Source organism: Mustelus asterias, chromosome 9 (assembly GCF_964213995.1).
Source record: "Mustelus asterias chromosome 9, sMusAst1.hap1.1, whole genome shotgun sequence".
NCBI lineage: Eukaryota > Metazoa > Chordata > Chondrichthyes > Carcharhiniformes > Triakidae > Mustelus > Mustelus asterias.
In genome coordinates, this window is record NC_135809.1 from 110707937 (window position 1) to 110852115 (window position 144179).

The window sequence follows — 144179 nt, forward strand, 5'->3', positions numbered from 1 at the left end:
AAATGGGAGGTTATTCACTTTGGAGGAAATAATAACAAATGGGATTACTATCTCAATGGAAACAAATTAAAACATGCTACCGTGCAAAGGGACCTGGGGGTCCTTGTGCATGAGACGCAAAAGCCCAGTCTGCAGGTACAACAGGTGATCAAGAAGGCAAATGGGATGTTGGCCTATATCGCGAGGGGGATAGAATATAAAAGCAGGGATGTCTTGATGCACCTGTACAGGGCATTGGTGAGGCCGCAGCTGGAATACTGTGTGCAGTATTGGTCCCCTTATATGAGGAAGGATATATTGGCATTGGAGGGAGTGCAGAGAAGGTTCACCAGGTTGATACCGGAGATGAGGGGTTTGGATTATGAGGAGAGGCTGAGGAGATTGGGTTTGTACTCGTTGGAGTTTAGAAGGATGAGGGGGGATCTTATGGAGACTTATAAGATAATGCGGGGGCTGGATAGGGTGGAGGCGGAGAGATTCTTTCCACTTAGTAAGGAAGTTAAAACTAGAGGACACAGCCTCAAAATAAAGGGGGATCGGTTTAAGACAGAGTTGAGGAGGAACTTCTTCTCCCAGAGGGTGGTGAATCTCTGGAATTCTCTGCCCACTGAGGTGGTGGAGGCTACCTCGCTGAATATGTTTAAAGCGCGGATGGATGGATTCCTGATCGGTAAGGGAATTAAGGGTTATGGGGATCAGGCGGGTAAGTGGTACTGATCCACGTCAGATCAGCCATGATCTTATTGAATGGCGGGGCAGGCTCGAGGGGCTAGATGGCCTACTCCTGCTCCTATTTCTTATGTTCTTCATGTTATTATGATTCTCAAAGAATCATATATATTCACTGGTCCATCAAAGCTATTCATGTATGAAGTGTCCCTCCTTATGCTCTGCATCATAAAGTTGTAGAACATCATCCCAGCAACTTGACATATATATATATATATATATATATATATATATATATTATGTATATATATATTTAAGCGTCACTGGCAAGGCTTATATTTGTTGCCCATCCCTAGTTACCCTTAAGGAGGTGACCTGCCTTTTTGAACTTCTGCAGTCCATGTGGTGTGGGCACACCCAAAAAGTACTGTTAAGAAGGGAGTTCAAGGATTTTGACCCAGCAGCACTGAAGGAATGGCGGCAATATATTTCCAGGTCAGGATGGTGTGCGACCTGGAGGGGAATTTGTTGCTGGTGGTGTTCCTATGCATCTGCTGCACTTGTCCTTCTAGGTGGTATAGGTCAGCGGTTTGGAAGGTGCTGTTGAAGAAGCTTTGGCAAATTGCTGAAGTGCATTTTGTAGATGGTACACATTGCTGTTACTGTGCATTGGTGGAGGGAGGGTGGTTGATGGGATGCCAATGAAGCAGACTGCTTTATCCGGAATGGTGTTGAGCTTCTTGAGTCTTGTTGGTGTTGCAGTATCCAGGCAAGTATTCCATCACACGTTTGACTTGTGCCTCGTCAGCCTTTGGGGAGTCAGGGAGTTACTCTCTGCAGAATTCCCACCTCTGACCTGCTTGTTTAGTCACAGTGTTTATATGGTTGGTCCAGTTGAGTCTATGGTCTATGATGACCCCCAGGATGTTGATGGTGGATGATTCAGTGACGGTAATACCTTTGAATGTAAAGGATTGGTGGCTTTCTTATTTGAGATGATCATTGCCTTGTAGTTGTGCGAATATTGGTTGTCATTTGTTCACCTTGGTCTTAGTGCATGCGGGCAGGAGGATTTATGAATAGAACTTGTGATTATTCTCACCTCTAACATTATGATGAAGGGAAGCTGTTGATAAAGCAGCTGGAGATGGTTGGGCCTCGGACACTTCTCTGAAGAATTTGTGCAGCAATGTCCTTGGAATGAGATGATTAGCCTCCAACAACCACACCCATCTTCCTTTGTGCCGGGTATGACTCGAGTCAATGGAAAACTTTTCCCAGTTACCATTTACTTCAATATTACATGAGCTTATTGATGCTGCACTTAGTCAAATGCTACCTTGACTCTGACCTGGCTACTGGAATTCATCACTTTTTATTTATGTTTGGACTAAGGTTGTAATGAGATGGAATGGACAGAATTTACCTGGACAATTTTCCACTTTGTCTAATCAATGCTAGTGTCGTACCTTGGTTCAAGATACAACAGGATACTTCAGCACTACATCGGGGATGTAGAAATCTCCATGTAATTAGATGAGATTTGAATTCCACATTGCTAAGTACATCACCCAAATCAGAATTGAACACGGTGGACCAGGAAGCTCCCAGTATCCCAAGATGTGAAATTATTCCAACAGTCCGGGTGTGTTAAACATCCCACCATGTTATCTGAAGAGTGGGGAATTCCGTTGATGTCCCAGCCACCATTTGTTCCATCCAATGTCATCAAAATAAAAGTTAACTAGTCATACAATACAGGAAAGGTGAATCAGATCGTCATGAACGTGCCAGCTTTTTGAAAGAGCTATCTGATTAATCCCATACCCCCTGGTCTTTGTAGAATCATAGATGTACAGCACAGGAACCCATTCAACCTATTAAGCCTGTGCCAGCTCCCTGCATTTGATTCTTTTGCCATCCACATGAAATGTGTCCTCTGGTTTCCGACCCTCTGCCTGGAAACAGTTTCTCCCTAACTACTTTATCTAGATCCCTCATGATTTTGAATATCTCCATTGAATCTCCTCTCAACCTTCTCGAGGGAAAACAACCCCAGCTTAACAATCTACCCACAAAATTGAAGTCCCTCATCTCCATTCACATGCATCTTTTCCAGACCCACTTGAACTGCCACATTCAGAATTATTTTTCCCTATTCCACCATTTCAAGTGTTTATACAGTTCCCTTTTGGATATCATTGTTGAATCTGCTTCCACCTCCCTTTCAGGTAGAACATTCCAGGTCATAACTTGTTGCGTAGCAATGTTCTATCAGCCCAGTTTTTGTTGCCACAGTCTATGCCCTGTTATTGATCTTCCTACCAATCCTCTTTCTCTCTCCAGCTCCTCCACCGAACCACCCCCCTCCCTCCCCCCCCCCCCCCCCACCATTGCCTCAAAAACAACCTCTGCTAAAAGAACAATTCCATCCTCTCCAAATGACAGAAGCTCCTTATCCCTGATTATTAATCTCACTGTTTGTGGGAACATAAAGTGTGCAAAAGTACAACTAAATACAATGACCTCAATCCAAAGTTGTTCATTGCTATGTGAAATATTTTGGGATGTATTCTTTCAGCCAGCGGGTCTGTGCTCAGTTATTTCATGATTGATGACAGTAGGGACGACATAGGGCACCTCAGTGTCCTAGATTAGGAAGGGCTTCTGTTTCTTTATGATGTGTTGTGAGGTGCAGAGGCAGGAAGCAGGCTCAGCTGTGATGAATTCCGTAGTCAAATAGCATACCAAAATTAGCCAAGCTCAGAAACCATAAAGTAAGGCAACTTGGATATGTACCCCAGCACACGCAAGGGACTTGAGCTAAAGGAGAGAAAGTGGTTTTAAAGAAATTGCTCTAGTCTCAGAAACAAGAACAGCATATTTACATTGAAGATAAACCCTCTGAACTTTGGCACCAGTCCCCATGTGTCAATGAGGATTTTACAGGCTGGAGTGGGCAGGCTGTATCTTTGTCCTGTCCAAATTCAATGCCTAGGCCACAGCAGGGAGGTTGGTCTAGTTTGATACCAGGGTGACTTGCTAGTTCACTTCAGAACAGTTAGAGTGAAGGTTAATATGGGATAGGAGTGACAGATGGGCCAGGCCAAGATGGGAGGAATTCTCTCTCTCAATAGCAGATGTGCTCAGCCAGGTCCTGGCTGATATTTATCCCTTAACCAAGATTATCAGGTGATGTCTCATTGCTACTTGTGGGTTCCTGCAGTGTCACAAATTGGCTGTTGCATTTCCTACATCCCAACAGTGACTGCTCATCAAAAATACTTAATTGGTAGTAAAACACTTTGGGACATCCCGAAGTTGTGAAAGCTGCTATGGAAATGTAAGTCTTTGTTGTTAAAGGACATTAGTGAACTAGTTGCATTTTTCTGATAATTCAGCAGCTTCAGGAGCCAGCTTTTCATCCTTTGGATTTAAAATATGGGCGGATTAGGATTGTTAGTTGATAAGTTCATAAGATATAGGAGCACAATTAGGCCATTCAGCCCATCGAATCCACTCCGCTATTCGATCATGGCTGATATGCTCCTCATCCCCATTTTCCTGCCTTCTCCCCATAACCTTTCAACCCATCACCAATTAAAAATCTGTCTAACTCCTTCTTAAATTTATTCACTGTCCCAACATCCACCACACTTTGGGGTAGTGAATTCCACAGATTCACAACTCTTTGGGAGAAGTAGTTTATCCTCAACTCCGTTTTAAATTTGCTACCCTTTAGCATCCTAGAATGCCCCACCAGCAGAAGCATCCGCTCCATGTCTACTTTATCCATACCTTTTATCATCTTGAATATCTCAATTTGATCTCCCCTCATTCTTCTAAATTCCAGAGAATATAGGCCTAAACTGTTCAATTTCTCTTCATACGACAAACCCCTCATCTCTGGAATCAATCTAGTGAACCTCTTCTGAACTGTTTCCAATGCTACTACATCTTCCCTCAAATACGGGGACCAAAACTGTGCACAATACTCCAGATGCGGCCTCACTAATGCCTTGTATAGTTGCAACAATACTTCCTTGCCTTTATATTCTATTCCTTTAGCTATAAATGCCGACATTCCATTCAATGATACAAAGAACACAGACACCCTGGCTACTTATCGAAGTACTCTTGCGAAGGGGATAGAATATAAAAGCAGGGATGTCTTGATGCACCTGTACAGGGCATTGGTGAGGCCGCAGCTGGAATACTGTGTGCAGTATTGGTCCCCTTATATGAGGAAGGATATATTGGCATTGGAGGGAGTGCAGAGAAGGTTCACCAGGTTGATACCGGAGATGAGGGGTTTGGATTATGAGGAGAGGCTGAGGAGATTGGGTTTGTACTCGTTGGAGTTTAGAAGGATAAGGGGGGATCTTATGGAGACTTATAAGATAATGCGGGGGCTGGATAGTGTGGAGGCGGAGAGATTCTTTCCACTTAGTAAGGAAGATAAAACTAGAGGACACAGCCTCAAAATAAAGGGGGGTCGGTTTAAGACAGAGTTGAGGAGGAACTTCTTCTCCCAGAGGGTGGTGAATCTCTGGAATTCTCTGCCCACTGAGGTGGTGGAGGCTACCTCGCTGAATATGTTTAAAGCGCGGATGGATGGATTCCTGATCGGTAAGGGAATTAAGGTTATGGGGATCAGGCGGGTAAGTGGTACTGATCCACGTCAGATCAGCCATGATCTTATTGAATGGCGGGGCAGGCTCGAGGGGCTAGATGGCCTACTCCTGCTCCTATTTCTTATGTTCTTATCCATTACACTTTTTACAGCCAAACTGCAATGGTCACACTGATTCAAGCCTGAAAAGGTCTCAGGACATGAATAACTGGAAACGGATGCCTGGACTCAAAGCTGAGAATGATTTGATTAGGAAAAGCAGATTCTAATAATCATCATGCTTCAAGTAAGCAGTGAGTAACAGATGAGAATAAAATTAGGAACATCTGAGATGCTCTCCATGGTTGAATAGTTTGCTGAAGCACAATGTCAAGAAAACTAATGACTTCCCAATGTAGCCCACAGGACTCAGTCCCTCGCAGAGATGGAGAACTCAGCATGGAATTGGCCAGGTAACCTATCACACCACATTCCAGATTTTTCACATCACCATCACTTTCTTGGAGACATTGGCCGGGATTTTCCAAACCCGCCCACTGCCAGGACCTTCCAGACCTGCCAAAAGTCAACGCACCTTTGGCTAACCTGCTTGATTCCCCCCGGTGGGTCCCATCTCGGCGGGGCCAGAAAATGCTAGCCATTGTTACTAGCATGAGTGAACCCTGAGAGAACACACAGGGCTAGGTGTTGCTGTCAGCCATGAAGTAATGGTGCTCACCAGAGATCACTGGTGATCTCTGGGATTTGGTTTTCCTTACAAAAGGTTAAATCTGATGTCAAGTCAAGCGAAAATGATGCCGTCCAGCAGGCAACCAACTACAGTGAAGGATTTACACACAGCAAACCAGGAATTAGAGCCAATTAATAAGCTTCACTTTGAATTTCAATTTTCATATTAGAAAATAAAAAAAGTGTGGAATTTTTTTGTCTTAATGAAGAAACTTGACATTCCATAAATATAAAATTAGCTTCTGAGGATATTTAGCAGTAATTATGCAGTTAGTATGGTATAATAAACCCAGTACACCATGTATAATTTTTTTCAGTGTTTCCTACAGTCTCTTTCCTTTTTTTGACTTCTCTCATATTACTCGGGGTCACCACAATGCTGGTTCATCATAGAATCCTGACAATATAGGAGGCCATTCGTCCCATCGAGTCTGTACCAACCACATCCACCCAGGCCCTATTTCCTTAACCCCAAACATTTACCCTGCTAATCCCCCCCGACACTACGGTCAATTGAGCATGGCCAATCAACCTAACCTGCACATCTTTGGACAGTGGGAGGAAACCAAAGCACCCGGAGGAAACCCAGACAAACACGAGGAGAAAGTGCAAACTTCACACAGACAGTGACCCAAGGCCGGAATTGAATCTGGGTCCCTGGTGCTGTGAGGCAGCAGTGTTAACCACTGTGCCACCCTGCCACTGTAAAGGTTCATCGCCTTTCTCCATCTTCATCCTGTCAGTCACCCATTCCTCTTCCAATCCTGCTATGTTTAAATCTCTCACCATCGTATCCTTCCTTCTGGTCTTAAGCCTTCCTCTTCCCTCCCTTCCCGATTGTCCCATTTCCATCACTCACTTCACCACCTTTAGCCCTCTCTTTCTCTCTTCACAATGAACGACGAGACCAGTTCCATTTCTTCACTGCTACTTTCTCCGATGCTCAATACAATTTTCATTGATCCCGTTTTTTTAAAAAATTCATTCGTGGGACATGGGCATCGCTTTCTGGCCGTGAAATCACATGTCGGCCAGCCTAGTAAAGACTGCAGATTTCCTTCCCCAAAGGGCACCAGTGAACCAGATGGGCCACTATGACAATCAACAATGGTTTCATTATCATTAGGCTTTTAATTCCATATTTTTATTGAATTCAAATTTCACCATTTGCCATGGTGGGATTCAAACCTGGGTCCCCAGAGCATTACCCTGGGGTCTTTGGATTACTAGTCTTGTGATAAAACCACTATGCCACTGCCTTCCCTACTGGCTTGCAGATCCTTCGGTTTCAGTGATACATTTCTATTACGTAACTCCACTGCTCATCTGTTGTTTAATTTCCATTTCTAAACTTCCATCTTCCGTCACCCTGACCCCAGGCACTTGAAACAACTTCCATTCTCCAGGTCTTCACCCCGAATCTTTACATTTTCACTTTAATCTTCTTCCCTGGGCTCAAATTGTCAGTCCATAATTTGGGTCTTTGGTCTACTGATCTTCACACCCTTGTCTGCCAGTGCTTTATTCCTGTTCTCTAGATGCTGTGTCATGTTCTCATCATTCCCAACTTTTAACTCAATGTCATCTGCAAACATCATTAACCGCGGTACTTCCTGTCTCACTTGCTCAATTACAACATCAATGACAATCAGGAAGACTAAGGGGCTCAGTGCCAATCATTAGTGCAGTCGAATATTGGCTTCAAAACTTTCATCCTTCCCTCACATAGCTGCTTACTTGTATCTGGAAGTCCTTGGACATGTGCTGGAATAGTCACACAGGACTTCAGGAATTTGATCACATCTCCAGATACCGTCCCTAGTCACCCAGTCTATAGACCAATAAATCCAATTTTCATGTTGCATTAGTCTTCTGCTTTCTGCAGTAAGATAGGAGGGTAAAAGTGGAGTTTTTAGATTTTCCACTGATTGTACTCTTGGATATGGATAACTAAATCACAGATGTCACCTTCTGGATTTCCATAATATTGGGGGCATGCTTGGACTTGAAAAAGATGCCATTAATTTCAGTGCAGTAATGGGTTCACCATTATTAATAACAGCAAACTCTGGGTCAAATTAGGAAGTGTAGAGCTAACAACACTCGAGCCATGACTGTAATAGTACGTTTTGTCTGTATAACACGCAAGAAACAATACTTTTCACTGTATGTTAATACATGTGACAATAATAAATCAAATCAAACACTGAAAAATAATCCAAAGGGTCAGACTAATACTCAAGAGGCACTTGTTCAAAATTCCACGATGGCAGCTGGTGGAACGTAAACTTAATTAATGAATAAATCTGAGAATTAAAAGCTAATCTCAGTAATGGTAATCATGAAACATGGGAGTGTTGTAAAAATCCAAACAGATCACCAATGTCCTTTAGGGAAGGAAATCCGCCATCTCCACCTGGTCTGGCCTATACGTCACTCCAGACCTGAGGTAGGCTTTTAACTGCACTCTGAAATGTTGTTTCACTCCCTACCAACCTCACTTTCAAAATTACCAATGGGAGAATCTATAACTCCTGACTGCAAACACAGATCCTGTTCTTTTAAAAATGGTTTCAGCTCTTCCTGCAGAATTAAACAGATTCCTCCAGCTTATCACTGAGAAGCTGATACAGCTCGGATATGATTAAATATTCAGCTGCATTAAATTGTGCCAGTGCAACAAGTGTCCTGCAATAATCCTCACTCAGTGCTGGAAATAGTACAGCAAAATCCTGGGACTGTACTGGGGATTTTCACAGTAACTTCATTGCAGTGTTGATGTAAACCTACTTGTGGCTAATAAACTTTTACTTTACTCAGTGAGCACTCTCGCTATGACCCAAAGTGAGGTAGCAAGCAGACAAAATAGAAGCCTTAAAATGGGAATTGGCACCAAAGACTCTGCAATTACCAAATCAGGAAATTCAATTCACCATTTTGGATGAAATGTAGTCTGAGATAGAGGGCAGAAATTTTTCTCAGAGAATTGTTACATGTGGAGTGGGGAGCACAATCCATTGTAGCCTTTTGAAATAAATTGACAAAATATGAGGATACGGGCAGTGAAAGAGGGCTAAATGTGCTTATCTCTTGGACCAAGCTTTTGGTCACCTGTCCCAATGTTTCATTATGTGGCTTGGTGTCACTAATCACTCCTATGAAGCATCTTCGGACATTTTAGCTTAATAATGCTAGATAAATGCAAGTTGCTGTTCTCAGCTAAAGAAATCTACCTGACTCCAGTCCCACATCAACGTAACTGCCTAGCAAGCAACTCAGGTGTATTAAACTGCTGATACAGCAATGGAGAGAGCTTTCTTGCTCAGGGAAACTACAGATGGGCGAAAAAAAAAACTGCCGGCTTTGCCAGCAACGCCCGCATCCCAAGACTGAACGTGTTTTTTTTAAAAAAACGATGAACCAGAATAGGACATAAAGAATTGTAATCGATGTCTGGGTTAACAGGGCGTTGGAATTGAAATCAACACTTTCAACATTTTGTAACTTAAACCACTCCTTAACAATAAATCAAAGTAAACGTAATGTTGAAAATTCTACTGAAAGCTTGTTTTCACACACAATGACTAAGTCCTAAGCAGTCAGCGATGAATCTGTAGAATTATTGGACGTAAAAAATTTAAATGTCTCAATTGTCCACATTGCAAATTCCAAGACTGTTAAAAATTCTTTGATTCCACCCCCCCCCCCCCCCTCTCAAAACATGTCAAAAAGTTGTTTGCAACTTACTCAGAACTGTCTGATCAGACTATTGTCGAAGGCTCTTGCTCCTAGTTGACTACTCTATGTTCCTGCTGATGTGGGATATTCAGGAACTGAAAATTAAGCAAGCCCGCTAAGAATGGCATTTGTTTTTTTAAGTGCACATAGAAAGCTGATAGTGCCAAAACCTCATCACTCAATGTTGGTATATCTATAAACAGTAAATTACAGCCTCCGAGGACACACCAATCTGGTTATTTCTCATAGCTCATTTAGTCAACACCAAGGATTAAGCATTTTGTTGCACCATCTCCATAAAGTCTGGGCACCCTCTTTACATTCCACTGACCAAAACTGTACATAGCACAGTTTCTGATGCAAATGAGAGCAGTGCACAACTCTAGCATTTCACCCAGGGGATTTGAATATCAATTGATGAGGCATATGTAGTGACTGATTTATCCCCGTTTGGAGATGGCGGGTGATCAGCCAACATCCTCGGGTCACTTCATACCTTTCTGCACGTTGAGGGACAGTGGCAAACTCTCCTGCAGGTCTGAAGTGGCCACTCTCCACCCAAGAGGCTATTGAATCGCAGCTGCTTCTGCCCTCAGCTAGTGATCAGGAGCAGAAACTCAGACCTGTTTATTTTTTTTCCCCTGCTTGATCAGGAGACACTAATCCCAGACACAAGCAGCTCTTAACTGTGGTCAGCTAATGCTGGACAGGTCAGAGACTCAACCCTTCAGTGCTGGGCATCTAGCCATTGTACTGTCAGGTACACAGTGCCTTTTAACAGAAAAATAACCAATTAGACAAAAGTACATAAAAACTAGTTAAACAGCAAGAGTCTGATTGGATTCTTCATCCCATTGCAGCCTCCATCAGAAAATGGAACATTCTCTTGTCTCCCAATTATATCTGCGTCATTTGAATGCAAAAAATTAGTAAATGTAATGCACACTGATAACAAGTAAACTTCCATAAAATGCAATGTCCACAGTGGGGCAGAGAAAGTATTTGCTGTGGGAGCAAAGTTTTCAGTGATCAGTTGAATACAACAGGTATAATTCAAAGGTTAAACCTTAAAGTTCCAGATAAACACTCAAGATTGGGTTTTCTGAAGTAATATCTTGCTCAATTAGTTTGATGTTATGCCTCCTTAAAGTCATAGACATCTCGTGTTGCCTGACTTGCAAGCAGAAAAGAGTTACAAATGCATCCTTGCAGTTAAACCGACTAATCTTGCTTTCCTCTTAAGAAGATGGAAAATGGCATAAAAGCGCAATTTCCAAAAAGGAAATCTAATCTGTGACACATGTTCAGCAATGTGGACAATACAATCAATTTCTACTAATAAAGGGCCCTGAAAGTAGAAACATGATCCCACGCCCTTCACAGAGAAGTGGAAGTGGACACTGAGCAGCCAGTGAGACAGTTGGTATGGAAGCCCTAAGAAACTTTGTTGCATTGGTAAGGTGGAGGAAGATGCACAGGGTTCAGAGTTAGAGCAATAATGGACTTGGGGCTCAAGAATGGAGGCGGTGACAAGAGATAGTGAGGCAAGGCAAAGTGTGGCAGCATTTGTGGATGAGGATGAAATTGACGTCTTAGAATTAGTGCAGGAGGGATGAAGGGAGTAGGATTCTGGACTAGTTAAAAGTTTATGGAAGATACAGCTGGCAAAATAAATGCTAAGGTTTAATTAACAATTCTATTTGTTTTGTTGATTTTAAATACAAACTGGTAATTTATGGGCTGTGAATCTGAAAATAACCATGAAAATCCCAACTGGTTCACAAATGAGGAAAGGTCAAACGTGAGCAGTTATCAATGAAAGGTCATTAACCTGAGGCATTAACTCTGTTTCTCTCTCTACTGACCCTGCCATACCGAATGATATTTCCAGCATTTTCTGGTTTTATTTCAGACTTGCATCATCTGCAATACTTTGCTTTGGTTAACTAATGCCCTTCTGGTGGGGTGGGGGGGGGGGGGGAAGAGGAGATGAGAACCTGTCATCCCATAGCCGACCAAGACCTACGTGTAGCTCCAGTCTCACACATACGGCTGACAATTAAGTAAATAATTACCACATCTGAGATAATTAAAACATGCTATATTTAGAGAATATGATGGAGTAGAATAAATCTGGAAACTCTTCCCCAAAAAGCTGTGGAAGTTGGGCAACAATTGGATACTTCAGACTGAAATATTGTTGGGTATGGGCATCAAGGGATTTGAAGCAATGGTGTGTAAATGGAGTTGAGATTTAGCTCAGCCATGAAGGGCCTCATGTTCCTGTGTAGTACATTTAAGGGGCTGAAGTGACCTCCTACTGTTCCTGTGCAACAGGCCTGACATGTTGAACTACTCATCCTGCTCCTGTGTAACAGGCTCAAGGGGTGAATTGCCTCCTCTTGTTCCTGTGCAACAAGTCTGAGTGCCTTAATGACCTCCTCCTGTTTCTGAGTAACGCTTGAGGAGCTGACTGAACTCCTCTTGCTCCTAATGTTAGGAAAATCTGAAGTCCCAGGACCATTGCCTGTTGTGTTAAAGTGACAGGTGGCACAGAAGGACTGACTATTCCCCTCGAAATTCCAATGAGTGTCCAGCAAGGCGTTTCTATGCATTGTTTTCCTAACTCGAGTTGGGGTTTGTGCAAGCACAGGGCAAACAGAAAGAATAAACCCAGCATGAATACCATTTACAGTGCATTTTATCATCACAAACCCATAATTATTCATACTGGGGGCGGGGGGAGGTGGCGGAGGAAAAAAACACTCCATTTCTCTGACAAATGAATTAATTGAATATTATTTACAGCAATAAAAGATGCAAATATGGCTTTTAAATTATAATTTATGACAAGCAGTTTAGAGCACTGATGATCCTTTTGCAGATTTTGAAAAGCCAAAATATGTTATGATTTACCCAGAAATGAGTAACCTAAAAAATAGAAAGACTGTTTGAAAAAAGTGACCAATGTTTTATAAACCCGAGTTATTTAGACTTTTACCTTTTATAGGCACAATCAGACTGACTAAACGGAGCTTCAAGTATTCAATTGATCTTAAGTAAAGGAACATTATGCTAAAGGCAAACAATGTCTATAAACCGGATTCATGGCAGGATAGACAGTCACAGTGTGAAATTTTGTTCTATTGTACAAAAGAAAAGAGAATAGGCAGGAAGGTTCCAGTTGAAGATCTTCTAGCCTTTTTTTCCTTTCTCCCAGGCGCATTTAGACATTGACTGACGATACCATGAAATATAAAGTGTCTCGGTGCTGTAGCCAGCATTGCCTGTTTGAATTGGTCTCGGAGTGTCCTCCACATTCACAGGAGAAACCGTACAACGAACCAAAGCTGGTATTGTCCTTGCAGGTTTTGTGCATTTCAGCTTGCTTCCGGCTTTGCCTCTGTTTCTTTGCTGCTTTCCCCCTCCGCTCCTTTCTTGTATTTCCTGATGTGTTTGTATTTCTCTACATAACCTTTCACAAGGTTAGCGACTTTGACTGGATTAATTTCGCCACTCTTGCTGTGGCAGATCTGCAGTGCCAGGTTTAAAAAGAAAAAGGCCACATCTTTCAAACTTGGTGTTAAAACATTCCAACTCTGAACCCAACTCTTTCTGCTGCACTAATTTGCCTCTTCATTTTCAGCTCAGTTGACAGCACTCAAAATGGAGTAAAAAACATTTGAGGACTCAAGTCTCATTACAAGGCTTCAGCCCATAATCTAGAGCAGTGGCTCTCAAATATATTTTCCAGTGAACGTGTACAAAATGGCCGCCCCTCGCAACCCACTGGCCAGGCAAGCTACAGGACTGCGATTACGGTCGCAATCTAAACGGGATTTACTGTACATTTAAAAATACACCTTGCGTTTTCCCACATAGGGCAGGTAAGGATGGCCAATTTCTCTAAAGGACATTAATGAACTAACCAGATGTTTGAGCCAATTTGACAGCTTCATGGTCACTTTTACTGACACCAGCTTTTAATTTCCAAATTCTCAAACTGCCTTAGTGGGATTTTAAGACTCTAATTCTCTCGATTATTAGCCCAGTTATCAGATTAATTCAATCTTTAACAGTGAGCAATCCCCATAGTTCAATTTATTCATTGTTCATTAGTCGTTTATTTAAAAAATTGGTTGGATTTTACACTTAAAAAGGTATTTCCATTTCAACCTGGCCTTTCTAAAGCAGCCTGCTATTAACACCATATCAGGACACTTGGCTCAGGGGCTGTTTTAAAAATTCATTCTATTGTGTCCTTACCTTTTGCACTGCTTTCCGTAGAATTTCTTTGTACTCTTCTTTGGTGATCTCTTTACTCTGGTAATAGGGCTTTAAAGCTAATTTGGCTTCTTCAACAGCCCTCTCCTGTACATGAAGCTTCTTTATGTACTGAAATATAAAGAAAATAGTTTAATGAGCATTTTTTTTCTAACTGGTCATATAATTCCAGTGCAGTCACTATTTACTGTATCCTAAAAGTAACTGTACATTAACGTTCCTCCTGGATTCAATGACCCCGAATAGACCAGCATAGAAACAGGCCATTTAATCACTTGTTTATGCTCCACACGAGCCTTCTCCACTGTATTCACTTAATCTAACTACATTAAATATACCCGTCTCTTCCCTTCTCCTTCATGTATTTTATCTAGCTTCTGCTTATGTGCAGCTACACTACTCACTTCAACCAGTCATAAGAACATAAAAACATAAGAAATAGGAGCAGGAGTAGGCCATCTGGCCCCTCGAGCCTGCCCCGCCATTCAATAAGATCATGGCTGATCTGAAGTGGATCAGTTCCACTTACCCGCCTGATCCCCATAACCCAATTCCCTTACCGATCAGGAATCCATCTATCCGTGATTTAAACATATTCAACGAGTCCTTGTGGTAGTGAGTTCCACATTTTCACCATTCGCTAGATAAAGAAAACTTTTGATGTGCATATTGGCCGTGGCTTAGTTGGTACCACATTTGCCTCAGAATCACAAGGTTCTGGGTTCAAGTCCCACAAAATCAAGGTGGATGTCCCAATGCAGTTCTGATGGAACACTGCATTCAGAGATGCTGTCTTCAAGGTGAGATGTTAAACCAAGTTCCCATCTGTTTACTTAGAGTAGATGTAAAAAGAGTCCACTGCACTATTTCAAAGAAGAGCAGGGGAGTTCTCCTAGCCAATTCATCCCTCAATCAGCATCAGAAAAACAGATTGCCATCATCATATTTCTGCTTGTGGGAGTTTGCTGACTGCAAATTAGCTGCTACGTTTCCTGTGTTACAACAGTGACCACACTTCAAATAGTTCTTCATTGGCTGTGAAGTGCTTTGAGATGCTCGGTGACCATTAAAAGCATTATAAATTCAAATCTTTCTTTTTATTTTCTAATAAGCAAGTTAATTGGCTGACTTTGCAACAAAAATAGAAAATGCTGGAAAATCTCAACAGGTCTGGCGGCATCTGTGGGGAGAGAACACAGGTAATGTTTGAAGTCTGGATGACTGCGACAGAGCAAAAGAAAACTGAAAATAGGATGAGGTTCATATTGTTGTGAGGTGGGGGATTGGTGGAACAGTGGGGGCTAGGGAAAGATTGACAAAGATGTCATGGACAAAATGACCAAGGGGACGTAAATGGTGGTGGTCATGGCTAAGAAGGTTGCTGATAGTAACACATTAATCATAGACTCCTACAGTGCAGAAGGAGGCCATTTGGCCCATTGAGTCTGCACCGACCGCAATCCCACCCAGGCCCTATCCCCATAACTCCATGTATTTACTCTAGCTAGTCCCCCTGACACCAAGGGGCAGTTTAGCATTGCCAATTCACCTAACCCACACATCTTTGGGAGGAAACCGGAGCACCCGGAGGAAAGCCAAGCAGAGACAGGGAGAACATGCAGACTCCTCACAGACAGTGGCCCAAGTCAGGAGTTAAACCCGGTCCCTGGCGCTGAGGCAGCAGTGCTAACCAATGTGCCACCATGCCGCCCGAGATCAGGATGACCAAACAAAGGTAAGCAGTGTGACAACCTGGCAAAGGTAACAGATGGTCCTAGAGGGATAGAGGGATGGCGGGGGCCGGGGGGGGGGGATGGAGAAAAAGATGGAAAGCGGAATAAAATAGTTGAAAGAGAAATGAATCAAGGGGAAAAAAGAAAATAATTTGACAGAAACAAAAAATGGGACGAAGGTGGAGAAGAGAGGTACAGTCTGAAGTTGTTGAACTCAACGTGAAGTCCAGAAGGCTGAAACATGCTTTACTGGAAGATAAGTTTAGGCAAGTTCTTCCAAGAACTCAGAATTCTGTTTTTGTGTTACAGTTACATACAAACAGCCATTAACGAAAGCAAAGAAACATTCTAAGGAGCTTCCCATCTAGACCTCAGGGACACTGGTGCCAAGGAAAATTGCATGACTGAGGCTTCGTAGACAACCTAGCCCCTGAAGAGGTTCTTAAAAGGTGGAAAGAAAGATGGAGAGTTATCATGACAGAGTTCCAGGGAGTAGAATGTGATCTACGGCTCTGTACTAATCACAGGGTAAAGGGAGAAATAGGAGTGGAAAATTGTCATGTGATGCAGGCAACAAGCCTGTCATTTATTGCTCATCGCTGGGCATCCTTAACCGCTGCAATCTGGTATTTGGTTCCACAGCACTCTTTGGTAGGGAGTTTCTGGATTTTGACCCAGTGATGATGAAAGAACAGCAAAATGTGTCCAAGTCAAGGGGCCTAACAGTCACATGATCTTGCTTTCAGAATATCGGGACAATTCTGGGATTTGGGAAGGGGGTGACAATAACACTTGACAAAAACATTTGGAGGCAGGTGAGAGCAATGAGAGAGTAACTTCATCACAAAAACTGCAACAATTCAAGGAGGGGTTTCACCTTCATAAAGGACAATTAAGATGGGATAATAAATGTTGGCCATGCAAGCGATGCCCTTATTATTTTTTTAAAATAATTTTGATAAAGCAATGGTAGAAGCATAGTGGTCAAATGGCCTCCTCAGCTGTAATTTCTTCAACCACATGAAGTCCAAAATCACTTTCAGCAGCAGCTGAATTCATACTCCAGGCAAAGGCTAAGATTGCCGAAAAACAGACCAGCAAACTCAAGAAACAATGAATCAACACTGAAGGAATGTAAGCAAAAATTAAAATTAAAAATCTGCTTGACTATAGCATTTTTCACAACCTCAATAAGTCTCAAAGCGCTTTGCAGCCAATTAGATACTTTTTAAAAGTGCAGTTACTGTTGTACTGTAGAAAACATGGCAGTCACAGCAAGATCTCACAAACAGCCAAATGGTAACGTCCTGATAATCTGATTTACTTCTATTAATTGAGGGACAATGCACCAGAGCGGGAGAATTGCACTTCTTTAAAATATAATAGATTTTCTACAAACCAAGAGGAAAGATTGGACCTCTGTTTAATGTCTCATTGAGGGCGGTGAATGCGTGGAATTCGCTAACACAGAATGTAGTTGAGGCCAAAACGTCTGCTTTCAAGAAGAAATTAGATATAACTCCTGGGCTAAAGGGATCAAGGGATAATCAGGATATTGAATTCGATGATCAGCCATGATCAAGATGAATGGCGGAGCAGGCTCGAAGAGCCCAATGACTTACTCCTGCTTCTAGTTTCGATGCAACCCTAGGAAGTCTGAGACTTTGGAAGGAGATGGAGGAGGATGTATAGGGTTGGGGGGAGATGTCCCGAAGGGCCGAATGGCCTACTCCTGCTTCTAGTTTCTATGAAATTACTGAGAAGATGCCAATTCCAGTATTTTTTTTAAAATATCCAGCGTAATGAAATTAGGCATGCAAGTAGAGAAGTTTAAGGGGTATACTAATAGAAATGTTTAAAAAGATTAATTTTCAAAACTGTACCACCAAGGGATGCAATTGCCTTTGTTAAAGACTTAAATGGGTCAGGTGATGAGTGTCAGTTAAGTATCCAAAGATCAGAATTTGTGCATTAAGGAAAAAGACCCATTTAGAGGCACAACTTTAATTGTTAAATATAGAAACTAAATTGCCCAGCAGCAACTCGAAGAGTTGTTACACACAGGAACACAGACAAGTACAAAGGTGGGTTGACATTCACCATCCCCACCAGATGGGAGTATTAGGATTTGTAGTCACTGGGCTACAAGCTCAGCTAAATGGAGGGCATAATCTTTCAAAAGTTCAACAGATTCACTGCTAACACTTAAAATTTTCAAGTGTTTTCTTCATAGATCGAGCTCCCAGTATCCTAGGGATTGCGATGGAACCACAGTCAGTTCTATAAATAGTCCACTTTGAAAAGAAAGGCATGGAGCTGGTCTGATGAATATACTGGTACCTTATAATTATATAATAAACTGGTACCTTATATAATAATTCTACCAGAGCACACATTAAGAATGTCAAGGCCTTGGAGAAGATGCTGAACAGATTTACTGTTGGAATGGTGGAAATATTCAACAGGCCAGTTCTCATGAAATGCCATCTTGACCTGAAATATTAACTTTGTTAATCGCCAAAAAGCCAATCAAAGGATAAGGAGCCAACTGCTGCATCATTCTATGATGTGAAGGACTCATTGCTACAGTTTGGCATTCTTCCAAACATGCTTCAAGAAAGACCACCAGCAGCTGGATCAATAGCCATTGCAGACTAATGTAATTCACAGTCAAAAAGGTGGCAGTAGCCATCACATGTGGTCTACAGAAACTGCACTGATAGCAGTAAGGACAGCATGTTTATTGTGATGATCAATCATTAACGAATTTTTCTGTTCACATTGGAACTAAAGAGTCCAAGCAGCTTCCAGATTGCGTCTCTGAAGCCGATGGTTTATCATTGCATGAATAAGCACAGATGCAGTGGACTAAACATTGATCACCTTGGATAGTTCATAAAGATACAAAATCTGACAGCTGTTACTCTGGTCATGAAATCACTTTTTGAACATCATGGTGTTACTGGAAGTGTTTATAATTCAAAGTAATATTCATCAAACTTATAAGGTTACACCTATCAGGCAAGATTAAACAGGCTGGAGCTCTTTTCTCTAGAAAAGAGAAGACCGAGGGAAGACCAATGGAGGTGTTTATGTTTATTAAAGTTTGATCGGGTAGGGAAGAAATTTCCACTTACGGGGGAGATCAGAACTTGGGATCATAAATATAAGATATTCCAATAAATCCAATGAAGAACTCAGGAGAAATGTCTTCATCCAATACACTGGTTAGAATGTAGAACACTCTACCACAAGAATTAGCATGGATACACTTATGGAGAAGCTCGATAAACACGAGGGAGAAACAAATAAAATGATATGTTTACAGAGTGAGATGAAAAGAGGTGGGAGGAGATCTGTGTGGAGACACAGACCAGTTGGACCAAATGGTTTGTTAATAATGCTGTATATTCGGGATAACACTATGTAAGTTAAACTTGGGCCTTGGTCATGCATTTTGCATTTGCACTCTAAGCATGGTCAGATATAAGACAAAATATTATAGGGAAAAGAGACGAAGTATAAGAAATTCTGGGTATAAATTCAGGATATTTAGTTTGGGAGCCATGTATTGGCATGCCTATGCGAGAGGGTGGAGCTGCACTAAAAGCCTTGGCCTTTTTTGGTGCTGATGCTCCCATTTGGACTCTAATGTTTGTCAGATATTAAGAAATTGCCTATCCCTCCAAAGTAGCTGAACTGCCCAGTTACAAATCCAGCTACTCACTGAATTTGGCTTTTAACCAATGGCAATAGATCCAAAAGAATTTTACTACGAATGGGAAGTTCCTCGTTGAGGTGGTCTGAGGTCACTCATACACCATTTAGAACCATCAACCCACATTGAAGCATTGAAAATTACCTTTTCATCTCCTGGGCTTTACTATGAAATCTGACTTCAGACAATGGTGTGTGTGTAGAATTTGTAAAGTGTCATGGAATACAGAAAATCCTATCCTAACCATTTCAGTCTTTGGAGATTCCAAATGAAGATAATTAAATGTCACACATGCTAGTTAGAAGATGCTTTCTTAGCCAATGTATTGGCGGCCCATGTCACATAGCAGTACCAAAAATACATTGCTGAATCACTGAAGGGTAGATAGCTGCATACCCAGTTAGCCATAAGGTGCTTTACGAGTACCATTAAAAACATCTTACACTATTAGAGAAAAATAAATAAATGGCTTGAAACTGGAGATGCAACTTTGATTAGTGAAGCCATGAGCTGCAGATCCGTGCCTGGGCCCTGTGACGTAGCATGCTCAAATTGGAAAATACAGGCTGACAAAACCTAAATTAGACAGTGATGAAGCTTAAGGGTTACTTGGAAGAGTGACTTTATAATCCATCAAAAGATAATCAGGCATCAAGTCTATGGTTCAGGCTCAGACTGGAAGTTCTGAGAAAGATGAGTTTTAGAAAGGAACTGAAGGAAATCAGTATTAGTAGAGAAATCGTTTTGTGAAAATTAATGGGATTTAAGGCAGATATATTTCCTGAGCCTGATAATCTTCACCCCCGAGGTCTTAAGAAACTGGCTCTAGGAATACTGGATCCATTGGTGGTCATTTTCAACAATTCTTTGGACTCTGGAATAGTTCCTACAGATTGGAGGGTAGCTAATGTAAGTCCGCTATTCAAAAAGGGAGGTAGAGAGAAAACAGGGAACTACATACCTGTGAGCCTAATGGTAGTAGTAGGGAAGTTGCAAGAGCCCATTATCGAGGATTTCATAGCACAGTATTTGGAAAGCAGTGGTATAATCAGACAAAGTCAGTGTGAATTTATGAAAGGGAAATCATGCTCGACAAACCTAATGGAATTCTTTGAGGATGTAATTAGTAGAGTTGACCCATCTGATGGATGTGGTTTATTTAGACTTTCAAAAGGCTTTCGACAAGGTTTCACATCACAGACCACTATGTAAATTTAAAGCGCATGGGATTGCAGGTAATGTCTTGAAATGGATAGAAAGCTGGTGAGCAGATAGGAAGCAAAGAGTTGGCATAAATGGGTCTTCTCCTGACTGACAGGCAGTATCTAGTGTGGTACCGAAGGAATCTGTGCTAGGACCCCAACTGCTCACATATATTAATGATTTGGAAGAGGGAACCGAACGTATTATCTCCAAATTTGCAAATGATAAAAAGTTGGGTGGGACGGTGAGTTGTGACGAGGATGCAGAGATGCTTCAGCGTGATTTGGGCAGGTTGAGTGAGTGGGAGATGCAGTATAATGTGAATAAATGTGAGGTTATCCACTTAGGCAGCAAAAATAGGAAGCAGATTATCATTTGAAGGGGTGTAAATTGAGAGAGATGGATACTCAGCGAGATCTTTGTGCATCAGTCACATGCAGGTACAGCAGGCAGTAAAGAAAATAAATGGTATGTTGGCCTTCATAGCGAGAGGATTTGAGTATAGGAATAGGGACTTCTCTAGTATTTGGTGCAAGTCATGTAGGTATGCATTTCTGAGAGGATGAAACAGAAACTCCTACTTGGAGAAACTGGGCGACACAATTTCTAACAAAAATCACAATTTTAACATAATAAAGCAACGCTTGCACTGGCATACATGAAACACAGACCCAGCATGTGCAGCATCATTACAAAAAGAAGCACTTCTCAGACACAACTTTTATATCCTAATGTTCTGCAAAATACAAATAAGCAACAGGTTTCAGCCCCCATCAAGGAGATTTTGATGGATGCAGAGTTACTGCAATTGTGGTCAAACTCTCTTACATTCTCATTTTGAGCTTTGTCTTCGCAGGGCTTGTTATCAGCGTCCAGGTTTCCTTCTATTTGCACCACTTGCATTTCAGCAACGAAATTAGAAGCAGCAGGAATTGGAACAGGAACAGGAGCAGCAGCAGGAGGTGCAGGAGCAGGAGCAGCAGTTTGGTAAGTGGGCTGTGGAAGTAATGGAGGCACAGCGGTGGAACCAATGAGAGGGATACTCCCTTGCACGATGTACGGAACTGTAGGTTGGCTGACTGGCGCATAGGGAGGTGGATGTAGCGGTGGGAAAGGTGGCATGAAAGGTGGCGGTGGCGGTGGTGGTGGCATGTTGACTTGGTTGAATGCCTAAAAGGGTGAAAGGAAAAAAAAACTTAGAAATACACAACAGTAAAATGTTTGGACCAATTAGACAACAGGTAAGCACTCTCAAAATATTGGGCCATACTCAATATAAACATACATGCAAAACAGTGCCAAAGACTATCAATCTTGGATCAGTAGGTAGCACTTTTGCATCCGAGTCAGAAGGTCCTGCAATAGACTCCCAATCTAGATATTTAAACATAAATCTGAGGCTGACACTCCCAATGGAACACTGCAGGAGCACTGCACTGTCCGAGGGCCAGTATTCAGGAAGAGCGCTGCACTGTCAGAGGGTCAGTACTGAGAAAGAGCCCTGCACTGTCAGAGGGTCAGTACTGAGGGGGCGCTGCACTGACTGAGGGCCAGTACTGAGGGGGCGCTGCACTGTCGGAGGGTCAGTACTGAGGGGGCGCTGCACTGTCATAGGGTCAGTACTGAGGGGGCGCTGCACTGTCATAGGGTCAGTACTGAGGGGGCGCTGCACGGTCCGAGGGCCAGTACTGAGAGAGTGCTGCACTGTCAGAGGGTCAGTACTGAGAGAGTGCTGCACTGTCAGAGGGTTAGTACTGAGGGAATGCTGCACTGTCAGAGGGACAGTACTGAGGGAGTGCTGCACTGTCAGAGGGTCAGTACTGAGAGAGTGCTGCACTGTCAGAGGGTTAGTACTGAGGGGGCGCTGCACTGTCAGAGGGTCAGTGCTGAGGGAGCGCTGCACTGTCATAGGGTCAGTACTGAGGGGGCACTGCACTGTCCGAGGACCAGTACTGAGAAAGAGCCCTGCACTGTCAAAGGGTCAGTACTGAGGGGGCGCTGCACTGTCTGAGAGCCAGTACTGAGGGGGCACTGCACTGTCCGAGGGCCAGTACTGAGGAAGAGCGCTGAACTTTCAGAGGGTCAGTACTGAGGGAGTGCTGCACTGTCAGAGGGCCAGTACTGAGGGGGCACTGTACTATCAGAGGATCAGCACTGAGGAAGAGCGTTGCGCTATCGAGTGGCAGTACTAAGGGGCCACAGCACTTTGAGGCTCAGCATTGAGGAGTGCTGCACCTTCCGAGGGCCAGTACTGTGGCAACGTGGCACTATTCGAAGGTCAGTACTGAGGGAACACTGCACTGTCCGACAGACAGTACTGAGGGAGCGCTGCACTGTCCGACGGACAGTACTGAGGAAGAGCACTGCATTGTCCAAGAGGCAGTACTGAGGGAGTGCTGCACTGTCTGAAGATCAATGCTGAGAAGTGCTGCGCTGTCCAAGGATCAGTACTGAGGGGGTATTACACCCCTGAAGGGACCATATCGGGGAAAAACTGCATTGTCTGTGAGAACGTAGAGGAAGTGTTACACCCGTGGAAAAAATATACTGAGGGAGTCCTGCACTGAAGGTACATTACTGATGAAACGCTGCACCCTAGCAGGAAAAATACTGAAGGAATACTCCTTTAGCATTGCACTCCAGTGTCACCCCAGGTTAACTGCTAACTTCCTGAAGTGGGCCTTAAACCTATAACTTTCAGACTCACAGGCAAGAGTACTATTACTCTTGGTCTTACTGATGCTGGAGTAAGATAATAATTAGAATAAAATAAGAGAAATAGGAGTAGGCCATTCAGCCCCCGAGCCTGCTCAGCCATTCAATAAGATCATGGCTGATCAGACTATGGCCTTACCTCCACCTTCCTGCCTGCTGCCCCCGCCGATAACCCTCGGCTCCCTTGTTGATCAAAAATCTGATTAATGCAGCCTTGAATATATTCAATGACCTAGCCTCCACTGTTCTCTATGGAAGAGAATTCCAAAGTTCAACAAATTTCAGAAAAGATTCCTTCTCATCTCGGATTTATTTTGACGAGCTCAAGTAGTAATTCCAACTCACTAATGAAGTCAATCTTCTGCATCAGATGGTTGGGTACATTTAGCAGGGCGAGGTTTCACTGAATATTTTTATACTTGATTATTCAATTGAGATTTTAAAAATATTCACGATTGTGCAGTGACCTTTTCACATTTGGAAATTATGAATGCCACGACTGGGAGGGAAGATGAAATTTTAGCATCCGAGTATCAGCACCAAGCACTCACTGGGTGTAGATAGTGATTCTCATTATATCCGGTTCCAGAAATGGTGCTCCCTCCCAACCTCAAACTGACAAGAGAGTATCCATGTTACGATACCATTGGCATTATTCCACTTAACACACTAGCCATGCTTGACAGACTGATATAGCTTCTGTAAGTGACAATCACTGGGCTCCTGTTATATATTTAAATGACTGCAAGATTGCTTTAAGAGCAGGTCAGGTGATTTGATGGTGATATCATTGGGGGGGGCTTCATAAGCTCCAGCTTTACTTTAATTTTCTACTCTTGTACAGGCAACAGTTCCTATAATAAACCTATTCTTGTCATTTTGAATGTGTGTGCGCAAACCACATTCTTTTTTGTTTAAAACCCACAATTTCCTAGCATAGTTTGGACACTATAAAAAGAAAATTGGCGACGAGTCAGGATTTGTTTCATCGAGAACATTGAGAAAAGATCCCAAGTAGAATAAAAACATGGTGGGTCCTCGCACTTTGAATATCAGAAGGCGGGAGAAAATCAACAACAGGGATAAAAGATTGAAGTGCCAGTGAAGGAAGACCAAGAAAAAAAGAAAAAAAACAAATATCACATTTCTTGCTGGGGGAAAAAAAATTGCATAGCCTACTCTCGGCTGCAGTGTATAGCGGCAGAGTGGGAGACACGCTACACAGTTGAAAAGGGTGGAAGCTCACTGTGTGGTTTTAAAAGAGGGGGTTTTTCCAATCAGAGAAGAGTGAGATTCCAGGCAATATTTGAAAGAAAGGATGTTTTGCTGTATGGCTGGGGACGTTTGAAAAAAGGAATTCATCAAGTCAACGGTCTCCAGGGTAAAAAATGGCCTACTGGGAAGACAGGAAAAAATATACTGAGCAGTCTCGAGTCACTACTTCCTGCAAAAGAAAAATTAGGCACCTAAGGGTCCTTTCAATGAAGGAAATGAATTGTGGAGTTCGTATGTAGAGTGTTTTCAGTACTTTGTACAGACTAATATAAATTGAAAGGGAGTTGCTTGTACCAGCTTTTACTCAGTACAATAGGAAATAAAAGAATCATAGAAGAATCATAGAAACCCTACAGTGCAGAAAGAGGCCAGTTGGCCCATCGAGTCTGCACCGAACACAATCCCACCCAGGCCCTACCCCTACATATTTACCCGCTAATCCCTCAAACCAACACATCTCAGGGGCAATTTTAACATGGCCAATCAACCTAACCCACACATCTTCGGACTGTGGGAGGAAACCGGAGCACCCGGAGGAAACCCACGCACACACGAGGAGAATGTGCGAACTCCACACAGACATTGACCCAAGCCGGGAATCGAACCTAGGTCCCTGGAGCTGTGAAGCAGCAGTGCTAACCACTGTGCTACCGTGCCACCCTTCAAACCTTCAATTTGCTCTGGAACTTGGTTCATCGAGCAAAGCTAGCAACCAAAACATATGACAACTTGACAAAATTCCTTGAAGAGCATTATTCTCCAAAGCCACTGACCATTGCGGAACAGTTCCATTGAAGGAATCAACTGGAAAGCAAAAGCATTGCTCAGTTTGTGCCAACCTTAAAAAGGCTGGCAAATCGTAGTGAGTTATTAGAAGATACTCTTCGAGATCATCTAGTTTGTGGTCTCCAAAATCAGGCTATCCAAAGATTGCTTATTGAACATGTTTTGACTTTAAAGACAGTAGAAATCAGTGTCGATGCAATAAAGAGGCTTCACAATTTGGTGCAGGAATGAATATCCACAAGTTGGGAACTACTCATAAGTTAAAACAGCAACAAGCGTGTCAGAGATGTGTCATTCTGCAAGTGAATGCTGAAGCAAGGATAGCCAATACAAGGACTGCAGCAAAATGATTTATATTGCAAAAGTTTGTTGGGCTAGACCAGCTGCCCGAGAAGAATATTCAGAAGAAGAATCTGGGTACCTTCATGAAGAACAAGTTGCCTTCTCAAAAATAATTTACAACGTGGAAGAAAAGAATGATGACAGTGAAGAAGGGAATGTCCAGAAATATGATGAAGAGCTCCAACAGAATGTCTTATCCTTACAGGGTGAATCACATAGATTCTGGGTGATTCCGAAGTTAAGTGGACAACCTATTAGGATGGAGGTTGATACTGGTGTGCTGTGTCTTTAAGTTTTGAGACTACACACCAACAAAAGCTTCCTTTAAAACCAGATGATGTGATTTTAAGGACATACACAGAAGAAATTGTGCCATTAAAAGGCTACATCACGGTCAATGTAGAGTGTATGAACAAACAGTGAGTTATCTTTCCATGTGGTCTGTGGTAATTTTCCAGATCTACTTGGGAGATCATGGTTGGAGAAGACAAGGCTTAACTGGAGTGCTGTCAACAAAATGGTCGACCTACAGCACCTTCTGGGTAAATACAAGAGTATATTCAAAGGGGCACCGAGCTCAATGAAGGGAATTCAAGTGAAACCTCAAGATTAAGCCCAATAATCAACCAAAAAGTCTCAAAACAAGAGTAGTGACATACGCAATTCATCCCAAAGTCAAAGGAAAATTAGTAGATTTGTTAATCTGTAGACAATGGTGTCTTAGAGCGGTTACAATGAGTGACTGGGCTACCTCCTTTGTACCTTTTAAGTTTATAAGTTTAAGTTTATTTATTAGTGTCACAAGTAGGTTTACATTAACACGCAATGAAGTTACCATGAAAATCCCCTAGCCACCACGCTCTGGCGCCTGTTCAGATACACTGAGGGAGAATTTAGCATGGCCAATGCACATAACCAGCATGTCTTTTGGACTGTGGGTGGAAACTGGAGCACCTAGAGGAAACCCACGCAGACACGGAGAGAGCGTGTAGACTCCGCACGGTCAGTGACCCAAGCCGGGATTCAAACCCAGGTCCCTGGCACTGAGGCAGCAGTGCTAACTACTGTGCTACCGTGCCGCCTATCGTGAAACAAGATGGTTCAGTTTGTATTTGTGGTGATTCTAAAACAATCATAAATCCAGTGTTGTGTGCTGGTCGATATCTGCTTCCTTTAATTGAAGGTTTGTTTGCTCAGTTATCAGGTGGGTAGAAATTCAGCAAGATTGATCTTTCACATGCATATTTACAGATGAATATAGTCCTGAATCTCAACCATTGCTTACCATTGTTATTCATAAAGGTCTCTTTCATTATAAAAGATTACCTTTTGGAATAACAACTGCACCAGCCCTATTCCAAAGATCGATGGATCTGATTTTAAATAGTCTCTCTAGTGTACAATGTTACCTGGATGATATTCTAATTACAGGTCCAGTGAACAGGAGCAGTTGAATAATTTAGAATCCACATTGGAATGTCATCAAGCACATGGTCTGTGTGTCAAGAAAGAAAAATGTGACTGTTTCCAGACATCAGTCCAGTATTTGGGTCACGTTATTGACAATAAAGGCCGATATAAATCAAGTACAAAGATGGATTCTATTTTAATAGCACCACTCCCAATGAAATTTTTTTTAAGCTTTTTAAGTTTATTTATTGGCATCACAAGTAGGCTTACATTAACACTGCAATGAAGTTACTGTGAAAATCCCCTAGTTGCCACACTCCGGCATCTGACCGAACCAGGATCTGAACCTGGGTCCCTGGCGCTATGAGGCAGCGGTGCTAACCACTGTGCCGTGAAGTAATTGAGGTCCTTTCTAGGATTCATAAAATGACAAATTTGTTCCTAACTTAGCTACATTATTGAAGCCATTGCATAATTTACTATGTGTAAAACAGTCATGGAACTGGACAAGAGTATGTTGATGTCAAAGATGCTTTGCTGATATCTGAAGTATTGGTCCATATTAATCCAAAGCTACTATTACTTCTTGCTTGTGCCACTTCACCATATGGAGTAGAAACAGTCATTTCACATACTGTGCCTTTGGGAGAAGAACGACCATAGCTTTTGCTTTGTGTGCTCTGACTAGTGCAGAACGTAACTATGCTGAGCCAGAAAAAGCAGCAGTGAGTATAATTTTTGGCATACGAAGTTTCTTCACTATTTATATGATCTTCATTTCACATTACTGAGCATTACTCTTAAAAACTATTTTTGCACCGTGTAAAGGCATAGCTGCTAGTTGATTGCAAAGATGGTCATTGATCTTATTTGCACATTCCTACGATATAAAGTATTGGCAATCAGAGTGCCATGCTGATGTGTTATCATGCTTACCGGTACATATTGAGCAGATGCCACTACCTAGTTCTGTTATTCTTTATTTTGCCCTAGAATATCATTTGCCTGTGACAGCTTCTCAAGTTCAGAGACATATCAGAAATGATCCCGTGTTGGATATGGTATTAAAAAGAACCATAGCTGGAGCGCATCATACACTTCCTGATTTGAAACCATCTGTTTCAAGAAAGCTTGAGTTGACAGTCCAACCTGTCTATTGTGGGGAATCCAAGTAATCAGTCCTCCTAGTCTGCATGAAAAAGTTCTTGAACAACTACATAACGAAATCCTGATATAGCCTGAATGATGTAATTAGCATTTTTGGTGGCCAGATCTGGATGTTCAAACTGGAGAAAAAGTGGGAAAGTGTCAATCCTGCGCACGAATAAGATATGCACCATCGTTGTCTCCTTTACCTCCTTGGGAGTGGCCTAAAATCCCATCGCAACGATTGCAGTTAGATTTTGCTGATCTGTTTGAGGGTTACAAGCTCTTAGTCATAAGTGATGTACACTCAAAGTGGCCAGAAGTTATGAGATCTACTACAACTGAACAAACCATTTGAAAACCCTGACGAAAGTTTTGCAAAATTTGGTAAACCAGAGCAGACTGTTAGCGATAATGGCTTACAGTTTACTTCACAAGAGTTTGAGGATTACCTCAAAGTAAATGGTATTCAGCATATAAAATCCACACCTCATCATCCATCAACCAACGGATTAGCTGAAAGATTTGTACAATCCTGGAAACATTCTTTAAAAGCTTTGAGAGAGAGCAAGGTTCATTATGATGTCATGTGAATAGCTTTTTGGCATCTAATAGAAACACTACTCATGCGACTACTCAAAATTCACCTGCATTACAACCTTTAAAGAGAAAGTTGAGAACTACTTTGATTTGTTATTACCTCCAAAATCTTCAGAGAGAGTAGAGTGTCAACAAATATCTCAAGTTGCTTGATGAGAAGTGACGGCAAAACGCTCACCTCAACAAGGAGGACATTAGCGTATAATTATGCCACGAGAGAGGTAAGGGTACCAGGCATAGTTTTAGCAAAAAACAGGTCCAATTTCTTTCGTGGTTCAATCTAATGATGAACTGGCTTGGCGATGCCATATTGACCAATTGTCATCATCTCGAAATGATTTCTTAGAATAATCTCCAGAAGTGCCTACTACTTTAGTCCCTAGTTTTGTGAATACGACTATGAAAGACTTAGTTGAATCCGAGATGCCTGATGATTGTGCTTATGCTACTATAACCACGTGAGAATGATGCAGAACTGGTTCCAAGAGAAGAGTCTGCTGAACTTGCAAATCATACTTCTAGAGTCAAGGACAGCCAAATTCCAGAATGTCGTATACAACCAAACAGGAATAGAGATCCACCTAATCTACTTTCTTATTAATTGTGAATAATGATTAATGATGCATCATATTATGTCTAGAGTATTATTGATCCTGTGTATAAAATCATAGTAATTTGTTGTCATGATCATTGAAGTAAAGGAGAGTTGTTATATATTTAAGTGGTTGCATGATCGCTTTAAGAGCCAGTCATATGATTTGATGGTAATGTCATTGGAGTGTTTCACAAGCTCCTGCTTTAGTTTCACTTTCTACTCTGTATAGGCAACGGCTCCTACAATAAAGCTGTTCTTGTTATTTTGAGTGCGTGCGCGCAAACCACATCTATTTCTTTTTGCTTAAAACTCACAACCCCTAACATAGTTAGGACATTACAGATCCTAGCCCAAACTTGTTTGAAAGTTTGTTGAGACTGCCCCAAAAACACATTTCCCTCCGTACATCACTGGCACAGGTACACACACATCTTTCCACTTCCTAGGTTTTAGCTTCAAAGTCTGCCCAGCCTGATTGGGTGACTGTCTCCTGTCTTACGCAAAATGAGCTTGGAACATTATTAATTCAGCTCCTAATGGGGATGGACACCTCCAACCCATAGAACTAACTGGATGTCTCACTCAGAGAATACTCAGGAGTGGAAAACAGTCATGGTGCTAGTGCTAAGGCACATGGCGAGACCTTTACTCTTAGTGCAACAACGCTTTATATTAACACTGAGTGTATAAAATAGGAATGGTTCCACTCCCCAATACAAAAAAATTAAAAACCTCATACCATTCACAGAGAAAAGATCATTCTACGGGCCCCAATAAAACTCGCCAGTGAGAAGCGGCTGTAATAATTCACTGCACCCTCCCATATATACATTTTAAATACAACTGGGTTAAAAGCTAGCCTTGACTAAAGGAATGCAAGCATCCTCTGTCCACATGCCTATGATAAGGCCATCTAGACACTTCTAACTTTATCCCCTTCCGATAATAAAACAAACCTGAAGTTTGTCAAAAGATTTAAGTCAATCCTTTCAATCTCACACACCTCCTAGTGGCCAGTTGAAAGAACAGCTGACACAGGTCTGAGAATATGTCTAGTGCAGCGAGTTGGGTGGTTAAGAGGCAGGGGTGAGCTAAATTACAGCAAATGAAAAAGAAAGTACACCCGTAAAGCGGAGTTCTCAAAACCATTTACTCTTTTTAAAGTATGGTGCTTGGTTGCCCAGCCATTCTCTTCCTAAAATTGACAACACAATGTGATGTTGGCAGGGCGTAACCTTATAAATGTTGTGAACTTTACGGATCGCATCCTTTGAACATTTTATTCCTTTATGGAATGTGAGCATCGCTGGCTAGCCCAGCATTTATTGCTCATCCCTAATGAGCCACCTTCATAAGCTCCTGCAGTCCCTGTGTTACAGGTTCACCCACAGTTCTGTTAGGAAGAGTGTTCCAGATTTTTGACCCAGCAACAGTGAGGGAACAGCATTATATGTCCAAGAGGAACCCACATAGATTTTCAGTGACAATCCTCACAAGCAACCTAATTATTCGCTACAACAGATTAAAAAGATCATCTCACACGTTTCACTTAAAGCAAACTGACAATAAATTGCAATAAAACTTCAACACTCGTGCATTGCAGCCATTGTAGAATCAATAGCTTTTTGCTAGCCAAGGGTATTTACGACATGAATCAAAAGGGTTGGATGGAGGGCACAGATCAGTCATGATCTCACTGACCAGTAGAATAAGTTTGATATAGGTTCCTAAATTTTCTCTAACTCAAATGAAAGGGAATTTGACAAGGGTAATTGGTCTAGAAAGGAATTAAAAAGTTTGCTTTTAGTATCATAGAATCCCTACAGTGCAGAAGGAGGCCATTCGGCCCATCGAGTCTGCACCGACCACAATCCCACCCAGGCCCCATCCCCACAGCCCCATGCATTTACCCCAGCTAGTCCTCCTGACACAGAAGGGCAATTTAATTTGGCCAATCCACCTAACCCACGCATCTTTAGACTGTGGGAGGAAACCGGAGCACCTGGAGGAAACCCATCCAGAACGGGGAGAATGTGCAAACTCCACACAGACAGCCACCCAAGCTGGGAATCGAACCCAGGTCCCTGGCGCTGTGAAGCAGCAGTGCTAACCACTGTGCCACCCATGGACGTTAACCACTATAATCACTGGAGAAGCAGAAATATGCCAGGCAACTTTCCGCAAGATTGAGAGCTGACACTAACCTGAGGTGGAAATAGACCGGGGAAAATTGGAGGAGGAATCATAAAATTGGCTGCTGGAGGCTGGAACATCGGCACCTGGTTTGGTGGTTGACTTGTTTCTGGAGCTTTCCAGATGGCTTCTTTGTTAAATCTGTGTGTCCTGTAGGAGAACGGAGTCCCTGTAAACAAACACAGAGGACAGCTTTAAATCCAAAGCCAAATCTTGCAACAGCAACTAATCTGAACAGCATGTTTACAATGCTTAATGTGTTAATATGCATCAGGTTTAAATAGGCATGTGAGAATTAATATTTTACGTTCGTCCAACAATTCTCAAGCTAGCATGTTGTAATGTCTGCAGCTGGTATTCATGCTGAGTAATCGTCTCTCTTCAAGATGTCATGCTGGATATCATCAATGTTGACAAATGTTGCATGCACAGCAAGACAAAATTCAATGTCTGCCCAGGGAGGTTTTGTCACATGACTTTCTACTTCCCAGTGTCCCCCTAGGCCTAGCCTCCCCAATCAACATAAATAGTTTATTTCTATCTACCCTATTTGTTCCTCTCAATATCCTGAATGCTTTGATCAAATCACCCCATAACCATCTAAATTGCAGGGGTTACAACCCTGGTTTGTGTAATAAAAATGGAAAATGCTGTAAACACTCAGCAGGTTTGGCAGCATCTGTGGAGGGAGTAACAGAGTTTCTGTGACCTTTCATCAGAACTGATGAATGATGGCCATATTGCCAAAGATCTGTATGGTGGACAGGCCAGTGAGTCTTGACCTGTTGGACATCCAAACCTCAGTTACAAGGATACCTGCAGGGGAGATATGAAGATGGCAGATATCGACATTCACAACTAGGAGACATCCATTGACAGCTGGGACCTACCATTAATAACCTGGAGTCAGCAACTCAATGTAAAATGATCAAATAGTCAGATAATGCCAGACTATGAGGGGCAGAGGGATCGAATGAGGCAGCCCTGAAATTACAGAATGAGTTGAATAAAATAGATAAAGTGAGCAGAACAGTAGGTGGTGAAATTTAACGCAGAGAAAGGTAAAACGCTACACATGGGATGAACAAAAAAAAAAGAGTGAATCATTCTTGCTCTGTGAATGGAGCTGGAAGTGCCCCTCCAGTCACAGTAAACTAAGTACTAAGCAGAGCAGTAATTACCAGGAACTGAACTACAGCCAAAATGGAATAATGAGACTGTACACATCAGATCACAGCTGGAGCACTGGATCAATTTCTGGCCATCATGAAATAAAGGAGATATTCCGCTGATGCTGACAGTGCAGAAAGAAGCCACGAGAATTTCCAGTGTCAGAAGTCTGAGCTATTGAGGAAAAACTGTAAGTAGTCTCACAACACCAGGTTAAAGTCCAACAGGTTTGGACTTCATCAGGGGCAACGCTCCGAACGCTCGTGCTACCAAATAAACCTGTTGGGACTTTAACCTGGTGTTGTGAGACTACTTACTGTGCCCACCCCAGTCCAACACTGGCAACTCCACATCGAGGAAAAACTGGAGAGACTTGGGCTATAGTGATTGGAAAGGGGGAGGGGAGCAGATCAGGGAGATATTTTAAGAGGGATATACAATTGTTAAGAGTGTAGAAAAAATTGACTTACAATATTACATTAGAACTAAAAGAGACAAAACGCATGGATATAACAAAAACAATGTTGGAAAAACTCAGGAAGTTTGGCAGCTTTTGTGGGGAGAGAAACAGAGTTATCGTTTCAACCCTGCATGAGTCTTCTTCAAAACTGCTTTTATTTTATGTAGGTATATAGTTTCTTTGTTATAAAAATGTCCCAAGGCACTTCACAGGACTTATTTATTTATTAATCACAAGCAAGAACAAACAAAGAACAAAACAGCACAGGAAACAGGCCCTTCGGCCCTCCAAGCCTGTGCCGCTCCTTGGTCCAACTCGACCAATCGTTTGTATCCCTCCATTCCCAGGCTGCTCATGTGACTATCCAGGTAAGTCTTAAACGATGTCAGCGTGCCTGCCTCCACCACCCTACTTGGCAGCGCATTCCAGGCCCCCACCACCCTCTGTGTAAAAAACGTCCCTCTGATATCTGAGTTATACTTCGCCCCTCTCACCTTGAGCCCGTGACCCCTCGTGATCGTCACCTCCGACCTGGGAAAAAGCTTCCCACTGTTCACCCTATCTATACCCTTCATTTACAAGGTTTACATTAACACTGCAATGAAGTTACTGTGAAATTCCCTTTGTCGCCACGCTCCGGCGCCTGTTTGGGTTAATGCACCTAACCAGCACGTCATTCAGACTGTGGGAGGAAACCGGAGCACCCGGAGAAAACCCACACAGACACGGGGAGAAAGTGCAAACTCCACACAGACAGTGACCCAAGCTGGGAGTCGAACCCGGGTCCCTGGCACTATGAGGCAGCAGTGCTAACTATTGTGCCACCCCAAGAATTGACTCAAGCCACACACAGATATTAGAACTAAATACTACGGATTCTGAAAGCATTAAATAAAAAACAGAAAATTCCGGAAATATACTCAGATCAGACAGCAGCTAGTCGAGAGGGAAACAGTTAATAATTCAGGGCAATGTCCTTCAATCAGAATTGATGCTGCCTGGCCTGTTGGGTATTTCCAACATTGTCTGTTATGAAAGACATTAGGTCAGGCAACCAAAAACCTGGTCAAAATTCAAGGCATGACTGGAGGAGGTGGAGGGAGATTGATTCAGATTTTAAACTAGAATAGGGCACTTTGAAGACTGATACCAGGAAATTCCTCTTTGTATAAAGAGCATTCACCAGTCTGGATAGTGGAGGTAAAACCCTGGGATTGTTTAAGAAGCAATTCAGATGCCACGGGTGGTAGTAGTAGTAGTGGTGGTGGCGGTGGGGGGGGGGGGAGGAGGGGGGCACAGTGCTGAACACTGTGATATCATCAGCAAACATCCTCACTCCTGACCTTATGACGGAGGGAAGGTCATTGATGAAGTAGTTGAAGGTGACTGAACCCAGAACACTACCCTGAGGAATTCCTGCAGCGATATCCTGGGACTGAGCTGACTGGTCTCCAACAAGCAGAAACATCTTCCTTTGTACTCGGTATGACTCCAACTAGTGAAGGCCCCCCTCCCCGATTCCTATGGACTTCACTTTTGCCAGGGGCCCTTGATGCCACAATTGATCAAATGCTGCTTTCATGCTAAGTGCACTCACTCTCACCTCCTGACCGCAGCTACTTTTGTCCAAATTTGGACCAAGGTCATAATGAGGTCAGGAGCCGAGTGGTGCTGATGGAACTCTAACTGCGCATCATTGAGCAAGTTATTGTTCTGTAATTGTGTTTGATAGCATTGACGATAGAGCTTTCCCTCTATTTGATGGTGGCAATTTTTCATGTTGCCAAGGAGATGCAAGTATTATAGCTGTATTGGAATAGCTTGGCTAGGGTCGCAGCTAGTTCTGGAGCATAAGTCTTCAGCACTGCAGCCGGAACATTGTTAGTGCCCATAGCCTTTGCTGCATCCAGTGCCTTCAGCTGTTTCTTGATGTCACGTGGAGTGAATGGAATAAGCTGAAGACTGGCACCCTTGACACTGGGGACATCAGGAGGAGGCCGAGCTGGACCATTCGGTTGGCATTTCTAGTTGAAGGTTACATATGCTTCAGCCTTGCCTTTCATACTGAAGAGCTGGACTCCCAGCTAAAGGAAAACAGGTTGACGCAACTTAGAAGTTTACAGCATTGACGAAAGCCATTCTGCCTATCCTACCCTTGCTGGCTCTTTGAAAGAGCTATCCAATGAATTATAATTCTCTGCTCTTGCACCACAGTCATGTAATAATTTACCCTTCAAGGTATTTATGCAATTCCCTTTTAGGCAGAGCAATCAACAGAAAATTCTAATTTTCCCACTACCCCATTCCTCGCTCTTTTGCCAATTTGCTTAAATCTATGCATACAGTGCAGCAGAGAAGTGGCAGACTGTAACTGAAGGGTTTTCATGTTAATCTACAATTACAGACTGCCAAAATTGCAGGCAGATTCAAAGAGGTAATGACAGTGAACACTGACATTTCAGTGTCCCTCAAAACCTGTAGCAATATTTCTGAATGGAATACAAAATCATGCTGGCAAACTCACGCCAAAGAGAAATTTGTGAAGCTGGCAAAAATACTTTTATCTAACTTCATAATGCTGCATTGGTGAAGAACACACCTCACAGTAAACACTGCAATCCTTCTCAATATTGCATGTCATGTTACCAAGATAGTATTAACATGAAATCCTATAACATTTCATTGAATCTTGGCTTTTCAGTGCAATCTGCCTAAAGGGAGACAGTCTGCAATACAAGGGTAAAATACAAGTAGTAATTGTACTCACTTGCAGGCCTCCCAGAGGAAGTCTCATCCTTCTCCTCTGTCTCCAGGTTCCAAGTCACTCTCTTGACAAGGGGTTTGGTTTTCACCACAGTGCTTTGTACAGCTGTTTCAGTTTCAGTCTTGACTTTCACAGGCTCTGTTGATTCCAGGAGGGGAATTTCCTCATTCTCCCTATAACTCTCTGTTTTCACTGATTCTAGCTTACTCTCCGGGAACAAGTCATTTCCAATCACAACACTCTGTGTTTCTTCTTCCTTATTTACATTGTTTGAACCAAGGTCAGCTGACACAATCTCCTGGTTTAGCTCATCCTTCTGGGAGCATGTACTTATTGCAGAGCTCTCTGGGTGTTCATTCTTAGGTAAATTCACTGTCTCATCAACCGGAGTACTGGAGCTTTGCTGTTCCTCAACTGTACTCGTGTCCACAGATTCTTCTTGATCTTCTACAGGTGCTATTGAATCAGCGGTGGTGGAATTCTCAGTTATAGGCCAGAGTGTGTCAGATTTCACAGGCGAATGTTCGTGAATAAGTTCAGCTTCAGGTCTCAAGTCTGCTTCTTCATTTACTGACAAAAGTGGGATCTCCTCCTGTTTGCCAAGGCATATTAGAGGAATAGAAACCTCATCTGAAACAGCAGGCTCTTGGTAACAAGGACTTTTAATACGGAGACACTCAGACACAACAGTGGGACTTTGTGTTACTATTTCAGCCTGGCTTGTGCTGGAGCCATTACTTTCCCAAATGTGGTCAACTTCAACTTTAACAAAAGGATCAGTAATATTTTCTTCTACGCTCTCACTTTTGCAGCTGGAGTCCTTCCTTAGCTCAAGAAGTTCTTTCTGGTTTGTTTCTTCCTGTACTTCGTCCATGTATGGCACTGATTCCTCTTTAATGGATACTGAACTGGATAGGCTCTGAATAACTGGTATAAAGTTACTTTCCTGCAAGCTTTGAGCATCACAAGAAATAAGCAGTTTCTTTACTGAGGCTTCCCTCTCCAAAGGCTCGTAATCTCTGTAAGTTGAAGCTTTCTTTTGCTCTTGTTCCTTCTCGTCAAATTTTACTTTCTCTTGAAAGAAAGTTTGTTTCTTCCCTACTTCTGGAAATTGCCATTTTGATTGTGGGCACCTGTCTCTCGATCTTGATCGACTATGGTCTTTAGATCTTGAACGGGTTCTTGATCGAGTTCTGGGTTTTCGCCTGTCTCTGGATCTGGAGCGAGTCCTGGATCTTCTCTTTTCCCTAGATCTGGCTGATTTTCTCTTTTCTCTGGAACTTGACCTCGTTCGCGATCTTCTCTTGTCCCGAGAGCTAGATCTAGACCATGATCTCTTTTCTCTCGAACTAGATCTGGACCAGGACCTCATCTTTTCCCTAGATCGAGGCCATACTTTTTTCTTATCTCTGGATCTGGACCATGATCTCGAGCGCCTTCTCTCCCTGGACCAGGAGGTTGATCTTCTGCTCCGTCTATCATAATGTTCCCGGCTTGGCTCCCGTCGGTACTGTTTCCTTTTTCCTTTTTCACTGCTGCTCCAAGAGTGTCTGGAGGAGCCTTTGTGGTCCCTCGATCCTGAAATCTTCCTTCTTCTTTTGTGACTGCCTGTAGACGTGCCAGAAGAGGAACTGCCCGACCTCCTTTCTCGAGACCTTGATCTGGAACGTCGTCTTCTTTTTTCCTTAGTTCTATCCAGTTTAGATTTTCGCCTTTTAAACTTCTCAGAGCTGCTGGAGCGAGACCTTGACCTAGATTTTGATCTCCGTCGTTCTCTCGAGTGGGACCTCAACTTCTTCCGTTCCTTTGACCGCGACCTTGATCTGTAGCCCTTGCGCTCTTCAGATATTGAGCTCTTGCATTTGTGGTAGCTGTGGGAACTTGATCTCGATCGTGACCTTGAGCGAATCTTGGATTTGGTGTGGAGTTTTTTATTTGCTATTTTCCTTAGTTCATTTTCTGATGAAGTATCTGCATCAGTTCTCACACAACTGACAGTTCGCAAGGTACCCTCATCAGAGTATACACAAGAAATAATAACATCATTTTCTGTATTTATCGTCCGCCGTTCAGGTTTGGGTTTGTCTTCAGCCGTTGTTGTAAAGCTACAATATGCTTGGTTTGTGCGTGTTTTGTCCCACCTCTTCACATCCGATTCTATATCTAATTGCATGTCCTCATCTTTGATCTTAACCTGAGATTCACTAATAGCTTCTGCCTCGGGGAACAAAGATTTACAACCATCAGGACTGTTAGTTGGTTTTTCTGTTGTCAGAGCTTCAGCTTTGATTTTACAAGGCTCTGTTTGCTGTGTGCAAGACAGCTGTGAAGTATCAGTATTAAAGTAATGATTTAAAGTATTAGTTGTGTGTTCGTCATCTTCAGAAATGTCATTACCAGGACTGGGCACTGGGGACTCACTCTCAGATCGCAACTTATTCCTATCAGGAGTGGAATTAGATGATGATGGGTCAGAGCCAGTAGGTTCGAAAGGATCATATATCTCGTCTATTTCTTTCTTTATAGTGAATTTCAATCGTAACGCATTCTTGTCTTTTTTGTGACAATGCTGAACTTCATCATCCGTGGGTTCAAAAGGGTCATAGGCATCCAACTTGGGTAACCTCGTCAAATGTCCAACGTTACTTGTCACCTTTGTACCACTCTGTCCAGACGTGCTGGACACCAAGTCTTGAGCTCTGAGTTTTTCTCGGAAAGTACTGGAGCTGCCAGCCGAACCTGTGGTGGTAGAAGATTGATGCCTCTGCTGGACAGGTCTCTCACTATTCATCTCACTACTTCCCAATTCCATAGGTTTTGTGGACTGGTCATTCTGTTCATTGCCTGCAAATCTGTTTATACAGGCTCGAGTTAGTCCATTATTTTGTTTGTTACCAGTTTGCAACCCTAAACTACTAGTTTGGTTCTTGATCTTTGGTATCCTGGGGAATTCTGATATATCAAGCCTCCTAACAGGTGACTTGGGTGGAACTCTGTTCAGTGTGCCCATATTGCTTTTGAAATGCAAATTGGAGGCACTATTTAACCATTTGAAAGGTGTAAACCCACTGGTGCTCTTCTGGCTGTCCCCAGCACTTTTATTAAATGCTCCCGTCCGTTGTGTATTAAGCAAAGAAACAGATTCGCCTGGCCTGGGGCCAACTGATATTTCAGGCATCGGAGTAAATGTTACCGAGAAGGCAGGTTTCAGATTGCTGGAAGCTGTTTGTTGCCTTGGCATAGATGTTAAACCAGATGTAGATGGCAATGTACCCAAGAACTGCTTTGCAGTGGTAGCAAGACCAGCAGTTTCCTGATCCTCTTTCAAGGTGCTTACAGAGTTCCCTGAGATGCAAGCACTTGTGGATAAACTTCTACCAGAAGTCTCCCCGGTTCTGCTGCTACTTGATGTTGACTGTGCAGGTTGCCCTGATGCAATAGCAGAAAGAAATTGTAAAATTAATACATTACACAGCACATGCATATGAATTGCCCTTTTGGGCACACTTTAGGAAGAATGTCAAGTCCTTGGAGGGGGTTTAGAGGTTTACTAGAATGATAAAGCTGCGATTATTCCCCTTAGAGTTGAGTGGTCATGGGGAGATTTAATAGAGGTGTTCAAGATAATGAGGGTAGATAAAGGAAGGATGTTTCCCTTGGTGGTTGTGGGTGATGACGTAGTCAGAACCAATGGAGACAGTCTCAAAATAAGCATCAGATCATTTAGGACTGAGATGAGGAGAAATGTTTTCACTCAGAGGGTGGTGAAACTTTGGAATTCTCAGAGGGCTATGGAGCCTCAATTGTGGAGCACGTTCACAGTTAAGATTGATAGATTTCTACACATTTAAGAACATCCAGGAATACAGGGATAGCACAGGAAAATAGCGTTGAAGGAGAAGATCAGCCATGATCTCACTGAATAGTGGAGCGGGCTCGAAGTGTTGAATGACCTTTTCATGCTCCTAGCGCTTATGTTCTTAAATTGGGCGGTTTATGTAGATCATCTCAGTGAGGCAATGGAAGCAATAAACCAGATAACTAGCATGCGCTAGAAAGATCATGAAAGAAAATAAATTGATCAAGTACTATTTTACTACATAAACAGGAGTTAGCTTAAGATAAATGAATTGATATTTCAGAGAATACCTCGATCTTTAGGCTTTAGAGTTCCATCCCTATTGATCACAACATTGGAACTGTCCATCAGCAAGACATCCTGCCCTGCTAGGATACTTCCCAGCACATCTGGTACAGACGTGGCTTCTGGTTCTGCCTCCTGGGCAACAATTGGAAGTCTTCCATTCCTGTCATAATGATAAGATTTAATCTCTGTTTAGACATAGGACTAAGTCATGTCTGACTGTTCTACTGCAAGATTGACAGCAGAAAGTTGCGATTGTTTCAATTAGAGCTTTCAAGCTATTAGGAGACATGCGGCAATACACGTCTTTTAGAAGAACACAGAACTGCAAAGTCACTGACCACCTACACAGGTAGCCAAGTGTGCAATAATGCTAATAAGGTTTTTTTTCTTTCAATCACTTTGATTGTGTACAATCTGCCAATGGGTCCCCAAGGTTCTTGGTTTGAACACAAGAATTAAGGTTGGATTCACTTGGTCCTAAAACTCAGCAGTTCAAGTCCAATAACTACAATATGATCCAACGTGGTACACCATAAACCCAAGTGGTCACCACAGACTGAGAACAAACAACTCCAACTGGAACGATGAAAGGTTCTGGTAGAGCAAATCAGAATAAAGTAAAAACAAAACACCGCACATGCTGGAAATCTGAAATAAAAACAAAATGCACTGGGAAAACGCAGTGGGCCTGGCAGTATCTGTGGAGAAAGAAAAACAGAGTTAACATTTTGAGTTGAATATGATTTTTCAGAAAGAGTGTTATATTTGACTCAAAATGTTAACTGTTTCTCTCTTCATAGATGCTGGGAGACTTGTAGAGTAACTCAGGAGCCTGTTTCTACTGGCAGGAGAGTTGGCAACCAGAGGGCACAGATAGAACAAAGAAAATTACAGTACAGGAACAGGCCCTCCAAACCTGTACCGACCATGCTGCCCGACTTGACTAAAGCCCCCTACCCTTGCGGGGACTGTATCCCTCTATGCCCAACCTACAATAATTGGCAAAAAAAATGTAAGGAATGAAGAAAAAAAAATGTATACTGCAAGTTATGATCCAAAATGAGCTTCCTAAAAAGGATGGTGGAAGCGAATCAATAATAGTTTTTGTTGCAAATATCTAGTTCATAATTCATGTCTTTTGGCATATAACCTTTAGTTTCAGTAATATATTTTTTAGTTTGGAGGTCATAAAGTATTAAGATGAATGGAATAGCCTGGTGGTTAAGAAACTGGTAAACAATCCTAACATAAAGAAAAATCAAAGAAGCCCAGGTTTATCTTACAAGTTCAGAGTTGAAAGCGAGAATAGAAACTTAGTGACCGATTTCTGGACCTCTTGGTGGACACAGTAAGAGGTTTAACAACACCAGGTTAAAGTCCAACAGGTTTATTTAGTAGCAAATGCCACTAACTTTCGGAACAGGCTGTCCCTTCATCAGGTGGAGTGGAGAAATGCTCACAAACAGGGCATACAGAGACACAAACTCAATTTACAGAATAATGATTGGAATGCAGTCTTCCAGATAATCAAGTCTTAAAGGTACAAACAATGTGAATGGAGGAAGCATTAAGCACAGGTTAAAGAGATGTGTATTGTCTCCGGACAGGACAGCCAGTGAGATTCTGCAAGTCCAGACAAGCTGTGGGAGTTACAGATAGTATGACATGAACCCAAGATCCCGGTTGAGGCCGTCCTCATGTGTGTGGAACTTGGCTATCAGTTTCTGCTCAGCGACTCTGCGCTGTCGTGTGTCGTGAAGGCCGCCTTGGAGAACGCTTACGCGAAGATCAGAGGCCGAATGCCCGTGACACTGAAGTGCTCCCCAACAGGAAGAGAACAGTCTTGCCTGGTGATTGTCAAGCGGTGTTCATTCATCCATTGTCGTAGCGTCTGCATGGTTTCCCCAATGTACCATGCTAGTGGCATTTGCTACCAATGTACCATGCTAGTGGCATTTGCTACCAAATAAACCTGTTGGACTTTAACCTGGTGTTGTTAAGCTTCTTACTGTGTTTACCCCAGTCCAACGCCAGCATCTCCACATCATGACTACCCTCTTGGTGGAGCCAGGGTATTTCCATAAAATAAGCTATAAATTAGCAACTCTGCATCAATTCTGGGAAAGAGGATGGTAAAGTTCCATTAGAGACAGAAATTATTCATATGGATTGCAGAGTCAAAGATTTATATTGAAGGTAAAATAATTTGTGTTTGAACCATCCCAAAGCATGTTATGTTGACATAGTGATAGAAATGTATTTTGTTTAATGTAAGTGTGTGTTTGCTGACAGAAGCGAGCAGCTCAGCTTGAGAACAGACAGGCAGTTGGAGTTTTGCTTTAGTGTCTGCTGCACCACTCCAGACTGAGAGAGCCAACAGGAGATCATAGTCAGTTAGGTCTGCCCTGCAGAGAAAATATTAACTTCATCGTTCATTGTAAATAATGTGGGTGGAGCTCTATCTCAGTTTCGTGAAAGAAGAGCAGCTGGAAGATTTGCTCTAGCTTGCAGTTAGTGGAATAATCTACAATGATCCTTACAGAACTTTGTAGCAGAAAGCAATCAGCAGGATTTGTTTGGAAAGTTGTGGGAAGGCAGTTAGATATCTGATGGCAACCTGAACAAGAAGCTGAGATTTCCACAGGTCTGTAAAGAAAATGTGATGGGTCGTATAGCCAAAAAAAGCTAATGGAAGGGCTCCAATAGAATCTTACCTCAGAGGAGCTGGTGCACAGAGGGGAACTAAGGTGCATTCCAGAGAGCTGTGGCATACCTTTGTGTTTGGCTCTGAAAAAGCGAATGAACCTTCAAGTTTTGCAAGATAGGTAAATTCTTTGTGGGGGGTGGGGAAGAAGAGGAAAACTAAGTTTTAGTCTTGATAGGCTGTAGTGTTAAGTCGGTGGTGCTGCTTTGTCTACTTTCTCTTTATATATAATAAAGTTTGTTTTTGCTTAAAAACCTCAAAATCTTGTGGCATAGCTCAGATGAGCGTTTGAATTTCTTCTTTAAACATTAACGGTCTCTCACAGAATCATATCCATTCCAAAAAGTAATCTAAAAGGTACTGTGAAAAGAAGAAATTCAGAGAGCTGTGGGGAAAGATCAGGAGGAGTGGGACTAAATGGATTATTCTTTCAGACAATTTAGGCAATTTCCTGTGCTGAATCATTCTATGATATTAAAATTAGGGTTTTTTATGGCTAGCATCCAATGAAACTCCACAAAGGGAGCATAGAGTAACATTCAACCTTGAACTTAAATATGTAGTTACAATATTGTTAAAGTATGATGTGGGATCAGAGAGGACAGAACAGCAAGTTGGTCGAGGATGAGCAGATATTGCCAGCAATACTGAATAAGTAATTCACTTCAGTTTATGCAAAAGAGAAGGATATTGAGGAAAAAGAAAATCCTGAATTTGTCAAAAGTAAGATGAGAGATATAGGTAGTAACGGGTTAAGTGTTAAGTACAATACCATTCTTTATTACAGAAACATGGCTTAAAGGGCAGGAAGAGAAAATTAACATTCCTGACAGTGTTTTCAGATGGGACAGAGACAAGGATAAAAAAAGTGTGGAGGTTGCAGGAGGGGAAACTGTTGCAATATTGGTTAAATAAAGAATGACAGCTGTGAGAATGGATGATATACTAGAAGGAGCAGTTCGGGGCTTAGGTTTGAGGGAATGAAGCTGGATAGAAGGAAGGGGTATTGGAAAAAGAGCATTTAAGTGGCCGTGAGTCGAATTTAGTCAGAGCTGCAGTTGTCATGGGAAAGGATAAAGACAGTTCAGGAGTTTGAAATAAGAGAAAGGCTAATTTTACTAAACTGAGAAGTAGACTGGAAAGGTAAATAAGTGCCAAAGGAGTGGGAAGCATTCAAGGAAGAGATAAAAAGGGTTCAAAACAAAGGGTGGGACTCCTAAATTTAGATATCTCCTCCATGTCAAAAAGCATAAAGAGAAGGACAAAAATTGGATATGTATGTCAGGTGCCAACAGATTAATACCACTGAAAGCTTAGAGGAGTATAGAAGGTAGGGGAGTGAAATTAAAAAGTAAATTAAGAAATGAAAGGGTGGGGGGCATGAAAAAATATTGGCAAGTAATATCATGGAAATCCCAAAGATATTTTATAGATGCATAATGAGAAGATAACTAGGAGTGGGGCCAAAACATTAACTTACGTAAGGAGGTGAACTGTGTAGGCATGGTTCTTAATGAGTTCTTTGGGTCTGTTTTCGTAAAAGAGGGGGACAAAGCAGACATTGTACTTAAGGAGGAGTGCAAAATACTGAATGGAAAAAACAGGAGTGAAGGAGGAAAAATTAAGGTGGTGAGGAACCTTGAAAGTGGATAAATCACTCAGTCCAGATTAAGTGTATCAGAGGCTGAAAAGGAAAGTAAAGGAGGAAAATAGTTCTGTTTTGTAATCCTCTCTGGCTAGAGCTATGTTTCCGGAGAATGCTAACATTGTTTCAAAGCAGAGAAATTACAGATCAGCCAGCCTAACTTTAGTGATGGGCAAATTATTAGAAAAAAGTTCCGAGAGATGGTATAAATAATCATTTAGAGAGTCAAGGATTCATCAAGGACAGTCAGCATAGCTTTGTTAAGGCAAGGTCATATCTGACTTATGGTTTCCTTTTTTCAGGAAGTAACTGGAAGGGTAAATGAAGGTAATGTATTTCATGCGGTCAAAAGACATCTCAGCAAGACTTGACAAGGTCTAAAATGACATACTGATCAGCAAATTAAAAGCTTATGGGATCCAATGGAAAGTTGGATCCAAAATTGGCTGACAGGAAGCAAAGGGTTATGGTTAATGAGTGTTTTTAAAGACTGGAAAGGGGGTTCCTGTGGGATTCCACAGGGCTCTGCGCTACACCCCTTACTGTTCATTGGATACGTGCATGTTTTAGACTTAAATGTAAGAGGTTTGCAGAGTGTGTGGTTGATAGTGAGGAAGAAAGCTGGAGGGGGCAGGAAGATATTAATTAGCTGGTCAGGTGGACAGAAAATTGACAAATGAAATTCAATCCCCTGAAGGCATCAGGGCAGATAAATAAATTGGTAAGAAATAAGAGCAGAGGAGTTACACTAGAACTATATACAATTGAGCCGCAGCTAGAGTACTGTGTACAACTTTGACCATGGCATTACATGATGTATGGTGGTTACACTGGAGAGAGTACAGAAGAGATTTACAATGATGTTACCAGAATGGAAAATTTAAACTATGACTAAAGATTGAATAGACAGGGCTGTTTTCTTTAAAATAGAGGAGACTAAGGGGTATTTAATTAAAGCTGTATAAAATTGTGAAGTGCCTATATACAATGGATAGGAAAGAGCTATTTTGTTCATCAATAAACAGGGGGTATAGATTTAAAGCAATTGGTAGAAGAATCAGAGAGGAAATGAGAAGAAATATTTCACCCAGAGAGCAGTGGAGTCTAGAACTCACTGTCTTACAGGTACAGGCAGAAACTTTCATCACATTTAAAAATAAAACACTTGGATATGCACTCAAGGAGTTGTAACTAACAATGGGATTTGACTGGATAGATCTTTCTGAACAGACACAGAGGTGATGGGCCCAATGGCCCTCTTCTGTGCTGTAAATTTCTGTGCTACTTTGTAAGTTAGTTAAAGAGGACAGTTTTGCAACCGGACAGGATAAATCCAAGGAACCAGAGACCTTAGTTTAAAAGCTAATGGTCTGTTGAAGGTAGAGGTGAGCTGAATGACTGGAGAGTGGCTAACACAAGTAAAGCAGCAAGACATGGTTAACCTGGGTAATAATAGATCAGTTAGCTTAACATCTACATCAGGAAAGAAATTGGAATCATTAACAAAAGATGAAATTGCTAAATAGCCAAACCAAAAATAAAATATTGCTGGAAAGAAACATGTTGCCAAAGGTTTTGTCTTGAACTCATCAGAATAAATGCAAGAATGTCACATTTCAAATTTATACTGAAAGAAGAAAAGAGTGCTGAATGGATTGTACTTCCTGAACAATCTGGAGTGCGCTAATAGCTACACAACCAATTTAAGATTTTGTCATAACATGACTCATTTATGCTTGCAGGAAGCGACTTGCATTCACGTGCAAAGAAAAGGAATATGTTCGAGACTCGTGCCATCTTTGAATTACCCAAAAGTTTGGAGAGCCCGTCATTCCATTGCTTTCTGCATGACAGCGCCTTCAGCAATCAGTCTCCACTTGCCGATCAATCAGCGTCCTTTTCTCTATCGGTACAAATCATTGTGAACGTTTGAAATTTGGCTTTCTTAGATGATTGAAAGAGCTTTGGGAATATTTTCAATATTGCAATATTTTCTTTTTAGCAATATACAGAAAGAAAATAATTAGAAACAGCAAACACTGATTTTGGAAAGAAAGATGGTACTCAACAAAACTCCAACGGCATTTCCTACCTTGAGATTTTTACGGAGATGGGTCGAGCTACTGGCCGGTGAGACCGGAGGGCTGAGCGGGAAAGATTTCTTCTCTTGTTGCCGAGGGGGGACCTGGGACTTGAAGTTTCCCTGTCCAAAGGTTCAGCAGCATTAAAAAATAACATTTATTTCTACATTATTTAATTTCTTCATGAAGTCTAAAACATTGGCTATTTAACATTTTAACTGATATCCAAAGTATACAGTACCTTTAATGTAAAAGAAAGCCCCAAGAAGCTTTACATAAGAAATGGAACAGAAGTAGAGCTTTCACTTATCCCCACCCCACCCAAGCCTGTTCCCCTTTCAACATGATCACAACCAATCTTCTGCCTCAATTCCACTTTCCTGCTTGCTCCCCATATCCTTCCATTTCCTGAGACAACAAAAATCTGTCTCGGTCTTAAACATATCCAACGACGGAGGATCCACAACCCTCTGGAGCAGACAACCTGCCACCAGCGCTCTCATCTGCAAAATTCTCCTCGCATACATATCCGTGGTTTCATCACCATCGGTGGTCTCGCCCCCCCCCACCCATCTTGCCTCTTCACTTCCCTGAGGAAGAGTCCAGCGCTTCAATTATTTGACTCTGGCCACTTGAACATTCCCAAACTTCCTGTGCTCCATTTCCCAAAGGTAGAGCCCCCACCCTTCCCGGCTGTGCCCATGAAAACCCTCCCCGAGTTGCCAGCCTAGGTTCTGTGCTCAAAACTCCGAAAAGCATCTTAGAAGATTCACAGCAATGGAAAACTAACCTTTCAAATGGATCCAGGTCATTTGGATCACCATACACAGATAATGAAGCTGCTCCAATATCTGTTCTCATAGTCCTCAGGGAAGGTTCCAGCGGCCTGTACACAGAAGGAACTGAAATCCCATTTACAGGCTTACCAAGGCCAAGGTTCTTTGCAATGCGTGAACGTGCAGTGACACTCGGTTTAATCTATTTAAAAACAACAAAAATGTTATCCGACATCTGAAAACTCAGAACGACAGAACATAACAGCAGCAATGTTGCTCTCACCGCCTTCTTCTTTCCCTTCCTTCTCTTCACTTTTCTCCTCCGTCTTCTCGTAGGCTTTCCGCTGACCTTAGTTCCCGATGCCAGGCTGGTTTTGTTGAAAGATTTCTTTGTTGCAATTCTTTTCCTCTTTTTACCTGGAGAGACCCCAGTAAGAACATATCACCAGTCAACACATTCAGCTGGCATGACAGACTTCCACAAGGTTAGAAAGTACAGCCTTTACATCAATTTCCATTCTATGGCATATAAATGCAGAGCTAGGCACATTTAAAACACAACTTTTCACACCCATCTCATGCTCCCTACTACCCTCCCGCACCTGCTGATCCCATTCCAGGTTATGGACATTAATCTTTCCACATAATTCATCAAAACATCTGAGCTTCATTAGCTAGTAAGGGGGTAGATAAAGGAAGGCCTCAGTGACATACTCAAAATATTAAAAAGATATGACTGATGTGCTTGAAAATAATAATCTGGTTATTGTCTAGGAGTCAAATCAAATAAATGAACATTAGAGAAAAATAAATTACACAACCGCGAAATGTTTGGAATAATCTGTTGCTGGACTGATTGGGCCAAATACTGGCTATCTGTTTCGGTGCTGTATATTCTATGTAACATTGATAGAAAGCAATCAAGGCAACAACTTTGGCAAGTATATCAAATGGCAGCTAATGTACAAGAGAGATGGGCTTTAATGGGACACTTAACGATCAAAACGAATAGGCTCTGATGGGGGGAATTAGTGGGCAAGGGGTGTGCGCTTTGGTGGGAGAGTTAGTGGCCGAGAAGCTGGGCTTTGATGGGAGAGTTAATGGTAGAGAGGGATGGGCTACGACAGGGGAGTTAATGGCCACGAGGGATGGGCTTTGATAGAGCAGTTAATGGCTGACAGGGATGTACATTGACAGGAGAGTTAATGAGAGAGAGGGATGAGCTTTGACAGGAGAGATAATGGCGGAGAGGAATAGACTTTGATGGGAGAGTGAATGGCTGAAGAGTGATGGGAGAGTTAATGTGAAAGAAGGATGGGCTTTGATGAGGAATTAATGGCTGAGAGTGGTGAGCTTTGATGGAGGAGTTAGTGGTAGAGAGGAATGGGAAAATACAACAGGCATTGGCTTTTTTATTCCAAACATTTTGTGAGACGAAGCTATTCACCATTACCTGTTCTTTTCCTACGTTTCTTGGTGGTTCGAGTTCGTGGGGTGAGGGGCCGATGATACACGGCTGTGCTTAAGCCTGCGACTACAGTTTCAATAGTTTCATCCAGCAGACTTGCATTCATCAGGTACTGTGGTACATGCTGCAGGTAAAAACCAGCACTGGTTACACAACAAGTCCACAAGCACATTCACAGTCTCTTATTTTGTATCACTCAGTGCACCCTAGCATTTGTAATCAGTTTCCTCATATCATTTTTTTTTTGGTATGACACAGTGCTAAGATTGATAAAGAACATGAACCTCTTGTGACTACCATGGCACCTCGGCATATATGGAAACCAGAGTGGCTTTGATCAGAAATAAAGCTTACAACTACTTGGCACAAATCATACTTTGCCCCTCCAATAATATATGGCAGAAGCATTTCCAATTATGTTCAGCCAGAAGTGTTGAGTGATGATGTATCTTGGCCTCCTCCAGATGTCTACAGGTTCACAAATGGTGAGTCTTCAGCCAATTCAATTCACTCCATGTGATATTAAGAAATGGTTGAAGATACTTGATACAGCAAAGATTATGGGCCTGACAACATCTTGGCGGTTGTACTGAACACTTTTTCTCCACATCTAGCCGCACCCCTAGCCAAGCTATTCCTGTGCAGCTACAATGGCATCTACCTGACAATGTGGAAAATTTCCCAGTTATGTCCTGTCCACAAAAGGCAATGTAAATACAAACTGACCAATTACCACCCCAGTCTACTCTCAAACATCAACAAAGTGATGAAAGGTGTTGTCGACTCGGCTATCAAGTGGCACTTACATAGCAATAACTTGCTCACTGAAGCTCAGTTGGGTTCCATTAGAGCAACTCTACTCCTGACTTCACTACAAAGTTGGTTCAATCAGACAAAAGGACTGAACTCCAGAGGTGAGGTGAGTAACATTAAGGCAGTTTGTGACTGAGTGTGGCATCAAGGAGCCCTTTCAAAATTGAAATCAATGGGCACTCTCCACTGGTTGGAGACAAACTAGAAGAAAGGAAGATGGTTGTGGTTGTTGGAGGTCAAACAGGTATTTCTTAGGATAGTGTCCTGAGCCCAATCATTCTCAGCTGCTTCATCAATCACCTTTCCTCAGGGATGCCTGCTGATGACTGTATGATGTTCAGCACCATTCATGTCTCCTCACCACTCAGTGTCCATGCGCAGGAAGACCTGGACAACATTCAGGCTTGAGCTGATAAGTGATAAGTAACGTTCATGTCACACAAGTGCTAGGCAATGAACATCTCCAAACAAGAGCAAATTTAACCATCTCCTCTTGACATTCAACAGCATTCCTAGCGCTTAATTATCCAGAGAAGCCCATAGGGAACTGGGGTTCAGAGAAATTCAGAGAGCCTGGGACAATATAACTGAGCAGCTGGGGCAAGCAGTCGTTGGGGCAGTCTGTACTGCAATCCACTTGCCTGACAATTCATTTCAGGCAGAAGAAGCAAGAGAGCTTCAAGGCTGAGTTGCAGCAGCTGCTAACGGAGGCTAGATTCTAAAGGAGGAGCTGAAATTCCTCACGAGGAAGACAAGTTTTAAAGAATTTTTGTGATCACTGTAATCACTGGCATCTGGGTGTGTTGCTGGGCAGCACGGTGGCACAGTGGTTAGCACTACGCCCTCACAGCACCAGGGACCCGGGTTCGATTCCCAGCTTGGGTCTGTGTGGAGTTTGCACGTTCACCCCGTGTCTATGTGGATTTCCCCCGGGTGCTCTGGTTTCCTCCGAAAGACGTGTTGGTTAGGTGCATTGACCATGCTAAATTCTCCTTCAGTGTATCCGAACAGGCGCAGCAGTGTGGCGACTAGAGGATTTTCACAATAACTTCATTGCAGTGTTAACGTAAGCCTACTTTTGACTGATAAATAAACTTTGCTTTACTTTACTGAGAAAATTTGTAGAATCCGTCTTGGTTGTGTCTACCATTTAATGTGCAGTTTGTGGTGTGTCTGACCGCAGTTTTCCTGTTAATGCTTACCTCATGTTAACTCTTGATTTTAAAGTATAAGATAGATAGCATTGGCTATTTGCATTGTTGATAGTGATTTGTGAAATTCTTGTTTAAAGTCTTGGAATCCTCTGGCTTTGTTATCTTAGGAGGTAGCTGGCATTTCAAATTTAATCTACTTTACAACAAAGTTCCTGGATGTGGACTGGATTGTAGCAATAGGGTGTGCGATTGAAGTCCCCAGACTGTATCAATTGGAAATTATTGAACTGACAATAATTCTCCTTTTAATGCTATAATATCGTTATTAAAACACTCAAACATCACGCTTTGTTAATTACATTTTAATGGGGTGCCAAGTCATAACTACTGTTGAAGAACCTATCCTGCCCTATATTTGGATAATGTTAAACGTTTCCATTTTAATAAAAAAAATTAAACTTGGCATTTTTTTAAGTTTATGATATTTCAGCTTCTAAAGTGTATGTCTGAATCTTTACTTCAGTCTATGTAAAAGTTAATTAAAAGTGAAGGATAATCAGTCCATTTTACTTCTTGGTTTTCTGTCTGTGGGAATTCTTCAAAGTGATTGGCCGCTTATCCTGTTTGATGGCATTAATATTGCCTTGCAGCTGGGAAGTCCCTTAACTTGGTGCAAGGTTCAAACATCAGAAAAGGTAAAAGCCATGCCACAAAGATTGCTAGATTGTGGAAATCTTTTTTGAACATTGGAGAGGAGTACCTCAGCTTTGCCACTGACCGCAAAATTCACACCACAGATTCACACAATCCGTCATTTTGCTAATATATCATTGCAGGAGTTTCTGGGTTACAACAACACCTAGTTACAAGGGTGTTAATGCGGTCTTAAGTTGATTACTTCCCAACAGAGGCTTAATCCTGCAGGAGCTCAGACATGGACATACCTAAAGTACAATTGAACACATCACTGCGTCATGTCCACTGTGGTATCTTAGCTTTGTATCATCCAGGTGTATCTCTGAACCGTGTAGTTTTGCATTGGGAAATTCAGCATACCTCGATTTGATGTGCGCGGGTAATCCTGTTCCGGTTTACATTTTCCCGAACCCTTTCACTCTGACGAGTCCTTGCTATAGCACGGGTTCGTCTGGTAGATGGACGTAACCGGGAAGTAGTGGGTTCCTGTGCTGCATCAGCAACAAGAAAGGCAACCTCTTCATCATCAATCTCCTCAACATCTGCAACCAGAGGCAAACAGAATCAGCTGTTACTCCTATAATGCCATTTCTGATCAACTTCGTTCCATTCGCAAGCTTTAATTTAGAGTAATGAGCAGTCCAGCTTGTTGCTCTATAACTCAGTGCTCTGGGAGGCTGACCTGAAAGGACATATCCTCATGCAAACTTCATTTTCTGGGCAGATAAAATGTCTTAAGCATATTGATCAGCTAATTAGGATACAAACTGAATTACAACTTACATTCACACAGTGTCTTTAACAGAGTAAAAAGTTTCCGGTATCTTTATTGAGAATATCTTTGTCCATCACAAATCCTATACAAAATATCTAATCCAGCATAAATCGATTCATGAACACTATTATTTAGAATGTGTCACAACATTCAATTTCCAAATACATTTATTTAAACGCCCTATATCTAATAGACCAGGCTTGAATTCCCTCACGTATAGAAGATAAAAAGGTGATTTAAATGAAATGTTTAATTTGATTAAAGAATTTGATGGAGTAGATATAAATTATTTTGTCTGGTTGGGATGAACAAGGCAGCAAAATCTTAAAATTAGGGGTGAACAGGAAGCACTCCATCTAAAGCAATGGTCTCCAAACTCCGATTCGGATGCGGCCCGCTGCGGGCCGGATGTGGCCCATGAGCCGTAGTTTGGAGACCCCTGATCTAAAGGATAGTGGGAACCTGAAACTTCTACCCTCTAGAAAGCTGTTACGGCAAGGGAATCAATTGACCATTTCAAAACTGAAATTGATAGATTAATGGAGTTATGATAATGATCAACAATGATCTTTTTGAATGGTACAATAGACCCAAGGAGCCAAGTGGTCTACTCCTATATTTAGGTATATTTGAAATGCAAGTTTATCAGAAAAACACTTCAATTTAGCAGTTATGCTTGTGACTTATGACATTATTGGGTTTTCAATAGGTAATTTTGCATGACATAGCCCTACTCCACAGAACTCCCAGCCTCTGGGTTGGTAGCCGAGCACCACAACCAGTCCAACATTATGCACAGATTCCACACCCAACTCAACAAGCTTAAAGTAAAGACACTTTTCCCCCCAAAATATAAATGATATGGCTAATTTCATTTACCATCTGTTGGATTGTTAACAGCACATTCTGGGCAAAACCATTCTTCTACTGGAACAGTGTTGAGGGCAGGAGTGAGACAATCCAAGTGGTATCTAGAAAAAAGAGAGAGTTTGAATCAGCAAAAATATTCATGTGAGAACAGTTACGATTAAACATGCAGACAAGTATAACCTTAAAGAATTAAGATATAAGCACCAAATGCTTTCTCCCAGAATGTGACTTCAATCTTCAGGCTCATAACACAGAACAAAGGCAGGAGGAACATGGGGACATCATTACCTCCAGGTCTCGTATCATCCTGATCATCGCTGGTTCATAATCCTGAACTCCCCATCTAAAAGCACTGAGGGAACACCTTCAATGCTGCAGTTCAAGAAAGCTCAACACCACCCTCTCAATGCAATTAGGATGGGCAATGAATGTCCTCAACCTGAGAATTAATTTTTAAAAACGTGATTTGAGTTTAGCTAGCAGCATTTAAAAGATGGTCATCCATCAGCTGAGTGTAAAATAAATCAGTGTGTTTTACACAGTGTCTGATGAACCATGTCTACTGTTGTAAAGGTGTGGAGGAAAGGAGGTAGTTTTCCCAATATAAAATCATTAAGTAGACGCCTCTGCTGGGTTTGCAGGCATTTTTCAATCTCACCTTTTTCCCAGCTGTTACTCAAGTTCATTTTCAGACAACTGATTGTCAGGAGATGATTCCCTTTTCCTGGATAAAACTTTTTAAGACGTGAAAAGATATGGAGCAAATGGAGTTGAGGTACAAACTGCCCACAATCCAACTGAATGATGAATGAGGCTTGAGGGGTTGAATTGCCTCCTTTATTTCCTATGTTGCTACATCTGCTCCATTTATCACTAGCCTTTTTGGGGTGTGTGAGTGAAGCTTTTTAATAGCCAATTCAGGATTATTAATTCAAATTCAAGTTCTCTTTTTCCTGTTATGAATGCCACGTTTTAACAGGATGGTTATGTTTTAAACTGTTTCTTTAATATATGATAAAATGGAGTAATGAAAAGTCATGTGATCTGCTTTGAATTCTGTCCAATGGCTATCGGCTGGTTATGGGGTCAAGATCTAGGTCGAATGCTATTGAAATGTAAGTGCCAGGTTTTTGTTCTTGTTTTTGCAGACTTTCTGTCTCAGAGACTTTAAACAGGAACACAGACAGGAGAGTTTATCATAAAGACAGAGAGACGACAGCGACCGTCAGCAGCAGGGAAAGAGCTGTTCTGTGTTAGCTACCAGGTGGAAGGCTGATGGCAGCAAGTCCTCTAATCAAGGAGGAGGGGGGGGGAAACTGGCTGGAACCAAAGAACTCTGAAAGATTCATCCTGGCATGGCAGGGGGAAAGGAATCATTGAGGTGGGCTGTGCTGCTGGAAGTCAGTTCGGGATTTCTTGGAAAACCGAGTTAAAGGACCTTCAATATTCACTGGATGTTATGATTTGGTGAAAGGAGGAGATGCAAGAGGAGATGCAAGCATATTGGAAGCTGGGGGTAACTTGCGATTGGGTCCTGTAAAGACTGTAATCCTGTGGAGAGCGTGCCGCAGTGTTGCGGTGTGGAGCTATCAATCGAGTTAAGAAATTGAGAAGAGATATGTTTTCGGTTGTTTAATATATTAGGTGTTTAATGTTTTTGATGTTGCTTGCACTTTGTTTGCTACAGTAAAGATTTTAAAACCTGAAATTTTGTTGTGCAATTCTTTTTGGTCAGTCAGTGCAAACTCAAATACCTTCTTCAAAGCCATCAGTCTCTAAGGCACTGTAATAAATTCTATGGTGAAAGCTACTTGGCTCCAAATTATCCTCACCTCTCATCATCATGCCACCATCTCAATCTATTCTCTAATGAAAAACTAGCCAGTTCTTCCACTTTCTATCACATGTTGAACTGTGTAACTGTTTGTTCTCCATGGACTCACCCAATGCACTAAAATAAAGGTAAACTTCTACATCTTCACTTTAAATTCTTCACTTTATGTCTCCTCGATTTTGGAACTTTTGAGATAAAATGTTATAAATGTTTGAAGCAGAGGCAGGGTTCAGAGTGAAAAAGCCATGCAGTAGGATAAGTTGAAAAATGCTGCAACACCGAGTCTGTATTTATTTATCAATGTCACATGTAAGCTTACATTAACACTGCAATGAAGTTACTGTGAAAATCCCTTAGTCGCCACACTCCGGCGCCTGTTCAGGTACACTGAGGGAGAATTTAGCATGGTCAAAGCATGCCTTTCAGACTGTGGAAGGAGACTGGAGCACCCGGAGGAATCCCATGCAGACACAGGGAGAACGTACAGACTCCACACACACAGTGACCCAAGCCGGGAATCGAACCCGGGTCCCTGACTTGGGACCCGGGTAAGGGAGCAGTGCTAACTACTGTGCCACCATGCCGCCCAAAACATGCACCACCTCAGATGGGACTTGAACCCACAATCCCTGGCTTAGGAGGCTAGTGCCTTATCCGTCTGCACAGGCAAAATAGAATGAATGACGATCTTGTCTGGAAACTCCAATGGCTCCACAATGATTTCTTGCATTTAAAAAGTGATGTACACATGTTGGGACTGGCCATTTCACTGAATTTCACCCCACCTACATAGTCAAGGCCAATTTCAGATCTCAGACAATAGGTAAGAGTGCTTGTGCAGAATCTTGCAGCAGAGCAGTGATCCAAACAGCACAACTTCCATTATCAGGCAGGGCACTTTCTCCAGTGTCAGAGAATGCTGACACATGGCATAATGGGGCTGCATGATTAGATCATCTACCTCCAGAAAAAATGAGGAAACAGATATGACTGCACTCTCTCTGTTGGCACTGCAGTGGTGGCGGTACTAGAATGTAAAGGGATGCTCGATATTAAAAATGTATTGTGATTCATTACTTGTCACTCAGTTCAGTCATTTTCAATCCTGAGAGTTTGTCACTGCAAAATATGTGGGTGAACTTTTAAACTAACACTCCTTCTTATAAAACCACAATACGAACAGAAGACCAATCAGATCATAGTTGAAAAACATGTCACAAAAACTCTGTTAAACATGTTACTTTAACCAGAGATTTTCACCACTCATTATTATCGCCATCTCATCAAATCAAAAGTTGTACGATGACACTCAGAGTTATCCCATTTCTTTTGAGCAAAATACTGCAGTCTTTTCCCCAGATTAACTTCCTCCATTAAAATGTTATGGTGGGACACTTTAATTTTCAAACAGCACAAACCACAACTAGCAGACCTCATCTGGAGTACTGCGTTCATTTTAGGATGTATTAGCCTTTAAGAGGGTGCAGCATAGGTTCACCAGAAATATACCAGGGCTAAAAGGCTTAACTTACAAAGATAGAGACAATAAGGTTGCAATCTCTTACAGCTACAGTTTAATATCTAACACATTTCTCCCTCTCTTCAGTTCTGATAAAGAACCAAACGGACTCGAAACATTAACTCTGTTTTCTCTCCCTATTGATGCTGCCAAACCCGCAGAGTTTTTCCAGCTTTCTCTGTTCTTGTTTCAGATTCCAGCATCTGCAGTATTTTGCCCATTCTGGGGAACTGTAGTGTATTACTTTTCTCCAGTCCCGGTCATCTGTATATTTCGGAAACACTTGGTTGTTTAGCGCTCAACAGCATCAACTTGCATTTAAATAGCATCCTTACCTTAATAAAGCATCCCAATGCACTTAACAGAAGAACTGTAAACCAAATATGCCACTAAGCCACACAAGGAGATATTAGGTCAGTTGACCAAAAGCTTGGTGTGGATCTCCACATCATGGCTACCACTGACACCACAAACCGCTGGCTCAAAGTGGAGGGGATCTCCAAGAAGATCGTGCATATCGACTCGGACATCAAGATTCTACCCAGTCGAAAACTTGGTCAAAGGGTATATTTTAAGGAGTGCCTTAAGAAAGATGGTGAGAGGAGTAGTGGAGAAGTTTGGGAAGAGTATTCCCGAGCTTAAGGCCTTGAAAACTGAAGTTGCAATCGCCAATGATGAAGCGACTAAATTCAGGGAAGCACAAGAGGCCAGAATTAGATATCTTCTCTGTGGGACTGGAGGATATTGAGGATATGGAGAAATTTGAAAACATGGCCTAGAATTTTAAAATCAAGACATTGCTTGGCCGGGAGTCAATACATCTCAGTGAGCAGAGACAATAGGAGACAAAATTTGGTGCGAGTTAGACATGGGCAGCAGAGTTTTGGATGACTTGAAGTTTTCGACAATGTGCAACACCAACCAGAAGCAAGTTGGAATGGTCAACTTTATAGGTAGTGTAGGCATAAATGAGGGTTTCAACTGCAGGTAAGTTGAGACAGAAAGGGGTGAAATTGGGGGACTCTATGGAGATGAAAAAGCAAAAGCATTAAAAAGGCCAGAAGCTCATCTTGGGGTCTAATGTGACACCAAGGTTATCAACAGACTCATTTAATCTCAGATTGCTGGCAGGGAAAGGGATGAAGTCAGTAACTTGGGAACAGAGTTTGGAGTGGGGACTGAAACAATGGCTTAATGGTTCAAACAGCAAAATATTTCAGCAATATGCCACATCTACAGGATGCAGGCATTGCTGCCAAGGCCAGCATTTATTATCCAGCTCCAAGTGCCCTTAAGAAGGTGTTGATGACTTGTCTTCTTGAATACAACAGAGAAGTTTACTCAGCGATTTTAAAGGACAGTTAAGAGTTAGAGGATCGTGGGAACTGTAAATCACTGCCCGAAAGGATGGTATTTAAAATGCACTTGGGTCTGCATTTGAAGTGCTGTAACCTACAGGGCTATGGACCAAGAGCTGGAAAGTGAAATTAGGCTGGATTACCTGTTTTAAGCTGACAAAGACACCACAGGACATATAGCCTCCTTCAAATGATTCTACGTTTCAATCACATTGCTGTGGATCTGGAGCCACACGTGGGCCAGACCAGGGTTATCGATGGCAGATTTCCTTCCCCGAGGACATTAATGAACCAGCTCGGTGTTTACAACAATCCAGTTTGTTCATGGACACCAGTACAGGTGCAAGCTTTTTCATAGGATCCCTACAGTGCAGGAGGAGGCCATTCGGCCCATCGAGTCTGCACCGACAACAATCTCACCCAGGTCCTATCTCCGGAACCCCACATATATATCTGCTAATTCCCCCTAACACTTAGGGGCAATTTAGCATGGCCAATCAACTTAACCCGTACATCTTTGGACTATGGGAGGAAACCAGAGCACCTGGAGGAAACCCACGCAGACACGGGGAGAATGTGCAAACTTCACACAGACAGTTATCTGAGGCCGGAATCAAACCCAGGTCCCTGGCGCTGTGAGGCAGCAGTGCTAACCACTGCGCACGAGATATTATTTGATTAACTGAATTTAACTTGCCATTGTGGGATTTGAGCACATGTCTCAGGAGCATTAGCTCAGCCCTCTGGATTACTAGACCAGTCTGTTAACATCCTTGACTGGACGCCCAGGATTTTGGCAAGATCCAGTTAGAGATTGATAATGTTTTGTTTAAAGTAGACAAAATTTGAAACTCAAATGAATACGGTCACAAGATTCCATAGGTTTTGAACAAAAATAAATTTTACTATACAAGGTCAGATATCTTATACTTTTAACATTCAGAGATAATATGAGGTACATGTAAATTAACAGAAAGTGTAATAAATGACGGATGCAACCAAGACAGAGTCCATGAATTTATCAACACCCATCCAAATTTCAGTGTGAATCAACCAATCTCACTGAAACTCTCACAAGAAATTCTAGTCTTCATCTTTGAAGATCTAACCAGGGAATTCCCTCCAAAGGTCACTCCAATTGAAGCAGCATCAACTATGCCCACCTCACAAGGCTTTGATCTCTAAGATTCCACTCCCCAGGATTCCTGTGTATACAGTCAAGCAGCAACTGCCAAACACAACCTCAGATCTTTGGCTGCGCCAAGCAGAACACTACTGCTCCAGAGAGGTGCCTCTGCCCTGACAGCCTTCAGCAAAGAGTTATCAACCTTTGACTGCCCCCTTTGATCTTCGGGGTTTCTCCAGAGCCTTCTTCAATTTAAGTCTGCTACCCACAGTCCTTCCCCTATTTGAAGCCTTTTTAACTGAACTGAGACTTCTTCCTGTCCCCGTCCCATCTCTGGCACTTTTACTTTGGGACTTTCCTTTATCCCCTCTCCCTATTCCCTGCCTGTAACACTTCTTCTTGATGGTACGTTTTCCAGTCACCTCCAGGTTTTCACACCGATTTCATCTGCACATGTGGAGCCCACTCCCTGTCTGCATATGTGCAAAAGTTCTGAGGCCCTTCGCAAGTTGGTGTCCCCGATCACCACATTAAAGATAAATTTGTTAATTTAACATAACAAGTCACATATGTTAACATACCCCTTCTAGATACTGGAGAGTTTGGTTCGACTGGACCTGTAGTCACTAGAGTTTAAAAGGAGAGGAGATCTGATTGAAACATGTAAAATTCCAACATGACTGGACAGACTAAATGCAGAGAGGATGTTTTCCCTGGCAGCAGAATCTAGAACCAAGGAATACAGTGTCAGGGTACTGGATAGACCATTTAAGACTGAGATGAGGAAAAATTTTCTACCTCAGAAGACTGTCAAGGCCAAGTCACTGATATCTATGGTTAAGAAGTTTATCTTTGTAAAACATACTAAAAGAATTAAATAGTGGTGTATTGGGAATTGTGGATGTACAAAGGGATCTGGGTGTCCTAGTACACCAATCAATGAAAGTCAAGAGGCAGGTACAGCAAACAATTAGGGAGGCAAATTTTATGTTCTTCATTGCAAGAGGAATTGAGTTCAGAAACAGGGATGTCTTACTGCAGGCAAACAGGGCATTGGTGAGATCACACCTGGAGTATTGCATGCAGTTTTGGTCTCCTCACCTAAGAAAGAGGGAGTGCAGCGAAGGTTCACTAGGCTGAAGCAGGGTTGGCAAGACTGTCCTATGAGGAGAGTTTGGTTCGACTGGACCTGTAGTCACTAGAGTTTAAAAGGAGAGGAGATCTGATTGAAACATGTAAAATTCCAACATGACTGGACAGACTAAATGCAGAGAGGATGTTTTCCCTGGCAGCAGAATCTAGAACCAAGGAACACAGTGTCAGGGTACTGGATAGACCATTTAAGACTGAGATGAGGAAAAATTCTCAACCTCAGAAGACTGTCAAGGCCAAGTCACTGAACGTATTCAAGAAAGAGACAGATATTTTTTTTAGATTTTCAAGGGGAGATAGCAAGAATATGGCATTGAGATAGAGGATCAGCCTCGAAGGGCCAAAAGGTCTACTCCTGCTCCTAATATCTATGGTTAAGAAGTTTATTGTAAATGCTCCAGCTTCTTTGAGAATTCAAATTATGATATTATAAATCACATCATATATAGACAAACATGTATACATTATATTGGCACGTCTATCACCGAGACAGAAACTATTTAGCCCATCTTTCTCGAGCTACAGCTTTTCCTATCACTGCATTTGCCATGATCTTATAGATTATGTTATCACCAAAAAGAACATAAAGAGAAGTCAGAATGGTTGCACCAGGCATAGGCACTATTTGCCTATGCAAAGTTCCAGAAAAGCCTTTAGTTATCCCTTGCTATAAACTAATAACGGTTTTCATAAAAATATAAATCTAGAAAGGAAAAAAAAGTTTGTACATTTCAACTTTTTTGGAGGCAAAAGCAGGCTTGCATTCTTTCTACAAATAATGCGAAACTTTAATACAATCTATTTTAAAAATCATGCACTTGCACACACTTCTTGTTGGTGTTCAGTATAAATTCCCACGTACATTTTTATAATGGCAGCTGCCTATGTAAGTTTATCACACTGCAATTCCTCCCTTGCCCCTCAGTGGACTCACAATAATCATTTGAGTGCAATAATGGCATGGAAAGTTTACATAGCAGTTTCCTTTGTAATTGTGCCAGTAGAATTTAATCATAAAAATGCCCAAGAAATTGCATTTTTTTTAAAAATGGGGAAGCATTGACTCAAACTAGCCAAAATGCAACTAACCTCCCCCTCCCCACGCCAACATGGGTGGCACAGTGACACATGGGCAGCACGGTAGCACAATGGCTAGCAGTACCAGGGACCCCGGGTTCAATTCTGGCCTTGGGTGACTGTCTGTATGGAGGTTGTGCATTATTCCCCGTGTCTGCGTGGGTTTCCCCTGGGTGCTCCGGTTTCCTCCCACACTCCAAAGATGTGCAGGTCAGGTTGATTGGCCATGCTAAATTGCCCCTTAGTGTCAGGGGGAGTGGCAGGATAAACATATGGAGTTACAGGGATAGGGCTTGGGTAGGATTGTTGCCCGTGCAGCTCGATGGGCCGAATGGCCTCCTTCTGCACTGTAGGGATTCTATCTGACGCCACTTTAACTGAAAATTATAATAAACTTTGAACTTGCATGTGTAACACCATTGCGGATGAACTAATATTAGAAGTCAAATATATCCATGCATTCCCTAGTGGTAAATTTCCATTCCTGCTGGAACTGTTTTTAGTCACGTTTCTTAGTTCAACATTGTGACATTGAAAACACTGTTACCAGTCTGAACAGGAATTTTCTATGTAAACAAGTCACAACGGTGCTGTAGTTTCAGACTACAGCCAGTAAGGTGGCATCATTGCCTCAGCATATCATGTTTCATTCCATTCCCTGACCCAGCAGCAACTGGTAACCTGGTGATTTGTACTTGCAGGTAAAGGGGTAATTAAATAGTCTGGTGTTCTGCATATTAACTTTTAGCTTATGCCCATCAAATGGGCTTCAACATTCAGTCGGTCAGTGGGAATTAGAACTTACCAGACAGAGATGTTTAGCTGATAAGGATTCAGTCACAAGATTTCTTTGTCCTGGCCCCCTAGATCCCTCAGCTGACCTCCCAGGAGACATCTTCCAAGGCCAAGTAAAAACGTCACCTGTAGGAGCCCCTAATTCATTAATCTCAGTAACTGCCTCTAGTTGAACGATTTGACAGTTTAATCAAGGTGAAGCTAGTTGGGAAGTTATTCTTGTTAAAACTGCGGATATCAAGGAGCAAGAGCAGCTAATTGAATAAAGTGGCATTATGGATCATGTGGATTCTCACATAGTTGGGTTCAGGCAGAAGTATAAAAGGGGCATTAATTCAACGAGGCCTGATCAGTCGTGAACCCTGAGATCGATAACTGTAATGTGTGAATTATCAGGGAGATACTTTGCAAATTCACCAAAGTGTTATTGTAAATAATAGTTATTACTGTATGTTTAATACCCTGAACATCAACAATTTTGTACCCCATTATTTTGAGGAAGAACTTTTAAATTTAGAAGAAAGAAATCCTATCTTCTAATACATTCACTAGCTGAAGCTGTGTTACCACAAATACTGCACAAAGATCAAGCAACAGAGGACAGGGAGAGAAGAGGTTCTCTAGAACTGATAGCAGTACATTTTCCGGCCATTATAGAGCTAATGTTTGGATGTACTGAAGATCAGGCTGTCATTATAACAAAAGCAATTTGAATCATCACTGTTTCCAAACACAGCTTTAAGTTATCATGTTCAGCTGATTACATACCCCGAATCACAACCATCACAGAGGAGAAGGCTATCTTCCCGGTCACTTCGTCCACACACCTCACAGTTTGTCACGTCCGCTTCCTCCTCTTCATTGCCTTTATCGGGGTTCTGGGCTGGAATCTTCAAAAGAAGCCGGAGTTTGTAGTAGTTAAATGTTCGACCTATTAAAGGTACCATTTTCCTCCCCCTCCCCTTCAATGACACCAGACATGTGACACCAAGAAAGACTAGGGAGAGGCGAGTCGTGATTTCCATTCAAGTGAGTTTGGCTGCAAGTGGGTCTGTTCTCAATATGTGCACAATATAAACAAGGATAGTTTCAACAGACCTTGTTACCCCCAAGGATTATTGTTAGGCACATGTGATAGCTAGAGCTGGACACACCTCGATGCCTGGTAAAGCCAAGGTCACCTATGGTGCCCTCAGAGCATTCACCGTCCAGGATCAGACATTTGTGCAAAGTGCCAGAGATTCCTACCACACAGGGCACTGTCTGTAACCCCACCCACCCTCAATTCCGAACCACATCACCTTGATCATTAGCAGGAGGGGAAAATTAAGCCTTTTTGATTTTATACAAGCATGCTTATGCCATTCCAACTCACCTTCTTTAAAACTGTCCCTCCAAAATGTGTGCGAACACAGATGTGTTTGAAGACGATTCGATCAACAGGACATGAATTGGCATTCTGTTTGAGAAATAACATTTATAAACCATCATAGCAATCTCTTTTTCTTTGCAAAATTGTGAGCTAATTCATCTGCTTTGGAACTTTACGACAGAATTTATAGATGGTTAACATCACATGGCAGGTAGCTTTATAGGATACCCTCAATGCCTGCACTTCCAGCATATGGGAGGTAAAGTAAGATAGAATTTACATTTACGTAGCTTCTTTCATGACATCAGGATGTGCCAAGGTGCAGTCATTGTTGCAATGTAGGAAATGCAGCAGCCAATGTGCACACAGAAAGGTCCCATAAACAGCAATGTGATGAATTCATTTGGTTTGTTAATGGTGGTTGAGGGATAAATATTTGTCAGGTTAACAGGGGAAATCCCCTGCTCTTCTTCGAATACTGCATGGAATTTTACATCCAGCTGAAGGGGCAGGCAGAACCTTGGTTTAACAACTCACTCAAAACACAACACACTTACGGCATGTGCAGCACCCCCTCAGTACTGTGCTGAAGTGGCAGCCTGGATTATGTGACTGCCCTGGATTGGACATTGAAACTACAATCTTCTGACTCAGAGGCAAGACTGCTCCCCACTGAGGCATGACTGACATTCTAAAGGGAAATACCACTGCCATATTTCTTTCAAATTATTAAGGAGAGGAGCAAATGTGAAAAGAATAATGTCTGGCTGACTACAAATGCATCAGACATCTCTTTCTTGCTGTGAATATCATTTAAGGATAGGTGCAGTCACATATAATTGATCAGGATTACTATAAAAAATAATTTTATTTGAAAATATAAAATACACCAGTTAGTATAACAGTTAAGAATGTTTTCTCAGTGTCGCTTCCAATCTTATCAGATTTTTCTGTAATGGGAACTTGAAAATTAGTTGATTTGTACTAACATCCCATCACTGGTACAGAAATACATTGGTAATATTGTACAAAAGAGTTCTATCACCGAATCACTGAAAAATAAGTAATGTTGCACAAATCTACAAATCCTTAACCACCATTTACAACAGTTATTATTCTGCCTCCTGAAAGTGTCACTGGAATGCAAAATAGTTTTCTCTCTGAGACTGGGTTCCACACATACGCACCGTCTAGCTTGGGAAAACCTTTCTGATTGATTTCAAACCTTTCTTAAATTTTGTAGATTGCACACTTGAAAAAAAGGGAACTAAATCAAAACTTGGCTTAGCAAACAATAAACTGCTTTTTAAAAAAATCATTAAATTCAATTCCTTTAGCACAACCATTCATACAACAGATACAACAAGCAGACAGCAATGATGAACAGTAAATATACAGTGGTATTCACCAAGGGTTCATTTTGGTAACGATGCTCTTTTTGATATCTATTAACAACCAGTACTTGAATATAGAGGGCATGACTTCAAAGTTTGCAGATGACATAAAATCCAGGAATGTACAAGCAATAAGGAGGATAATAACCAACTTCACAAGATATAGACAGACTATTGAATTGGGCAAACATGTGGTAGATGAAATGAAATGTAGAGAAGTATGTCAAGTCATCTTTGTGACTGATGAATGCAAGTGTTTCTGGCAAGGCAGCATCTGTTGCCCATCTCTATTTGCCCTTGAGAAGGTTGTTGTGAGCTGCCTTCTTGAACTGCCACATTCCATCTTGTGAAATTATACCCAGGGAGTTCCAGGATTTTGACACAGCGAGTGAAGGAACCGTGATGTAGTTGCAAGTCAGGATGGTGTATGGCTTGGAAGGGAACTTGCAAATGGTGATATTCCCATGGGTCTGTTGCTCTTGCCCTTCTAGTAGTTGCGGGTTTGCAAAGTGATGTTAAGAGAGGCTTGGCGAGTTGCTGTAGAGCATCTTGTATATGGTACTCACTGCTGCCACTGTGCGTCTATGGTGAATGTTTAAGGTGATGTATTGGACGCTGATCAAGAGGGCTGCTTTTCCTAAATGCTGTCGAGCTTCGAGTGTTGTTGGAGCCGCACTCATCCTGGCAAGTGAAGAGTATACCATTACACTCCTGACTTGTGCCTTGTAGATAGAGGGTAGGTTGGGGAATCAAGAGGTGAGTTACTCGCCACAGGATTCCCAACCTCTGACCTCCTCTTAGAAGCACAGAAAACTGGAGCAGAGATAGGTAATTCGGCTCTTTGAGCCTCCTCCGCCATTCAATTTCATGGCTGATCTTATCTCAACACCATTCTCCCATGCTCTCCCCATACCCTTTGATGCCTTTAGAGTCTAGAAATCTATCGACTTCTGTTCAGTGACGTGGCCTCTATAGCCTTCTGTAGTACAGAATTCCAAAGCTTCACTATCCTCCAAGTGAAGGGGTTTCACCTCCTCTCAGTCCTACATGGCCTACCCTATATCTTGATACTATAACCCTTGTTCTAGACCAGCCCCCCACCTCCGCAACCAGAGGAAACATCATTCCTGCATCCAATCTATCCAGTCCTGTCAAAATTTTATACATTTCAGCAAGATTCCCTCTCATACATTCAAACTCCAGTGCCTAGTTGATCCAATTTCTCCTCATACGACAATTGTACCATCCCAAGAGTAAGTCTGGTGAACACCTTCGCTGCACTTCCTCTATGGCAAGTATATCCTCAGGCAAGAAGACCAAAACTGTGCACCATACTCCATAGGTGGTCTCACTAAGGCCCTGTACAGTTGCAACAAGACATCCTTGCTCCTGTACTCAAGTCCTCTTGCAATGAAGGCCAACATTCCATTTGTCTTCTTAACTGCATGCTGTACCTGCTTGCCTTCAGTGATTGGTGTACAAGGACACCCTTTGTACATCAACATTTCCCGATCTATCACCATTTAAATAATACTTTACCATTCTGTTTTTCCTACCCATTTGGATGACCTCACACTTACCAACGTTATACTGCATCTGACATGAATTTGCCCACTCAATTTGTCTAAATCGCCTGGAAGCCTCTTAACATCCTCGTCACCACTCACATTCCCACCATGTTTCATGTCATCGGCAAACTTGGAAATATTATATTTGGTTCCCTCACCCAAATTATTGGATTTGTTTTGTGAATATCTGGGGTCCGAGCACTGATCCCTGTGGTGCCCACCACTCCGTAAAAGGTCCATTTTGCAACTAATTGTCAATCCATGCCAATATATTACCCCCAAGCTCATGCACTTTAATTCTGAACACTGACCTCTTACCTGAGATTTTATCAAAAGCCCTCTGAAAATCTAAGCATACCATATCCACTGGTCAAGAAATTCCAGTAGATTTGTCAAACATGATTTCCCTTTCATAAATCCATTTTGATTTTGTCTAATCCTGTTGACGTTTTCTTCATGTTCTGTTATCACATACTTTATAATAGGCTGGCAATTTGACTACAACTGGTCTGTAATTCTCTGTTTTCTCCCTCCCTCCTTTTATAAATAATGGGATTACATTTGCCACTCTCCAATCTACTGGGACTGTTTCTGTAGCCACAATATTTATATGGCTGGTTCAATTAAGTTCCTGGTCAATGGTAACCCCCAGGATGTTGATGGTGGAAGGTTTTGTAATGGTAATGTCAATTAACGTCAAGGGAGGCTGGCTAGATTCTTTGTTGGAGACAGTCATTTCCTGGCACTTGCATAGTATGAAAATAATTGGTACGGGAAAGGTGGTGCAGTAGCAGAGATTTTGTGGTGTGCATACAAAAATCTTTGAAAGGTGTCTGAACAAGTTGAAGAAACTATTAAAAGCATGGGAAATTTGCTTTTAAAGAGTATAAAAAGCAAGGAAGTAATGTAAAAACGTTATAAAACAATTGTCTGGCCCAGCTAGAGTAATGTGCAAAATTCTGGGCACTGCATTTTAAGGGAGTCAAGGCCTTGGAGAGAGTACAAAAGTGAGAGACTAAGGATGAGAGGAGACCTAATAGAGGTATATAAGATGTTGAGAGGCATAGATCGGGTGGACTCTCAGAGGCTTTTTCCCAGGGTGGAAATGGCTGCTACGAGAGGACACAGGTTTAAGGTGCTGGGGGGTAGGTACAGGGGAAATGTTAGGGGGAAGTTTTTCACACAGAGGGTGTGGGCGAGTGGAATCGGCTGCCGTCAGTGGTGGTGGAGGCAAATTCAATGGGGTCTTTTAAGAGACTCCTGGATGAGTACAAGGGATTAATAGGATGGAGGGTTATAGGTAGGCCTAGAAGGTAGGGGTATGTTCGGCACAACTTGTGGGGCCGAAGGGCCTGTTTAGTGCTGTAGCTTGTCTATGTTTCTATGTTTCTATGTGACTTGCATGATACCAAGATGAGGTACTTCAGTTATGTGGAGAGACATGTGGAAAAATTGGAGTTATCCTCCTTAGAGCAGGGAAGATAAATGGCAAACCTGTTTTCAGAATTGAGGGGATTTGATAGAGTATATATGAACTCGGAGCAGGAGTAAGCCACTCAGCCCCTCAAGTCTGCTTCTCCATGGCTGATCAGATTATAACCTCAATTCCACATTCCCGCCTACCCCCAATAATCTTTCACCCCCTTGCTTATCAAGAATATATCTAGTTTTGCCTCTGTTTCCACCTTTTCAGGAAGTGAGTTTGAAAGACTCACTTTCCACTGAAAGAAAACATTCTCATCTGTGTCTTAAATGGGAGATCACGTATTTTTAAACAGTGACTCCCTAGTTCTAAATTCATCAAGGGGAAACATCCTTTCCACATCCACCATATCAATAGCCCTCAGGATCTTACATGTTTCAATCAAGTTGCCTCTTATTCTTCTAAACTACCATTGGGTGGATAGAAGCCAAACCTGTCCAACCTTGCCCATAAAGGCAACCCTCCCATTGCAGGTGATAGCCTAGTAAACCTCCTCTGAACTGCCTCCAACGTATTTTAATTCTTCCTTAAATAAGGAGACCAATACTGCATATATTACTCCAGGTGTGGTCTCACCAATGCCCTACATAACTGAACCGTAACTACTCTTGCATTTAATTGCCCCTCACAATAAACAATAACATATATTAGCTTTTCTAATTACTTGTTTTACCTGCATACTAACCTTTTGTGATTCATGCACTAGGACACCCAGATCCCACTATAATTCTCACGATTTAGATCAAAATGGGCAATTTTGCATTTGCCCACATTAAACTCCATTGTCAGATCTTTCTCACTTAATCCTTTGTAGCCTCCTGTCCTCTTCACAACTTACTTTCCTACATGTGATTCCAGACCACAGCAATGGAGTTGACTCCCCAACTGCTCTTTGAAATGGAGAAGCAGGCCACTAAGTTCAAGGGCAGTTAGGGGTTGACAACAAATGCTGGCTTTGCCAGTAATACCCACATCCCACAAAAGAGTAATAAAAGGTGATGAGGGGAATTTCTCCTACATAGTCAAGTGCTGCAGAATGTTCTTCGTAAAGGGGGGTGTGTGTGTGTGTGCACAAAAGCAGATTCAGTAGTAACTTTCAAAAGGGAATTGGACTAAAAACTTAAAAATGAAACCACAGCAAGACAATGGGGAAAGAGCATGGGAATGAGACAATTTGGATAGTTATTTTAAAGGGCCAGCATTGGCATAATGAGCCCAACAGCCTGCTTCTGAGCAGTATGATTCTATATTCTTCAGTGGTCCTTTCATAGGCAGTCAGTCTTAGTGGATTAGGGATCCATTCAAGTAGTTGACATTTAAAATAGTTCAACAGACTACAAAGCCTAGTTCAGGGCACTCACCTTCGACCATTCGAGAATACAATCAAGGCAAAAATAATGTGCACAGCTTTCTGGAGTTCCAATTGCCTGATCCCGGAAAGTATTCAGACAGATAGGGCAGTTTTCAGCCTCATCATCAGAGCTGCTAGCCCACTTCCTTCCAGAACTGGCCTTCTCTGTGTCATCTCCCCCAGTAGCCTCCTCCTCATCATCATTGCCTTGGGACAAAAGAAGAAATGTTTTTTTAAAAAAAACATATTCAATGGCCTTTCCATTCAACACCCTCAGATTGTAAACTTGAATTACACAAAGCATGACAGTGGAGACAAGTTTATGATGTAAATTTATATAACACGTTTAATGTAGTAAATCATGCCAAGCTGCTTTACCGGGGCACTACCAAAACTAAAAGAAAAGCAAAATACTGGAAAAATGAAGTAAAAACAGAAAATGCTGGAAATGCTCAGCAGGTCCGGCAGCAACTGTGGAGAGAAACAAATTTGATGTCTCAGACTATAACAGTTCATCCTGTCCTTTGTTTATCTTCACAGACGCTGCCTGACCTACTGAATAGCGCGGCACTTTCTGCTTTTATTTACAAAACAACTTTGAAACTGGGTTACATAAGGAGACATTAGGACAATTAAGCAAAAGCTTGGTCAAATTTTACAGATCATTTTAAACAGGAGAAACAGAGAGGAATTGCAGAGTTTAGGTCTTAGGCTGTTGAAGGGAGGATCACCAATGGTGGAGCAATGAAAAATGAAGATGCCAGAACTGGAGATCTCAGATTGTTGTAGGGCTGCAGCAGGTTTTTTTTTAGAGATTGTGAAAGGCAAGGCCATGGAGGTATCGGAACATAAAGATGAGAATTTTAAAATTTGAGACATTGCCAGGAACCAATGTAGGGTCAGCGTGCACTTTATTATCTCTAGACACAACTAGATCTCCTGGCTGACCTCACATCTTCCGCCCTCTGTAAACTTGAGCTCATCATAGGGGCAGCAGTTTTAGATAGGCTCAAGTTTACAGAGGGTGGAAGTTGGGAGATCAGCCAGGACATCTAGGTGTGTCTAGAGATAATAAAGACATGAATAAGGGTTTCATGGGCAGAATAAAACAGCAACATAATCAAGTTACAATGGGATACTGTTATGGGCATTCCAATGTACAGCAGAGAAGAGTAAGTATGGAATGCAGATTCAAGTTTTGAAGAAAAACCTGAATTGCAGCAATACACACAAGTGCAGAGAAGGATAAGAGGAGATTTGAAAGAAGTTTTTAAAGATAATAAATAGTTTTGATAAAGTACATAAGGAAAGGAAGTTTCCTGCAGTTTGTGGAATAAGTAACTTGAAGAGGTCTGGTGATGATTGCTCTTGCTTTCAGTGCATTTGAACAAGGTGTTTGCTGCTCAGTGAAAACAACTATTATTGTAATAAATAAGGTCAGCGCTTAAGATGCAACAATTGACAATTTTGAAATCAATGGTTTTCAAATTTTTGGACATTTTAAACATGGCTGAAGTGGAGGCTGTCTACAGTAACACAGAATGCAGAGGCATTGAATGGCCCAATGTTAGAGCTCAACTTCCAACAACTCCATGTTGTGTGGTCCTATACCAGGGTAGCCCTGGTCTGTGTTAAGCTATCCATTTGCAGCTTGTGTACAGCTGGCTTAAGAGTCCACAGGTTAGGATGAGGGGAGAGAAAATAAATACTTTAAGAGTCCATGGATCACCAGTGACCTCTACAAGAAGAGAATACACGTACAGGGACAGGTGCTGACCCTGCCCACTATTCAATCCACATGCAGCAATGACCATTTGGTTGAAACACTATTACCAGGGCCACCTGTTCTTGTAGGAATCTATCCTTCAGGGCAGGACAGTCGAGGAAAAAAACAAATTTCCTTTCAAGACTTGAGACTTTATTAAAATATAATTTTTGCAAGGGAAGTAACGTACCTGAATAATGCTTGGTCCTGTAGGTTTTGAATGTCTTCCGGATTAACAGGATTAACAGTTCTTATGAGATCAATGATGAAGCATGCGCTTATGAATTCAACCAAATCAAGTCTTACAAGGTAGTGAACCACTTCCCTGCCTTTTGGCTAAGATCAAGGGTAAGATCAAGCCCGAGATCAGGTGTAATGCCTGCTCTTGTCAGCTTGGACCTAGTATGTCTCTCTTGAGGGGACCATGAATTGGATGCAGTTTGAATTTGAACTGGTTTTTGGAGCAAGCAAAGAGATGGATTAAGGACTTGCTCTGCCCACTCTGCACGTTGACTTTGTAACCGAGAATGGAATAAAATATAAACTATACCTTCCTCTGCGTCCTCCTCATCTTCATCCTCTTCATCATCCTCATCATCTAAATCATCATCTTCCGCCCCTTCTCCATCTTCATCATCATCATCGTCGTCATCTGTACCATCCTCATCTACATCATCTTCGCTACCAGATTCCTCTAACAAAAGAACACACATTCAGAGTTTTAAAAGCAGGCTTGAGGTTAGACTTTCGCTCCACCCTTCTTAGGGAATGGGCCATGTCAATGACCACATCTGGTGTAAAAACTGCCAAAACTGACTGGCAGCACTCAAAACCGAAGGGTTAAGGCACCTCAAGATTGTAAGTATTAGAAAAGGCCATATGTCCAAGAATCCAATGAATAGCAAAATATTCCAGTTACATGTCACAAGTCAGTCACAATTAATCAACAAAACCTATTCAGGTCAATCAGGGATGAGAGACTATAGTTATGAGAGCAAGGTTGGTCGACTGAAACTAGCATTTTACAGCACTAAGAGACCAATAGGCCCGTCAAACACATTGAGAGTAAGAATAAGGGGAGAATGCATGCACTAAAAAAATTGAGCTGTCAAGATTAACTAATGAAGATGTAAAACAAATACTGTACATTTTTGGAATAAAAACCATTCTAGAAATGCACGTATTGAATATTTCTGATATTTCAGTTTATATTTAAGAAAGTCAACAAGTTATAGGCTCATAGAAGAACAGGGGGCCACTTAGATGCTGTAGCCTATTCCACCATTCAATAAGTTCAGGTCTGATCTGTAACTTAACTCCATATGTCTTTATCCCTTAATACCTGTGGATAACAAAAATCTAACAATCTTAGTTTTAAATTTAACAATGGATTTAACACCGGTTGCCATTTATAGAAGAGAGTTCCAAACTTCTGCAACACTTTGCAGGTATCAGTTTTCCTAATTTCCATTTACCCGGCAGTGGAAAATTGTCCAGGTATTTATCCTCTAATCAATACCACTGAGCAATACAAGGGTTGCGTAGGGACAACTGGCACCATTATGTAAAGTCAGCAGGAAATATCAGTATCAGGAAATACAGTGCATGTTGTGCAAATGGCGAGGTGACACATTGGAGGCTTGTTGATTATGTTAAGCCACAGTATTAAAGGCAGTGCGGTAGCAAATTGGAAATGGATTAAAGAACAGAAAACCATGTGGTGCTAATGGATATCGTTTGGACTCAAGTGGTGTAAACAGGAGTCTCCCCCGGGGTCAGCGTTAGACCTGTTTCTCTTCTCATTGCACATTGGACTTGGGTATAGGAAGCACTGCAGTGAGATCTGCAGGCACCACAAAAATAGAAAGAAAACACTGCATATCTGAAATAAAAAACAGAAAATGACGGAAATAAAAAACACAGAATCATTGCACGTGGCCCATCAAGTCTGCACTGGCTCTCTGAAAGAGCATTCTACCTAGTCCCACTCAGCTGCCTTATCCCTGTAACCTTGCATATGAAAGAGAAACATAGTCATTGAGGTCAACAGCACAGAAAAAGGTCCTTTGGCTGATCGTGACTGTGGCAGTCAAAGACAAGCCACCCAATTATTCTGATCCTGTTTTCCAGCACTTGGTCCATAGCATCGTATGCCTTTGCATCGCAAGTGCACATCTAAATACTTCCTAAATGGTTATGAGGGTCTCTGCCTCCACCATCCTTGCGGGCAGTGAGCTCCAGACTCTTACCACGCTCCTGGGTGTGCAAGTCCACAGATCCTTGAAGGTGACGTCACAGGTGGAGAAGGTGGTGAAGAAGGCATATGGCATGCTTGCCTTTATAGGACGGGGCATAGAGTATAAAAGTTGGGGTCTGATGTTGCAGATGTATAGAACGTTGGTTCGGACGCATTTGGAATACTGCGTCCAGTTCTGGTCGCCACACTACCAGAAGGACGTGGAGGCTTTGGTGAGAGTACAGAGGAGGTTTACCAGGATGTTGCCTGATATGGAGGGGCTTAGTTATGAGGAGAGATTGGGTAAACTGGGGTTCTTCTCCCTGGAAAGACGGAGGATGAGGGGAGACTTAATAGAGGTGTATAAAATTATGAAAGGCATAGATAGGGTGAACGGTGGGAAGCTTTTCCCCAGGTCGGTGGTGACGTTCACGAGGGGTCATAGGTTCAAGGTGAAGGGGGGGAGGTTTAACACAAATATCAGAAGGACATATTTTACACAGAGGGTGGTGGGGGCCTGGAATGCGTTGCCAGGCAAGGTGGTGGAGGCGGACACACTGGGAACGTTTAAGACTTATCTAGATAGCCACATGAACGGAGTGGGAATGGAGGGATACAAAAGAATGGTCTAGTTTGGACCAGGGAGCGGCACGGGCTTGGAGGGCCGAAGGGCCTGTTCCTGTGCTGTATTGTTCTTTGTTCAGGTGAAAAGGTTTTTCCTCATAACCCCTCTAAACGTCCTGCCTCTTAACTTAAATCTATGCTACCTGGTCATTTATCCTTCTGCTGAATGTTTTGGTACACAGCTTTCATCACATTGTATGCCCTGCTTCAGCAGAAACAAAGTTTGATTCAATAAATAAAGGGACAGATATAATCCTTTTTAACGGAGGATTGAGAGTCTTAAATAGTATGTTGCCTTCCTGTAACTAGGGTGAACAACTTGACAGCATACTGCAGAGGGAAGAGCCAAATTCATTTGCTTTAATTCATGTTGGGACCAACAGCATGGGGAAGCGTAGACAAAATAACCTATTGAGAGAGTATCAGGAACGAGAAGCTAAATTTCAAAAAAGACCCCAAGGGTTATAATTTAAGATGCTGCAATGCTACAGGCCAAGAGCTGGAAGGTGGGATTGGACTGGATAGCTCTTCTCAGCCAACATAGATACAGGCGTCTCCTTACGTGCCATAAATCTATGTATCTGAGCTATGTGTAAATTGGTGCGAGGATAAACAGACTAGGGAGGTGAACAAGAGGCTGAAGTGGTATGGGAAAAATACATTCCGTTTTATACGACACTGGTACCAGTACCGGGCCAAAAATGTGCTGCTCCACCTAAATTGAACTGGGCATAAGGTCCCAGTGAAAAGAATAAATACAGTGCTCACAAGAACTTTAAACTAGTTTAAAGGAGGGTCCAGGTGGAAAATATAGCATTAATAATAGATCAAAAACAGACAACATGGTAGAGGACGGAGTAACAGTCAGAAATTGTGCTTTCGGTACAACAGAGAAAGTGAAAAGTAAAAAATGTAAAGTGACTTATCCACAAAAAAGAAACATTGCAGCAGAATGTTATGTGGCCCAATGAAATGTTCTTTATATAAAAACAGAGTAAAAACAACAAATTGACTGAATTGCAGGCACAAATTCAACTTGGAGGGAATGGCATAGCAGCCATTGCTGAGATGGCCTGCAGGATGGTCAGAACTGAGAACTAAATATACCAGGTTATAAGGCCTATAGGAAAGATAGGGAAAATAGTTGAGGAGGAGGATCAGCTGAAAATCGCTTAGTTTATTTATTAGTGTCACAAACAAAGCTTGCATTAACACTGCAATGAAGTTACTGTGAAAATCCCCTAGTCGCCACACTCTGGCGCCTGTTCGGGTCAATGCACCCTGACCAGCACGTCTTTCGGAATGCAGGAGGAAACCGGAGCAAATCCACACAGACACGGGGAGTTCGTGCAAACTCCACACAGACAGTGACCCAAGCCGGGAATCGAACCCGGGTCCCTGGCGCTGTGAAGCAACAGTGGTAACCACTGTGCTACCATGCCGCCCATGCGGCCACTTCATTGGTAAACAAAGATATAACGAGAAGCAAGCAGGCAGTGCAGACTTTATGGATAGAATTAAGGAAGATAAAACAATTTTAAACTCTAGTCGGACTTGTATATAGACCTCCTGATAGTAGCTGTGAAGATCACATAAATTCAGAGATTTCACAAGCAAATAGCAAAGAGGGAAACAACTTTCATAAATATTGGAATAAGCAGATCAGCATTGTCAAAGGAGGCATTGTGTATATTTGGGGTAGTATGCTGCAACAAGATGGCCTAGAACCAGCAAGAGGACGAGCCATATTAAATTTCACATGTGGAAAATGAATTTCAATGTAGACAAATGTAAAGTCAACCCACTTCAGATCTTGTTGGAGAAATTCATAGTAGGTTAGAGAAATTTCAAATAATCAGGGACTTAAGTCACTAATAAAATACTAGCAATAAGTGAAATGACCTCAGATCAGACTCAGTCTAATAGGGGAACTGTGTACATGAAAACAGTATGAACACAGTACGAGATTTAACTGAGTATGAGATTTGAACAAACATTTCTGATTTAAATATGCATTTTTTTGATTTGATTTATTATTATCACATGTATTAGTATACGATGAAAAGTATTGTTTCTTGTATGCTATACAGACAAAGCACATCGTTAATAGAGGAGAGAGTGCAGAATGTAGTGTTACTGTCATAGCTACAGTCACTACAGTCATAGTTACAGTCAACTTAGTGCGAGGTAGGTCCATTTAAAAATCTGATGGCAGCAGAGAAAAAGCTGTTCTTGAGTCGGTTGGTACATGACCTCAGACTTTTCTTTCTTCTGACGGAAGAAGATGGAAGAGAATATGTCCGGGGTGCGTGGGGTCTTTAATTATGTTGGCTGCTTTTCCAAGGCAGTGGGAAGTGTAGACAGAGTTAATGGATGAGAGGCTGGTGTGCATGATGGATTGGGCTACGTTCACGACCCTTTGTAGTATCTTGCGGTCTTGGGCAGAGCAGGAGCTGTGATATAACCAGAAAGAGTGCTTTCTATGGTGCATCTGTAAAAGTTGGAGAGAATCGCAGCTGACATGCCAAATTTCCTTAGTCTTCTGAGAAAGTAGAGGCGCAGGTGGGCTTTCTTAACTATAGTGTCGGCATGGATTGGTGATTTGGACACCTAAAAACCTGAAGCTCTCGACCATTTCTACTTCGTTCCCATTTTGCTATTTCAGTATTTTAAAACGTATTAGCTGTATTTTTAAAAGTAACCGTACACTTTAGCCAAAAGCAGGTTACCACAAAGCCCAATGAGAAGAAAGGCTAATTGACAGGAACCACATTCTTTAGAACAATTAAACTACAGAATGTGCACGTTCTTATCAGCAAAAGTTACGAGCAGTAAGGTTCTCAGAGTCCCTTTATGAATAGGGTTGTTCACATTGTCCAGATAAGGCAGGTCTCTTCAGAGGTGAGAAAGTACATCTGTCTGGTTCAACATAAGCAAGAGTTGGTGAGAACCTTAACTTTGACCTTTGTAGCTAAGCATCAGGTGTTGCTAGGCAATAGAGGAAGAAGCATTAGTAGGAAGCATCCGGATTCGACGGACCAATAAAATCCCATATGTCAAAGGGTAAAATGCAATTGGCTAAAGTATATGACAGGTATTATCAATGATTGATTTGTATTGAAAATGATTGGTTTGTAACGAATGGAAGGCAGGAAAAAGTAAATTTGAGAAATATAAAATTGATCTTCCGAAGTATTGTAACCTCAGAGTGGCTTTGGAATACTTCAAGGCCTTCTCTTCTGGAGAGGCATTGGACTGCCCAATGCTCATTCTTCCATCGATCGTTGGTCAATAAAGATACATCTTTGTATTGGCTGAAGTCTTTGGCGATACCTAGTCTCCAGTGAACCCCACAACATACCTAAGAAGGATAAAAGGGAGTACTTTCTAATGGTAAACCTGAATCACAAAAGGTTAGTATGTGGGTATAGAAAGTAATTAGGAATGCAAATAGGATGTATGCCTTTATTGCAAGATGGGTGGAGTTGAAAAGTAGAGAAGTCTTGCTACAACTGTATAGGGCATTGATGAGATCAAACCTAGAGCACTGCATAGAGTTTTGGTCTAGTTATTTAAGGAGGGATATACTTGCATTTGAGGCAGCTCAAAGAAGGTTAACTAGGTTGGTGCTTGAGATGAAGGGGTTCTCTAACAAGGTTGAGCAGTTTGCATCTATACTCATTGGAGTTCAGAGGAATGAGAAGCCATCTTATTGAAGCATGTAAGCTTCTAAGGGGGCTTGACAGGGTAGATAGATGCTGAGAGGATATTTCTATTGCGAGGAAACCTAGGAAACCTAGAGGGCATAGTCTTAAAAATAAGGGGAGAGGGATTCTCCCATCCCGCTGCGCTAATTTTCATGAGCTTTCACGCCCCGCTAACGTCTCCCAGCGCCAGATTTCAGGCGTGATCTGCTCCATGCTGGAAATAGGTGAGGAGGCAGGGCAAGCATTTGAATGATATTTTACATATCATTTAAAAGCTATTAGCTGACCCAGCAATCGGGGCCCCCTAGGGGGTCGGGCGGCGGGGGTGCCCCCTGGGCATGGGCACCCTGGCAGTGCCAGCCTGTGCCCCGGCACTGCCCAAGGGGCAAAGTGACCATGCCCAGGGCACCTTGGCATTGCCCATCAGTGAGGGTGGGAGATTCTGCTGCCACTCTGCATTGGGATAGATGGTGGTGGGAGGGAGGCCAGCGATCAGTGTGGTCCGGTCTGGATGGGACGGGACAGGACGGGTGGGGGTTTTTGATCGTCAGGGAGTGAGGGGGTATGAGGGGCAAGTGGAGAATGCCATGATCTCATTAAATGGTGGAGTAGGCATGAAATGGTGAAAAATTAGAAACAATGGCGGTCCAAAGGGACTTGGGGATCTGGCGACAAATATCATTAAAATGTCATGAACAAGTACAAAAAATATTCAAAAAGGCGAATAGAAAGCTGATCTTTGTATCTTGAGAAATGGAATACAAGGGAGTAGAAGTCATCCTTCAGCTGTACAAAGTCCTAGTTGGGCTACACCTGGATACAATGAGCAGTTCTGGGCAACACCCCATGGGAAGTTATAGTAGCCTAGGAAGGAATGCTATGTAGATTTACCAGAATGATATCTAGATTCAAAGGATGAAATTACGATAAGCGATTACACAACCAAGGGCTGTATTTCTTGTAATTAGAAACAGTAAGGGTTGATTCAAAGTTTTCAAGATAGTAAGGAAAACAGAGTATATATAGGGGTACTGGTTTCACTTGCTGGGGAGTCCTGGGAGTAGAAAGTATAGTCTAATAATTAGGGCGAGAATTTATTTCACACATTCTTGGGGTATGGGTGTCGCTGGCTAGACCTCACCCATCCCTAGTTGGCTTGAGAGGGCGATGGTGAGCTGCCTTCTTGAACCGCTGCAGTTCCTATGGTGTAAGTACATCGTGATGTGGAGACGCCGGCGCTGGACTGGGGTAAACACAGTAAGAAGTTTAACCTGGTGTTTTACCTGGTGTTGTTAAACTTCTTACTGTGTAAGTATGTCCACAGTGCTGTTAGGGAGGGAGCTCCAGAATTTTGATCTAGTGACAATGAAGGAACAGCGATATAGTTCCAAGTCAGGATGGTGAGTGATTTGGAGGAACTTCCATGCATCTGCTGACCTTGTCCTTCTGATTGTAGTTGTCGTGGGTTTGAAAGATACTGCCTCAGAAGCCTTGGTGAGTTCCTGCAGTGCATCTTGTAGATGATACACACTGCTGCCAGTGCATCGATGGTGGATTGGGTGAATGTTTGTGGATGGGAACAAGCGGACTGCTTTGTCCTCAATGATGTTGAGCTTCCCAAGTGTTGTTGGAACTGCACCCATTCCAGGCAAGAAGAGTATTCCATCAGAGTCCTGACTTGTGCCTTGTAGATGGTGGACAGGCTTTGGGGAGTCAGAAAGTGAGTTACTCGCCACAGGATTCTTAGCCTTTGACCTGCTTTTGGAGTCACAGTATCTTTCTGGCTAGACCAGTTCAGCTTCTCATCAATGGTAACTCCCAGGATGCTGATAAGTGGGGATTCAGCAATAGGAATGGCATTGGGACTGTGGCCACATTCTCTCTTGTTGGAGATGGTCATGCCTGGCGCTAACATGGCATGAGTGCTACTTTCCACTTGTCAGCTCAAAGGTGGAATGCTTCTGTATGTGAGGAGTCACAAATGGGAGCGGTACAGTGGCACAGTGGTTAGCACTGCTGCCTCACAGCGCCTAGCACTGCTGCCTCACAGCGCCACGGACCCAGGTTCGATTCCCGGCTTGGGTCACTGTCTGTGCAAAGTTTGCACAATCGCCCCGTGTCTGCATGGGTTTTCTCTGGGTGCTCTGGTTTCCTCCCACCATCTGAAAGATGTGCTGGTTAGGTGCATTGGCTATGCTAAATTTTCCCTCAGTGTACCCGAACAGGCGCCGGAGTGTGGCGGCAAGGGGATTTTCACAGTAACCTCACTGCAGTGTTAATGTAAGCCTACTTTTGACACTAATAAGAAAAACTTTAAAATGATGCTGAACATTGTATAATCATCAGCAAACATTCCCACTTCTGACCATTTGATGGAAGGAAGGCAATTGATGAAGCAGGTCAAGATGTTTGGGCCTCGGACAGCAGCCTGAGGAACTCCTACAGTGATGTCCTGGCACTAAGAAGATTGACTTCCAACAACCTCAACCATCTTCCTTTGTGCTAGGTACGACTTCATCCAGTGGAGAATTCCTCCCCTCTCACTCCAATTCTCATTGACTCGAGTTTTGCTTGGGCATACTCTGTCTAATGCCGCCTTGATATCAAGGGCAGTCACTCTGACCTCACCTCTGCAGTTCAGTTATTTTGTCCATATTTGGGCCAAGTTATAATGAGGTCTGAACTCTAACTGAGAGTCAGTGAGTAGGTTATTGCTGAGCAAGTGCTGCTTGACAGCACTGTTGATGGCCCCTTCCCTCACTTTGCTGATGATCAAGGGTGATGGGAGTAATAATTGGTTGGGTTGGATTTGTCCTGCTGTTTGTGGTTGTTTCTTCATGACAAGACATATCTGGGCAATTTACCACATTGCTGGATAGATGCCAATGCTTTAGCTGTATTGGAACAGCTTGGCTAGGAACATGGCTAGTTTTGGGTGACAAGTCTTCAGTATTTATTGGAATGTTGTCAGAACTCAAAGCTTTTGCAGTATCCAGCGCCTTCAGCTGGTTCTTGACATCATGTGGAATGAATCAAATTGGCTGAAGACAGGTATCTTTGATACCGGAAATGTTAAGAGATTACTGATCCCAATGGCTGTTCACCTTCAACGACTGTGAACAATTAGTGCCCACAGTCCAGAAACTCCAAGGTTTAGTCCTTGGTCTATTCTGAGCATGTGGGCTCAGGAAATGCAACATCCTGGGCTAATGAAGAGAAAGATCAGCCCTCCTTCCAGATTATCATCTCCACTCCAGATGTGGATATTAGATCAGGAACAGGATAGGTGATGCTTTCCAAGTTGGAATAGGAACAGGAGGCCATTATGCCCCTCACATTTAGTGTTATGGCTGACCTATATCTTAAATCCATCTATCTGCCTTAGCTCCATATATCACAACGTTCTTGACCAGCAAAAAAAACAATCTATTTATCTCAGATTTTAAATTAATTGATCAAGCATCTACTGCTTCATCTATCACCCTTTGCGAAAACAAGTGCTTCCTAAGTTCTCTCCTGAACGATTTTAAGTAAATGTCTCCCTGTCGTGGACTGCCCCACAAGCCTGTCAATGCATTCTGCCTGTGCCTTCATGTGAAGAATGTCTGCTTTTGGAAAGCATCCAAACTACTGCCAGTGCCTTGGAGCCATACCCCAAGAGTGAGCATCTTCCCGAGATAAAATAGAGAATCAGAGAATTAAAAATTCAGTTTGATATTTTACCTATATGGAGCATGATGAAATATTTAAAATTCAACTCATTATAGGCTTGTCAGGATCACTGATGTATCAGCACACTTCCAAGACTAGAATAACATTGAGAGCTCTTTTCCCAGAATACCACTCCCTCTTTAATTGTTCATTGCCTTCAATCAGCATGTCTGGCCCTCAACCCAAAACAAGGATAGCTTTTTCCCATTGACATGTCCATCATATCCCATCCAGTACCTCATTTTGCTCAACTGAACATTACCTTCATCACTGAAAATGGAAATGACTTCTCGTTTTCCTCTTTCCTTTCCCAGTGCTGCATTTACATTAATCAGCTCATCTTGGCTGTCGTCATCCATAATGTACATTCAGAATTGGAATATCTGCAAGAAACAAAAGAAAAGTCTCCATTAACTAAAATCCAACAGAGGCAATACACCAAAGAGAGCAAGTTTCTTATCACGGTCATAAAAGCACAATGATACAGCATGGAAGGAGACCATTCAGCCCATCACACTTGTGCTAACCCTTTAATAGCATCATTCAATTAGTCTTTTCCATAGGTCTGTTATTTTTGATTCTTTTCAAGTATTTACCCCGTTCCATTTTGAAAGTTACTATTGAATCTGCTTCCATCCCTATTTCAGGCAGTGTATTCCAGATCATGACTCATTGCATGCAAAAGAATTCTCACATCTCCTTTTGGCTCTTTAGCCAATTATCTTAAATCTGGGTCCTATGATTATTGACTTTTCTGCCAGTGGAAACAGATTTTCCTTATTTACTCATGAGAAGGTTTTGAACACCTCTATTAAATCCCCCCATTATTTTCTCTACTCATGAGAAGGTTTTGAACACCTCTATTAAATCCCCCCATTATTTTCTCTGCTCTAAGGAATGCCACCACAGCTTCTCCAATCTCTTATCTCTTGTACCATTCTGGTAAATCTCCCTGGTATCCTCTCAAAGGCTTTGACACTCTTCACAAAGCATGTCACCCACAACTGATCACAACATTTCAGTTGGAGCCAAATCAATTGTTTTTAATAAGTCATTTCAAGGCTTGCTTCTTTTCTGCATCCCTTGGACGCAGAAAGATTCCTGCCTTTGTGATTGGAGCAGGTTTACAACGTGGATAATGGTTAAACTTATGTTTTCATTAGTTCCACAATATCTCTAGTTCAAACAAATCTGGGAAGTTCTGAATAAGATTGAACCATCAATGCTGCAACAGCACTGAAAACAATCTCACCAAATCTCCAAGTTCACGAAACTTAAACAGGACAAGTAAGAAATGTCAGTGCAAAAAGACTGAATTCTCTGGGTTTCAACGCTCACATTGACTCTGTCCCATTTCTGGATAACCTCAGCCAAGACAGAATAGACCAAAGCACCTTGGCTGGTAAAGGATGGTGCCCCTTCTGCCCTCTCAGGTAGATGTTAAGGAATCCATCAACACTATTTTGACATAAGCAGAGATTTTCCTGGTGCCTTGCAAATATTTGTTCCTCAACCACATCAATAAAAATAAATAAATTACTTGGGCACAAGATCTTGCTCTGCACAACTGTCTGCAAGTGCACTTGAATTTCAACAGTGACTACACTTCGAAAGCACTTCACTGGCTCTAAAATGCTGAAGGTCATGAATGGTGCCATAGTATTACAAGTGCACATTCTTGATCAGTGCATGGGTTGTTTTTATATAAAAAAAGAAATAAAAGGCTAGGAAATCTACAAATATAGAACACCAAAAACCCAATGACAGACAGAAATCTGATGACAGTGCACACCTTCCAGCATGGCCTCACAGACCCAAAGTTAAAGGGCACGAGCTATCCGCAGGCTGGTCATGCATTCAAAGATCCTATGGAACAGAAATCCCACAAAATTCATATCTTTCTTGCAGTTATTGGTTACGTTATACACTAAATGTTGGATTTCATCAAGAAAATAAAGAGCCAAGCAGCAAATTCAACATGCAATCCTACGCTTTTATTTATAGGTTTTATAGATTAAGGAATAAAAGAGGCACACTCACAATTTACAATCTGCCTTGATATATATACTTTTAGATCTATGGTGCTGACTTAAACAAAAACTCAGAATCTGCCAAAAAAAAAGAGTGAATCAACTCCCGGTGCATTCCATAGTAAATCATCTTTTAATCCATTTTCAGATACATCCAGAAAATCTAAACATCACATCTTATCACTACATGCGCTGGAAATATGCTTGTATCAAAGCAGAAAAGCTCAGATCTGAAACAGTATCCCACACAACCCGAGTTCAATTTCAGCATTTGGAAACCTTGATATTGCTTTTTGAATGGAAGAGAATTACTGCTCTCTTTTTTTACAGTATCTAATTTTAAAAACAACTAAATCAAGGAGCTATGAACTGAGCCAAGATTAATTTCCCATGAATAGCATGTGTAGGTAAGAACTAAGAACATTACAGCACAGGAACAGGCCCTTCGGCCCTCCAAGCCTGCACCGACCATGCTGCCCGACTTAACTAAAACCCCTTACCCTTCTGGGGACCACATCCCTCTGTTCCCATCCTATTCATGTATTTGTCAAGACGCCCCTTAAAAGTCACTACCATATCCGCTTCCACTAACTACCCCGGCAATGAGTTCCCACCACCCTCTGTGTAAAGAATCTGCCTCGTACCATCTCCTTAAACCTTGCCCCTCGCACCTTAAAGCTGTGCCCCCTAGGAATTGATTTAATACAAAATGCAGCTGACATGGATGTTCACACCTGAGGAGTTTCGATGAGGTGAACTGAGAAAATCTATTTCTGCCAGTCAGTGAGCTGCTCATCGGAATTAATAAACATAAAACCGTTAGCAAAAGAGTAATGGGAGGTTTTATATTTGTTCCTCCAACTGAGGATTGTTCAGACTTTAAATTTCTGACCAAAAACAGCAAAGGATTCAGAATCCCCAATAATGCTTAAAAGGGAAAGGGCTAAGTAATTGAAGAACAAGCATTTTAAAGGGTGCAGGAATAAGTGGATATCTCTTTCAAAGCACAAGTACAGCGGGCTGAATATCCTTTTTCTGGGCTGCAAAATTCTATGAATCTAACAGCAAAACTCATAATAAAAGAAATAATGCAAAAGTTGAACAAAAGCATTATTTCAATTAATTGCCAATGAACTTAAAAGTGGAGTCATTATACTCTAACACACTGTTGTCGCAAGCTTTTTAGCAATGAGTAATGACGAGTATGTGAATCAAATACAATTTCTTTTAGAAAATAACACTTTTGGAGTCATTATAGGACTGATGTTGAAACATTCTTTAGAGGGATACAAAAGAATGGTCTGGTGGGCACATGAGTGGCGCAGGCTTGGAGGGCCGAAGGGCCTGTTCCTGTGCTGTTTTGTTCTTTGTATGACATGCTAAGTGCGGCTTGTTCAAGAGGAACCTCTGATTATAGAGTCAGAGTCATACAGTGCAGAAAAGGCCCTTCGGCCCATCGAGTCTGCACCGACAATAACTACCATAAAGTCTCGCTGATGCCATTTTCCTGCACTTGTTCCATATCCTTGAATATTATGTTTCAAGTGCTCATCCAAATATTTTGTTTTAAGTTATAAGGTTTCCGCCCACCACCACCTTCCCAGGCAGTGCATTCCATATTCCCACCACCCTCGAGTGAGGACATTTTTTCTCAAATCCCCCGAATCTCCTGCTCCTTACCCTTAAGCTATACCCCCTCGTGATTGACCCCTCAACCATGGGGAACAGCTGCTATCCACCCTGTCCATACACCTCATAATCTTATACACCTCAATCATGACCCACCTCAGCCTTTTCTGCTCTAAAGAAAACAATCCAAGCCTATCAGTCTCTCCTTAATAATCAAATGCTCCATCCCAGGCAACATCCTGGTGAATCTCAACTGCACACAGTACTCCAGCTGTGGCCTAACCAACACTTTGTACAGCTCCAACATTACCTCCCTGCTCTCAAATTCTATTCCACAACTGATAGAAGCAAGTGTCCCATATGCCTTAACTATCCTATTCACCTGCTCTGCTGCCATCAGGGATCTGTGAAAAAGTACCCCAAGCTCCATCTGTTCCTCTGAGCTTCCTAGTGTCCTGCTATTCTGCTAAATACTCTCTTGTCTTGTTACTTCTTCCAAAGTGCATAACCTTGCATTTATCAGGGTTAAATACCATCTGCCACTGCTCTGTCCATCTGACCAAAACATCTCGCCAAGGCCATCCCCACACCCCCACTTCTTGCCTTCAAACAACCGCACAACCTCAAACAGACCACTGTCCGCAGCAAACTACCCAGCCTTCAGGAGAACAGTGACCACAACACCACACAACCCTGCCACAGCAACCTCTGCAAGACTTGATGGATCATTGACACGGATGCCATCATCTCATGTGAGAACACTATCCACCAGGTACACGGTACATACTCTTGCGACTCGGCCAACATCTACCTGATATGCTGCAGGAAGGGACGTCCTGAGGCATGGTACATTGGGGAGACCATGCAGACACTACGACAACGGATGAATGAACACCGCTCGACAATCACCAGGCAGGAGTGCTCCCTTTCTGTCAGGGAACACTTCAGCAGTCAAGGGCCTTCAGCCTCTGATCTTCGGGTAAGCATTCTCCAAGGCGGCCTTCACGACACAAGACAACGCAGAATCGCTGAGCAGAAACTGATAGCCAAGTTCCGCACACAAGGACGGCCTCAACCGGGATCTTGGGTTCATGTCACACTATCTGTAACTCCCTGACTTGCCTGGGCTTTCAAAATTTCACTAACTGTCCTGGCTGGAGACAATAACACACCTCTTTAACCTGTGCTTAACCCTCTCTCCACTCACACTGTCTGTACCTTTAAGACTTGATTACCTGTTAAGATTCGCATTCCAATCATTTCCTTGTAAATTGAGTTTGTGTCTGTATATGCCCTGTTTGTGAACACAACTCCTCACTCACCTGAAGAAGGAACGACACTCCCCGCTTGTGCTATCAAATAAACCTGTTGGACTTTAACCTGGTGTTGTGAGCCTTCTTACTGTGCTTTCCCCAGTCCAATGCCAGCATCTCCACATCATGACTTCCCCCATGGCCAGAGAGGAATTAAAAATTTGTGTCAGAGTCCTTGCAATTTCCTGCCTCACCTCCCACAGCAGCCTGGGATGCAATTTATCCAGGCCTGGGGATTTGTCCACTTTTAAGCCTTTCAGAGCCGCCAATACCTCCTCATTTCCTATGTCAAACTGCAAATTCCTCACAGCCCCTTTTCCTGAATTCTGTACCTACTGTTTCCATTTTCTGATAAAGATCAATGAGAAGTACCATTTCAATGTCTTGTCGCTTCATACAGATTGTCCCCTTGGTCTCTAATAGGCCCTACCCGTTCCTTGGCTAACCTCTTTCCCTTAACGTATTTATAAAATATCTTAGGATTCTCCCAAATCTTGTCGGCAAGTCATTTCTCATGCCCACTTTTTGCTCTTTAATTGCTTTCTCAAATTTCCTCTTGTACTTCCTATATTCCTCTTGGGCCACAGCTGAATTGCTCCCTTTGGACTTGCTAAAAGCCTTTCTCTTCTTCCTCACCCAGTCCCGAATTGTCCTAGACATCCAGGGTTTTCTGAACCTATTGCTGCTACATTTCCCCCTATGGGGAACATGTTGGAGCTGTATGCTCCCCATTTCTAAACACATTTCATAAAGTACCACATCATACACTAGTTAGCAAAGTTGAAGCCCATGGGATTAAAGGGACAGGGGAAGCATGCACACAAAATTATCTGAGACACTGAGTAGGGATGGGCAGTTGTTTTACAGACAGGAGGGAAGTGTGAGGGGTTTCCTCTCCCAGTCCACTTTTTAAAAAAAATGTTTTTAATGAGCTGGACTTGGGGAGACAGGGTATCATTTCAAAGTTTGCCGCTGACACAAAGCTCAGAAATATAATAATGAGGAGAATAGTAACGGACTTCAGGAGGACACAGAGTGGTGAAATGGACAGAGACATGGCAGATGAAATTTAACACATGGAAATATGAAGTAAGACACTTTTGTGAGAAGCATCAAGAAAGGAAACAAAATGGTCCAATTTTAAATGGTCAGGAACATGGGGTGTACACACATCTTCCAAGCTGGTAGAACTGAGAAGCTGTTTTAAAAAAAGCAAATGGGATCCTTGGCTTTGTTAATATGAGACAAAAGAGCACAAAAGCAAGACCATTTTTGCTAGACCTTCATAAATCACTGGCTAGTCCCCAGCTGGCGCACTGTGTTCAATTTTAGACACCACACTTCAGAAAGCACGTCAAGGTCTTAGGGAGTGCACAGAGGAGATCTACCAGAATGGTATCAGGGATAAGTGACTTCAGTTAGCTAGAGACTAGGGAAACTGCTTTGTTTAAAAGCTGTGAAGGTTAAGGAGAGATTTAATAGAGTTTAGAATGGTTTTGTTAAGGGGGAAAAAAAGGAGAATCTGTTTCAACTAGGGAACACGGATTTAAGATAACTGGCATAAGAGGAGGAGGAAGTTGAAGAGAAGGCTTTTTACATCGTGATATATGATGATCTGGAATACACCACCTGAAAGGCTGGTGGAAGCAGTTTTTTAAACTAATTTTCAAAAGGGAATTGAGTAAATACTTTCAGGTCTATAGGGAAAGAGCAAGGAAGTTGTAGCTCTTTCAAAGTACTTACACAAAGACAACTGGCCGAATGGCCTCCATTTGTACTGTAAGATTCTACGATTCCAAGCTCTCCACGACTGTGGTGTATTTCTCACCACATGTCTGGGTCTATTATAAACTAATTGATAAAGAATGATTACCTTGGTGAGTCAACAATACCATTATCATACAACTACCAAGATGATAAAGGTGAACAAAGTGGATGTTGGAATTTTTCATTCAGCTGTTCCGCAACGAGAGTGGAATAGACTGTGTGGGATACTAATGGATTTGGGAAGTGTCCAGAGACAGAAATTAGCTATTTAAAAATTAGGACAAAATACTGATCGGCCTATCACTAGTAGATAGTACTGGAAACAATGGATAAAGTAATGCAAGAGGTAGAACCATTGAAAAGTTGTGGTACAGAAAGAGGCCGTTCGTTCCATCGCGTCTGCAACGGCCAGAAAAAGCAAGCTAGCTGCTCATTTTAATCCACTTTCCAGCACCTGGTCCATTGCCTTGCAGGTTACAGCACTGCAGATGTAGATCCAGGTCCCTCTTGGATTAGTGTTTCAGCCCCAACCACCAATTTAGGCAGCAAATTCCAGAGCCCACCACCCTCTGGTGAAAACATTTTCCTCATGTCCCCCCTAATCCTTCTACCAATCACCTGATAAATGACCCTTCAGCTAGGGGAAACAAGTCTTTCCTGTCTAGGCCCCTCATAACTTTGTACACCTCAATTAGATCACCCCTTAGCTTTCTCTGTTCTAAAGAAAAACAACCCGACCTAGCCTATCCAATCTCTCCCCAAAGCTGCAATTTTCAATCCTGGCAACATTCTTGTAAATCCCATATGCACTCTCTCCAGAGCAATTATGTCCTTCCTGCAAGGTGGTAATAAGAACTGTCCATAAAACTCCAACTGTGGCCTAAATACAGTTCCATCATTACATCCTTGCTTTTGTATTCAATATCTCACCCAATAAAAGGACAACATCCCAAATGCTTTCTTGACCAACTTGTCCACCTGTCCTGTCACCTTCAAGGACTTGTGGACATGCACTCCAAGGTCTCTCACCTCTTCAACCATTTTCAATTTAGAATCATAGAATCCTACAGTGCAGAAGGAGGCCTTTTGGCCAATCGAGTCCATACCGCCCACAATCCCACCCAGGCCCTATCCCCATAACCCCACGCATTAGCATGGCTAATCAACCTAACCCGCACATCTTTGGACCAAGTAATTTCTTGATTTCTTTGCCTCCCTAAATGCATCACCTCATATTTTCTGCATTGATTTCCACTTGCCAATTCTCTGCCCACTCAGACAAACCAACGATATAATTCTGGAGTCAAAAGCTATCCCCTTCACTATCAATTACACGGCCAATTTTTGTGTCACCCGCAAATCTCCCAATTATGTCATCCAGATGAATAATTTGGAGAACCAAAGTCCATCTACCAGTTCAATTAGAGGTCTGACAGTATCCAACCCAACATTCATTCCTCAACATACATCACCCAAAACAAATTATCTTGTTATTTATTTTGTTTTTTGTGGGATCATGCTTATGCACAAGTTAGCTGCCACGTTTCCCTTCATAACAGTGACTACATTCAAAACCACTTAATTGGCTGTACGCCTTTTTGGAACACACTGCGGTTCTGAAAGGCGATATATAAATGGAGTTCCTTGTCTTCTTCATTTGGAAAACGCAGGGCAGATCCCAGCTGAGTGTCAGAAACACCGAGCACTAAAACAAAGCACGATGCCTAAAGTGTGAAACCTCCATAAACAGAGCTGGCTGTTCTTAATATATTGGAGACAGAAATATTTACATTGATATAGCATTTCATACATTTTCAAAACACCTAAGTAATAGCTTGAACTTACATTGCAACATTAATATGTTAAAAAATTCCAAGGTGCTTCAGAGGAGTAGACAGACAAAAATAGTCACCCAAAAAAAGGAGATATTGGGAAGGGTAACAATGTGAGTTCTCAGGAGGGCTTTCAAGTAGAAGAGAGATGTAGAACATTAGACCACTTCACACAATTAATTACTTCCTGCAAATCAAATTAATTGCATGAAACAATCAGGTTTTTGTGTGTATATTTCTATTCTGTATATTCCAGTGTTAGATGACTATAATGGAGGAAAGCGTGCAACCTATCTAGTTTATTCTTCCATGAAAAACAACAGTTTGCATCATTACAACTCCAAGTAGCAGCCCTTGCTCAATGGCAGATTTCGCGAATAGTCAAATCATTGGTTTTAGTCCCTCTTAAGACTTGGGTACATAAACAAGACTAGGGGGAGGCCCGGCACCAGCTGGTGCTGGGGGAGGCACCGCACCGTCAGAGGGCCGGTGCTGGGGGAGGCGCCGCACCATCGGAGGGCCGGTGATGCACCGTCGGAAGGTCAGTACACAGCAGTGCTGCACTGTTGGAAGGGAGTACTTAAGGAGCACTGCACTGTCAAGTGTCAGTACTGAAGGAAGACTACATTGTCAGGGGGGTCAATACCTGGAGAACATTGCACTGTTGGAGGGGCAGTACTGAAGAAGTCCTTCACTGTCAAAGGGCAATAAATACTCAAAGAGTGTTGCAATATGAAGGGTCAGTACTGAGGGAGCACCACAATATCAGAGGGGCAGTACTGTAAGCATACTACATTGTTGTTTGCAACCTTTCAAATGAGGTGTTTCACCTGAGGGCACATGGGTTTCAGTGTATGAGAAGTATTTGGTAAGAGCTGGGTTGTTCTCATGTGAACTGACCAGGAACACCCAAAGCAGATTACCTGTTCTATTTATTTCATATATGCTGTTTGTGAGACCTTTCTATCTGCAAATTAGCTGCTGCGTTACAACAACAACCACACTTCAAAACTATTAGCTGTGAGTACTTTGAGTCACGTTTTAAATTGTTCATGGGGTGCAATCGCCGTTAGCAAGGCTCGCATTTGTTGCTTATCTGTAATGACCCTTGAGAAGGTGGTGGTGAGCTCTCTTCTAAACTCCCACAGTCCTAAAGCGTTGTTAGGAAGGAAGTTCCAGGTTTTTTTATCTAGTGGCTGTGAAGGAACAGCGATATGACTCAATTCAAGATAATATGTAATTTGGAAGGGAATTGACAGGTGGTGATATTTCCATCAGTCTGCTGCCTTTACCCCTCCATGTGAGATAGAGGTTGCATGTTTGGGAGTTGCTGTTAGAAACCATTGAAACCCCACAGTGCAGAAGGAAGCCATTCAGCTCATCGAGTCTGCACCGACAACAATCCCACCTGGGCCTTATCCCTGTAACCCCACATTTTACCCCACTAATCCTCTAACCTACGCATCCCGGGACACTAAGGGGCAATTGAGCATAGCCGATGCACCTAACCCGCACATCTTTTTGGACTGTGGGAGGAAACCGGAGCACCCGAAGGAAACCCAAGCAGACACGGGGAGAATGTGCAAACGCCACACAGACAGTGACCCAAGACGGGGAATCGAACTCAGGTCCCTGAAACTGTGAGGTAGCAGTGCTAACTACTGTGCCACCGTGCCCCCGAGGCTTGGCAAGTAACTTCAGTGCATCTTTTAGGTGGTGCACACTGCTGCCACTGTCAGCCAGTGGTGGAAGGAGTGAATGTATAAGGCAGTGAACGGTACTGGAAAAGTGCAAATTTGTTCTTTCTTCATTAGCTCTTACAAAGATGATGTAGGGTGGGAGGAGACTCGCGTGGGACAGAAACAGACCAGTAGGGCCGAATGGCCTTTGTCCATGCTATGTTGTCTATGTAACACCCCTAGAAACACTTACCGAACAAAGTTCTATTAATCTCCATTGTGAGAATTTCAGCTGATCACACCCCCACCCCTCAGAAGAGTTCCAAACATCCACAAGTGTGGAAAAAGTGCTTCTTGACATCACCATGAACAACCAGCTTCCACTGTTAAGATTACATACCCTTGTCTTTGATTCCCACACAAGAAAAAATATTGTTTCTCTATCCCTTTATCATTTTAAATATCTCAATCACATCTCAACTTTCTGATCTCAAGAGTTTACAAGCCAAGTTCATTCAGGTGGTCCTGGCAAATTTAATCTTTGAAACTAGTTTCATCTTGTTGAATCTGCACCATATCCTTTCCAAAGTCAATGCATCTTTCATGAGGTTTAGTATCCAAAACTGAACACAGTTACTCCAGATGGGGTCTAATCAACACTTTGTAAAACTGAAGCATCACACATCCTCCCCTTTGTATTCAGTCCCTTGAGATAACAGGTAATATTTCATTAGTCTTTTTATATCATTATGATTTGTGCACACAGAAAACCTAAATCCCTTTGCTCCTCCACATCATCTAGTAACTCCACCACTTGCAAGCTCCCCTCTAAGCCATACAACCACCCTGATTTGCAACTGTATTGCCATTCCTTGATTGTCACTCGGACAAAATCCTGGAACTCCCTTCCTAGCAGCACCGTGGATGTACCTGCATGGGCTCCAGTGTTCAAGCAGACAGCTCAACTCCACCTTCTCAAGGGCAATTAGGGATGGGCAATAAATGTTGACCTAGCCAATGACACCCACATCCCAAAAAAGAATTTTAAAAAATCTTTCCAATCTGCCTTCCTCCAAGGGAGATGATAATGGAATTAAGGTCTGGACTATGGACCTGAAATGCTGGCAAAAGCAGATTCAACAGTAATTATGAAAGGACGTTGGATAATGAAGGAAAAGGAGAAATTATGCAGTGTTATCTGGGGAGGATAAGGAAGGTGGAGATGGTGCAGTACAGAAAGGCTCTCATTGGATACATCTTTGTAAACAGCTTGCTTCAATTGCCTCCTCCTGTGCAGAATAATTTTTTTAATCAGTTGATTCAATGTAGTGTAAGGAGGAATAATATATTGCATAAGATATCAGGACCATGCAGCCCAAACCTGTGCTGGTGCTTATATTCCATATGGGTCTCCTCCCACTCCATCTGCATTCATCTCAGTCTTTCAGCATCTCATAATCATAGAGTTCTACAGCACAGAAAGAGGCCTTTTGGCCGATCATGTCCATGCCGGCCATTAAGCACCTATCTATTCACCCATCTCCAGCATTTGGCCTGTAGCCTTGTGTGCTATGGCATTTCAAGTGTTCATCTAAATACTTCTTAAATGTTGTGAGGGTTCTCATATCTACCTCACTTTCAGGCAGTGAGTTCCAGATTCCTACCACCCTCTGAGTGAAGAGGTTTTCCCTTGCGTCTCCTAAAAACCTCTTACACCTAACAAATCTATGCCCTCTGGTTATTGACCCCTCTGCCAAGGGGAAAAAGTTCCTTCCTATTCACCCTATCTATGCCCCTCATTATTTTTTGCACTTCAGTCAGATTCCGCTTCAGTCAGATCTGCTGGTGGTATTGGCAAGGTATCTAGAGAAGATGGGTGTGAAGGCAGTGCAATGTTCCTCTTGCAGTATGTTTGAGGTGAGGGACGCCGTCAGTGTCCCTGCTGATTACACCTGTGGGAAGTGCACCCATCTGCGGCTCCTCCAAAACCGTGTTAGGGAACTAGAGCTGGAGTTGGATGAACTTAGGATCATTAGGGAGGCAGAGGTGGCCATAGACAGAAGCTTCATGGGTATAGTTACTCCAGGAAAGGAAAATAGATGGGTGACAGTGAGAGGGGCTGGGAGGAAGCAGTCAGTGCAGGGATCCCCTGTGGTCGTTCCCCTTAGCAACAAGTATTCCGCTTTGGATACAGTTGAAGGGGATGGCATACCAGTGGTGAGCTGCAGTGAGCGGATCTCCAGCACTGAGTCCGTCCCTGGGGCTCAGGAGGGTAAGGGGGAGAGTGGGAGGGCAATAGTTATTGGGGACTCGTTAGTTAGAGGGATAGATAGGAGGTTCTGTGGCAGCAAAAGAGACTCACAGATGGTATGTTGCCTACCGGATGTCAGGGTCCGTGACGTCTCGGGGCGTGTTTTCTGGATTCTTAAGGAGGAAGGGGGAACAGTCACAAGTCGTGGTACACATTGGTACCAATGACATAGGTAAGAGAAGGGACGGGGATTTAAAACAGGAATTTAGGGAGCTGGGCTGGAAGCCGAGAGCCAAGACAAAACATGTGGTCATCTCTGGTACGTTGCCGGTGCCACGTGATAGCGAGTTGAGGAACAGGGAGAGAATGCAGTTAAACATTCTGGGGAAGGTGGGACCTGTACAAACAGGACGGGGTGCACCTGAACCAGAGAGGCACCAATATCCTGGGAGGGAAATTTGCTACGGCTCTTCAGGGGGGTTTAAACTAATTTGTCAGGGGGGTGGGAAAAGGAACTGTAGTCCGGAAGTCAGTGTTGAGGGTAGTGAGGTATTGGGAAAGGTATCAAGGTCAAGGGTGGGTACCAGTCGACAGGAAGGTGGGTTGAAGTGTGTCTACTTCAATGCAAGGAGCATCCGGAACAAGGTAGATGAACTTGGGGAGTGGATTGGTACTTGGGACTACGATGTTGTGGCCATTACGGAGACATGGGTAGAACAAGGACAGGAATGGTTGTTGGACGTTCCGGGGTATAGATGTTTCAGTAGGTGTAGGGAAGCTGGTAAAAGAGGTGGAGGAGTAGCATTGTTAATCAAGGATAGTTTAACGGCTGTGGAAAGGCACTTCGAGGGAGATCTGCATACTGAGGTAATATGGGCTGAAGTTAGAAATAGGAAAGGAGCGGTCACGTTGTTAGGAGTCTACTATAGGCCCCCAAATAGTAATAGAGATGTGGAGGAAGAAATTGCTAAGCAGATTATGGATAGGTGTGGGAGTCACAGGGTAGTTGTCATGGGGGACTTTAACTTTCCAAATATTGATTGGAACCTTTGTAGGTCGAATAGTTCAGATTTTGTGCAGTGTGCGCAGGAGGGTTTCCTGACACAATATGTGGATATGTGGAGAGGTGGGGCCACATTGGATTTGGTACTGGGAAATGAACCGGGCCAAGTGTTAGATTTGATTGCGGGAGAGCACTTTGGAGATAGTGACCACAATTCGGTGTCTTTTGTTATCGCAATGGAGAGGGATAGGGCCGTACTGCAGGGCAAGGTTTATAATTGGGGGAGAGGTAATTATGATGCCATTAGGCAAGAATTAGGGGGCATAAGATGGGAACAGAAACTGTCAGGGAAAGGCACTGATGAAAAGTGGAACTTTTTCAAGGAACAAATACTGTGTGTCCTTGATAGGTATGTCCCTGTCAGGCAGGGAGGAAATGGCCGAATGAGGGAACCATGGTTCACAAAAGAGGTGGAATGTCTTGCAAAAAGGAAGAGGGAAGCTTATGTAGGGATGCGGAAACAAGGTTCAGATGGCTCGATTGAGGGTTACAAGTTAGCAAGGAATGAGCTGAAAAAGGGGCTTAGGAGAGCTAGGAGGGGGCATGAGAAGTCCTTGGCAGGTCGGATCAAGGAAAACCCCATGGCTTTTTACTCTTATGTGAAGAATAAAAGAATGACCAGGGTGAGGTTATGGCCGGTCAAAGACAGTAGTGGGAACTTGTGTATGGAGTCAGTAGAGATAGGAGAGGTGATGAATGAATACTTTTCTTCAGTGTTCATCAAGGAGAGGGGCCATGTTTTTGAGGAAGAGAAGGTGTTACAGGCTAATAGGCTGGAAGAAGTAGATGTTCGGAGGGAGCTTGTACGAGCAGTTTTGAATAAACTGAAGGTCGATAAGTCCCCTGGGCCTGATGAAATATATCCTAGGATTCTTTGGGAGGCAAGGGATGAGATTGCAGAGCCTTTGTGGTTTTGATCTTTGGGTCCTCACTGTCCACGCGGATGGTGCCAGAGGACTGGAGAGTGGCAAATGTTGTTCCTCTGTTTAAGAAAGGGAATAGAAATGACTCTGGTAATTATAGGCTGGTTAGTCTTACTTCGGTGGTTGGTAAATTGATGGAAAAGGTCCTTAGGGATGGGATTTACGACCATTTAGAAAGATGCGGATTAATCCGGGATAGTCAGCACGGATTCGTGAAGGGCAAGTCGTGCCTCACAAATTTGATTGAATTTTTTGAGGAGGTTACTAAGTGTGTTGATGAAGATAGAGCAGTTGATGTCATATACATGGATTTTAGTAAGGCGTTTGATAAGGTCCCCCATAGTCGGCTTATGATGAAAGTAAGGAGGTGTGGGATAGAGGGAAAGTTGGCCGAATGGATAGGTAACTGGCTATCTGATCGAAGACAGAGGGTTGTGGTGGATGGAAAATTTTCGGACTGGAGGCAGGTTGCTAGCGGAGTGCCACAGGGATCAGTGCTTGGTCCTCTGCTCTTTGTGATTTTTATTAATGACCTAGAGGAGGGGGCTGAAGGTGGATCAGTAAATTTGCTGATGACACCAAGATTGGTGGAGTAGTGGATGAGGTGGAGGGCTGTTGTAGACTGCAAAGAGACATAGATAGGATGCAAAGCTGGGCTGAAAAATGGCAGATGGAGTTTAACCCTGATAAATGAAAGGCGATTCATTTTGGTAGGACAAAATTAAATGTGGATTACAGGGTCAAAGGTAGGGTTCTGAAGACTGTGGAGGAACAGAGAGATCTTGAGGTCCATATCCACAGATCTCTGAAGGTTGCCACTCAAGTGGATAGAGCTGTGAAGAAGGCCTATAGTATGTTAGCTTTTATTAACGGGGGTTGGAGTTTAAGAGCCGTGGGGTTATGCTGCAACTGTACAGGATCTTGGTGAGACCACTTTTGGAATATTGTGTGCAGTTCTGGTCACCTCACTATAAAAAGGATGTGGAAGCGCTGGAAAGAGTGCAAAGAAGATTTACCAGGATGCTGCCTGGTTTGGAGGGTAGCTCTTATGAGGAAAGGTTGAGGGAGCTAGGGCTGTTCTCTCTGGAGCGGAGGAGGTTGAGGGGAGACTTAATAGGGGTTTATAAAATTATGAAGGGGATGGATAGAATGAACGTTCAAAAACTATTTCCTCGGGTGGATGGAGCTATTACAAGGGGGCATAACTATAGGGTTCATGGTGGGAGATATCGGAAGGGTGCCCGAGGTAGGTTCTTTACTCAGAGAGTGGTTGGGGTGTGGAATGGACTGCCTGCAGTGATAGTGGAGTCAGACACTTTAGGAACATTTAAGCGGTTATTGGATCGGCACATGGAGCACACCAGGATGATAGGGGAGTGGGATAGCTTGATCTTGGTTTTAGATAAAGCTCGGCACAACATCGTGGGCCGAAGGACCTGTTCTGTGCTGTACTGTTCTATGTCTATGTCTACGTCTATTCCCACTCGGCCTGCTCCACTCTGAGGAAAACAACTGCAGCCTATCCAGTGTCCCTTGATAGCTGAAACGCTCCAGCCTCCAGGTGAATCTGCTCTGCACGTTCTCTACTGCAATCACTTCCTTCCTCTAGTGTGGCAACCAGGAGTGCACACACTACTCCAGCGGTGGCATAACCAGCATTTTATCCTTAATATAAAAGCAAAATATTGCAGATACTAGAATCTGAAACTGTTGCTAAGTTTGCAGATGATACAAAGATATATAAAGGGACAGGTAGTATTGAAGAAGCAGGGGGGCTGCAGAAGGACTTGGACAGGTTAGGAGAGTGGGCAAAGAAGTGGCAGATGGAATACAATGTGGAAAAGTGTGAGGTTATGCACTTTGGAAGGAGGAATGGAAGCATAGGCTATTTTCTAAATGGGAAAATGCTTAGGAAATCAGAAGCACAAAGGGACTTGGGAGTCATTGTTCACGATCCACTTAAGGTTAACGTGCAGGTTCAGTCGGCAGTCAGGAAGGCAAATGCAATATTAGCATTCATGTCGAGAGGGTTAGAATACAAGAGCAGGGATGTACTTCTGAGGCTGTATAAGGCTCTGGTCAGACCCCAGATGGAGTATTGTGAGCAGTTTTGGGCCTCATATCTAAGGAAGGATGTGTTGCCCTTGGAAAGGGTCCAGAGGAGGTTCACAAGAATGATCCCTAGAATGAAGAGCTTGTCGTATGAGGAACAGTTGAGGAATCTGGTCTGTACTCGGAGTTTAGAAGGATGAGGGAGGATCTTATTGAAACTTACAGGATACTGCAAGGCCTGGATAGACTGGACGTGGAGAGAATGTTTCCACTAGTAGGAAAAACTAGAACCAGAGGGCACAACCTCAGGCTAAAGGGACGATCCTTTAAAACAGAGATGAGGAGGAATTTCTTCAGCCAGAGAGTGGTGTATCTGTGGAACTCTTTGCCGCAGAAGGCTGTGGAGGCCAGGTCATTGAGTGTCTTTAAGACAGAGATAGATTAATACGGGGATCAGGGGTTATGGAGAAAAGGCAGAAGAAAAATAACAGCCATGATTGAATGGCGGAGCAGACTCGATGGGCCGAGTGGCCTAATTCTGCTCCTATGTCTTATGGTCTGAAACAAAAATAGAAAATGCTGGAAATTTTCAGCAGGTCTGACAGCATCTGTGGAGAGGGAATATACAGCCAACGTCGAGTCTGGATGACCCTTCGGCATAGTTCCATCATAACCTCCCTGCTCTTATATTCAATGCCTTGGTTAATAAAGGCAAGTATCCCATATGTCTTCTTAACCCTTTTGTCTTTTGATTCCCTTTTCTCTCACCTCTAGCTTCCATTGATTATGTTTTTTTGAAAAGAGACCCCAAATTAATACATAGACAGATGCTTTACAGATCCCAGACATGTATATTACATAGAAAATTTCCATATGCATGTTACAGAGACCCCCAACCATATAAAGTCATTTATGGCACACTATCTAGCACAAATTCATGCTGTTCCGCTGTGGCCATGATGTGGAGATGCCGGCGTTGGACTGGGATGGGCACAGTAAGAAGTCTCACAACACCAAGTTAAAGTCCAACAGGTTTATTTGGTATCTCTTTGGTGATCACCTGATAAAGGAGCAGCGCTCCGAAAGCTCATGATACTAAATAAACCTGCTGGACTTCAACCTGGTGTTGTTAGACTTCTTACTGTTTCTCTGTAGAGCAGTCCAATGGGTCCCAGTCCATCTCTCTATCCCAGTATCCCTGCAAGTTGCCCATCAAATTTCATTTTAAAATCATTTTCACCATTTCCACTACCTTAATTTGCAGCAAGTTTCAGGTCATTATCATTCACTGTACAACAATGTTCTTCCTCATCTCCTCCCTTCTCTCTTGCCCAAAACCTGGGTTCGATTCCCGGCTTGGGTCACTGTCTGTGTGGAGTTTGCACATTCTCCTCGTGTCAGCGTGGGTTTCCTCCGGGTGCTCCGGTTTCCTCCCACAGTCCAAAGATGTGCGGGTTAGGTTGATTGGCCATGCTAAAATTGCCCCTGGGATGCGTAGATTAGAGGGATTAGCGGGTAAAATATGTAGGGATATGGGGGTAGTGCCTGGGTGGGATTATGGTCGGTGCAGACTCGATGGGCCGAATGGCCTCTTTCTGTACTGTAGGGTTTCTATGATTTCTATGAACCTTGAATCTTGTCCACTGGTCCTTGGGCAGCACAGTAGCAAGCACTGCTGCCTCACAGGGCCAGGGACCTAGGTTCAATTCTGGCCTTGGGTGACTTATCTGTCTGGCGTTTGCATGTTCTCCCCGTGTCTGCGTGGGTTTCCTTCAGGTGCTCCAGTTTCATCCCACAGTCCAAAAATGTGTACGTTAGGTGGATTAGATTAGCCATGGCAACTGCACAACGTTATGGGGACAGGGCAGAGCCTGAGTGGGATGCTCTTTCGGCAAGTTGGTGCAGACTCAATGGCCCAGATGGTCTCTTTCTGCACTGTGGGGAATTCAATATCTAAAGAGAACAGCTTTTCCGTATCTACCTTAACTAAACCTGTCATAACCTTGTACTCCTTTATTGAATCTCCCATCAACTTCCTTTGCTCCAGAAACAACAATCCCAGCTTCTCAAACCTAACCTTGAAGCTAAAATCCCTGGAACCATTTGGCAAATCTCCTCTCAAGGACCTTCACAGCCTTCATAAAATGTGGTGATCAAAACTGGTTGTGGCCTTAACAGAACTTTATAAAGGTTCAACATATGTTATGTAGACACTCCAGAGATGTAATTTAGAGACCCTTTGAAATATGTAGGCACTTTAAACAGAAACTCTATAAATAGAGATTTTCTACAGAAATTCCAAATATATGTATTTGAGAGTGGGAGACAGACAGTGCGTGCCTGGGGGCAGTTGCTGCAGGTTGAGGGATCCCACATAACTCTGTGTGTGTGAGCAGGGAGGCCTGTTTATTTTGGTGTGAGCCTGGGATTGGAGTTCCTGCAGTGTCCCCCCTCACAGGGACAGAGATTACAGCCCAGAGTTAGGCCTCCACCACGGAGTCTCTTTTCCTCGTCCTCACCTGCCCGACTCCCACACAGCAGAGAGCTCGGGCTGGTGAAGGCGGGGGGGTCCTGGCACTCTACTCCCGGGCTTCCCCACCTCCAGGTCTTTGGCAGTGACCGCGGCCTCTGGATTACTCTGTCACCCAGGGCAGTGTAGGCCTCAGGCTGTGCCGTCCTAAACAAGTGGACCGGTCGGGCTTTTGGCTCTCCCCCGCCACCCCTTCCCCGGGTCGGCCGGCCACCTCACCCGCTCACCTCTCTTCGTTCCCAGGTCCCCGCGGGGTGGAAGCTCCAGGGGCGCTCACTCCTGTCAGTCAGTCGCCACACGGGCCCCTCAGCAAACGCAGCGCCTCGGCGCCGCACCGAGAGCGGGTGGCGGAAACAGCCGAGCGGCCTCGGCGCCTCACCGAGAGCGGGTGGCGGAAACAGCCGAGCGGCCTCGGCGCCTCGCCGAGAGCGGGTGACGAGGATAGCCGAGCGGTCCCAGCGACCGAGAGCGGGAGCCGGAAATAGCCGAGCGGTCCCGGCGCCACACAGTGATGGGGGGGGGAATGACGGAAATATCCGAACGGTCCCGGGGCCCGAGAGCGTGTGGCGGAAAGGCCCGAGCGGTCCCGATACTTCGGTACGTGCTCCACCGTGTTGACGTCATTGGGTTAATCGAGGCTGCGCGGAAAGAGCCTCTCTGGAATGTTCTTGAACTCTCTTTATATCAGCAACAACAACAACTTCCATTTATATAGCGCCTTTAATGTAATCATAGCATTTTAACACAAAGTAGGACACAGATATTAAACAAGAGGCTGAGAGAAGCAATAGAAAGGGAGAAGCAGCTCTTATTTATTACTCTTTGATTTGATTTTATTATTGTCACGTATTAGCAAACAGTGAAAAGTATTTTATATCTAAGGTTTATTTATTAGTGTCACGAGTAAGCTTACATTAACGCTGCAATGGAGTTACTGTGAAAATCCCCTAGTCACACCACACTCCGGCACCTGTTCGGGTACACTGAGGGAGAATTTAGCATGGTCAATGCACCCAACCAGCACGTCTTTCGGACTGTGGGAGGAAACCAGAGCACCCGGAGGAAACCCACACAGACACGGGGAGAATGTGCAAACTCCACACAGACAGTGACCCACAGTCCAAAAAGTGTGCTGGTTAGGTGCACTGGCCATGCTTAATTCTCCCTCAATGTACCCGAATAGGCACTGGAGTGTGGCGACTAGGGGATTTTCACAGTAACTTCTTTGCAGTGTTAATGTAAACTTACTTGTGACACTAATAAATAAATAATAGCATGTCCAAGGTTCCATTAGTTTCCTTCCCACTGATATGCAGGCTCTTTGGTTCCTTCTGACATTACGGGGAGAACGAGCAACTGGCGTTGTGAGGCAGGGACCCGGGTTCAATTCCCGGCTTGGGTCACTGTCTATGTGGAGATTGCACATTCTCCCCGTGTCTGCGGGGGTTCCCTCCGGGTGGTCCGGTTTCCTCCCCAGTCTGAAAAAGGTGCTGGTTAGCTGCATTGACCCGAACAGGCATCGGAGTGTGGCAACTAGGGGAATTTCACAGTAAATTCATTGCAGTGTGAATGTAAGCCTTACTTGCGACTAATAAATAAACTTTACTATTTTACTTTACTTTACTTTTTCCCTGGTCTGTCTCAATTCTATAAGATCTCAGTTGTGGAGCCCTTTCTATTACAATGCCTTCCTTCCGGTGATCTTGTATCCAACCTATCTCCCTGGGCTGAAGCACTTTCGAGCCTCGTGCACTATTCCTGAAGTTAAAATTAGGAGAAACTGTTGCTTCTCATTCTTCCCAAATTTCTGATAATCATCTGTGGTAATATTAGGTTGCAGTGTTTGTTGTAGAGCTGGATGTTGTGTTCGCAGCCGCCTTCCAATTTTTGATGGCAAGATTTTGAGAATCTGAATAATTTTTGGGTTGTCGTAGACAGGAGAAGTATAGGGAAATCCAGAAATTAGGGCTTAGGTAACTGAAAGTATGAATATCCTTCTCTTCCTTTCTTCCCCATGTATTTATCTTGCTTCTCCTTAAAAGTACCTAAGATCAGACATGCCAACTCACACAGAATTATCTTAGCAATTTAAACATCTGAATTAAATAATGAAGTCTCCACTGTCTCTAAATCATCAGATTCCTAATCTGATAACCAGTATTGTATGAAGAGAAATTTCTTCCAATTAAATATGGGAATGACTGAAGCCATTGTCATCTGTACCCATCACAAACTGCTTGCCTTTGCCACACACACCATCCCTTTCCCTGGTTACTGTCAGGCTGAATTATACAAAATTTGTGTCATGTTTGTGTCAGGATCGGTTGGCTCCATTGACTGGACGGCCGATTAGTGATGCAGAATGACACCAGTGGGTACTGGCTGAGGTTACTCATGAAGGCCCCACCTTCTCAACCTTACCTCTCATCTGAGGTGTGGTGACCCTCAGGTCAAATCACCACCAGTCAGCTCTCTCCTTCAAAAGTGGAGAGCAGCCTATGGTCCTCTGGGACTCAGGCGACCTTCATTTCACCTCTACACTTGATTATTGCAGTTCACTCCTGGCTGACTTCCCATATTCCACATTCTGTGAACTTGAGGTCATCCAAATTTCTTCTGCCCATTTCCTAAACTCACACAAAGTATTGTTCACCCATCACCCCTGTTCTCGCTGATGTGCAATAACTTCCACTTAATGCCTCAATTTTAAAATTCTTCAGACATGGTGGCACAACGGTTAGCACTGCTGCCTCACAGCGCCAGGGACCTGGGTTCAATTCTGGCCTCGGGCGACTGTGTGGAGTTTGCTCATTCTCCCCGTGTCTGTGTGGGTTTCCTCCGGGTGCTCCCACTGTCCAAAGATGTGCGGGTTAGGTTGATTGGCCATGCTAAATTGTCCCTTAGTGTTGGGGGATTAGCGGCGTAAATGTGAGGGGTTACGAGGATGGGGTGGGATTGTTGTCAGTGCAGACTCGATGGGCCAAATGGCCTCCTTCTACACTGTAGGGTTTCTATGATTCATAAGAACATAATAAATAGGAGCAGGAGTAGACCATTCAGCCCTTTGAGCCTGCTCCACCATTCAGTAAGACTGTGGCTGATCCAATTTTCTGCCTTGACTGCTTGTTCGTTATAACTCTTGACTCCCTCGTAGATCAAAAATCTGGCTAACTCAGCTTTGAATATATTTGATAATCCAGCCTCCATCGCTCTCGGGGTTCGAGAATTCCAAAAATTAACAATCCTCTGAGAGAAGAAAGCCTTCTTCAACTCCGTCTTAAATGGGCAACCCCTGATTCTGAAACTGATCCTCCTAGTTCTAGATTCCCCACGAGGGGAAACATTCCTTCAGCATCTACCTTGCATTCTCCAAGATGTAAAGGACCAACCTACACAACCTTTCCTCATAAGACAAACCTTCCACCCCAGCAATCAATCTAGTGAACATTCCCTGCACTACTTGCAGAGCAACACTCTTCCTTAAATAAGCGGATGAAAGCTGTATGCAATCCTTGAGGTTTCAGTCTGCCCAGGCCTCATCCCTCCCTTTCTCTGTAACTTCTTCCAGCCTCACAACTCTCTTCAATCTCAGTATTCCTCCAATTCTGATTCTAAATGCTGCACAGTTGGTAGCTGTACCTTCATCTTCCCAGGCTCAAAATTCTGGAAATCCCCCCCTTAAACCTCTCTCTCCTTTCGGATCCTCCTTAAAACCTATCTCTTTGATTACATTTTGGTCACCTGTCCTAATGGGATGTGGTGTCAAATTCCACATCATAAGACCATTCCTTCTTTTATCGCAATCTCGGGAGTTCAGAAAAACATTGTTTTCAAAGTTTATTTATTAGTGTCACAAGTAGGCTTACATTAACACTGCAATGAAGTTACTGAGAAAATCCCCTAGTTGCCACACTCTGGCACTTGTTCAGATATACTGAGGGAGAATTTAGCATGACCAATGCATCTAACCAGCGCATCTTTGGGCTGTGGGAGGAAACCAGAGCACCCGGAGGAAACCCACGCAGACACGGGGAGAATATGCAGACTCCGCACAGACGGTGACCCAATCCAGGGTCCCCGGAGCTGTGGGGTAGCAGTGCTAACTACTATGTTGTCCTAATATGGGTAAGAAGCGATATCATCTCTCCATCATCCGTTCCCATGGTACAAGTGACCAAATAGCAGCAGAGGCGATTCACAGGTGTGTGGGACTAACTGAATTGCTCTTAAAGAGAATAAACATAAATAGGATGGGGTAAGTGGCCTACTTCTGTGCTGTCGCCATTCAATGATTCTATACCAATAACAGCTGTCAAACTAGCATTATAAATTAGGTGTCGTACCAGTAACATCCAGGCATGGTCTCACCCACAAACATCAATTTTATCTAGTGTCTGCCACATCTGTTTGCTGAAATACTTCATTCTTTATTTAATAAACTGTTTTACTATGAAATTTACCATTTGTTCTTGTAAATAAACAAGAAATACTATGAAGCATCACAAAATACTAATCCTGGACAGTCTGGACCTTGCGCTGATATACACTCAATAATTATTAGTGATGGCCAAGTACCTCTATTGACTGACTGATTTCACAATCCAATCATCAAAGCATAGTTTTCCATGTTAGATCCAAGTGGTTTCCTTTTACTTTGTGATTCTTATGACCTCCAATAACTAATGCCTCAATTTTAAATTCCTCAATCTCTTTTTGAAATCCCTTCACCATGCACCTTGCCTCTCCCTATCTTTGTAATTTCACCCAGGCCCAGAACCCTCTGGGATATCTGCACTCCACCAATCCTGATCTCTTGAGCATCACCAGTATTATTGCAGCACCATTGTCAGTTCAGGTTGCTGGGCATCTGAAGTACTTTGCTTTTTCACAGGTCAGGATTATTCTGAATGCCTATCATAGAAATCATAGAAACCCTACAGTGCAGAAGGAGGCCATTCGGCCCATCGAGTCTGCACCGACCACAATCCCACCCAGGCCCTATCCCCCACATATTTACCTGCTAATCCCTCTAACCTACGCATCTCAGGGGCAATTTTAACCTGGCCAATCAACCTAACCCGCACATCTTTGGACTGTGGGAGGAAACCGGAGCACCCGGAGGAAACCCACGCAGACACGAGGAGAATGTGCAAACTCCACACAGACAGTGACCCGAGCCGGGAATCGAACCCGGGACCCTGGAGCTGTGAAGCAGCAGTGCTAACCACTGTGATACCGTGCCGCCTATGGAGAGAGAGAGAGAGCACAGACTCATCCAAGAAATTATAGCCCAGGTTCAGTTGCTGATGGTCTAGTGCTATTATCACTAGACTATTGATCCAGAAGCTCGGCTAATGTTCTGGGGACTTGAGTTCGAATCCCACCACGGCAGATGGTGGAGTTTGAATTCAATAACAAATATCTGGAATTAAGAATCTCCTGATGACCATGAAGTCATTGTCCAAAAGGGAAAATGCTGGAAAATCTCAGCAGGTCTGGCAGCATCTGTATGGAGAGAAAAGAACTGACGTTTCGAGTCCAGGTGACCCTTTGTCAAAGCGGGAATCATTATGAAATCATTGTCGATTGTCGGAGAAATCCATCTGTTTCACTAATGTCCTTTGGGGAAGGAAACCTGCCAGCTTTACCCTGTCTGGCCTACATGTGATTTCAGAGCTACAGCAATGTGGTTGACTCTCAACTGCCCTCAGGCAACTAGGGATGGGCAATAAAATGCTGGCCAGCCAGCATGTCCTGCGAACAAATAAAAATAAATATTATAGAGAGTTCAGGTTAAAGAGAGCAAGGTCCAACTAATCCTACGTAGCTGTGTTTATTTTAAAGTGTGGGATCCATCAACACAGAGGGTGGAGTTCATAGAGTCTGGATATCCAACTTTTCTGCAGTTTTGGGGACCTAAATCTGTGCCGAGAGCAGAGTTCCTGAAGGGTGAGATTTGGAGAGCAGGTTTGTACAATGGGTTAGGCATTGGTTGTTTACCTTTGTAACATGGGCATTAATCCAAGATACATTAGCTGTGGAGTTTTTGGAGCCTCAGTTCCTGGTAGGGCTGGACACATATTACAATCCTGACATAACTGGCAGTTTACCTTCCTTGGTTGGTTGAGTAGGCGGGAAATGGCGAGGGACACGTGTGGGGTTAACAGGTAGGTTTTAAAGTGTATTATGAGGCATTTTAGATGCAGTAATCTAGTTTTTGTTAAGATCTCTGACCTGTGAGAGATTGAATAATCCTCTAATGAAGTTAATAAACCGACTGTCAATCTATATTGCTTTATATGTTTATTGTTGAAAAAAAAGCTTGCAACACATGATTTTTGTACCAAATCTCTCAATCGTTTAAAAGATTGTCCTTGATTTGTGAGGCAATGGGGTTGGCATCTCTGATGCTATTTTTAAAATTTATTTATTAGTGTCACAAGTAGGCTTACATTAACAATGCAATGAAGTTATTTGAAAATCCACTAGTCGCCACACTCCGGCGCCTGTTCGGGTACAATGAGGGAGAATTTAGCATGGCCAATGTACCTAACCTGCACGTCTTTCGGACTGTGAGAGGAAACCGGAGCACCCGGAGGGAGCCCACGCAGACAAGGGGAGAACGTGCAGACTCTGCACAGACAGTGACCCAAGCCAGGAATTGAACCCAGATCCCTGGCGCTGTGAGGCAGCAGTGCTAACCACTGTGCTACCGTGCCGCCATTTGCCTTGGTGGCAAGTTTCACCTTCTCACCACTTTCTGGGTAAAAATGTTTCTCTGAATGAATAAGGGTTAGAGGTGATTTGATTGAAGTTTTCAAGATATTAATGGGAACAGGTAGGGTAGATAGAGAGACTGTCTCTGCTGTTTGAGAATCAAGGACTGACCTTTCAGGAGGCAACTTAGGAAACACCTCTAAAGGCAAAAGGTGGTGAAGTTTAGAAATCTCTTCCATACTTCCCACTCCTCCTACGCTGGAAAACTATTTTTAAACTATTTTTTAAATGTTCCTTTTGTCCAAGTCTCTCCCACGTTATTCACAAATGTTACCCTCCCAGTGTGCCTTCAGGCACCCCTCTCTGTTTCCCATTCCTGTTTGTCTTTCCTTCTGAAGAGCCTTGAGTTTTTTTTTATATTCAAGGCACTACATTAGTGCAGCTTGTACCAATTGTCTCGAATCAAAGGACAAAAGCAAAATGTTTTCCACATAAACATATCCGACCATTTCCGCAGTGTGGAACAGTGAGGACGGCAACTGAATGGCAAAGTAGATGATATTGTTCAGTCCCAGAACTGCACTTTCCCTGAGCAGCACAAAGTCAATTAACGAATTCTCTGCTCCAGCTCTGACTAAGGGTTACCCAGGCTCGAAACGTTGGCTCTATTCTCTCTCCACAGATGCTGTCAGACCCTGCTGAGATTTTCCAGCATTTTCTGCTTTTGTTTTTAGGTTCCAGCATCCGCAGTATTTTGCTTTTAAATCAACTAACTAACTGATAACCACACTCGCTATGTTCAACTATCCTCTGCATAACATGGGTGCCACCCGCGAGAGATAAACATGATGCTGTTTGCTTCGTCAAGGAATGAGAAAAACACAATTAAATACGTACAACAACTGCAGCGGGTAGAAGGAGTTAAGATGCAGATCAGCTATGATCTGACTGAATCATAGAACAGGCTCGAATGACCTCTTCATGACCCCATGTGCCTTTCTGAGTATAGGCGATCAACATTTTGGGAACATCCTGTCTGTATTGTTAGTTCATCCTGGTAATGCAAGGTTGTCCTAGGAAGTTTCTCCATGGGGGAATGACTGCTGTGTCAGAGTAATTGTTTCAATGCAGAGCTATTTTGAACCCAACGATGTGTTTCAAATGTCTCAAATCATTGAGATATTTTCTACATTCCGCAGTATGATGTTGAAAAAAAAATTCGTCGTGAATTTCCTGCACTGTAATTTATTTTCGCACAACCCTGAACTTTCTGTGAGCAACTCTGGCTCCCTTCTCTGACTCCTGGTTTCCTGCTGTTTTAAATATTTGACATCAATGAAATCCCTCTTTCTGGCTACCACTGACTAAAAAACTTTGGAACAGCAAGCGAGCAGAGTTATGGCAATAATTCATCGAGGAGACATGGGAGAGCTGGACAATTCAGTGAGTGGTGTTACACCAACATTCCCACACGATGAGACTCGGTGACCCAGTCAAGTCTCTGGGCACTACCAGCACCGCCCTGTCTTCAAACAAATTGCAAATGACTTGTAACCCATCAAAGAGACAAATAAACAGCAACAGGCTGGAGCTACAGACATTTCACTGCGGGATATGTTAATATTCTATCTTTAATTATCACATGTACGGCTCCAAAAGATTGTCTCAAACTGGTGTCAACTCTGGCACCATCCGAACAAAGTGGATTTTTTTTTTGCTTTTTGTCAGATAGTGTTGTTACCCCGGGGCGGAATTTAATAAGAGGAACGTGGGTCCCAGTGGTGGAGGGAGGTGGGAACCACTTCTGCTTGCATGTCGGAAGCTGATACATACAAAATTAAAATGGAAAGGTTGGATATCTGGTATGGGAGACATGCGATTATGCAGCGAAGGCGGGTATCATTGGTGGTCCCCCCCATAAGGTGACAGTGCAGATATGGTAAAGAGCCTCCTGACTATACAGCGAGACCCTGTATCACGGCCATAACTACTCTGCTCAATTCCATTCTGTCAATTTGTTCCATTTCTTGCTGCAACTCGTCAACACCCTCTCTCCCCCCGAACCATCCCCCCATCACTTCCGCGAGGGCGCACCTCTCCCAATCTGGGCTGTCCCACATCACAACCAAGCCCCTTTAGCTTCACATGTGTCTCAGCCTAGTCAGAGTCTCCACCAGGTGATTTGACAGCACCTTCCTGCAGATTCGCCAGGCAGCCTGGGAAGGGTGGGGGGAGGTGTTCTCTCCTACAGATGGGAACAGAAGACCTTTCAGCCTTACCAAGGGTTGGATGAATATCACAGAGGGGGTGAGCAATGCTGGGGTCCAGTGAAGGAGAAAGGTCATTGCCAATCCACCTCTACTTTCTCAGAAGACGAAGGAAATTTGGCATGTCAGCTGCTGCTCTCACCAACTTTTACAGATGCACTATAGAAAACATTCTTTATCACAGCTTGGTGTGGCTCCTGCTCTGTCCAACACCGCAAGAAACTACAAAAAGCCGTGAATGTAGCCCAATCCATCACGCAAATCAGCCTCCCATCCATTGACCCTGTCTACACTACCCGCTGCCTCGGAAAAGCAGCCAGCATAATTAAGGACCCCATGCACCCCGGACATTCTCTCTTCCACCTTCTTCCATTAGGAAAAAGATACAAAAGTCTGAGGTCACATACCAACTGACTCAAGGACAGCTGCTTCCCTGCTGCTGTCAGACTTTTGAATGGACCTACTTCGTATTAAGTTGATCTTTCTCTACACCCTAGCTATAACTGTAACACTACATTCTGCACTCTCTCGTTTCCTTCTCTATGGGTGGTATGCTTTGTCTGTATAGCGCGCAAGAAAAAATATCTTTCACTGTATGTTAATACATGTGACAATAATATCATATCAAATCAAATAAAATCAAAGGATAAGCGAATGTCTATAGTGGATCCACCAAATTAAACTTGTCAAGAAGATAGGCAATGATATGAGCACTTCTGTATTCTCACTCACTTTCCCATCTCCTCCCATTTGCACCTGGACTCCTGTTAACTCAAAAATAAGTTTGGAGCAATGGCCAGCAATGGAACAAGAATCACCCTCTACCCCTGAAACCCCTCCACCATCCTTCTACCCCCGTTGAACCTCTCACTACCACTCTTGACCCTGTGGCAGTGGGTATGAATCTGTCTCCTTTGACCCTATTCCCCCCACTCCCCCACCCTTCACTGTAGACATTTATAGGAACTAGGAGTGGGAGTAGGCAATTCAGCCCTTCCAACCCGCTCCGCCATTTACCATGATGATGTTTGATTTTATCCTGATCTCAAAACCACTTTCCTGCCTGCTCCCCATAGCCCTTTATCCTGCTTTTCATCAGAAACATACCCATCTCTTTCTTGAATCTGTTGATTGATTCTGCCTCCACTGCACTCTGGGGCAGTGAGTTCCACAGATTCACAACCCTCTGAGAGAAGCAGTTTCTCTTTATTTCAGTTTTGAACTTACTTCCTCTCACTTTATATTTATGACTCCTTGTTCTAGACTATCCCACTAGGGGGAACATCTGTTCAACATCCACCTTATCAATTCCTTTTAGCATTTTATGTACCTCAATCAGATGCCCCCTCATTCTTCTGAACTCCAGTACAAGCCCAAGCTATTCAACTGCTCCTCGTACAACAGTCCTTTCATCCCTGGAATGAATCTGGTGAACCCCCTCTGAACTGCCTCCAGTGCCACCACATCCTTCCTCAAATAAGGAGACCAAAACTGGACACAATACTCCAGGTGTGGTCTCAACGCCTTATACAATTGTAACAACACTTCTTTACTTTTAAAGTCCAGTCCTTTTGCAATAAGTGCCAAGATTCTGTTTGCCTTTCTTATTATATGCTGCACCTCCATATCCACTTTCTGAGATTTGTGCACAAGGCCACTCAGATCCCTCTGCACTGACACACTTTGAATCTGCTTCCCATTTAAATAATAATTCGCCCTTTTACTTTCTCCGGCCAAAATGGATAACCTTGCACCTATCCACATGAAATTCCATCTGCCAGATTCTGGCCCATTCTCCTTGCCTATCCATGTTAATCTGTAAACCCTTATCTCCTCATCACAGCCTGCTTTCCCACCTATTTTCCCACCTATCATCCATGAATTTTGTTATGTTACACTCTGTCCCTGCTTGCAGATCATTTCTACAGATTGCAAATAGTTGAGGTCCAAGAACTGAACCCTGCAGCACCCCAATAGTTACAGTTTGCCACCCAGAGAAGGGCCTATTTATCCTGACCCTCTGTTTTCTGTCAATTTCTCTTCTGATTCTAGACTAGCTCCCCCTGCCGCCAGCCCCCCCCCGCCCCACCCTCCCCCCGCCTCGCACCCCAACCCCCATGCATTGTCCTTGATGTGTCCTTACAATCCCTTGACCGGTTCTTGAAGATCTTCCATTATTCCTACCTCCAGCTGGACCTTCTCCATGCCACATCAGCCTCCCTGCTGGAATTGGACCTTTCCCATGACAGACAACTTCCTCAATTCGACAACCAGGACCCAACATTAGACATTGTACAATCTGTCCCCCCGACCCTCCAACCAAGCTGGCAATCTCATGCTCCTCTCCCTGTGCTGCAGATTTCCACAGAAACAATCGCTCATCTCAGATCATCTCAGATCATCAGATCATCTCAGATCCAAATGGAAAAACTCAACTAGTGCAAGCCACCTTTGAACGGCCATGAAACAGGCGGTTTGGGATTCCCATGTTCCACTGACTTAATCTTGAAGGTAGGATTTAATTTGAAAAAGTTTTAAAATGATGAAATATAAATGTGTCGAGGCCTGACTCACCACTGAAATGCTGCTAACCTAACCTTCATATCACATTGGGAAATCATTAGGAAACTGAGATTTCAGCTCCTCCTGCTCAGTTAAGATCCCCACCACTTGCCACATTTCCCACAATTACAGGCCCCATTAAATATTGGCCACTGTATGTGGATATGGGTGGGGCAATGGAGACCAATTTCCTTGTACATTGTTCTTTCATTTAAAAAAATGTATTATCAGCATTTGGGCATCACAGGCAAAGCTGACATTTGCCCATTCTATTCACCTTGAAAAAAGATGGGAGTGTGTCTTCATCTTAAAGTACTGTTAGCCGGTTTGTGTAGCTGAGTGTCTTTCTGAGCCTTGTCAAAGGTCAGTTAAGAGTCAAGCATGTTGGCATGAGACTTGAGTCACAATTAGACCCAGAGGAGGTCAGGATAACAGATTTCCTTCCTGGAGGAAGGATTTTGGGTTGGGTCTTTGCAACAATCTCACAGCTTCACGGTCACTTGACCAGATTTTTATTTCCAGATTTTTAAAATTGAAGTAATCATAGAATTCCCTACAGTGCAGAAGGAGGCCATTCAGACCATCATGTTTGCACGGACAACAATCCCACCTAGACCCTATCCCCATAACCTCACATATTTGCCCCGCTAATCTCTCTAACTTATGCATCCCGGGAACGCTAAGGGGCAATTGAGCATGGCCATTGCACCTAACCCGCACATCTTTGGACTGTGGGCGGAAACGGGAGCACCCAGAGGAAACCCACACAGACACGGGGAGAATGTGCAAATTCCATACAGACTGTGACCAAAGCCGGGAATTGAACTCAGGTCCCTGGAGTTGTGAGGCAGCAGTGCTAACCACCATGCCGCCCATTTAAAATTCTGAAACTGTCATGGTGGGTCTTAATCTCATGTTCTCTGGATCATTAGTCCAGCAATAGAAGTACAATACTATCATACTCAGTATAACCTGCTGGAACAAAAGTAAAATACAGTGGATGTTCAAAATCTGAAATTAAAAACAAGAAATGCTGGAAATGCTTAGCAGGTTAGACAGCATCGGTGGAGAGAGAAAAATGAGAGTCAACATTCCAGGGGTGTGACCTTACAACAGAATCAAACTGCTGGGATCTGGAATTGTACCCCATCCACACTCATGGGATGTTACTTTTCTCCTCAGCTCGCTGTCAAAGGCTGATTGTAAGAGTTTTAACAACACCAGGTTAAAGTCCAACAGGTTTATTTGTAGCAAATTCCATTAGCTTTTGGAGCGCTGCTCCTTCATCAGATGGAGTGGATATCCGCTCTCAAACAGGGCACACAGAGACACAAAATCAAGTTACAGAATACTGATTAGAATGTGAATCTCTACAGCCAACCAGGATTTAAAGATACAGACAATGTGAGTGGAGGGAGCACTAAGCACAGGTTAAAGAGATGTGCATTGTTTCCAGACAGGACAGCCAAGGCTGATTGTCACAGGGATCATTCTAATAGTGTCTCTTCCCCACCCTAGGCATCTCCGGTGAGTGAAGATTGGTTGGAGGCCCACCAAGGAACTCACATCTGGACAGAGTGACCATTTAGGGCGGCACGGTGGCACAGTAGTTAGCGGTGCTGCCTCGCAGCGCCAGAGACCTGGGTTCAATTCTAGCCTCGAATGATTGTCTGTGTGGAGTTTGCATATTCTCCCCGTGTCTGCGTGGGTTTCCTCTGGGTGCTCCGGTTTACACCCACAGTCCAAAGATGTGCAGGTTAGGTTGATTGGCCATGCTAAATTGCCCCTTAGTGTCAGGGGGACTAGCAGGGTAAATAGGTGGTGTTACAGGGTAGGGCCTGGGTGGGGATTGATGTTGGTGCAGGCTCGATGGGTCAAATGGCCTCCTCCTGCACTGTATGGATTTTATGATTCTAGGATTCTATGGTTCAGAGTAATATTTCTGACACAGAATCAGAAGGGACCTTCTGTGAGAGGCATTCGGTTACAACCAATCAAACAAAGAACAAAGAGAATTACAGCACAGGAACAGGCCCTTTGGCCCTCCAAGCCTGCACCAACCATGCTGCCCGAATGAACTAAAATCCCTACTCTTCTGGAGAAGCTAAAACCATGAGGAAGGTAATGGGAAATAGCTCAGCTACTGCTCCCAAGTAAATGGTTCATAGAACCTAATATGTAAATTTAATGGACAGACAGATTTTATGAATGTGCACTAGATGTAGGACCTTTATACCATGTCTGGTCGCTCACCGTAAATTAGATGAAGCTCTGTTTAAAAGGACAAAGATTTTGTCATCTAGTGCACAGCACAGTTCTTTTGAAGGTGGAATGATGTCCCTTTTAAAGCCACCATGTCAGATTGTAAATGTAGTCTCAGGGGCTATGGTTTGTTTGGAGACCATTGCTAATTGCAATCACAGCCACAGCTCAGTACATACCACTCTCACCTCAGAATCAGAATATTGTGAGGTCAAGTGCGAGTTTGGAAACTTCAGCACACAATCTAAGCAATACCACAGTGATGAGGGAATGCCAAACTGTCGGTTGAAAAGTTGATCCTCTGTAGTGGGTCTAAAGACCCATTTGAATAAGAACAGTAGAGTGCTCCCCAGTGTCCTGGACGATATTTATCCCTTAATCCATGCCTAAAAACAGATGCTTTGGCCATTTATTTCATTTCTGTCTGTGGGGTCTTGCTGTGCACAAATTGGTTTCCCCATTTCATGTATTACAACAGTAACTACACTTCATAACAGCTTCATTTTCTCTGTAAAAGCACTTTGGGATGTCCTGCAGTCGTGAGAGAGGTTTCATAAATGCAAGTTTCTCGCTTTCTTTCTTTGGAAAATTCAGGGCAGATCCTAGCTGTGACACAGAACCGCCCAGCGCTAAAACAAAGTGTGATGTCTGAAGTGTGAAGTTTTGTAAACAAAGCTTGCTCTTTTTCACATGTTAAGAGACGAATAGTCATTTGATAGTACTGAAAAAATAGACATACTATCAAAGCTTTCACCTTGCACTCATCAGGATAGCTGGCAAGAATACTCCAGCAGTAATGTGCGAACAATAATTTATATTGTATGAGAATAATATTGTATGATTTTAAAAATTTTTTCAGCAGTATTAGAGACAGCAATATTTGCATTGATTTAACACCTCAAAACATTATTAAAATGACTCAGCAACAACTTGAATTTGCATTGTGAATGTAAAAATTAATGTTAAAACAAAACTCCAAGGCACTTCAGCAGAGTAATCGGACAAAAATTGTCACCCAAGCAAAGGAGATCAGTTTTAAAGTTTTAAATTAGTCACAAGTAAAGCTTACATTAACACTGCAATGAAGTTACTGTGAAATTCCCCGAGTTGCCACATTCAGGTGCCTGTTCAGGTCAATGCACCTAACCAGCATGTCTTTCAGACTGTGGGAGGAAAGCGGAGAACCCGGAGGAAACCCATGCAGACACGGGGAGGACATGCACACTCCGCACAGACAGTGACCCAAGCCGGGAATCGAACCCAGGTCCGTGGCACTGTGAGGCAGTAGGAGAGTGTGATCTTTGGAGTGTATTAAAGTACGAGAGAAAGATATAAGCAACACTCTGAAAGCAGAACGCATGTGGGATACAAATGATCAGTTGGGTTCAAGTGAGTGTTGGCAGCGTGCCCAGCTCAGGGCTCTCATGATCCAGAGTTTCTGTCACCAGAACAACTCTGGAACAGAGCTACTGACTAATTCCACACTTGGGAATAAAGTTTGTCACATATTCCTTGCGTTTATAAAGAGAGCCATTCATTATCTCAGGACATCCCAAAATGTGTCTCAGCCAATGGGGGACATGCTTGCAGCTGCTGTTTGCAGATTAAGGAAACCAGGCTGAGGATTTTTTAAAAAATGATTAGCCTGTGTTGAAGTGGCACGGAAGCCGTTGAACTATAAATCTGGGAGTGGCCATCCGGTAACCAAACAGAAACAAGAAGCAGGAGCTGAGCTTTCTGTATCTGAATGTGATGACCTAGAGAAACCACCAGTGCAGGAGCAGAACTCACTGACTCACCCACACGTTAACCCTTGATCACACAATTAACTTTCATATCATCAGCACAATTCTCAGAAAATGCAGGAGGACCCTCTGTTTTCTCACATGGCGTTGCGTCTTTGGAACATATTAACAGCAGCGGTGAGTTTCGAAAGGAGCCAGATGGGGTTCAGTGTCTTAGATTATTCAACACTGGCTTAGGAACACTAGATGGGCTGAAGGTGTCAACCATGGCTAACTGGATAGGACTCTCGCCTCTGGCTCAGATGGTTCAAAGTTTTAATTCTATCCCAGAGATTTCAGGACAAGATCAAGGACGATACTCCAAGTGGAGTACTGAAGGAGTGCTGCACTGCTGAAGGGTCAGTACTGAGGAACTACTGCACTCTTGGAGGGGCAGTTCTGAGGGTGCTCTGTGATATCAGAGTGAAGGGAAGGTTGCACTGTCAGAGGGCTGGTTCTGAGGGAGGGTTGCACTGTCGGAGGGGTAATTCTGAGGGAGGGTTGCACTATCAGAGGGGTAGTTCTGAGGGAGGGTTCTGAGGCGGCATGGTGGCACAGTGGTTAGCACTGCTGCCTCACAGCGCCAGGGACCCGGGTTCAATTCTGGCCTCGGGTGTCTGTCTGTGTGGAGTTTGCACATTCTCCCCATGTCTGCGTGGGTTTCCTCTGGATGCTCTGGTTTCCTCCCACAGTCCAAAATGTGCGGGTTAGGTTGATTGGCCATGCTAAATTGACCCTAATGTCAGAGGGATTAGCACAGCAAATGCGTGGGGTTACAGGAATAGGGCCTGGGTGGGATTGTGGTTGGTGCAGACTCGATGGGCCAAATGGCCTCCTTCTGCACATTAGTAGTTCTACGATTCTACGATTCTACTCTGTGTTTCCTACATTATAACAGTCGCTGCACTTCTAAAGGTATTGCATTGGCTTTAAGAAGCTTTGGGAATGTCCTGAGGTTGTGAAAGGTGCTATATAAATGTAAGTCTTACTCCTGTCTGAAGCTATTAGTTGTATTATGAAACAAGATGTGTGAGAGAATGAATCAAATAGAAATGATCTTGTATCCCTTTAGATATAGCAATGAGGCCGAGATATTGAGATAGTAATTTATGCAGACTATACAGGAACTATTCATGGGGCGGGGCTGTATTTGGGATCCTCCTGTGTACTCTTTGCGCAGACTGGATGATGTGTAGCGGACAGAGGCATGAGTTTCGACTCACTCCACAGAGTGATGACCACGCCACATTGCCTGCTGTTGTGTAATCCGAGGTTTACGTGCAGCATGTCACTGCACTGGCATTGGGTCAATTTGATCAAACACTCCCCCAGCAATGCAGCGAGCGGGAGGCGGGCGGCTCTGGGCAACTGTTCCAGCCGCCTGCCCGCCCCAGAGTGAAACATCGGGACAGAGGGGAGGCTTCACTACCCCTCTCCCTCTGTATCCATCACAGGCATCCCGGACCAGCTCCCAGGATTACTCCGAGTCACTGTGGGGAGAGAACAAGCGGCCGGAATGGCCACTGACCGCAGCTTCCTTTAGGAACAAGAGGCAGGAGGAGCGGATACCGTGCCGCAAGTACAGTCTGTATGCGTCCTATTCCGCACTAACCTCATTCCCCTAACACTCTATCACTGTCTCCCCCCAACTCTCTCTATCCCTCTCTGTCCTCCAACACTCTCGATCCCTCTCTCCCCCTCAACACTCTCTATCCCTCTCTCCCCCCCAACACTCTCTATCCCTCTCTGTCCCCCAACACTCTCTATCCCTCTCTGTCCCCCAACACTCTCTATCCCTCTCTGTCCCCAACACTCTCGATCCCTCTCTCTCCCCATCACTCTCTATCCCTCTCTCTCCCCATCACTCTCTATCCCTCTCTCTCCCTAACACTCTCTATCCCTCTCTGTCCCCCAACACTCTCTATCCCTCTCTCTCCCTAACACTCTCTATCCCTCTCTGTCCCCCAACACTCTCTATCCCTCTCTCTCCCTAACACTCTCTATCCCTCTCTGTCCCCCAACACTCTCTATCCCTCTCTGTCCCCCAACACTCTCTATCCCCCTCGGTCCCCCAACACCTTCTATCCCCCTCTGTCCCCCAACACTTTCTACCCCCCTCTGTCCCCCAACACTTCATCCTTCTCTGTCCCCAACACTCTCCATCCCACCTCTGTCCCCCAACACTCCCTATCCCTCTCTCCCCCAACTCTCTCTATCCCTCCCTCTCTCCCAACACTCTTTGCCCCTCTTTCTCTCCCAATACTCTTTATCCTTCTCTCTCTCCCTCCCAACACTCTCTATCCCTCTCTGTACCCCCAACACTTTCTATCCCTCTCTGTCCCCCAACACTATCCCGCTTTCCTCCAACCCTCTCTATCCCGCTTTCCCCAACACTCTCTATCCCTCTCTGTCCCCAACACTCTCTATCCCTATCTCTCCCCAATACTCCTTATCCCTCTCTTTCTCCCAACACTCCTTGTCCTTCTCTCTCTCTCCCTCGCAACACTCTCTATCCCTCTCTGTCCCCCCAACACTCTCTATCCCTCTCACTCTCCCAACACTCTCTATCCCACTCTGTCCCCCAACACTCTCTAACCCCCTCTGTCCCCCAACACTCGCTATCCCTCTCTTCCCCAACACTCTCTATCCCTCTCTGGCCCCAAAACTCTATATCCCTCTCTGTCCCCACCCAACACTCTCTATCCCTCTCTGCCACCAACACTCTCTATCCCTCTCTCTCCCCAACACTCTCTATCCCTCTCTGTCGCCCAACACTCTCTATCCCTCTCTCCCCCAACATTCTCTATCCCTCTCTCCCCCAACACTCTCTATCCCTCTCTCCCCCAACACTCTCTATCCCTCTCTCCCAACACTCTCTATCCCTCTCTCCCCCAACACTCTCTATCCCTCTCTCCCCCAACATTCTCTATCCCTCTCTCCCCCAACACTCTCTATCCCTCTCTCCCCCAACACTCTCTATTCCTCTCTCCTAACACTCTCTATCCCCCTCATTCTCCCGACACGCGCTATCCTTCTCACTCTCCCAACACTCTCTATCCCTCTCTCCCCCAACACTCTCTATCCCTCTCTGTCCCCAACACTCTCTATCCTTCTCTGTCCCCAACACTCTCTATCCCTCTCTCTCTCCAACACTCTCTATCTCTCTCTCCCCAACACTCTTTATCCCTCTCACTCTCCCAACACTCTCTATCCCTCTCTCTCTACCAACACTCGCTATCCCTCTCTGTCCCCAACACTCTCTATCCCTCTCTCCCCCAACACTCTCTATCCCTCTCTCCCCCAACACTCTCTATCCCTCTCTCCCCCAACACTCTCTATCCCTCTCTCCCAACACTCTCTATCCCTCTCTCCCCCAACACTCTCTATCCCTCTCTCTCCCCAACACTCTTTATCCCTCTCACTCTCCCAACACTCTCTATCCCTCTCTCTATCCCCAATACTCTATCCCTCTCTGTCCCCAACACTCTCTATCCCTCCCTCCCCCAACACTCTCTACCCTCTCTGTCCCCAACACTCTCTATCCCTCTCCCCCAACACTCTCTATCCTTCTCTCCCCCAACATTCTCTATCCCTCTCTCCCAACACTCTCTATCCCTCTCACTCTCCCAACATTCTCTATCCCTCTCCCCCAACCCTCTCTATCCCTCTCTCCCCAAACACTCGCTATCCCACTCTGTTCCCAACACTATCTATTCCAATCTCCTCCTAACACTCTCTATCCCTCTCTCCCCCAACACTCTCTATCCCTCTCTCTCCCCAACACTCTTTATCCCTCTCTCTCCCCAACACTCTTTATCCCTCTCACTCTCCCAACACTCTCTATCCCTCTCTCTATCCCCAACACTCTATCCCTCTCTATCCCCAACACTCTATCCCTCTCTGTCCCCCAACACTCTATCCCTCTCTCCCCCAACACTCTCTACCCTCTCTGTCCCCAACACTCTCTATCCCTCTCTCCCCCAACACTCTCTATCCCTCTCCCCCAACACTCTCTATTCCTCTCTCCCAACACTCTCTATCCCTCTCTCTCCCAACACTCTCTATCCCTCTCACTCTCCCAACATTCTCTATCCTTCTCACTCTCCCAACACTCTCGCTATCCCTCTCTGTCCCCAACACTCTCTATTCCAATCTCCTCCTAACAATCTCTATCCCTCTCTCCCCCAACACTCTCTATCCCTCTCTGCCACCAACACTCTCTATCCCTCTCTCTCCCCAACACTCTCTATCCCTCTCTGTCGCCCAACACTCTCTATCCCTCTCTGTCCCAACATTCTCTATCCTCTCTGTCCCCAACACTCTCTATCCCTCCCTCCCCCAACACTCTCTACCCTCTCTGTCCCCAACACTCTCTATCCCTCTCCCCCAACATTCTCTATCCCTCTCTCCCAACACTCTCTATCCCTCTCACTCTCCCAACACTCTCTATCCCTCTCCCCCAACCCTCTCTATCCCTCTCTCCCCAAACACTCGCTATCCCACTCTGTTCCCAACACTATCTATTCCAATCTCCTCCTAAGACTCTCTATCCCTCTCTCCCCCAACACTCTCTATCCCTCTCTCTCCCCAACACTCTTTATCCCTCTCACTCTCCCAACACTCTCTATCCCTCTCTCTATCCCCAACACTCTATCCCTCTCTATCCCCAACACTCTATCCCTCTCTGTCCCCCAACACTCTATCCCTCTCTCCCCCAACACTCTCTACCCTCTCTGTCCCCAACACTCTCTACCCTCTCTCCCCCAACACTCTCTATCCCTCGCCTCCAACACTCTCTATTCCTCTCTCCCAACACTCTCTATCCCTCTCTCTCCCAACACTCTCTATCCCTCTCTCCCCCATCACTCTCTATCCCTCTCACTCTCCCAACATTCTCTATCCTTCTCACTCTCCCAACACTCTCTATCCCTCTCACGCTCCCAACATTCTCTATCCTTCTCACTCTCCCAACACTCTCTATCCCTCTCTCCGCCAACACTCTCTATCCCTCTCTGTCCCCAACACTCTCTATACCTCTCACTCTCCCAACACTCTCAATCCCTCTCACTCCCCCAACCCTCTCTATCCCTCTCTCCCCAAACACTCTCTATCCCTCTCTCTCCCCAACACTCTCCATCCCTCTCTGTCCCCCAACACTCTCTATCCCTCTCTGTCCCCCAACACTCTCTATCCCTCTCTGTCCCCAACACTCTCTATCCCTCTCTGTCCCCAACACTCTCTATCCTCTCTGTCCCCCAACACTCTCTATCCCTCGCTGTCCCCAACACTCTCTCCCCAACACTCTCTATCTCTCTAATCTCCCCACTCTATGCACTGCAGAGGTCCCAGTCATGAATATCACTAAAAACCCGGGGGGCGGGGCCTATTCGCGGCGGAGTTTGACAGATCTGGAACTCTGTGCATGCGCGGTGGTCCTGATCTGTTAGACTCCCTGTTTGCTGGCACACTCGATCGCTGGCCAGTCCGGGACTCCCACAGTACTGCCCCTCCATCACAACCCCACCCCCTCACGGCCCCCATAACAATTCCCGGGCCAGCCCTGACACCCCCCTCCCCCCTGGAGCGCCTCCCCCTCCCACTCCCACTGACCTTGCCCCCTTCCCCCACCCTCCTCCCTCCCCATGGCCCTCCCCAATCGCTGCCCTCCCTCCATCCCAGACTGATCGTCATGCAGAGTGGCAGCAGGACTCCCACCCCCTAGGCCCTCTCTGATGCCTGGTGGGCAGTGCCAAAGTGCCCCTGGGCATGGGCACTTTGCCCCTTGGGCAGTGCCAGGGTGCCCATGCCCAGGGGGCACCAGCGCCCCCCCCCCCCCCCCCGGCTCCCGACACCCTGGAGGGTCCCGATTGCCCCCCTTCATTCCGGCGGGCTCTCCCGCTAGTTCCCCGAATGTGGGGAGCTACTCTAAACCCTGCCGGAATGAAGTACTCCTGGCGGAGTGGGAGATTCAATCGGGAACGGTAAGCTCCCGATAATGAAATGTAAAATACATTGAAAATACATTTTAAAAAAAGATTCAAATGACTTCCTTGTCCTCCCGCCGGTTTCCAGCTGGTCTGGACTCCGACTGTTCTCCGGCTCTGGGAAATGTGCATGCGTTCCTGGCGCATGGGTAAATCCCGGAACAAGGCCGGCTATTCACGCTGGAAAAGTTGCGGGTTGGGATGGGAGAATCGACCCCAGTATTTCAGATAGAGTGAAAGTCAGAATCAAAGAGGGAAAGTGGCAATGGGGGTGAAGAGCAGGATGGGGAGAAACAGAAAAGCTGAGAGAGGACAGTGGGGGGAATAAAAGAGTGCAAGAAAGCAAGAAAGAATGAGAGCCCGGAAGCTGTAGGATAAGAAAGTAAGGCCAGGCAGTGATTGGTGGTGAGAAAAAGGGACAAGTGAAGTGGTCGTATGTGGAGACAGAGGAAGCAGAGGTTTTGTATAGGAGAGGGAGAATGTGTAAAGAATGAAAAGAAGGTGGAGTGAGGAGAGGAAGGTGTGGGCAAGGGCGAGAGAGGGAGGGAGAGTGGGTGAGGGAGAATGGGAAGGGAAAAGAGAGAGAGCCTGGCCAAAGATTAGAGCGTGTGTGTGGGGGTTGGGGGTAGGGCGGGAGAAGGGGCAGGGAGAGACAAGAGAGAGAGAAAGGGCATGGGGGCAGAAAGAGAGAGGTGGGGTGGAGATCCCCGGCAAGGTGGTTGTGGTGAGGAGTTCACGGGCAGGGAGGGGCAGCTCAATGTCGGAGCCTGGACTACAGACTCACTCACTCCAGGGGTAGGTGAGCCACTGACTCATGCACATTGCGCTTTCTCTGACCCACTGTGCGTGTGACAGCGGCTAACTTGCTTTTAGGACAACAGCAATTAAGAGATTCGAGGACAAGGCACCGAGGCAAAAATAACTTGCCTTTATATAGCACCTCTTTAATGTGTTAAAACATCCCAAGGCACTTTCGAGGGGCATTAAGAAATAAAATTGGACACCAAGTCACATAAGGAGATATTAGAACAGGTGACCAAAAACTCGATTAAAGAGGTAGGTTTTTATGGGGAAACCTTAAAGGAGAAGGGAGTGGCAGAGAGGTGGAGAAGTTTAGGGACGGAATTCCAAAACTTGCAGCTGACCAATGGTGGAGTCATTAAAATCAGGGTGTGCGAGTGAGCAGATGTGGATGAACACCAATTTGAGAGGTACGTAGGGCTGGAGGAGGGAGGGGTTTGAAAACAAGGATGAGAATTTTAAAACCAAAGCTTCGTCAGACCAGGAGCAAATGTGCGTCAGCGAGCAGCGGGAATTGTGTGTGAATGGGATTGGATGCGAATTAAGATAAAGGCAGCAGAAGCTTTGGATGACCCACAGAGGGTGCAAGATGGCAAGACAGGATTGGAATATCCAACAGCAACAACAGCGATGTTTGATGAGTATACAGCAGGAAAGTATTGCTGCTATGAAACTGAGACAATACAGAACTGGGCACGATAGGCAGGACAGGAGTCGGGATTCCCATCTGGAGATCGGAATTTTGAAAATTTCCTTGTGGAATTGTCAGCCATGGGTCCAGATATTCCTTGGCATTCAGGCAAAGGGTCCTGTAACAGTGAACAACAGCATGAACCTTCTGTCTTCTCTACTGAGAGGAACAGTAAGAAGTCTCGCAGCACCAGGTTAAAGTCCAGCAGGTTTATTCGAAATCACGAGCTTTCGGAACGCTGCTCCTTCCTCAGGTGAGTGGAGGAAGTTTTGGAAGTTTGAGAGGAAGTTTGTCGATGATTCATAGTTTTCCAAAGCTACTGGAAAAATAATTGTCTACATTTTCATGTTTACGTGTGCGTGTGTATGTATGTGCAGGTCAACCTGTATGTATTTATGTGTACTTGGGCATGTTTGCATGTGTATTTTGTGTGATCGTGTGACCGCATGCGTGTGGCCGCTTGAGTATACAAGATATAATTACAAAGTTAGCAAATGACATGAAACTTGGATATGTAATGAGTAATGAGGAAGATAATAATAGACTCCAGGAGGACATAAATATACTGTTGAAATGGACAGACACCTGACAGTTGCAATTTAACACAGATAAATATGAAGAGATTTTGGAAGGAAGAATGAAGAGATGTAATTATAAAGGAGATGGAGGAACAGAGAGATTGGAGGTATAGGCACAAATATCTGAGGGTGACAGACCAAGTTGAGAAGGCCGCTATAGGTCTTTGGGTTTAATAAGAGACAAACAGAATTCAAAATCAAGGAAGTTATGGTAACCCTTTAAAAACATCAGTTAGGCACAGCCTATTGTGATCAATTCTTGGCACGCCACAATTTAAGTTTGGTTTCCATGCCTTGGGGCTGTTGCAGAGGAGATTCAATCAAATGATTCTAGTAATGAGACACTACAAGAATGCAGGGAGGCTAGTCAGCAAACAGTTTGTGTGAAAGAAAAATGGGTCTAAAACTAATGTTTTAAACTTAAATAAGGATATTATGAGGGTATCAAGTGAACTAGAAAATTAGATTAAGGGATAGGTCAGTGGAAATGCAGTGACAGACATTTAAGGAGATATTTCATAACACTCAGCAAAGATAGTTTTAGTTTAGTCAGTTTATTTATCAGCGTCACAAGTAGGCTTACATTAACATTGCAATGAAGTTAATGTGAAAATCCCCTAGTTGCCACACTCGGCGCCTGTTCGGGTACACTAGGGAGAATTTTGCATTTTGCCAATGCACCTAACCCGCACATCTTTCGGACTGTGGGAGGAAGCTGGAGCACCCGGAGGAAACCCACACAGATATAGGGAGAATGTGCAGACTCTGCACAGACAGTGACCCAAGGCGGGAATCGAACCCGGGTCCCTGGCGCTGTGAGGGAGCAGTGCTAACCACTGTGCCAATGTGCCGCCCATTCTGGGCGATACATTCTGGTGACAAAGAAAAGCTGTCAGGACAGGGATACCCCTTCTGTGGCTAACTGAGGGGGTTGAAGATAGTATCAAAAAAAATGTTCTTGAAGATTAGTGGCAAGTCAGAAGATTAGACAGAATATAAGAAACAGCAAAGAAGACAAAAAGAACGATGAGAGAGAAATTAGAATATGAAAGGAAACTTACTAACAATATAAAATCAGATGGTAAAAGTTTCTAGAGGTATTTAAAAAAGAAAAGAGTAAGTAAAGTAAGCATTGGTTCTCGAGAGAGTGAGCCTGGGGAATTAATAATGGGACATAAGGAAATAGATGAATTGAACAGATATATTGCACAAGGCTTCACTGTAGAGAATGCAAATACCATCCCAGAAATAATTGTGTATCAAGAGGCAAAAGGGAGGGAGAGAGGAATTTAAAACAATTCCACTTACTAGGGAAATGGTACTGAGAAAATAATTCAAACTAAAAATCGACCAGTCCCCAGATTCTGATGGACTTCAAAAATTGCAGTTACTGAGATGTAAGGGATTTTAATTTTCCAAAATTCCCTAGATTTTGGAAAGGTCCCATCAGACTGGAAAATAGCAAGGTAACTCCTCTATTCAAGAAGGAGGGAGACCTAAAGTAGGCGACTACAGGCCAGTTAGCTGAATGTCTTGTGCATAAGCATAAGATATATAAACATATAAGATCATGACGGATGCTGAAAGGATGGTGGGAGAGACTAGAACTAGGGGAACACAGTTTTAAGAATAAGGGGTCTCCCATCTAAAACAGAGATTTTCTTCTCTAAAGGTCATAAGTCTGTAGAATTCTCTTGCCCTGGAAAGCAGGGTCATTACATATTTTTAAGGCAGAGGTAGATAGATTCATGAATAACAAGAGCGTCAAAGGTTATTGGAAGTGGGCAGGGAAATGGAGTTGCTGCCACATCAGATGAGTTGTGATTTTATTGAACGTTTGAGGGGCCGAATTGTATCCTCCTACTCCTAATTTGTATGTTTGTATGATTAGAGAATTTAGATTTGCCCTTAGAGCAGAGAAGATTAAGAGCAGAGAAGATTAAGAGCATTTCAATTGCAAGATCATCAATTTGAAATGTTACCCGATCTGAGAGGTTATAACTATCAGGAATATTTCTCCATGAAAGAGAAGATTAAGGGATGATCTGATTGAGATCATTTAGATTATCAAAGTGCTTTATCAGGTGGATGTAGAGAAGACCTTTGCACTTGTGCAGGGAGAATTAGGAACCATAACTCTAACATGGTCATTAATAGATCCAGTAGCGAATTCAGGAGAAACTTATTTACCCAGAGAGTAGTGAGAATGTGGAATCCACTACCACTGTGTGTGGTGAGGTGTGAATATTATGGATACATTTAAGGGGAAGCTGGAGAAATGCACAAGGATGAAAGGATTGGAAGGATATGCTGAGATGTAGAAGGCTTTTGTGGAGCAGAAACACCAGCATGGACCAGTTGGGTTGAATGGTCTGCCTCTGTTCTGATTCCTGGCTTGGATGACTGTTTGTGCAGAGTTTGTACATTCTTCCCCTGTCTGCATGGGTTTCCTCTGGATGCTCCCATAATCTGAAAAATGTGCTGGTCAGGTGGATTGGCCATGCTAAATTCTCCCTCAGTATATCCGAATAGGCACCGGAGTGTGATAACTAGGGAATTTTCACATTAACTTCATCGCAGTGTTAATATAAGCCTACTTGTGACTATAAATAAAACTTTAATTTTACACAGTTCCAAACAATCTTTACTTCATTAACTTCCGAGTTAATTTTCCCCTAATGTTACGCAACACTTATAGATTTTTAAAACTATTAAAATCCAGTAACAGTTACCACACCAGGCAGTTATATCTCTTTGGGGTTGCCTCTGAGGTAGAAAAAACAGTTGGCTTTTCAGGAAAGTCTTTCTTCACCGACACTGCTTGCTGGAGTTAAACAGCAAATCCTGTCATGGGCTGAGGTCTTAAAACACCTCCTCAACATGGGTTTCCTTATATAGTTTTCCCCTTTGATCATCTCTTACTTGAGCTAACTTCTGCAGAAGTCAAACGTACTTATCTTAATTCCTTAATTCTAGCTTTTAGAGCACAATGCAAAATGCACTCACTTTATATGACCCTTCATTCACACTTTTTCCCCTTCTTTTGAACTTTTAGCACCTTATTCAAATTCCTTCACATTCTGTCTCCCATTCTTATCAACTTGCCTTCGGTAAACATCTGTTTGCAATGTTGCTTCAACATATCAAAGGCACTAATTCCATTAACATAACCTAAATGGCCCTGCCTTAAGCAACTTGCATTTTACCACAGTTTTTAAAATATATAACCAGCAGAAAATATTCCAATTTCTTGGATCTCCATGATATTTTCATGTCACCACTATTTTTCCAACAATCTTTAGTGATTTGATTCTTAATTGTTGACAAACAAACTTTCTGGCAGGGAAAGTTAACTTATATAAGTGAGAAATACATTCCTTCGGATTTTTATTATTGTTGGAGATTTTTTTTAAAGTTTTTAAAAGAATAGTTTCATTCTTTGTTTCTTTTATCACTCAATAACATATCTTTACCTCCCTATATTTTATTTACTGTACGTCATTTTACACTGTTTTGAATATTTGAATTTGTATGTTTTGACTCTTGTATCTCAGTGAGGATTCTTGATTCTGAGGGTTAAGGAGACATGCTTTACCTTGGCCTGCTCACACAGGTCCCAGATTCCGAATAGCTGCCATTATGTGGACTCAGTAAGAAGTTTAACAACACCAGGTTAAAGTTCAACAGGTTTATTTGGTAGCAAAAGCCACACAAGCTTTCGGAGCTCCAAGCCCCTTCTTCAGGTGAGTGGGAATTCTGTTCACAAACAGGGCATATAAAGACACAGACTCAATTTACATGAATAATGGTTGGAATGTGAATACTTACAACTAATCAAGTCTTTAAGATACAAACAACGTGAGTGGAGAGAGCACCAAGACAGGCTAAAAAGATGTGTATTGACAATACACATCTTTTTAGCCTGTCTTGATGCTCTCTCCACTCACGTTGTTTGTATCTTAAAGACTTGATTAGTTGTAAGTATTCGCATTCCAACCATTATTCATGTAAATTGAATCTGTGTCTTTATATGCCCTGTCTGTGAACAGAATTCCCACTCACCTGAAGAAGGGCCTTGGAGCTCTGAAAGCTTGTGTGGCTTTTGCTACCAAATAAACCTGTTGGACTTTAACCTGGTGTTGTTAAACTTCTTACTGTGTTTACCCCAGTCCAACGCCGGCATCTCCACATTGTGTGGACTCCCAAGTCACCATTCTGAAGCACACAAAACATCTGTGGACAGCTGTAAGGGTGATGTACAGCAAGCATCGTTCCTCCGTCAGTCACCACCAAATCAAGGCCATTGTTTCAAATCAGTTATCAAGACTTCAAAGGATAGATTTCAAAGAATTATTCCACTGCTGGGAGACTTCAGGTATGTGGATTTACTGGAGATGCAGGAATTGTTCTCCTTAGAGAAGAGAAGGTTAAGAGGAGAATTAATAGAGGTATTCAGAATTCCAAAAGATTTTGATTGAGTAAATAAGGAGAAAATATTTCCAGTGGCAGCGGGGTCATTGTGCGGAGGATGCAGGTTTGAGATCACTGGCAAAAGAACCAGAGGAGAGGAGGTGGTTATTTTGCACAGCAAGTTATTACAATGTGGAATCCGCTGCCCATAAAGGCAGCCCTGTAAAATTTACAGGCACAATGGGCTGACTGGCCTCCTCCAATGCTGTGTGACGCCATAAAAAATAAAGTAAGAAGTTTAACAACACCAGGTTAAAGTCCAACAGGTTTATTTGGTAGCAAAAGCCACTAGCTTTCGGAGCGCTGCTCCTTCGTCAGGTGAGTGGGAATTCTGAATTATTCACAGAATTGGAGAACAGAATTCCCACTCACCTGACGAAGGAGCAGCACTCCGAAAGCTTGTGTGGCTTTTGCTACCAAATGAACCTGTTGGACTTTAACCTGGTGTTGTCAGACTTCTTACTGTGTTTACCCCAGTCCAACGCCGGCATCTACACATCATAAAAAATAAAGACAGAATTCCTGCATTGCAATGCTCAGAGTGTAAGAAATAAACAGGAGGAAATAGATGCTTTCACAGGAAGCTATAGATTTAATAGCAGCAACAGAAACTTGGCTGCAAAGCGGGCAGGAACGGAAAATAAACATCTTGAATTCTCATATGTTTTGGATGAACAGGATAGTTTCGAGAGCAGGAGGAGGAGTGACAGTATTGGCGAAGAGGGAATGCCTGCCTTAAGAGACCACTGATCGTAGTCTCAAATAGTTCATATAGTTGGTGATCAAGAAAATAATTTGCATTCATACAACACCTTCCGCAACCACTGGACGACTCAAAGTACTTTATAGCCAATGAAGTACTTTTGAAATGTAGTCTCCATTGTAATGCAGCAGACAAATTGCGCACAGCAAATTCTCACAAACAGCAATGTGCTAATAACCCAGATGATCTGTACTAGTGATGTTGACTGAGGGGTAAATGTTGGCCCTACTTTTCATTGAAATAGTGCTGTGGGATGGGATCCTTTATGTTCATGTGGGAGGACAAATGGGTCTCAGTTTAATGTCTCTGTTCAGCACAGCCCCAGTATTTGACTTTTATGTTCAAGTCCTGGAGAGGAACTTGAACCCGGAACCTTCCAACTAGGATGGGAATGCGACCAACTCAAGGGAATACAAGCCTAATTTATGTAATCACTGCTCGTAATCATAAAATCCCTAGTGCAGAAGGAGGCCATTTGGCCCATCAAGCCTGCACCGGCAACAATCCCACCCAGGCCTTACCCCTGTAACCCCATATATTTATCCTGCCACTCCCCCTGAGACTAAGGGGCAATTTAACATGGCCAATCAACCTAACCCGCACATCTTTGGACTGTGGGAGGAAACCGGAGCACCCGGAGGAAACCCACGCAGACACAGGGAGAATGTGCAGACTCGGCACAGACAGTGACCTAAGGCCGGGAATTGAACCCAGGTCCCTGACACTGTGAGGCAGCACTGCTAACCACTGTGCCATCGTGCCGTTCAGATCATTCCTTCACCTTGGAATCATTCTGGTGAATCTGCACTGCACTCTCTCCAAATTCAGTGTGTCTTTCCTGAGGTGTGGTGCTCAGAACTGAGCACAGTCACTCTTCAGATGGGACTGGCCAGTGCTTTATCCCAGCCATTAAAATCATCTGAATCTCCCAGATGCCAATCCTGGAGAAGACCAGTTGCTCGCTAGTCAACTTTCCAGCCAGAATATTAAAACTCCATCCCCAACAGTTGGGCCGAAGGGCTTGTTTCCATGCTGTAAACCTCTATGACTCTACCCATTCATCTTCAGGCTGGAAGCATTGCTGGCAAGGCCGGCATTGATTGCTGAACCCTAGTTACCCTTGAGAAGATGACTGTGTCTGAACCGCTGCAATGAAGGTGCTCCCACAGTGATGATGGGCTATGTTCTTTACGCGGGACAGTTAAGAGTCAACCATGCTGCTGTAGGGACTGGAGTACATACAGGCTCAGATTAAGGTGAGGACAGAAGTTTTTCTTCCCCAAAGGGAACCTAATGCCCAGTCACCCTGTGCATCCCCATCACGGTTATGATAGCAAAGGAGGCCTTCTGACCCATTGAGAGTCTTTGTCAGCACCCATTTCAACCAACACTTCCATCACCACTAGACTGTTCTGTATGCCACTGGGAGTGTCCATTGTGCCCTTCCTGTCAGCTGCTGTACAAAACCTGCCTTTGTGACAGACAGACCACGGCCCAGCAGGAAAGTTACCAACAATTCCGGAAATGGTATTTTTTTATTGAGAAACCCAGTCTGCAGAGAGGGGTCGAGCAGGATGTTCCTTCATGGAAACAAATCTAAATTGGTGACCAGCAACTCCTTACACTCATTCCTAAACATCCTGGAGATGGATATTTAAAGATTACACTTTGAAAACAAAATTACTGTACTAAAAACTTTAAAATCAGGGTTGATAGAGTAAATAAGGAGCAACTGTTTCCAGTGGCAGGAGGTCAGTAACCAGAGGACATAGATTTAAGATAATTGGCTGGAAGAGATGAGGCAGATTTCTGTTTACACAGTGAGTTGTTATGATCTGGAATGTGCTGCCTGAAAGGACGGTGGAAGTAGATTTAATAGGAACTTTCAAAAGGAAATTGATAAGTGCTTGAAAAGGTAAATATTTACAGGGCTACGCAGAAAGAGCAAGAGGAGTGGGACTAATTGGATAGCTCTTTCAATGTGCTGGCACAGAGGTGATGGGCCGAATGGCCTCCTTCTGTGTTGTGTCATCCAAAGTCTGGCAGCCTCTGAAATAGCGATACAATGTACAAAGAACATTGAAAGCACTTTCTCTTGTCAAGACAAGTTTTTTGGTCCATGTCTTGTGAGGAATTAAGGGTCACACTGCTGTTTACATGAAGATTATTTGTTCTGAGACAGGTACAGGAATGTCTGCCGTGGCTGTTGGGCCTGAGTGTACCAACACCACCTGACCAGACAAGCAGGGAATAGTTCTCCAGAGCTATACGGGCTCAGTAAAGTAAATACAACGTTTACTTCAATGATGTGTTCAGATCAGTGGAATGATCAACAAAAACCAGAATTTGGAGAACACCCTTTAACATAAAAATCAGGAGTGGAGCAGAAATCAGATAAGATTTAACGCTGGGCTTTGAGGGGAGATATTAGGAAAGGTACCCAAACATTTGGTCTAAGAGGGAGGTTATAAAAAGTGACTTAAAGAAGGAAAGAGAATCGAGAGGTTTGGGGAGGGAATTCCAGAGCCAGGCAGCTGTAGGAATGGCCATCAGTTAAAATCAGACAAAGTCAAGAGGTCAGAGTGAGGGGAACATAGAGATCCCAGGGTTATGGGGCTGGAGGAAGTTACAAAGATAGGGAGAGGGAAGGCAATGGAAGGGCTTGAAAACAAGAAAGAGAATTTTAAAATTGAGGTCTTGTCTGGACCAGATGCCAATATAGGTCAACAGACTCGGGGGTGATTGAATCATACAATTCCTATGAACATTGTTTACAATTTACATAGATGATTTGGAGTTGGGGAAAGAGTGTAGTGTGTCAAAGGTCACAGATGGCACTAAGATGAGTGGTAGAGCAAAGTGTGCAGAGGACACTGAATGTTTGAAAAGGAATAGAGATAGTTTAAGTGAGTGGTCAAGGATCTGGTAGATGGAGTACAATATTGGTAAATGTGAGGTCATCCATTTTAGTAGCAATAACAGCAGAATGGACTATTATTTAAATGGTAAAAAATTGCAGCATGCTGCTGTGCAGAGGGACCTGGGTGTCCTTGTGCATGAATCACAAAAAGTTGGTTTGCAGGTGCAGCAGGTAATTAAGAAGGCAAATGGAATTTTGTCCTTCATTGCTAGAGGGATGGAGTTTAAAAACAGGGAGGTTATGTTGCAGCTGTATAAGGTGCTGGTAAGGCCACACCTGGAGTACTGTGTATAGTTTTGGTCTCCTTATTTGAGAAAGGATATACTGGCACTGGAGGGGGTGCAGAGAAGATTCACTCGGTTGATTCCGGATTTGAGAGGGTTGGCTTATGAGGAGAGACTGGGTAGACTGGGGCTATACTCATTGAAATTTAGAAGAATGAGGGGGGATCAAAAAGAAACATTTAAAATTATGAAGGGAATATATAAGATAGAAGCAGGAAAGTTGTTTCCACTGGGGGTGAAACTAGAACTAGGGGGCATAGACTCAAAATAAGGGGGAGCAGATTTAGGACTGAGTTGAGGAGGAACTTCTTCACCCAAAGGGTTGTGAATCTGTGGAATTCCCTGCCCATTGAAGCAGTTGAGGCTACCTCATTGAATGTTTTTAAAGATAGATATATTTTTGAACAGTAAAGGAATTACGGGTTATGGTGAACGGGTGGGTAAGTGGAGCTGAGTCCACGAACAGATCAGCCATGATCTTATTGAATGGCCTTCTCCTGCTCCTAATTCATATGTTCTTATGTTCTACAGTGCAGAAGTAGGCTATTCCACGCATCGACTCTGCACTAACTCCCCAACAGAGCATCTTACCCAGGCCCTACCCCCGTAACCCCACATATTTACCCCACTGATTCACATTTTAGAATACTAAGGGGCAACTTGGCATGGCTAATCCACCTAACCTGCACATCTTTGGACTATGGGAGGAAACCGGAGCGCCAGAGTAAATCCACGCAAATACGGGGATAATGTGCAAACTCCACACAGACAGCGACGCAAGGTCGAACCCGGGTCCCTGGCATTGTGAGGCAGCAGTGCTAACCACTGTGCCACCGAAGGGGAACAGGACTTGGAGAGTTTAGATGTGGGCAGCAGAATGTTGGATGCGCTCAAGTTTACGGAAGATGGGATATTGAACGAGAGCATTGGAATAGTACATTCTGGAAGTAAGAACATTGGAACAGGAGTAGGCCATTCGGCCCATTGAACCTGCTCAGTACGATCTAACTGATCAGATACTTCATTGCCTTTTACTCACTCTATCCCCATAGCCCTTTATGATATTGTTATTCAGAAATCTATCAATCTCTATCTTAAACATACTCAATGACTGAGCTCCCATAGACTTCCGGGCTGGAGAATTCCAAGGATTCATAGGGAACAAAGGGCCAGAAGATGGTTTCAACAGCAGATAAGCTGAGACAGGGGCAGAGATGAGCGATTCTACAGGCATGGAAGTAAACAGTCTGGGTGATGGAAGGGATATGGGGTAAAACATGCAACTTGGAGTCAGTGACCAGGAAGAGGCATGGAATAAATAGGAAGGGAACATAGTGGGGACCAAAGGCAAGGGCAGTGAACCAGAAATGAGCAACTATACATCATTTTAAACAATTGGTAGATGCAAGTGTCAAATGAACTAGCAGCTCCCAAAATAAATGAATGGAACTGGGTGAGAAAAAATTTCCTGCTTCAAACCAAACACTCAATTGAGTCACTCAATCTCTCCAAGCAGTGATTGGGGCAAATGTGTGGGTTCTGCACAAATCTCTTGCGGTGTAAGTACTCCTCCTAACTTCTACCCTCTCAGAAGTACATCTCCCCTGGAATACAGGAAAATCTCAAGGGCAAAGATCTAACCAGAGGAAAGGTCACCCGTCCTCCAACAAGCCCAGGAACCCCTGCTAGCTTCTATGAGTCAGCCCAAATGGACACTAACACCATGTCAGGAACAGACTGTTCTCCCTCTGTCCAGTCAGCACTCTGGAAACATTCTTTGTTCTCCTGTTTGCAGATGGGATGAGGAATGGTCATGACAAGCTGGGAGACTTGTCCATCTCAGTAAACAATAGTGGTGGGTGTTAAACATAAAACCAAACAAAATTAAACATTGCTGGCAAAGCAAACAACACTACTAATGTAAAATAATCCAGGAGTCAATGGGAGTACTTTCACCTCTGAGACAGAAGGTTGGGGTTCAAGATCCACTGCAGTGTAAAATCCAGGCTGACACTTCTGTACACTACCATGGGAGGGGCACCATTGACTGAGTGCTGCACTGTGGAGGGGGGTGCTGAGGGAGTGCTGCACTGTCAGAGGGTCAGTATTGAGGGAGTGCTGCACTGTGGAAGGGCAGTACTGAGGGAGTGCTGCACTGTGGAGGGGGGTGCTGAGGGAGTGCTGCACTGTCAGAGGGTCAGTACTGAGGGAGCGCTGCACTGTCAGAGGGTCAGGACTGAGGGAGCGCTGCACTGTGGAGGGGGGTGCTGAGGGAGTGCTGCACTGTCAGAGGGTCAGGACTGAGGGAATGCTGCACTGTCAGAGGGTCAGTGCTGAGGGAGTGCTGCACTGTCAGAGGGTCAGTGCTGAGGGAGTGCTGCACTGTCAGAGGGTCAGTACTGAGGGAGTGCTGCACTGTCAGAGGGTCAGTACTGAGGGAGTGCTGCACTATCAGAGGGTCAGTACTGAGGGAGTGCTGCACTGTCAGAGGGTCAGTACTGAGGGAGTGCTGCACTGTCAGAGGGTCAGTACTGAGGGAGTGCTGCACTGTCAGAGGGTCAGTACTGAGGGAGTGCTGCACTGTCAGAGGGTCAGTGCTGAGGGAGTGCTGCACTGTCAGAGGGTCAGTACTGAGGGAGTGCTGCACTGTCAGAGGGTCAGTACTGAGGGAGTGCTGCACTGTCAGAGGGTCAGTGCTGAGGGAGTGCTGCACTGTCAGAGGGTCAGTACTGAGGGAGTGCTGCACTGTCAGAGGGTCAGTACTGAGGGAGTGCTGCACTGTCAGAGGGTCAGTACTGAGGGAGTGCTGCACTGTCAGAGGGTCAGTACTGAGGGAGTGCTGCACTGTCAGAGGGTCAGTATTGAGGGAGTGCTGCACTGTCAGAGTGGCTTTATTGAGGCAGTCTGCCCAATTCAAAAGGTATAGAGGGATATGGTCCCCGGAATGGTAGGAGGTTTTAGTTCAGATGGGCAGCATGGTCGCGCAGGCTTGGAGGGCTGCAGGCCCTGTTCCTGTGCTGTAATGTTCTCTGGTACCGCACCGTTGGAAGTATGGAGTTTCGGAAGGCCCTTTGGACATGCTCAGGTCGAGGTAAACAAATCCCGCAGCCATTATTCAAAGTGGAGTTTATGAAAGAACCCAACAGTTTGGTGAAATCATTGCAGCAGAGAAGGAAATAAGGAGGGATTTCTGAAAAGTTGTGTCGGAATGGTCAGCACCGACAGGGCAAAGCTTTTGTGATAAAACCCAATTCAGTTCTGAGAGCTGGGGCATTCAACCTCCAAATGACATCACAATGCGCACAACTGCCTCTCACTATGAGAGTCTGTGCTAATGTGAGTGGGCTGCGAGGCAACAGAGTGTGAACACAAACACCAGGATAGACCTGCAGGGCTGAATGGCCTATTTGTGTGTGACAATATTCACTATCCTCGAAGATTAACATTAACTGGGCAGCCAAGAGCCTTTTGCGAGCAGTTGAACACTCTAAGTGGAAATGTAATAAAGAAAGATAAAACAATTTCCATTTTTGTTCCGTTCTCTGAATTATCATCAACTAGGGGAATTTGCAAAATTTGAAATTTGTTCCAAGCCAAGTTAGAATAAACTGTTTGTTCCGTGTCTGCCTGAAAGTCTGGGATCTTGTTGTCAGTTCTTGTTCTGTGGGCAGCTTTGGTTATTTGTTGCCCAAACTATATTTGACCTGATGGCATTAGGGGGCAAGCACTGAGCTTCAATTTTAACCCCCTCACACACTATCCTGACTGGGACAGATATCAGCCCTTCACTGAAAGCTGGGCAAAAGTCCTCAAACTCTTGAATGAACAACACAGCCATTGCACAACAAGAAGTCCCACAACACCAGGTTAAAGTCCAACAGGTTTATTTGGAATCACGAGCTTTCGGAGCGCTGCTCCTTCCTCGGGTGAGTGGAGAAGTAGGTCTCACGAACACAGCCTGTAAAGTTTTTTAAAGTTTATTTATTAGTGTCACAAGTAGGCTTACATGAAGTTACTGTGAAAATCCCCTAGTCGCCACACTCCGGTGGCCTGTTTGGGTGCATGGTGGGAGAATTGAGTATGGTCAATGCATCCTAACCAGCACGTCTTTCGGACTGTGGGAGGAGACCAGAGCACCCGGAGGAAACCCACGCAGACACAGGGAGAACGCGCAGACTCTGCACAGACAGTGACCCAAGGCGGGAATCGAACCTGGGTCCCTGGCGCTGTGAGGCACCATGCCGCCCAAGGAACAATTGCAAGATAATGGTTGGATAATTGCCCAGAGTTAGGGTTCTGAGTGGGGTGGGGCAGAGCTGTTTGACGAGTGAGCAATTCAGTACCTAGCCCCACTCTGCACCTTGAACCAGATGCCTTGCAGGTTCTCTTAATATGTGTGTGTGGGGGGAGGAGGGGGGGAAGGGGGGTTTGGAGGAGGGAGGGAACAGGTTTACCCCTGCATTGTGGGTCACTGAGAGGTCGATCAGATATTTGGGGAATCTGGATATTCCCGACGGGAGAGAATCCAGTGCAATCAGTCGGTAAAGCTGGCTGCATTTGATCCAATAACTGCTCGCACTGCAGTTTAATGAGTATTTGCATTGTACCTGGATTCACAGAACCAATGTTTGTGACTGACACACCTTCCTCTGGCTGTGAACGTCAGAGACAGGAAGTGTCTCAAAGTTCACAGTCCGTTCAAAAATCAACAGCTGTTGCCAAGATCCACGCCTTCTTGGTAAAGAGAAGACGTGCCAGCACTTTGGAGCCAAACCACTTCCTGTGTCAGTTCCCAGCAGCAGCGTGAGCTCTGGGGAAACTCTGGAGAGTTGACGTGCACGGTCAGATTCCAGCCTGTCACACGGATCAGAACCCATCTGGAACTGGGGCATTCAGCTGCCAAATTGTAATCACTTATTCCTGTGTAATAAAATCTCACATCTCCACAGACACTGGGGAAATCAGGTGTTCAGGGGCTGCTGTGCTGATAAGACATGCCTAAATAATAAATAAGACATGCCTGTTTAAAAGTCTGGCTCTAACCTGCAAGATTGGGGCAAATTGCTAATTGCCTTGACTGAAAGGTATGAAAGCAGGCACCAGCAGGTTTAGCGCACAAGTACAAATTAGATGCAATTTCCACAAAATGTAGCCTCCATGTAGACACACTGAAGGCATATAGAATCCATACAGAGCAGAAGGAGGCCATTTGGCCCATTGAGTCTTCACCGACCCTCCAAAGAATATTCCACTTAGGTGCACACCCACCCCCCCCGCCCCATCTCCGCAACCCAGCACATCCATCATAGATAATCCACACAACCTACACACTCGGGGCAATTTAGCGTGGCCAATCGACCGAACCAGCACATCTTTCGGACTATGGGAGGAAACCGGAGCACCCGGAGGAAACCCACGCAGACACGGGGAGAATGTCCACATCGTCACCCAAGGCCAGAATTGAACCTGGGTCCCTGGCGCTGTGAGACAGCAGTGCTAACCACTGTGCCGCCCTATTAGAATCCCTACAGTGCGAAAGGAGGCTGTGGGACTGGTGAGGGTGCACACAGGTTGTTAGGCGCATCAGTGGAGGTCCTCAGGAAGAGGTCTGTAGGACGAATGCCCTGTACCCACGGTGGGGAAGGAGTCCCACTCAACCCCCTGCCCTTCTCTCCTGCAGTGGCTGTGTTGCTCTGCCTGGCTCCTCCCAATCCCCCTGTAGGTGGAGGGGACCTCGAGTGAGATGCACATACCGATACAGGTGACTGCTGTAAGGTTGAGGAACACAGCTTTCGGTCTTTTTAGGAAGACTCTCTGTGGAAAAACTTTAAAAGAGCGTTGATGAAATCTTACCAAAGTGTTGCAAAGGGCCTCTCAAAGAGGATCCGAAATCTTGGTCAAATGCAGAAGTCAATTGATCTCCAGCAGAAACTGAACAATGACAATCCTCAGCACCAATGTGGAAACTCTTGTTCAGCAGCTCGAAGCTAGGAGAGATAATTAATTACAGCACTGCCAACAAAGAGGCAACTGGCCTCTGTAATCAGTGGTAACGGTGAAGGGAATTGCCAATCTGAGGCTTAATGATCATCAGGGTGGGCATTTCCAATCTGTACTTCAACTACTTTTACAAAGATGGCATCTGGCACAAAACATGGTCCAAACCAGCAGCTCCAGACTCAAATTGACCACCCAGAGGTACTTTAACACAAACAGTATCATGGAAAATTATCCGCACAACTTCACTGGGGGCAGCTCACTAGGATACAGTTCCACAGTCACTGACCCTCGCTGGGGTACAGTTCCACAGTCACTGACTCTCACTGGGACACAGTTCCACACACACTGACTCTCACTGGGACACAGTTCCACACACACTGACTCTCACTGGGATACAGTTCCACAGACACTGACTCTCACTGAGGTACAGTTCCACAGTCACTGACTCTCACTGGGACACAGTTCCACACACACTGACTCTCACTGGGATACAGTTCCACAGACACTGACTCTCACTGAGGTACAGTTCCACACACACTGACTCTCACTGGTGTATAGTTCCATAGTCACTGACTCTCACTGGGATACAGTTCCACAAACACTGACTGAGGTACAGTTCCACACACATTGACTCTCACTGGGATACAGTTCCACAAACACTGACTCTTGCTGGGATACAGTTCCACACACTGACTCTCACTGGGATACAATTCCACACACTGACTCTCACTGGGGTACAGTTCCACACACACTGACTCTCACTGGTGTATAGTTCCATAGTCACTGACTCTCACTGGGATACAGTTCCACAAACACTGACTGAGGTACAGTTCCACACACATTGACTCTCACTGGGATACAGTTCCACAAACACTGACTCTTGCTGGGATACAGTTCCACACACTGACTCTCACTGGGATACAATTCCACACACTGACTCTCACTGGGATACAGTTCCACAGACACTGACTCTCACTGAGGTACAGTTCCACACACACTGACTCTCATTGGGATACAATTCCACACACTGACTCTCACTGGGATACAGTTCCACAGTCACTGACTCTCACTGAGGTACAGTTCCACACACACTGACTCTCACTGGGACACAGTTCCACACACACTGACTCTCACTGGGACACAGTTCCACACACACTGACTCTCACTGGGATACAGTTCCACAGACACTGACTCTCACTGAGGTACAGTTCCACACACACTGACTCTCACTGGTGTATAGTTCCATAGTCACTGACTCTCACTGGGATACAGTTCCACAAACACTGACTGAGGTACAGTTCCACACACATTGACTCTCACTGGGATACAGTTCCACAAACACTGACTCTTGCTGGGATACAGTTCCACACACTGACTCTCACTGGGATACAATTCCACACACTGACTCTCACTGGGGTACAGTTCCACACACACTGACTCTCACTGGTGTATAGTTCCATAGTCACTGACTCTCACTGGGATACAGTTCCACAAACACTGACTGAGGTACAGTTCCACACACATTGACTCTCACTGGGATACAGTTCCACAAACACTGACTCTTGCTGGGATACAGTTCCACACACTGACTCTCACTGGGATACAATTCCACACACTGACTCTCACTGGGATACAGTTCCACAGACACTGACTCTCACTGAGGTACAGTTCCACACACACTGACTCTCACTGGGATACAATTCCACACACTGACTCTCACTGGGATACAGTTCCACAGTCACTGACTCTCACTGAGGTACAGTTCCACACACACTGACTCTCACTGGGATACAATTCCACACACTGACTCTCACTGGGGTACAGTTCCATCCACAGTCACTGACTCTCATTGGGATACATTTTCAAAGGTATTAACTCTCATAATCCATGCCAACACACTCAGAGCCTGTTCAAAGGGTCAGTACTGAGGGAATGCTGCATTGTCAGAGGGACAGTACTGAGGAAGTGCTGCAATTCCCTGCTACCAGCCTTCACCAGTACGGGAACAGCTTCTGCAGATCTATTTCCCCACCCTGCGCTGAGGGTGAAGAGCCCACCGTCAGCAACAGCTTCAGCAGGAGAAACACCAGCCACAACATGAGCTGCCTTCTCCTCAGTCACGTGGCTTTCTATAGGGAATAGGATGGAAAGCAGGAGAGGAGAGACCCCAGTCCAGCTTCTAGAAGCAGAGGATTGGTTCTCTCAACATATATCACTGCAGGTGCCTCAGGGAGACTTTGTCTCTCACAGCAGGCCGCTGCTGACATTGGCAGCCTCCTAGAACAAGGCCTACTTCTCAATGGAGCAGTGGGCATTCATTGCCAGTCACCGATGGCCTGCCTGTCGCTGAAGGGCTACAGCCATCCCCCTCCCCAGGCCTCTGCCTCTCACCAAGTTGTGTCCACAGAGCGAAAGCAGTAAGGTGTTGAAGTGTTTTGTTTGGGTGCAAGGGAAGTTCACCATTTGTGGAAGGGGCTGTGAGGCGTGGGAGTGACAGGGCAATAGGATGACAGGGTGATTGCGAGTGTTTTATTCCTGCATGGGATGTGAGTGTCATTGGGAACCCCAGCATTTGATGCCCATCCCTCAATGCCTGAAGTAAATTGGTGGTGAGCCATCTTATTGCACTGCTGCAGTCAGTGTAGGTACACCCACAGTGCTGTTAGGAAGGAATTTCCAGGTATTTGACCAGATGCAGCAGTGCATTTCCACCTCAGAATGATGTGCGGCTTGGAGGAGAACCTGCAGATGGTGTTGTTCCCAAGCGCCTGCTGCCTTTGACCTCGGTGGAAGTAGTCAGGAGTTTGCTGTCAATGGAGGTATGGTGAGTTCACTACACCTCAGAGCAGCAGGAGGCCATTCAGCCCATCGAGCCTGCACTGACAACAATCCCACCCGGGCCCTATCCCCATCTCCCTGGAATTGAAGAGTAATCACACCAACTCTGCTGTAAGCAAACCCGAGAAGGAAATAAGAAAGACATTAAAATATAAGGCATAACATTTCCCTTTTACTTTGAAAAATTTTATTTATTAATTATGAAAATTATTGACCTTGGAGTTAAAGGCTGTTTGACCAGGTTTACCCCACTAATCCCCTGATGTAGCAATTTATCATGGCTGATTTAGCATGGCCAATCAACCTAATCTGCACGTCTTTGGAGTGTGGGAGGAAACTGGAGCACCCAGAGGAAACATGTAGACACATGAGGAGAATATGCAAATTCCACACAGTCACCTGAGGCTAGAATTGAACCCGGGCACTGTGAGGCAGCAGTGCTAACCACTGAGCCACCGTACTGCCTGAGTTGCTGCAGAGCCTCTTATAGATAATATGCATTAACGCCGCTGCGTATCAGTGGTGGAAGAAGTGAACGTTTAAGGCGGTGGATTGGGTGCCCATCAAGTTTTATTAGTGTCACAAGTAGGCTTACATTAACACTGCAATGAAGTTACTGTGAAAATCCCCTAGCCGCCACACTCCGGTACCTGTTCAGGTGCACTGAGGGAGAATTAACCAGCACGTCTTTTGGACTGTGGGAGGAAACCGGAGCACCCAGAGGAAACCCATGCAGACACGGGGAGAATGTGCAAACTCCACACAGACCGTGACCCAAGCTGGGAATCAAACCCGTGTCCCTGGCGTTGTGAGGTAGTGATGCTAACCACTGTGCCACCTATGGGCTGCTTTGTTCTGGATGGTGTTGAGCTTCTCGAATGTTGTTAGAGTTACACTCAGCCAGGCAAATGGAGAGTGTTCCATCACATTCCTGACTTGTGCCTTCTGATTAGCTTTCAAACTCAGGTTGGCCGTATTCCAGGAGACTTTGCCACCTGACCCATTGCCTCAAACTTGCCCATCTGGTCAAACAGCCTTTAACTCCATTGCTAATATTTTCATAATTAATAAATAAAAATGCTCAAAGAAAATGGGAAATGTTATGCCTTATATTTTAATGTCTTTATTATTTCTTTCTCGGGTTTGCTTACAGCAGAGTCAGTGTGATTGTTCTTCAATTCCAGGTCACCTCCACCTCTACATTTCCACACTCTCTCCCTTCCACTCTCTCCCTCTTTCTTCCCCCCCTCTCTCGCCTCCCTTTCTCTCTCCCCCCTCTCTTTCCCCTCTCTATCACTTTGCATGCTCCTTCCCTGCCTCCCACTCACTGTGATGGGAAGTCAAGAACATGAGAACCAGGAAGGCAGCCAGGAGTGTCAGAGTAAATGCAGACAGGTTTGCCAAGAGCTGGCTACCAGCTTCCGAATTACACTTTAGTTTTAAAAGTATCCATTGAAAAAGCATGAAAAAAAACAGAAAATGTCAGAAATAGGAAGCAGTAAGAGGAAACTTAAGACTTTTCTCAGCAGGTTCTACAGTCTCAGCACAGTCTAAAGACTGCTTAGTGTTTCTCATCCGTACACTATTAACACAACATACCCAACCCAGCGCTAAAACTGCTAAATCTACCTCTGTGCCATCGTCCATCTAACGCGCATTGCTTCAGCTCCTCTGTGGCTGAAACTTTCAGCCTTTATTATCTGTAGACTTGACTATTCCAACACTCTCCAGGCCAACATGGCATCTTCCACCCTCCATAAACCTGAGTGTCTCTGCTGTCATGTCTTACCTCAGACCAAGTCCTGTTTGCCCATCGCCCCCGTGTCACTGACCCACATTGGCTCCTGGCCCAGCAATGCCTAAATTTCAAAATTCTCTTCATTTTTTCTCCCAGGTCACAGCCTGGCCTCACCCCCCCACTCCATCTCTCAAACTTCCTCCAGCCCTAAAAACATCTGAGATCTCTGCGTTCCTCCGATTCCCGACACTTATGCTTCCCCGATTTTATGATGCTTCCCCGATTTGAATTGTTCCATCATTTGTGGCTCTGTCTTCAGCTGCCTTAGTTCTAAAACTGTGCAATTCACTCCCTAATCCTCTCCACCTCCCTTATTCTGACTCCTCCTCTAACTTTGGTTTTGGTCACCTGCCCTAATACCTTGTTGTGGTATTATAATCAGGACCTAATTTTAAGGCTGATTAAATTGGATATCCTAAATTAAAGAATTGGGCATATTAAAATCAAACACAGACAAACCTCAGGCAAGCCAGACTTGACTAAGGTCAAATATACAAACACAGGAACATGTCTGGGCCTGGCCCACCAATCACGCATCAAAGATCATTGCACTCTACTGAGACCCAGCAGGAGATCATCGCACCCCCATTGAAATGCACCGGCCTATTGTTAGAAACCCAGATCAGGTCAGACTTTCTGTCACCTTAAGTTACGATGTGGAGATGCCAGCGTTGGACTGGGGTAAACACAGTAAGAGTTTTAACAACACCAGGTTAAAGTCCAATAGGTTTATTTGGTAGCAAATACCATTAGCTTTTGGAGCGCTGCTCCTTCAGTATTCTGTAACTTGATTTTGTGTCTTTGTGCCCTGTTTGAGAGCACATTTCCACTCCATCTGACGAAGGAGCAGCGCTCCGAAAGCTAATGGTATTTGCTACCAAATAAACCTGTTGGACTTTAACCTGGTGGTGTTAAAACTCTTACCTTGAGTTACTGCAGTTACCTTATCTGGCAACAGGTTACATGTGAGCAACACCATGGAGATGGACACCTGGGGGCGGGCCCCAGTGTCCTGTCAGGCAGACAT

The 144179-nt window shown here is 43.8% G+C and overlaps 1 protein-coding gene across 3 annotated transcripts; it reads right to left on the reverse strand.

Moving 5' to 3' along the window:
• Positions 1-12452: 12452 nt before the first annotated feature.
• Positions 12453-100819, reverse strand: phrf1 (PHD and ring finger domains 1). 3 transcript variants are annotated; one of them, XM_078220845.1, is made up of 18 exons: positions 100661-100819; positions 81627-81747; positions 71637-71780; positions 69332-69528; positions 63529-63612; positions 62922-63043; positions 53302-53393; positions 52008-52189; positions 48970-49108; positions 47800-47933; positions 47531-47718; positions 46752-46862; positions 40313-40470; positions 36167-39592; positions 31781-31938; positions 21536-21877; positions 14036-14164; positions 12453-13302 (listed from the first exon to the last, which is right to left on the reverse strand). In XM_078220845.1, exons 2-18 carry the CDS (start codon positions 81730-81732, stop codon positions 13150-13152), a joined length of 5865 nt encoding a protein of 1954 aa, XP_078076971.1. In that variant the 5' UTR covers positions 81733-81747; positions 100661-100819; the 3' UTR covers positions 12453-13149. The 3 variants fall into 3 exon arrangements, with proteins under 3 accessions (XP_078076971.1, XP_078076973.1, XP_078076972.1); XM_078220846.1 differs by lacking the exons at positions 12453-13302; positions 14036-14164; positions 21536-21877; positions 31781-31938 and adding an exon at positions 32659-32753 and having other exon boundaries at positions 100661-100800; XM_078220847.1 differs by lacking the exons at positions 62922-63043; positions 63529-63612; positions 69332-69528; ... (1 more) ...; positions 81627-81747; positions 100661-100819 and adding an exon at positions 62164-62280.
• Between the last annotated feature and the right edge of the window lie 43360 nt (positions 100820-144179).

Bases quoted from the DNA above. Each gene is read 5' to 3' on its own strand.
- phrf1 (XM_078220845.1), bottom strand. From the start codon at position 81,732: ATGTACATTATGGATGACGACAGCCAAGATGAGCTGATTAATGTAAAT. The intron at 53,394-62,921 runs GTATGTAATCAG...TCTTTTTTCTAG, and splicing joins TGTGATGGTTGTGATTCGGG to ATACCACTTGGATTGTCTCA. The intron at 49,109-52,007 runs GTATGCTGAATT...TTTTACCTGCAG, and splicing joins CCCGCGCACATCAAATCGAG to CATGTACCACAGTACCTGAT.